The sequence below is a fragment of the Ciconia boyciana genome, chromosome 25 (assembly GCF_034638445.1).
Source record: "Ciconia boyciana chromosome 25, ASM3463844v1, whole genome shotgun sequence".
NCBI classification, from domain to species: Eukaryota; Metazoa; Chordata; class Aves; order Ciconiiformes; family Ciconiidae; genus Ciconia; species Ciconia boyciana.
In genome coordinates this window covers 3,653,693-3,773,707 of record NC_132958.1, presented here as the reverse complement: position 1 = coordinate 3,773,707, position 120,015 = coordinate 3,653,693, and the positions used below count along the sequence as shown (strand labels likewise).

Here is a 120,015-nt window from a genome sequence, read left to right as displayed (position 1 = left end):
GGAGAACTCTAGCCAGGAGAAACTGCTGGGCAGCCTTCCTGATCCCAGACCAACACCCTCCCGGCACGGCCTGCGTCTTTCCACAACGCCGTCTCCCGCCTCACCTAGGTTTTCCTGATTTGCCTGTGAAAACTACACACCCTCCTCCTCCGGAAATATTCGGAAACACTCGCACTGAAATATGCATGGCAAAGGAGAAGGCCCTCTCCCTCCTCCCTCCTCTTTTGGGGGACGACGGGACCCGTGGGCAGAACTCGCTGCCTGCTTTGTTGGGTCGGGCCCAAAAGGCAGGTCCCCATGCGCCGAACCCCAGGGCAGCTGGTGGAGGGGACCCAGGCAGCAAGGTACTGTGGGAGCATGGTAGGTGGCTACGGGAGGCCCTTTCCTGCCTCAGTTTCCCCTGTGGCAAGAGAGAGATCAGCCCTGCCTCGCCCTGCACAGCAGCAGCATGAAAAGCTTGGGGGGCGGGTGGTGGGGGGGGAAGCCCTTTGGAGCAGGCAGGAGCTGCAAGCCCACCCTGCTGAACCTGGGGCAGCAGGGCAGACCCGGGCACCCTGCGCAGGAAAATGGGTGCTGGGTGGCCGGGGCCGGTCCCTGAAGGTGGCAGCACTGGGAACCGGCTGGAGGCCAGGGAAGCACCCGCAGCAGCATCGGGTGCGGAGGGTGCTGCTGGGGGAGGCTCTGTCTGCACCCCCCGGTCCTCACATTGCTGCCATCCCCTTCCCCACATCACCCTGGTGCGGCGGCAGCGAGGATGTGCCGGCTGCACCGTGCCACCCCAAAGAGCATCCCAGAGGGTCGCGGGGTCAGGGTCTGGGGTCAGTGGGTGACTCTGGCTTGTGGCAGCGAGGAGCACGCCGCGGAACGCACCGGGGAGCCGGGAACCTCTGGGTCATCTAAGTCCGAGACAGGTTTCAGTTTGCAAGCCCGGAGGTCTTTCCTGTTATTATCCAGCCCGCAGCAGGGGAACAATAGCGGTGGCAGCCGGCGCAGTGTGACCCAGAGATAAGGAGACAGTGTGATTAGCAGGAAAACTAAATAGTAGGTCCAGAGCAAAAAGCAGTCTCGAGGGAGCAGCACCGCTGGGAACAACGGGGTTTCCAGCCAGAGGACCACTAGCAGAGATCAGGCGCAGAGCTGGCAGAGAGGGAGCTGCAAAGCCAGGGCTGATGTTATGGGACGAGCATGAACCTCGGCATCGTGGCCCCGGACAGGAACTCCGGAGTGACCGGGCAGTGCTGCGGCCCCGGCGAGGGGTTTGCAGAGAGATATCATGAAGGCTTTTTTTAACCTGAAACCAAGAAACAAAAGAGGAAATGGATGCTTGCGTTTCAGCTCTGAGAACTGTGCCATGACACACAACTCTGGAGACGTGAGCGGTTCCCTAATGGGAGGGGAGCTCGTGGCACAGCCAGCGCCGAACCATGGCAGAGAATCTCTGAATCCACCGCCTCCGATGGCAGTGCCGGAGAAGGGGCTCAACCTCGTGTGAACGTGGCACAGAGGCTGGAGAGCTGGAGCAGGGGTGAAGCCAGCACCCGGCAGGGTCGGGGTATCCATCTCAGGATGCCACGTGAGGGGACGGCTGTCCTCCCGGCTAGCCAAAGCCAAAGGCTGTGCAGCCTGGGAAAGCGCTGCTCCCGAGGGCTGCAGGGCTTTGCTTTAACCACCAAAGGAGAAACTGGTGAGAGGCCAAAGGCGAGGGATCTGCACAGCCATTGAAACCAGCCCGGGGGGAATTAGCCATTTCCTAGCAATGAGGAAATATGGGGTTAGCTGAGGACCTGCAGCGCTGCGAGGAGGGAATGGGAAGCGAGTCACTACCGACAAGTGAGGACAAGCCGGCTGGGGGCTGCGGGGTGAGACCGTCCTCTGCCCGTGGTGCAGGCAAGGGAGGCTGGCAGAGCCGCACAGCCATCCAGCACCTTCCACCACACCTCTGGATGCAAACCCCGAGAGGCATCTGCCTCACCCCACAGCCAGCCGGGTGTGAACAGGGCAGCACCGGGCACCCAGGCACGAACCGAGGATGACGGCTGCTTCGGGGCAGGAGCAAAGCTGGTGGGCCAGGACCACTGTATCAGCAACCCTTTTTTTTTTTCCTACCGAGGAGCGTTTGGGGCAAACCACATCTGAAGGTGCTCGTGCTCCCGGCGGAGCAGGTGAGGCTGCGAGCTTCCCACTGCTGCGGCTCCGCATGGACAAACCCAGCCCAAACCGACTCCGAGAGCGAGCTGAAAGAGGAAACAAAACCCCAACACAGTTTCTCTCTGTTGAGCATCCCTTGAATGTGGTGTCCCGGGATGTCTGGCAGTGTCTCTGGGCAGAGCCAGGCAGCCGCTTGCCTTCGATAACAGCCGGCGTTTGCATCCCAGGGCGCTGCAAGAGCCCAGCCGAACGGTTGCCAGCCCCAGCCAGCAGGATGGGGGGCTGGCACCCCCAAGCCAAGCAAGCCCTGACAGGGCAGCGACAGGGACTGGGCTCCTCCAGACAGCCCCACAAAGCTCTTTCAATGATATGCAGCATTTTGGAGGACCAATAAGAATTAATTATTATTGCTAATTAATGAAACCATCATGCCAGGGGTGGCCTGCGTGCCCTTTGCTGCCTGCCGGCCCCCTCTGGGTGCTGGCACAGCATGCAGAGGTGGGGACACAGCCTTACCTGCCTTCCCCTATTACTTCAGGAGCCCTAAATTCCTGCCGCAGCCCAGGCTGCCTCTCCCAGGGCCCGCCCGGCTGCTGGATCACGGCTCATGGAGCAGCAAGGGAGGTGTCCGCCGCATCCGGCACCTCGTGGCTGCTGGCAAAGCCAAGCAGCCAGCTCCCGGTGCGTGCACCCACCACCCGCACCAGCCCCACACGTGCACTGTGGCACATGGGGGACCCCCGGGCTGGGCGCTTCGTGTATCCGCATACAAGGCTGAGGGCTGGGAGCTCAGCACCAGGCATCAGAGCATCCCGCCAGCGGTGTCCATCACCCATCCTGCGGCCGATCCAGAGAGCCCGGTCCCTTTGGGGATGCTGGTGCTCATCTCGCCTGGAAAATCTCCCGCGTTGGCACCCAAAACGGGCAGCGTTGTTTATCCCCGCGTCATGCCGCAGCATCCCCAGTGGCACATGGGGATTAACAACCCTGACCTATTTCCCGGGGGGGTGCAGCAAGGCTTAATTCACTAAATGCTTGAGGAGTGCATAAGATCTGCAGATAGAGCCATTATAAAGTGTGAGATATCATTAATTAATTCACAGGTTGATATAGTTATGCGCTTAGATCATCATCAGCTGATCCTGCTAATCCCTTCTTGTGCAAGTACCTGTGCGAGGGGGAGCTGCTGCCTGGCATCGCTTTGCTCCTGGTGAGCTGGGTCGTCCCTGTGTTGTCCCCACGTGCCACCGAGGCCGAGGGGGTGCAAGGGGTGGCCCCCAGTCCCTGTTCCTTAATATCCCCTACCCCTAAATCTGCATTTTCCCAGGTTGATCCCACTGGAGGGGAGATGCCTCCTGCTCTCCATCAGGGGATGGGACCCAGGGCTGCCTCTCCTTGAGCCAGGGGCTGAGGCTTTTTCTCATTAGAGTAATTATTTCAATAATCATTAAAAATAGGTAATTATTATCCTGTTAACTTAGGGATCACTTTTAGCGCAGGCTTCCTCTGGCCTCCAGCCCAGTTTTGGAAAGAAACACCCCCCGTGTGCTGCCGGGAGCTGCTGTTGCTCACCAGGAGCATTCGATTTTCACAAGCTCACTATTATTTTTTTAAACCCCAAGTCTTCCTCTTCCTCGACCGTCCCGTTGAGCGGGTGGGTTTGCTCTGGGAAGGGACTGGAAGCATCCAAACCTGCCTTGCAACCCCATCCTGAGGAAAGCAAAGGGGAACCGGCTCCATCCCGCAGCCATGCCCGGGGCTCGGTTCGCTGCCGCAGCCCCCCAAAATCGCCGGGAGCGTGTGCTCCCGTGGGCCTGCGGCGTTTCAACTCCCGTGGGCTCTGCAAGGCTGGTGCACGCATGCTGGGATGCCCAGCAGAAGCAGGCGCAGAGGCCAGCGGTGCCGTGGGTACCATCGAGCCCATCGCACCTGAGCTCGCCCCACTCTATTTTCTCCTGCCCCCTTCCTGGACTTTCAGATGCAAAAAAATAAAAAAGCCACGACAGTGGAAAGTCGAGCTAACAAATACAAATAAAACTTCCTCTGGATGCTAAAAATGACACACATAGACAGAGAAAAAAAATTATATCGGTGACAATAACAGAGCGCGGAGCTATTTCAGTGCTGGGCTGTTCCATTGCAGCACTCGGCGCTGGGGTTGTGGCTGCTGAAAACCAGCCACTTCCCCAGGGATGTGACGTATTTCCTTTCCATCACAAACTGATTTAGAAGCAAAACTTTCTACATTTAGGCAGTGAGAGACTCAGCTTCTCTTTTCTCTCTCGCACCAATGGTGAGCGAATGGAAGGAGAGAAAAAGGGGGTGGGACCAGTGCGCAATGACTGTACGTGGCTTCCTCCTTTTTTTTCTTCTTTCTTTCTAAATTATCAAAAAGCGAACAAAAAAAACCACAATTAATATTTTCCATGCCGTGAAGGCCTTGCGCGCATCCAAGTGAGAGTTTGTGGCTCTGGCCCGGCCGGTGCTCCTGCTGCACCCTGTGTTTGCAGCCCCGCGTGTGTCTGGGGGCCCGGTGCAAGGCCAGCGGTGCCTCGTCCTGCGTCCCGGCAGGAGATCGTCCCACCACACTGCCTGCTGCAGCCACCCAGGCAGACTCCTGCTCTGGACCATCCCCATCCCTGTCCCCATCTCCATCCCCATCCCTGTCCCCATCTCCACCTCCATCCCCCTCTCCATCCCCATCCCTGTCCCCTCTCCATCCCCATCCCTGTCCCCATCTCCATCTCCATCCCCATCTCCATCTCCATCCCTGTCCTCATCTCCATATCCATCCCCATTCCTGTCCCCATCCCCATTCCCGTCCCCGTCCCCATCTCCATCACCATCTCATCCCCATCCCCATCCCCATCCCTGTCCCCATCTCCATCTCCATCACCATCTCATCCCCATCCCCATCCCCACTCCATCCTCATCCTCATCCTCATCCTCATCCCCATCCCCATCCCCACCCCCATCCCCATCCTTTTCCCTGTTCTCCATCCCCATCCCATCCCCGTCCCTGTCAGTGACACGCAGGGAGAAGGATCGGTCTGGGCTCACGGTGCCCTGCCAGAGCCCGCCTGGCTCGGGCCAGGGAGACGCGGCGTGCGTCTAACTCCTCTCATCTCCAGCTCAAATTAAAACCAAGAATGATGGTGATAATTTCCTAGAAGGATAAACATCCGATTGCCTTTTCTCTCCCGTTCCACCAAAAATAAACACACCAGCCACAAGGAATTAGAGGCAGGGAGGAAAGGATGACTATAGTTTGACAGCAGGATGTCAACAAAGCATGACCTTTCATTTACACCGGTCCCTCCGCATTAACCTAACGGGCCAATTACACCCTCAACAGAGGGTAAGTATAGAGAAAGAGAAGGAGAAATCCAACTTTAGCAGACTTCCATGACATCTCTAAGTGTCATTTCCTCTGCTGCTAATTTTAGCACCGATGGCAAGCCGGGCAGCGTGTTTTGTATTTTTTTCCCTGGGTTGTGGTATGTTACCCAGCTTCCTTTTTTTGTTGCTCTCCTTCCCGTCACATTCTGCAGCTTCACCCGGCGCCATGTGCCCGGGGCGAGCTGGGACCACCGTCTCCTGCATCCTCCTTTGCACCTTGCAGCCCATCACCCCGACCCTTGCCAGCGGGGACGCGAGGCTGGCGGAGCTTTGCAGGACCCATGCGACACGCCTGCCTGCGTGCGGCTGGCGTGATTCAGCCCCTGCGAGGTAAACAGCCGTTTCCTGCTGGAGGGAAAGTCCCGGCCACGTTTAACCCCCCCCCCGGCATGGAGTGAAAGCCGCTCTTGCTGCCGGGAGCCGGGGAGGGTGGCCAGCCGGGTGCAGGGAGCGGGAAGGGGATGGCACAGACCTGTTTGCTCTCTTGCACGGGGAGCAGGTTGCTCTGGGACAGACCCAGGGACCGATGCAGGGGTGAGATGCAGCAAGAGGAGCATCGCCATCCCCCTCGAACGATGCCAGACCTCCCTGGGGGACGCCTGCTCCGGCTCTGCTGCCGTGCTGCATGGCCGTGAGCAAGTCATTCCCTTGTGCCTCAGTTTCCCCTGCCTGCAAAATGCCTCCCGGGGTCTTGCTCCCCCCATGGTTTGTTCAAAGTGCTCCTGGATGCAACCCTGGCCGTCAGCAGGACAAAATCAGCTTTGTCACAGCGGAGCCACCAAGGACACGCTGCAAGGAGGACTTGCAGGCGGGTGAATCCAAGCCTCAGAGAAAACCTGAGTCTCAGATGAAAGCCTAATTAAAGAGCTAATTAAAGGGGAGGTCTGGCTAAGTGGCCAGTAGGCAGAGCTCTTCTGATTTATGGCTTCAATTTCGGTTTTGCTTTCCAAGAGAAGCGCGCTGAGGCAGCGAGCGAGGGCAAAGGCAGGGCAGGGCCGGAGTCAGGCCAGGGCAGTGCCCGGTTCCCACGCTGTCGCCCTGCGCGGTGCTGCCGAGGGACCCCCATCCAGGCACTACGGTCCGGCTCCCGTGCCGGAGCCCCTGGGTGACACTGGGCCATGCCCAGCATCGCCTGCATGAGGGTCTTGCTGGCAAACCCCCCCCCTTGCTGGCAAACCCCAGTTGCAGGGGGTCTGCCCCATCCCATGCAGCTGGCACGGACCCCAAAGCAACCAGATTCGCCCGGTGCTGGCCCGGCATCGCCCCGCGCTCGCTGCTGGCAAGGAGCCCACGCAGCCCCGTGCACTCCGTCCGTGTTTTATTCTGAAAGCTGCAGGCATTAAAGCTCAAAACCCCCGAAGTGCAGGCAGGACGTGCTGGGGGTCAGGCCAGAAATGGGGTGAGGGGAGGAGAAGAGGGTGATGCCAACCTTCCTGGGACACCTGGGGTAAGCCGGGACACGGCTCGGGATGTTACCCTCGGAGGGAAAGAGAAACCCCCCGCAGGTTTTGGAAGTGGAGGGGCTGGGGTTTCTGCTGCGAATCTAGGCTGGTAGAAAGGTGGGTGCATCCTCGGCGGGTCCCGGGGTCTCCTCACGGTTCGGGCAGAGGTGGCTTTGGGGTGCGGGAAAGGGGGTGCAGCTGCGCAGGGGAAGGGCACGACGGCCGGCGCTAATCCTCGTAGTATTTGGTGAGGAACTGGGTCGAGGCCACCGGGGAACCCAGCCGAAACTGCTCCACGAAGCTCTCCATCGCCCAGGCACCTGGGGAGAGAGGGAGAGGGGGTGAGCGGGGCTGCGAGGTGGCCGGAGCGGGGGGACGCCCCGGGGCCGGATCCGGGCTGGGGCTGCACGCTGCAAGCCATGCGCCGGCTGCTGCTCTGCCCGAGATGCTGCAGACCACATCCTGCAAACAACGGCAGGCGGGGAGGCACCGGGCTCTGCTCCGTGGGGCCAGAGGGCAGGGAGCCATGGGGAGCCCAGCCCTGAGCATCCCCGGGGATGGGGTAAATGGCGTTGGCTCCTCTCGTGCCCCCCCTCCGCCCCTGCCAACCTTTGGAGCAGACCTTCCCACGGCTTCCTACGAGCCCACCCCGGCGTGCCTGGAAATCCCCTGGCCAGTGCATGGGGGAGATGGCAGGAGATCCCCTGGCCCTCTCACTTGATGCACTGAGCTGCTGCTCCACAAATTGTTGGAGCCAAGGGGGGTCTTCATTCCTGACCCCCCTCCTCTCCTCCCTACCCTGACCCGAGGATGCCGGAGGTCCGGGGGCAGCTCGTGGCTGGAACCACCGGCCTCGGTTTTTCCTGCGTTGGAGGCGTCAGGGAAACCCTCTCCGGGGCGGCGGGCAGGAGGGATTCCCTTGTCCCCGGCCCCACGGGCCAGAAATCCCCCTGCACCTGCCAGGACTCCGTGTCGAGCGTGGGTCTGGCTCGCGGCTGGTGGAGCATCCTCCTCCCCGGCCAGAGGGGCTTTCCCTGGGGGACCCAAGCAGCTCACGCTGCCACCTCCGTCCCTGCCTCGTGGGACACTGGATGGGACACGGCTGGTGGCATCGCAGGGCAGGAGAAGGGGCCTGTTGTTTATCTGAAACCCATCCTCCCCTCCTCTCCCCTTCCTGGCACTGCTCTTTAATGTCACGCTGCAGACTGGCAGCCCTTATCTACCTTCACATCTCAGCCCCAACTGGAGCAAACCGTCCCCTTTGCTTTTGCAAAAGTGCTGAGCAAAATCCGAGCTGCTGCATCACCCGTGCGGGGCGGCGGTGGCTCGGGGTGCAAGCGAAGCCCGGCTCCCCCTGCCTGCCTCCCGCCTCGGGCACTGAGTCAGGGCCTGCCGTGAGTCACCCCACAGCCAAACAGCCCCCGACGGGCTCTGCAGATGGTCCCGGTGCTGGCACCGCACCCTGCGACCTCCCGGAGCTGCAAGAGGCCGTGGGCGAGGAGATGCTCCAGTGCCTGGGAAGGAGGTCCCAGGGTGCTCGGGCCAGACCCCGCACCCCGGCACGCCGGCTGAGAGGAGATGTTGAAATGCATCAAATGCGTGTGGCTGGGGGGGTCCCAGATGTCCCCACATCATCACCACCACCCGCTGAGGACCCAAGCCAAGGACAAGGACCTTGGACCTTGAGGGGATGGACCTTGACCTAGGGGATGGACCTTGGACCTCGAGGACCCAAGCCAAGGCCAAGGACAACGTCCTGCCGTGCCGCACTGGGGTCACCGGCAGCCAGGGCACGCAGCCGCAGAGCAGCTCTGGCTCATCACCGCAGCCCAAGGACCGCGCAGGAGCCCGAGGGGGTTTGGGTTTGGGTTTGGGTTTGGGTTATCAGCTTTGGGTTTGCCAGCAGCACTGCCAAGCCAGGCAACGGCTGCGAGCCCCGGCGCGCTCCTGCACGGCCATCGGGCCCCGGCACGTGCCGCAAACACGTCCATCCCCAAATAACACCCCTGGCAAGGAGGGGCAGCCGCTCGCTTCGGGGTCTCAATCCATCCCCCCTTTGAGCTCTGGGGGTCCCGGTGAGCGTGGTGCCAGGGGAAGGGGTCTCGGGGGGGGGGACGATCCCACTGCGCCCGCAGCCCTCCGGCGGGTGCCTTTCATCTGAAGGGTTTCAAAGCGCTCAGAAAGCCCCGGGGGGGAGAGCGGCCGGTGCCCCGCGGGATTGGGGTGAGAGCGAGACGTGGCGGGCCCCCGACTCCCAGGGGTGCCGGGAGCTGCCATTGATGTTCGTGAAGCCTCCGGAGAGGCGCGGATGAAAGGAGCCGGGAGGAGGCAGAGCCGCTGCAGGGCTGCAGGCACCGGCCCCGGCTCTCGCTGCCACGCGTGGGGCGAGGGTTTTTCCTGACCTACTTTCCTACCTGCTATCGCACCGGTTCTGCCTGTCCCTCGGGAGGAGCCGGGACCGGCCGCAGGGAAAGCCCCGGGTGCAGCCACCAGTATGGCGAAGGGGGTGATGCAGCGGGCGGCTACCAGGTCTGGGGGTCCGCACCCACCACCCCAAATCCAACCCCTTGGGTGCATCCCCAGACCGGGTGCTCCATCCCGGCATGACCGCCTGCACCCCAGGGTGACGTCCCTCTGCAAACCGTCCCAAATCATGTTGCTGCACCGGCGTGGGCCATGAGTCACCGGGCCCGCAGAGCTGGGAGGGGAGCGGGGGGCTGGCCGGGGAGCTGAGGTCACGGTGCCGCCGTCCCCTCTCTTCGCCGGAACAATACGACATTTCATCCATGGCTTGGTCCATTTTCAAGCTCATTTCCCAGAGGATTATATCATCGCACTTGACCCTTATCTGAGCACCCGCCGGCGGAAGAGGAGCGCCCGCTGACACCCACACGTGCGGCAGCCGCCTGATCCCTGAGCACCAGATGGGGAAACTGAGGCACGATGCAGCTGCTGGGCTCGGGGAGCTCAGGCACCCTCTGGCCCCGCAGGCAATGGGTGCATGGGGCTCTTTCATAGCCCTGCCATCACACCCTGTCCCCCTGAAATGACGGGTCCCTGCCTCCCCCCGGCCCCATAGCACCGTGGGGACGTTGCCGGCTGTAATTTATCAGCCTCATCAGCGGGGCCGTTCTCCCTGATAGGATCCCTGACGCTTTTCTGCCAAGATTAATGATGTCCCAGCGGAGGTAGGCGGGAGGCCGCTGGCTGCTTTGGTCACCACTAACTGACACCCGGGGACTTTGGCCGGGACCGTGTGCTCCCTGCAGCCCTTTGCTGCCTTCCATCCCAGCCACGGCCTTTCCCTCCCCGCCGGGGCCCAGTCCAACCCGATTTTCCAGCTGGGCGGATCGGAGGCGCATGAGGTCGGCTCATGAGTCAATGCTGTGGCCCCGATGCAAAGCCGGAGCTGGAGAGGGATGGAGCCACGGGGAGGGCAGCTGGCCAGGCTCATCCCCAGTCCCTGGTCCCCAAAGGAATCGCCGCTTCCCAGAGGCAACATTTCTGGGAAGCAAAAGTCCATTCCTGGTTGTAAAATGCCTTTCTGGGGCAGGAGGAGGTTTGGGGATGCTGGGGAGCATCTCCCCATGCCCACCGGAGCTGGTGGGCATCCGGCACTGGGGCACAGCAGGCTGGAAGCAGAGGGGGATACGGCACTGCCCGGCAGGTGCAATTAAGCCTCAAGATCTCCTGCTAATTAAAGTTCCCCCACAAGGGAAAGGAAGGAGGTGGAAAATGAACTGTGTCCATCCCCCCATGGGCTGCAGATAGGCAAAAAGGTCCCCGGTGCCACCGTGCCACACTGCCGTGGCTGGGGCTCACCAGACACCCAAATTCCCCTGGCTGAGGGAGTTTCCCACAGCTCGCTACAGCAGGCAGCAGAGCCCGACCGCCGGATCGAGAGATTGCAGCGGGTGCCAACGCCTCGGGATGCGACGGGTGGCTTTGACATTTTGCAGACCACAAACTATTATCTTGCATCTTGCCAAAATACAAACACGGCTCGTAACCCTCCTGGCCTGGGAGGGAAGCGGGGCGAGCGGGGAGGAAGGGCTTTGCACCGCCTGACGGTGCCCGTATGGCCTCGGGGACGCCCCAAGAGTCTCCACCTTTGGTCCCGAGCAGGGACAGAGCTGGTGCCCAGTGGTAATTTAGTTGCAAAGCTGCGGCACAGCCGAAAAGTGGAGTGAATCAGACTCCAGTGGAGAAACTGAGGCTCCAAGAGGGTATTTGCCTGAGGTCGCACAGCAAGAGAGCCGGCTGGTGCAGGGATTGATCAGAAACGCTCGCGGAGAAGGATCAGGGCTTTTTTTTTCCTGATGAAACAAGTCTTTTTGCTCAAGAGCCACCCCGGAGAAACACCTCTGCTGTAAACAACCGATTTCACCATTGCCACCAGCTCCAGGCTCGCTGCGGGGGGACGTGAGCGGGGTGCTGCAGCCCTCCTCCTGCTCTGCCACTGCTGGTCTGCATGCCCTTGGGCATGGCACCCGACCCGCTGCCTGTCGGTGCCGTCCCATCCCAGCCCATCCCTACGGCAGGGTGGGCACCAGAGCCACCGGCCACCGCGAAGCCGTCCTTGCTCCCTTTGAGCTGCTGGCGTTGCAAAGGCAGGTCGGGGGGAGAAGTAGCACAGATTTATTTTCCGTACTCGCCATTGCCCCTCGCTTTTTAATTTCCCACGGATTTGCACAAGGAATGGCTCTTTCCGAGGAGCAGGTCCTGGTTTAGTGCCCTCTTCTGGAGGCTCCAGCCCCTCGGCTCCACCGCCGAGCTCCTGCCATCCCGCCTGGCACACCCCACCCTCCCCAGTTCGGCCCCGCTTGGCCCAGGAACTTTCCCAGTTCAGCTTCCAACACGCAGCCCATGCCTGTGCTTGGGCGGAGGGCGAAGGAGGGAGCTTCTCTGCGAGCTGAGCGGCAAGAGGAACGCTCTCGTGGGGCTCCGTGTTCTCCCCGAGCAGGCTCTACCAGGGGACAAGCTGCCAGAGGGATGGATGTGCGGCACCGGTGGTGCACGGCACAGGGACGTGGTGCTGGATGCCGGATGCATCCGGACGCTGGGATGGGCCAGCGCCACTCCCTGCACCCACCGGGTGCTCCGGTCGGGACACATCTCCCTCTCCAGGGTTAGCACCTGGTGCCGATGGGTGCCACCATCTTTGGCGAGGCGGAGGTGTCAGTGCCACCGGCCAAAATTAAAGCAACACGAAGGGGCTGGTTTAAGGCCAAGCAAGATGGAAAACCCCGAGCAAGGCTGCAAGCTGTGCCTGCAGCATCGCCGGGAGAGCCCGCATCCCCTGCACCCCAGGAGAGGACCAAGCCAGGGCCGCGGAGGAGCTGGCTGAGTTTCTCGCCCACAGTCCGCTGGGGTCAAGGGCAGGCCCTCCTTGTTTCCACGTGCTGCCAAAGGCGTTTGCTCCTCTCCTCTCCTCTCCTCTCCTCTCCTCTCCTCTCCTCTCCTCTCCTCTCCTCTCCTCTCCTCTCCTCTCCTCTCCTCTCCTCTCCTCTCCTCTCCTCTCCTCTCCTCTCCTCTCCTCTCCTCTCCTCTCCTCTCCTCTCCCTCTCCTCTCCCCTCCTCTCCTCTCTTCTCCTCTCTTCTCCTCTCTTCTCTTCTCTTCTCTTCTCTTCTCTTCTCTTCTCTTCTCTTCTCTTCTCTTCTCTTCTCTTCTCTTCTCTTCTCTTCTCTTCTCTTCTCTTCTCTTCTCTCCTCTCCTCTCCTCTCCTCTCCTCTCCTCTCCTCTCCTCTCCTCTCCTCTCCTCTCCTCTCCTCGCTGCCTTTGCACCGCGGGGCCAGACCCCAGCACTCAGCCACACAGGGCTGGATGCACTGGCGGTTCAATCGGTGTTCGTCCCACTGCGGTCCCTGGGGATGGATTTATTTAAAACCCTTGAGACACCAAAATCTGGTCCTCTCTTGGCTGCTTTTAGGGCTCATGCCCGGCTCGCCAGCTGCCCTGGGAATTAAAGAGATGGGCTGCGGGCGGGTGGTGGTTCAATCCAGCAGCACCCGCTGGACAGGCCAAGCCTGTGATGCAGCAGTGAAATGGTTAAAAATAACCTTCAACCAACTACTTAAATAACAGCCTCCGCTGAGACAGCCGCAGCTGTCTGACAAACAGCGATGCTCAGGCATCAGATGTTGCGGAGAAAATATCCGCTGCTGTTTTAACGGGTCTTTCCCAGGGAGCCTGGGAAGGGCTGAGAAACTTGAGGATGGGATGGAGACGGCGCGGGGCGGGGAGCACCTGGCCACCCCACGCCTCGGGGGCCGGATCCCCGCCCCGGATCTTCCGCAGGACACATGGGTCTGGTGGCTGCACCCCTTTGGGTTTGAAATCTGGGGGCTGGAGCTGCACATGCTGCTAATAAGAGGATTTATCTGGATAAAGCTCTTTGGTGGGTGTCCCAGCCTCCCTTCCCAGCCCTGGGATGCTGTGATGGGGATGCGGGTGGGTGATCCTGGGTGCCAGGAGTGGAACCCCCTCCTTTGACCGCGCCGGGGACGAGGGGCCGTGGAAGTGCCCCACTCCGCTGGCAGGGGGGTGGCTTCAATGCATGTCATTAAGAAGAGCAGAGCTAATGAGCCAGAAAGAAAACCGAAAGGCAGAAATAACCCGCAGAGAGACTGGCAGCAGCAGCAGCCCGCTCCGGCTGAGGGACAAGCAGCACGGCCCCGTACCGGGTGGGCTTTGGGGTCTCTCCCAGCACGGGGGTCCGGGGACAGCGAGCTCCCACGGAGCTGCCCCGCTGCTGCCCACCTTTCCCCGGGATGCGCAGCGTCGGTTAACGCGGCACAGGGGTGAGTCAGGCCGGCGCAGACGAGACACGCTGACCTGACCTGCCTGTCGAGCTGTGCTCATGTGGTCCCGGCTGGGAAAGTTTTAAAATTTCCCTTGCCAAGGCCACGTGAGCTGCAGTGCCCCATGCTCTAGCCCGGACTGCGCTGGCACCATCCGGGGAAGGAACCCACGCTTTGCCTTTTGCAGGATAGCTCCTTGCCCTTGCTGGGGGTCCCACGGGTGACCCCTTGCCCCAAGGTGCACCCATCCGAAATGAAGCAGCGGGGATGGTCCCGTCGTGTCTTGGGGGTCTCGGTTGCTTGCCTCCATCCTTGCCGGGCAGCATTTTGGGAAACGGCAGCCCTGTCCCCGCGCTGCGCGGGGCGGAGGGGAGCTGGGAGTTGGCGTGTGTTGTGTCAGCCCCGTTTGAGCAATCCCTTGCTAAACCATCTCCACGTCTGATCCTTATCTGCGTGCTCCAAGGTGGCGGTGATGCAACTCCGAGGCTCAGGGGGCCTGATTCAGGCTCAGCGAAGACGTGGCCTGATTTCACAGCCAACGAGACCTCTCTCTGCTTCCGATCCCGCTAGCCAGGCAGTTACCAGCCGTTTTGCTGAGGATTTCTGCTGCCTTGCAAGGATTTCCCACCCCAGCCACGTCCCGTGAAAGGATTTGAAGTCCTTTTGCACCAAAAGAGCATCGCCAGCCCAGCGCTTCTGGCATGCCCGAAGACATGCTGTTACTGCTGCAAATGCATCCGTACCCCCAAGAAAGCCCCTCGGGGCACGGCACGGGGCCAGGACGGCACGGCACGGCACGGCACGGCTCCTCCTTACCCAGCGAGACCCGCTCCTCGGGGCTCAGGGCGATGGCCTCGTGAGCCGGCTGCTCGTACAGGCGGAGCTGGTAGCGGTGGTACCCACTGCGGGGTGGGGGCGTGGGCCGGACGTAATCTGGGGATGCAAAAGAGAAGGGCTGAGCATCCCGCCGAGCGGGACCCGCTTCCCACCGTAACCGCGCGCCCACCACCCCGCTTCCAGGCTGGGCTCGGCTCTCCCACCCAGCGCCGTGCACCGAAGCCCCTCGCCATGCGTGGGGCTGGAGAGAGAAAGCGCTCGGCAGCTCAGGTGTTTCACGGGCAAGAGCAGCTGCTGTGCCCACCCCAAACCCACCCCCTGCCTTATCACTGCCTGGATCCCCCCCATCTGCCTGGGGGCCAGCTCCTGTTTTCCCTCTCCCGAAATAACCTGCCCCCAACCTCCCGCTGTGCCAGCCACCGCCCTCTCCTCCTCCTCCTCCTCCTCCTCTTTCAACTTCAGAGCCCCGGGGTGCTCCTCGCCTCTGTGCCGAGCGCTTCGACCTCTCCTCCATCACCCTTCCCATCTCTGCACCGTCCCTGTCATGCCCCCTCCCCGTTCCCCCTGTGCTGGCTGCAGCCTCCCCCCTGGGTAAGGCCACGTTGGAGGGGACAACATGCTGGAGGGGACAAGCCTGAGACCCCCGGCACCCTGGCAGCACCGTGTCCAGCACCCCTCGCCCTCGTGGCTGCCCCACGGGGGTCTGGGGTGCCTGGCACGCTGCCGGCTGGGCTCCAGCTGCCGGGCTTTTGAAGTCCTCCTGTGCCCAACTTTGGCGGGGGAGGATGCTCTTGTGGTCGAAGCAATGGGTTCTCAGGTGCTGGAAGTCCGGGGCTGTTTCCTCGCCTTGCTGCAGATGTTCAGCATGCAGGCGAGCACGTCCCCGGCTGCACATCGCACCGCCTGCACGCCCTTAACCCAGCCGAAGAGGGAGCGAGCAGCGCACAGCTGCCCAGATGTGGGGCCTGCAGCTGGCTCGGGGCGTAGCTGCGTCATCACCGGCGGGCGAGGACAGAGATGGCCGATCGTCCCCGGGAGAGGGACACCCCCGGGGAGAGACCCCCCTGATGCACGGCACTGCCGATGCCGGCAGCCGCCCCTCGCTCTCCGTCGGGGACGGGAGGACGCGATGACAAGGGACAAGAGGCTGAAGCTCCTCCAGGACTCAGTCACCCGCAGCCGGGCGAGCCCCCGGCCCCTCTGCCCCGCTCCCTCGGGGTGTAAACTCCGTGAGCCGCGTCTGGCCTGTTTTGAACTGAAAGTCTTTGTTCGTGCAACATCACAGAAGTTGTTGGGATTCACCCGCTTTTATCTTGCGTTTTTCTTTTTGATTATATCCCCCCCTCCCCCTTTCTGCACTGGTTTGGAGCTCTTCCAACCGCTGGGGAGTTTTTTTAACCACTTTTGCCTCTAGAAAAATCAGAGAAAAAGTGGCTTCTATTTCAGACAGCGCCCAGCTAACCACGGCTCAGCTGCGCCCTGCGGGAACCCCTCGTGTCCCTCCCTCGCGTCCTGCCGTGCTCGTCCCCACTGGGCACAGCCAGCTCTGCCACCGTCTCATCGCATCTCCCAGCTCGGGCTGCAGGAGACCCCGTCCCCCCGTCAGGGTCTGCACTCACCCGTCAGCACGTGCCCTTTGATGTCCCCAGTCCTCAGATCCGCGCCCTGAAAGGACAAGAAGAGGGGGGGTGAGGTGCTGCCAAGACCCCTGGGAGAGGGACGTGGGGGGACGAACCCCTCCTGCCCCCCCGGCTGCACCCGCTTCTCCCCACGGATTCGTTTTCCAACGTTTTGGGTGTTTTCCTCGCAGAAGTCATTAGGGAGCAAACCTCTCCGGGGCGCATCGCTGGGCCGGGGTCGGGGGAAGGAGCGCGCCAGGGGCTTTCTTTGGTTATTTGGGATTTAGAGGCTCGGTGCACAGTGCCGTGGCACACAGGCGATGCCGTCGCTGTGCTGTCACCCGCACATGGGGGCTGTGAGTGATCTGGTGATCCGGACCGGTGATGCAGGCTGTGGCACACTGGGAAAGCCACAGTAGCCTGTTAAAAGCCTCGGTGCCGCTCGACACGCAGGGTTTTGGGAGGGGTGAACCACGCCGGGTGGGAAGGGGCAGGCAGCGGCGGACCGTGGCGATCTGCACCGGCGTTCCCGTGGCAAAGCTTTGCCCCGTCGTGATGGTTTTGCTCTCAACCAAAACTCCTGCCTGGCGAGCAAGCCCCACCACCGGCAGGCTTGGCTCTCCATCCCTGGCCTGGGACACTTTCCTGGAGGACGGAGGCTTTGCCGAGACCGCTGAGCATCCCTCGGGGACTGGGTTAATGGCAAGGGGGCAGCGGCGGGAGCTTCGGCCGCATCCTGGCCCTGCACAAGCCACCTCACCCCTGACCTGCTGTGCTATTCCCGGCCGGCACCCACCTCCCTCCGATGCCGCCAGAGCTCGTAAATCCTCTCCTACGGCACCCGTTATTCCAGTCCTGCCCACACACGCGCTGCTGCCAGGGCTCCTCCGTCCTAACCTGCCCTGGGAGTTATTACCCCGAAAAAAAGATGCATCAGATAACTGCAAGCAAAAGTGCACGCGGGGAACATGGTTGGTTCCCCGGCTCTTTGGGATCAAAGCTTTGCTTTCTCCAAAAAGAAACCTGCTTTGCACTGACTCACGGCTGGCGACAGCCTCCTGTGAGCTGCCTGTGGCACAGCAAGGTCACTGGGAAGCCAAGTGCCTGCCCAGGTCCCTGGCTATCGGCTCCCCCATGCTGGCTCGCCACCTTGGCAGCCGGAGCCGAAAATATCCCGATGACAGAGAGGTGATGACTAAGATTTTGGGCAACGACTGGCAGGTTTGGAGGCCTTGGTTCACAGGGGGAGGGGAAGGTGGCAGGCAGACTGCCGGGGGAGAAGCACCCCAGGGCGTGCCGGGGCGGGGGGGGGGACAGGAGGCCGTGGGGCTGCGCTGGCTGCTCCCTCCCTGCCTCGTCTGCCCAGATGTGCGAGCACAACCTGCCCAGATGTGCACGCCCGCTCCGTCCAGATGCGCACACCCGCTCCGTCCAGATGCAGATGCCCGCTCCATCCAGATGTGCGTTACCAGCCCGCCCACGCGTGCACGCCCGCTCTGCCCAGACGCCGCGCATGCCTCCTCCGTCCAGATGTGCACATCTGCTCTACCCAGCCGCGCGTGCCCGGCCCCTCCAGCTGTGCCTGCTCCCTCAGATGTGCCGCGCTCGGCTGCAGGGCCGGGCTGGCGGAGGAAGCTCGCAGCAAACCCCGAGCTTGCCGCACGGCCGGGCCGGCTGCCAGTCCCCGCTCTTCAAAGGCAGGGACTGAGGCTTTTTTCTGTTCTGGGTAGGGCTGCTCCCGTGCGGGGACCTCGCTGCTATTCCTGGCTTTGCCATGGGCTTATCGGGAGAGGCCAGGCCTCCTCCCTGTTTTCCTCCCTGCTGATGTGGGTTGCCTGCTCGCCCCAAGATGCAGTGGGTTCTGGCTAGCCCCGGGGATGGGAGAGTCAAAGGATAAAGTTCCTTTCAAGAGGCGAGAACAGGAAGAGGGCGGGAGGGAGAAAGTAGGGATGAGCGCTGTAAACCCTGCCTTGTGTTTTTTAATAGCAAACAGCTCTTCTGAAAGCAAGGGAGCAAACTCTGCTCGCAATGGGCACGGGCTGCTGGGCTGCAGGGGAGGCTGGAGGGGTTGGGTGCGAAGCCCCGCTTGCTCCTGCGAGCTTTCCTTCCTGGGGTCCCGCTGCCTCCCCGGAGCGAGGGGGACCTGCAGCTGGGAAGCGGGCTTTTGTTAGTGTGGGGGGAACGGTTTGCAGGGAGGAATAAACCCCCCCTTCAGCCCGCTGCCCCTTTGCTGAAATGCCAGCGAGGGTGAGGGGAGCATCGCACGCCAGCAGCCCCCGAAGATCCCTGCCACGAGCAGAGCTAATGGCCGCTGATGAGCTGCTGTGTTTATTAATGCCCTTTTATGAGAGCATTAATAGTTCCTAATGACACCATTTGAGCTTCCCAGCCTTTTATCTTCTCTTTCTCTCTTTCCCCCGCCGAGGACACAGTGTAGGAGGTGGCATTAGATATTTCCACCCTCCGGTCCGTGCTGTGCGGTGCCGAGTGCTGGTGGAGCATGGGATGCTGGTGGGATGCTTGCGCAGAGACCTGGACAGCCTTAAAAATCTGTACCACACAATTTCTGTGCCAGGAGCTCCTCTCTGTGCTCTTTTCCTTGGCCAAAAGTGTGGAGAAAATTATCCCCCCCCATTCCTGACACCCCTTTGCCGAGCCGGACACCGGCTGTGCCGAAGCTCCCCAGTAGATCGCAGCCAGCCCTCGGTGTTGCTGGCTGCAAGTTGCAGCGTAGGGTGGGGGGGAATAAATAAATACAAATAAATTAAGAAGGCAGTGAGTCACATTTTGTTTTCCTCTTGATCTTTTTTTTTTTTTTTTCCCTTCCTTTCTTTTCTTCCCCCTCTCCAGAACGTGTCTGATCCCATCGGAGAGGAGGGGAAAGGGATGGGTGGTGAGTGCACCAACGATTTGCCCGGGTGAGGACGGAGGGTTATGGAAAGTGGGTGTGGGAATCAGCACAATCGCTGGCAGGGGACCAGGACAAACAGATGACGGATGGGACCCAGGGCTGCGCAGCAGAGCAGGGCTGGGCTGCTGCCGCCTCACCAGGAGCACGCCCCAGCCCGGCCCCGGGGACCCCAGGGACCCCACGGGACCCACCCGGGTGCTGGGGGCCGCGTCCCGTGGGGTGGCAGCCGAGGTGCCGGCCCGGCAGCACGCTGATATGATTAACCAACAATTAGCCAAGTGGGGAAGTTAATCCCCAAACAAACAGGGCTCCTCCTGTGCTGCTCGCTTACGGCACGCTAGCTTGACGGGGGGAAGGCGGCTTCAAAGCCGGCACAGCCAGGAGCCCAGATTTGTTATTCTCTCTTTCTGTGATCTTTATAATGAGGTCAGGATTTATGAATTGGCTCTCGGGAGCACAGGAGAGCATCCCAGGAAGGGCAGAGCCGCCGGGATGGCAATCCAGCCTCCTGCAAGCAGAGCGGAGGCTCAAACGTGGAATAAAGGAAAAAGATGCTAATTGCAGCTGGATACGGATCTGTTCGACCATGTCCTTGCAGGGGAAGGTGCACGCTTTGGGCTTTCCTCCTCTCCACCAAAGCCAGCACCAGCGGGGAGGATCGCTCCCAGGAACGTCTGGGCTCATCCTCCTTTCCAACAAAAAGCATGTGAGAAAAAACCTGGTCCAAGAGAAACTCTCCCTCCAATTATTTCTGCATGGAGGGAGGCCATGAGAGAGCAGGGCAGGGCCCGGCGAGCTCCCAGCACTCCCAAATTCTGGCATTTCCCAGCTCAGCTGCCCGTTTGCATTTTAGCTCGCGTCCACACCGATCCCGGTGCTGGGGCATGGGATGGACCCGAACCGCCCCGGCTCGCCCACGCCGTGCCGACCCTCTCCCTGCCAGCACGGCTCCAGACCACCCTTGCTTTTCCGATCACCATCAAGCTGGGGTTTTGTGCCCGAAGGAGACTGTCAGCCCCTACCATGCAAATCCTTTTTTTATTATAAATGTCACATCCCGTTATGCCAACGTTGTTATGCCACTGAATTAAAGCTTGGCGCGTCCACGTCGTGTTCTCTCCATCGGGAAAGGAAGTAGTAGAAAGAGAAAAATACAGAGAAAGACATGGAAGAAAAGCCCACCAAGGTGGGGATGTCACCTCTGGCCGGGGAGGTCCCGGTGCTGCCGGGAGGGGAAGGGCATGGTGGGGAAGGGTCTCTCCCGGCTACTGTATTACTCAGAAAAGTGTTTTAACAGCAGATTCCCAGGGCAGGGAACGACTTAGCACAGGCGATGGTGGGAAGAGACCCCGGGTGCTCAGGGCAACGGAGGTTTGTGGGGAGCTCGTGCACACGGGAGCAAGGATGCTCCCTGGCATCCCCAGTCTGGGACAGCCCCGTACACCCAAATCCACCCGTGCAGCTGCCTGCAGCCGCACACTTCGGAGGAAACCAGAGTCCCCTCCCTGTCTTTCTGCATTAGAAATGCAGCGGTTTGGCTTTAACGAAGCTGCAACTTTCAGCGTCGCAGCAGACCCAGCTGGGTGCGTGCACACCCCGGCTGGTGCCACGCTGCCCTGCCCGGCCACCGTGCCTGCTGGCTGCTGACCAGGTAAATCAAGGTGAAAGCCAGGAAATCAAGGATTACGACCGTCCTGGCACCCCCCCACACACACACTTTTGGCTGCCCAGCCCCGGGGACGCAGATCCCTGCACCCCTCCTGCTGCTCCCCAGAACATCCCAGGGGTGCCTGAGCCCTCTCCTGCTTCGCCTCCACATGCTCAGCCCCGAGCTGGGAGAACCACGGTCACCTCGCTGCAGAGAGGAGACCGAGGGTTGTGTCCCCAAGGCCACAGATAAACCCACACCAAAGCCTGGCAGAGCACCCAGAGACGGTGCCGGATCCCATTGCGCCCCAAATCCAGAGAAACCTCCCCTTCCTGCTGCAACCAGACCAGCTTTCCCAACCCCAGATGTTATCCTCAGCCTTCTGCTCTCTGGTGCTTCCCCAGTTCAGCCCCAGTTCCTGGATCCTCGGGATGACTCAGGGCCCTCAGTTTTTGCTCAGAGCCCATTCCGTTCCCCTGGCACAGCTGGAGAGGTGGCACAGGCGACCCCGGACCCGAGGCAGAAACGATGCCCAGCATCTCACCGCCACCGAAACACGGGTACCCCACGCCTCCAGCCTAACTTTCCGCCTGGCTCTTAATTGCCCAGCCGCTTTGCTTTTCATGCGTGCAAATGACAGGAGATTAATCCGCTGCTCGAGAGCCTCCTGCTCCTCTCTGCAGGGTCCGGCGATGCACGGTCCAGCGTCGTGTCCCTGGGGACCTGCCGAGCTACGCGGGGCTGGATACGTGCAATTGCCCCAGCCAAAGATTCCCCCATCACCCATAGCCCAAGCCCATTATTTTAATTTCCTTTAACTCTCATGGAGTTTCACCATTCTGGGTGATATTTGGCTTGCTCGCTGTCAGTCTGCGCATGAAAGTTTGATAAACTACAGCCGAGCCACATACAGGCGCAGAAAGAGTGGAAAAGGTGTATTTCTTTCTGCGGGGAACTTCTCTTTAGGGCAGATCCAGAACATCAGTGAGCGGTGAGGAAAAGCTAAACCCAGGCGGATTGGTACCCCACAGCCGGAGGATCTGCCTGTCTGTGGATTGACGCTGCTACAAGCACCGAAACCGGGTGTTTTTAATATCAGCATCATGCCAGGACACCATTCCTCAGCAGGCAGTGACCGCCAAATAGATGGTGCTGCACGAATCCGCACCGATGCACTACACAGCCTCATCCAAAAAAATGAACTGAGGTTCGTTGGAGCCCTGGGAAAGCTCACTGCAAGTCCCCGAGGGTCCCCGAGGAGCAGAAGCAGCTCGAGGGGTCCCGTTGCCACCCCCGGTCCCCACGGGAAGCACTGCTCTGCCCGGGTTGGAGCAGGACTGGGTGGCCAGGCTGGGATGTCACCGCTCTGACACGGCTCCAAAGAGCATCTCCCCTGGCTTTCCGGGGTCAGCATCGCCGACGATTTACCCCAATTGCTTTTAGGATTATTAGGTAGCGATTACAGCTTCTTGGCGTGGCCCGGCTTTTTTTTCTAGATCGCTATAAATGGGGAAGGCTACCATAAAAATATATTAAAAAATAAATATCAGGCACGGTCGTAATTTAAATTAATGCTTGTCTGATACACCCTAATGCCCCAGGGAAGGACATGCTATAGGGTTATTAAGTAAGCAAAATAAACATAAATCACCTCGGTGTTTGGCTCATTGCAAGATTTTTTAATCTAGGAGCATGAAAACAGCAGAGACAAAATGCTGCACTTAATAACCGAACCGTTCAGGCTCCGCATGCTGCAGAGACCTTCACCCGGCTCCTGCCTCCCTCCTAGAAGCCCGAGGACGGCGTTTCCAGTGCCAGAACATCCTATTTCAAAAGAGAGAGGCTCTGCTGGGTGGATTTCCAGCGAGCAATAGATACCTGCCTGGCTTAGGCGTTGCTGGCACACACGCTCTGCCTATCTGCACCTTTCCTTTACGATCTAGGTGAGGGGTCCAAGCCAGCGGGGCGGAGGCCGTGATGACACCTGGATGGTTTTGAAACTTCAGCCAGAACACTTCTGTTGAAAAAGGAGGTGGTTGGTGGTTTTGTTTTGTTTTGTTTTGTTTTAAAACACCCGTGATATCATAGAGGCAGAGGGTAGCGCTGGGATGGGGGGAACGGGATGCAGGATGCTGAGCTCCGGCCCCAGGTGTGCGGCCAAGCCGCTGCAGGAGGGCACGCAAGATGCGGCTTCGCCAGGACACTCGCAGCGTGGGTATAAGTGATGGCTTTGGGAGTCGAGCTTGGCTGGCTTGCCAAGAAACTGCACGAAGGAGTTTTCTTGCTACCCCTTCTCTCCTGGGTCCCTGGCAGAGAAGCGTCAGGGTTCGTTTAAGCGAGAAAATTGCACCGGTTGACTAAAAAGATGATTTAAGTCAGCTTATGGAAAGGGCGGTACATGCTCTGATCGCTGTCTACGCCGGCTCTGCCTTGCTTTCATTCACAGTGGCTGAAAGCAGGACCAGCAGCGGGCAGGCGGCAGCGGGCAGGCGGCAGCGGGCAGGCGGCAGGCAGCAGCACACGGTGGGGTGGCTGCAACCCGCCGCGCCCAAAAGACCCTTTTGGAGAGCGTTGCAATCACGTCCTGTGCGGTTACACCCCGTCTCCCAGCCCCTGGGCCTCTGTTGTAAACCGGGATGATAAATGATGGATGCGATTGCTAAGAACAACAGGGATGTTGATAGCAACCCCAGGGGTGTGTTAGGAAGCTGCGTGGATGCCGGGCTCCGCGGCTGGCTGGGTTTAATATCGCCGCGGTGTTGCAATTGCGGGCGAGCTCACGGCGGAGCTGTCTGCCAGATGAGTCACCCTGACCCACTGGCCCGGTGCTGGCCCGCCGAGGGGAGGGCTGGGGTGGGCTTCATGCCGCACGCAATCCAGCCGGGACCTCCCGCAGACATCCCCTGCCTCCTCGGTGCCGGTGGGATAACGCCTGAGGCTGCGGTGCTGGTGTGGGAAGTGGTGCTGGGTTAGGAGGAGGAGGAGGAGGAGGAAGGCCTGAGGATGGCTCAGGTGCGGGAGGCAGAAGGGGAAGGGCAGTTTTTGCACCTCGCCGCGGTTTTGCTCGCGGTGGCAGGGTGGCACTGCTCAACCACCCCGCTTGCAACACCGATTTTCCCAGCAGCCGCCGGACCACACCTGCATCGCTCCGCAAGGCTGCTTTGCTGCGCCGGGCTTTGGCACAAGCCCCGGTCCTTCTCCAGGAGCTCCGCCAGGATCTCCCCCCATTCCCCCCATGGGGCCGGGGGACAGGTACCCCTCGATGTCCCCAGCGCTCGCTGGGGCCCCCCCGTCACCCCCAGTTCTGATGGGGCTTCTGCAAAACGCTGCAACAGCTCCAGAGAAAGGTGCACGATGAGGGGTTTCAAAGCCACGAGCAAAGCCCCCGAGATTTCAACGTGGGGAACAAGCTTGAACCGGCCAGAAAAAGGGCTGGGTAGGACCGAAAAAGCCTTTTCCCAAGTCTCTACAGTTCTTGAGAGCGAAAAACTTGTTTGCTCTGCGTGCGTGTAGCTTTAAGATGAGCTTGCTTTTCCAGCAGCAGATTTCCGGCGGATTCTTGGAGAAACACCAAATTTTGCCTAATTCAGTCATTTAAAGGTCTGTAGCCCGATTCTGTGTGGACGAGAGCAGAGCTTGCACTGAAACCCTTCCCTGGGGCCAGGCGCAGGCCAGCCACGAGGATGCACCCACAGGGAGACTCTGCCCACTGCTTCGCCTTTGGGGACGGGAATATATTTGCTTCGGTGGTTGCAAAGCACCAGCACATTCCCAGCGCTGCCACTGTCCAAGCAGTAGTAAACAGTAATAAATACGTCTGTGGGGCACGTGGGCCTGAATGTCTCGCACGTGTCCCGTGCATCACTCTACAAGGCGTAACCAAGCTGGCAGAGATACTCCAAGCTTCAGTCTGGTCCAAGAGGAAAGGATGGTGAGGAGGGCAGGAGCCCATGGGTGCTGGAGGCAGTGATGCTCGGTGCACAGGCTACTCTCAGACACGATGGGAGGCTCCTATGGATGAAAATACAGCCCCGCCACCTCCTATCGTGCTGCAAGGCTTTGCGAGGACAGAAAAACCTGACGTTTTCCAGCCACCAGCCAGCCTTCCCAAAAGAAGCATCCCCTCCCACCTCTCCGGGGTGGTCCTGCGTTTCAGAGCGGGTTTTTGCACCGCTGACGTGCTGCAAAGGCTGGGTCCACGCTGATGCATCGGCGACAACCGGGGTTGAAAGCCCAGGGCACGAAACTGGGGCACGAGCCCCGATTTTGCGGGGTGCTAGCTGGTGATGAGGACCAATAGAGCCTGGTGAGCCGGGAGGCAGGATGCTGCGCCCGTCGCTCTCCCAGCCGCTACGGGGGATGCTGCACCCCACCCTGGCAGCCAAGCCCTGGCACAGGGGGGGCACCTCGGGTGCCTGCGCACACCGCAAACCTCCCCTGCAAATTCCTCCTCCCTGGGGTGTCTGATCCCCGGCCCAGCCACCTTCCTGGGCGCGGGGGCAGATCAAAGCCCGCGCGTGCCAGCCCTCCCACTGCTCTGGGCCAACTTGGCTATTTCGGTTCCGCTAATCTGATGGGAGCGCTGGGGAAGGAGCGTGGGGTGGGGGGGTTGATTTTTTTTCTTGAATTTTTTTTTTTCTCCCTCCTTCCGTTGGCCAAAAAGTCTCCTCTTCGCATTCTGATGACGACAGCCCCGGCCGGGACCCGCCGGGAGGGGAACATGCTGTCTGGCCCTCGCCAGCGCATCCGGGCTGCCGTGGGCTCGGCCTCGCCGTCCCCCCTCCAAGCCACTTCCTGACTTGGCAGCACTTGGAGGGAGAGTCCAGAGCAGCCCCTGGGACAGGAGAAACTCCAACAGGAAACATCCTTCGCTGGAGCAGCGTGAGCTCTCCCCCCTCTTCCCTCCTGCTTGTTATTTTTTTCGGGGAGCGGCGGGTTCTTGAAGGATGGAGCTCTGGGACGCTCATGAGCCCTTCGCATCGATTTAGACGATGGGAAAGAGCCAAGCGCGCCTTTTTGCCAGCGCTTTTTGCTGCTGAGCATCCTACGGCCCCTGGCTCAAGGCAGATCTGCACCGGGGCCGCCCCCCCCCCCCCGGAGACCTGCACTCCAGCAGGCAGCAGCTGCCTGCAGGCAGAAGCCGTGCAGGCAGAGGTCTGGCATCGCCCGTCCTGAGGATGAGGGGTTAACGGCAGCGGCGCTGCTGTTGCTGCACGGCTGGCGGGCGCTCAGCGCTGCAGCTGCCAAGGCTGCTCCGGTGGTGCCATAGACTTCCCTTTCTTCCATAAAAGTCCACCGGATCCGGGCTCCCGTGGGATGCTCTCGGCACGGGAAGGAGGGGGCCAAGCCGCCCTACCTGGGGCGCATGCAAGCGCCGGGGGCTGTTTGTGCAATGCCCCATGCGCCTCCCAAAAAAACCACCTTGGGAGCCAGGAGCCAGCACTTGGGCTCCAGCAAGGGAAAACTCATTTTTTACGTATTTCGGGGGCGGCAAGGCCTGCAGCGGCCCTTTTTCAGCCCGGCTGGGCGAGGACGCGGGGAAAGCCGGGAGGTGATGGCGAGGCTGGGGCTGGGCAGCACAGACACGTGCGGTGTTTCATCATCGCTCAAACAGCCCTGCTCTTCTCCGGGCTGGGGCTCAGACCCCTGGCTCCTTGTCTGGGGGGATGCAAAAGCATCGGAGAGGCTCGTGGGAAGCGGGGAGAGGAGAAGCGGAGGGGGTTTCCCCCCAGGGATGCTCCCTGGTGCTGCCGGAGGCTATTTCTGCACCATCTCCTTGCACAAACCATGCTCTCCTGCCACCCGGGGCTGGGACAGCCCCCCCAGCCCCAAAAATAATAGCTCCCTCCCTCCAGCCCCGATTATTTGCGGGTGGCAGTGCAAATATAAAGACCAAGAGGTCCCTTCCCAGCCCTCTTCCCAAACCAAGGGGTCAAAATTGCATTTTCCCAGGTGCTCGGATGAAGCAGAAATGATGATATAAGCCAACCGCGAGAGCTGCTGTTACCCACAGGGATGCTCGAGCCAGCCCCACGCAGGCAGCGCAGCCTGGTTTGAGTTCAAACCCCACAGATTTAGGACCGATCTACATCCTAACTCCTAACCAGGGCCACCGCAGGGAGCCGAAGCAGGTCCCGATGTGTGGGTGGGCATCCCCGAGGCAGGCTAGGTGGGGGTCCTACCCTGACCCCACAACCAGCTCGCAGCCTCTCGGCTTGCAGGCGGCACAACGCGAGCCCTGTATCACTTACAGCAGCAGACAAGATGTCATCACACCAAGAGGCCGGGGCTTGCATCAGAAGTGTCTTGCAACGAAGAAAGCCAAATTTTTACAGGAGAGGCGCACACGCTCGCTCTCACACACACACACACACCGAGCCTCGGTAATTAACTTAATAGGTTTCTTACAGAATGCCCTGTGAGTGATGCTCAACATATTCAAGTGTTGACAAGACGGCGCTGAACCCGACGCCTACCCAACGGGCAAACCAGGCACCGAGCGCAGACACACCTTCGTTGTCTGAAACTTGTAGTAAAACTCCAAACCCGCCCTTGTGAAATGGGGAGCCGAGCAGATGGGGCTGCGTAACCCTTCACCTCCCGGCACCCGGGCCCAGAGCCTGGCAGGACACATGCGAGGTGGCGGTGGGTCATCCCCAAGAGGGAAAAATGCATTTATAAAGCTAGAAGCAACTGCAGATGTTTCCATACGCGTGTTCAGGAGATGTTACTGATGGGTTTTAGCCCACCGGGACCATTCGCTGAGCACTGAAATAAATTAGCAACTTTTCATTCATCTGTAAAAGTATTCACCCCTTAGAAATTTGCTGTAAATCCAGGGGAGGTGAACACGGTGTTGTCCTCTGGATTTGCTCCAGGTCAATATTTGGGCCGCTAATATAAAAAAGGGCCGAGCATCCCCCGGCACTGCCGGACGGTCCCTCCCTGTGTCTCACCTGGATTCTCCCAGTTCCCAGAGGAGCCGTTCCCTTTCCTCCCACCCTCGGAAAGTCTTTCCTATAAAGGGCACGATTTTGGTTAATCTGTGCTTGATGCTGTGGGTGGCCTCAGCCCCCCGGCTGAGGAAAGCCAAGCCATGCCGTCAGTGCAGCGCCGTGGCCCGACACAAGACCGAACACCCTCCTGAAGAGCCAACAGCACCCACGGTCACCCCAAAAAAAAGAGGGGAAAAAAAAATATCTCTAGAAGAGGGATTAATGGGGAAACCTGTTTGGATGGAGATGTTTTGTAAGAGGCAGCAGAGAGCCGTCTCCCGCTGACTCGGGGTGGGATCTTGAGTCAGGAAAATTGCTTAAGAAAGGGTGGTCGTTCATACAGGTTTCGCCAGGTTGGGAAACGTTCTCCCAGCGGCTGGGACCCGCATTGTACAACGCGTGGAGCAATCGCCAGCACTGTCATCATTATGCTGATGAGCTCCCAAACCCGTCGGGCTCCCTTGGCGTCCCCGCCGCCTGCTCCGTGCCGGCTGGGTCTCTCCGCAGCTGCACCCTCTTGCTATCGCACGGGGATCAGCTCCAGCAGGCTCCGGGGGGAAAGTCTTTCAGCGGCTGCTGGCGATGCTTCACGAGCCTCGCAGCACCCGCTGGAGCAGGCAACGGGCTCATTCCAACATGTCACATCATCTGGAAACGTTTCAGCCGTTTTAGAGGAAGGGAGGGCTGGCCCGGAGCCAGGACACCGGGTTTGGGTGGCTCCTTGCCTGCCTCCCCGTCCCCCTGCACGCTGCAACCTCAGGGCAGGCGCAGGGCACTGCAGGGATGCAGGAGCTGTCGTTATTCCTATTTTGAAGAGATGCAAAAGGCATTTTGAAGGTTTGGATCAACTGAGTAAACGCACCAGAACCTGGGGCACAGCTATTTTAGGGGACTTTTCCACCGGGAGCACACAGACTGCATCCGAAGAGTGCGGATGCTGCAACAGGCAGCCGATGCTGCTCACTGCAGACAAGACCTGGGCTGCAGAGAGCCAAATTCACGGGGCTACAGTGGGATTAAATTAAGGATTTAGCTGGGAATTAGCTCTGTATTTTCAGGGAATTAAAGCTTTACCTGCGCATTGCAGATGGAGGCTTAAAGGTTTTACAAACACCTTAGATTTACAGCTCTCCGAAATTTCGACACTGTTGGGTTTACCCTGCCAGGGAGGATTTTGACCAGGTCGGGACGGTTCCCCTGATGAAACACATGCCAGTGGCAACGGCGGTGGGAGCGGGGGCCAGGCTTTGCCCACGGCCATGTGGCACCCAAAATCAAACCCAAACCGTGCAAAGAGCCTGCCCAGGCTCTTGCAGAGATGGAGCCAAGTGTGATCAAACCCTAAAACGAGCCTTGCCCTGCCATATAATGTAAAGCCATCGATTCAGCAGTCATTGGAGAAGGAGTCTTTGCGCTAGGGTCTCTTTCCTCTCCGCATAAAGCACCGTGGTACCCAGGAAGGCTCGTGGGAGCCGGAGCATCCCTTCCACCAGCACCTCCACCAGCAATGGGTGCTGGGGGGCTTCCCTCGGTCCTTAAAACACATAATCAAGGGGAGACCTGGAATGGGCTGTGGAGTAGCAAAGGCAGCAAGCCCCGCACACCCAGCAGCACCTTCCCAAGAGCTTTGGAGGGTGAAAGCCTGGCGTGACGCAGGGGAAACGCGTCCCAAACACCCTGCAAAGCCAGGGCTACACCAGCTGCACGCTGGCCCGCTATCAGCTGCCGATCGGGTATTGCACGGCAGGCAATGGCAGCCTGTTGCATGCATCGTGCAAACAGCCTGCCAGCAAGGCCAGGCAGAGGGGCAGGAGCTGTGCAATGCCCAGCCCGGGGCTAGCAGGCTCACCCACACACTGGGAACGGGAGCTCTTGCTTGTAGCCCAGTGCGAGGATGAGCCCTGATGGCAGGCGGATAAGGCTGCCCTTACGTAAGGCTCGGGGTTGCGTGGAGGATGCGCGGCGGGAGCAGACTTGCTCTGGCCCTGGGCTGCCTGCAGCACGGCCAGCCTAGCCCGGCCGGTGCCGATGGCCCCGGGATGGATCCGGTCCCGCATGTGCCTGCACACGGTGGGACGTGCAGCGCCGTGCACCGACAGAGCCAGCGGGAAGAAGAGCCGGGGCTCTTGTCCCCTGCTCCGTCCCCCAAGCTGATGGTTCTCTCCCCATCCCAGTCCCTACGGCCGGCTGCTCCCTTCCCACTCCTTTGGTACAGAGAGGTGCAAAATAGGTTGTTGTTCACGAGGGCGCTGGTGATTATTAATAATAACTCGGCTCCTTCGTGCTCCAGTTTCCTCAGTGCTTTGGCAGGGTGCCACCGGGGCCCAGTGATTTAGTGCAACTTAATTATTCCCGGCGTTTCATCACCTCTTGTTTTTGATGTCTGTGTCTCTGTCAGTGCCTCACCTTTGTGACTAAGAGAGCCAGGGAAACAAACTGGTGGAAAAGGGAGAGAAAGGGGGAAAAACCCCAAGCTGGATGCTGTGGAGCTGCTGGTCGGTGGCGAGGCAGGCGGGGAGGCTCAGGGAGGCAGCCCATGGGGATGCTCGATGTGTCCCCACCGTGGCATGGGGCCGTGCATGCATGGGGAGCCTGCCCATGGGATGCGGGGGGCTCTCACCCAAAACCACCCATGGTTTCAAGCCTTGGCTGTTGCTCCCAGCAGCAGAGCGAGCAACAGTTCGTATCTGCTGCTTGTCAAAGGGAAAGGACAGCATCGGACCTTGCCTGCCCCTTAAACACCTCCATGGGGGAGCGAGCGGCTGCCCCGGCCCCGGGAAGTGTTGGCTTTGCTGGATTTGGCTCGTGAGCGCCCGCGTGAGCAAATGGGGGCTGCCAGATGGAGGCCGGTAATAGGATTCCCATGGCTCCCGGTCCTCCATCCCCGCCGCAGAGGCCAGGCTTGAGGAGCCACAAGCGGAGCCGGCACCAGCTCCCAGGACAGTGCCTTGCATCCACCTTGCACCCGCTGCACCCAGCGAGGGGGGGTGGGGGGACACTGGGGACAGGCAGGGGGACACAGGGGGAATGCAGGGATGTGCGTGGGGGACAAGCTGCCCCGGGGAAGGAGGGCTCGGGGCCGGCAGGTCTCGGGCAGTGTGGGGAGCATCCTGCAGGCGTGCAGCTGGATGGGGGACGAGCGATGCACAGCGGGGCCCGGCGCTGCCCCCAGTCTGCTGGATTTCCCTGAGAAGATAAAGCCAGGAGCAGGCAGGGTGAGGCAGCCGCCGTCATCTGCCAGACATTTAACCCGGGACGGCAGGACGCAGTGACGGAAAACGGAAAGAGTCTCTATGAACTGCTAAAGAGCCGCTTTAGGGTGCAATAAGGGTGCCTAAGCTGGGTCCCCCACCTGCTCCCCCCATCCCTCGTCCCCCCATGCTGGTGCCATGGAGGAGGGCTACGACGGCCGGCGCATCCCTTCCAGCGAGAGCTGCTTATCGGCATCGATAAAGCGAGCACCGCAGCAAACCAACGGGGCTTTGCACTGGGTAAAGCCACTGCTCTAAGCTAAACTCTGTTTTAAATAGCAATACTTCCTTTTCCTATAGTATTTTCCATCCATTCATTTCCAAGCATGTTAGAAAATTGGGTGGGTGTCAGTAACCACATTTTATAGGTGCAGAAGCGCTGGTTCAGCATGTTCAGTCACTAAACTGGTGTCGGTGCTGGGATTAAAGCACCTTCCCGCGCTGGCAGGCACCCAGTCCCATCCCCAGCCGAGGGGCCGGGACCCCGCAGCCCTGCGGCATCGCCGTGCCCGTGGGAATATCCCTAACCGTGGCGAGGTGCTGCCGTGAGAGACTGGGGGTCCCCTGCCCCGTCTTGCCGAGCAGCTCGGCCAGCTCGTTAGGCTGGGGCGCTTCCACGTTCAGTGAAATACGGCAGCTTTGCACTTCCGAAGGGAGCGGCAATGCAGGGCTCGACAGCCGAGGGGAATTCAGCTGCGTATCCCTGTCTGCTTGGGATGCAGGATGGGATACAGGGCCGGGATACAGGGCCGGGATACAGGGCTGGGATGTAGTGCTGGGGTGCGGGGTTGGGATGCAAGGTTGGGATGTGGCACAGGGATGCAGGGCTGGGACGTAGCACAGGGATGCAGGGTCGGGATGCAGGGCTGGGATGCAAGGTTGGGACGTAGCACAGGGAGGCAGGGTTGGGATGCAGGGCTGGGATGCAGGGCTGGGACGTAGCACAGGGATGCAGGGCTGGGATGCAGGGCTGGGATGCAAGGTTGGGACGTAGCACAGGGATGCAGGGTCGGGATGCAGGGCTGGGATGCAAGGTTGGGATATAGCGCTGGGATGCAGGGCTGGGATGCGGGCTGGATCATTGGCTGGGATGCTCGCACTTTGGGGGGCGGCAGGGCGGCTCAGCAGGTGCCCGGCCAGAGCGGAGGATGCTCCATGGGCCAGCCGGGGCCCGGCACCGCCTTGCCTGCAGAGCTGGGGTGGTGGAAAGCCACAGGGCCAGGCTGGCTCAGCATCCCTGGGAGGGCACCCAGCGGCAGGGAAACCCAGGCTCCGCTCCAGGCCACGCAAAACTCTGCGAAGCGCCAGCAAACTGGGGAGTGGGGGACGAGAAAGCCAGGAATTTTCATTAAAGGGGGAGGGAAAAAAAAAGAAAAAAGTATTTCCAGTATTTCCCTCTGTGTCTTTGGCCTGGTGCAGCCCTTCTGCTCACTGCTCTGTTTATACATGATAGACAACTAATTAACATCCAAGCCTCTTGAAAGGTCTTTTCAGAGGTAATGTACTGACAGAGGATGTCAGTAAGGAGCAGTGATTTGTCTAAGCAGTGATCACATTGTTTCAGACTGAATGAGGTGAATATTAAACTGCTTTAAATGCACTCTTCATAAAGCACTAATTACATACTCCCGGGGGAGTACGGGCAAGGAATACTAAACAGCAGAAAAGTCAACAGAGTGCTTTTTATAGTATGTTGCTGGGTTCTGTGTTTTTCTGTCTTTCTTTCTCTTGTGCGCTCTCTCTCGCGCTCACTCTCTCTCTTTTACAGTAAAATCACAGCACGCTGAAGAATACACATTTATAGCACAATGGTTCACATCTAATTATATGGCAATCATTAGTTTTAACCTGCGTGTATTATATTTTCTTTGATATATTGTGCCCCCCGGCATCTCTTCGCATAGAAGACTTCCAATGGCATTTTCTCCCCTCCCTTGAAAAAATGTGCTTTTTTCCATCATTAGCATTTGCTTATAATTTTTTTTTTCCTAAACAAAAATTTTAAATTGGCAGGAATAAAAGGGGCAAGGAGGGGAGGAGGAGAAATTCGTTTAATCAAAATAAGAATCTGTTCCCTCCCTCCTGGAATCGTGCACTTTATTATTACCAAGGTAACTCCACTGGGTTTTTAAAGAGACAAGGAAATACAGAATGGGCCATTAATGAATTCCTGCAGATCCTGCTGCACTCCTGGTCTAGCTCAGCCCGACATCCTGATGGGGTGAACAACTACTCCATGCATTATTTATTTTTTTAATAGCACAACATGGGGGCGGGGGGAGATCGAAGTAACCACAAACCAAATCCTCCCTGCACAGAGAACCTCGAGATCCTCTTATCCAATAAGAGGAAAAAAAAAAAAAAGAGCAGCATGTGGCAGGGCCCAGCGTCCTCGAGGAACTTGCTGCTTCCTCCCGGGCAGCAAAGTGACAGTGCCAGCAGGAGACGATGGGGACAGGGATGATGGGGACGGCGGCCGTTTGGCCACTGCCGATGTTCCCCCAAATGCATAGGGTATAGCTAAAATGCGCAAGGTCGGGCTCATATGCATAGGGTCTGGCTCAAATACACAAGGTCTGGCTCAAACACGTAGGCTATGCCTCAAATGCATAGGGTAGGTTCCATAAACACAGAGTATGGCTCAAATGCATAGGATACAGCTCAAATGCATAGGGTCTGGCTCAAATGCAAAAGGTCTGGCTCAAACACGTAGGGTATGCCTCAAATGCATAGGGTAGGTTCCATAAACATAGGGTATGGCTCAAATGCATAGCATCGGATTCATACGCACAGCATAGGATTTGAATGCATAGGTTTTGGTTCAAACACATAGGATACAGCTCAAATGCATAGGATACAGCTCAAATGCATAGGGAATGGCTTAAGTGCACAAAGTATGGCTCAAATGCATAGGGTCTGGCTCAAACACACAAAGTATGGCTCAAACACACAGAGTATGGCTCAAATGCATAGGATACAGCTCAAATGCATAGGATACAGCTCAAAGGCATAGGGTATGGCTTAAGTGCACAAAGTATGGCTCAAATGCATAGGGTCTGGCTCAAACACACAAAGTATGGCTCAAACACATAAAGTATGGCTCAAATGCATAGGATACAGCTCAAATGCATAGGGTCTGGCTCAAACACACAAAGTACAGCTCAAATGCATAGGGTCTGGCTCAAACACACAAAGTACAGCTCAAACGCATAGGGTCTGGCTCAAACACACAAAGTACAGCTCAAATGCATAGGGTCTGGCTCAAACACACAAAGTACAGCTCAAATGCATAGGGTCTGGCTCAAACACACAAAGTACAGCTCAAATGCATAGGGTCTGGCTCAAACACACAAAGTACAGCTCAAATGCATAGGGTCTGGCTCAAACACACAAAGTACAGCTCAAACGCATAGGGTATGGCTCAGACACACAAAGTACAGCTCAAATGCATAGGGTCTGGCTCAAATGCATAGGGTAGGATCCCAAAACATGGGGTATGGTTCAAATGCATAGGGTATGGCTCAAACGCATAGGGTAGGATTCATATGCATAGGGTATGGCTCAAAGGCATAGAGCAGGATTGGAATGCGTAGCTTTTGGCTCAAACGCATAGGGTATGGCTCAAGCACACACGGCACAGCTCAAGCAAGCAGGGTACGGTTCAAGCGCGCCGCGCAGGGCTCAATTACCCAGGGCAATGCCCAGGACGGGGGAGCGTTCCTCCGGCCGTACCCAAAGGTGCAGCTCCTCCTGCCGATGGACGCCTTCATCACCGGCATTCCCCTGCCGTCCCCTGCGGTGTCAGTCCTGCTCGCTGCCTCCGAGGACACCCCATCGCCCCTGCCCAAGCTAAACCCAGTGTGCGAGGCCTGGGATGCTCTGGCCGTGCCCAAAGCGTCCTGTCCCCGGGATCAGTCATCGCTTCGTATGGCACAAGGTGCCCACCAGATCTGGCCAGGAGCCTCGTGCAGAGCCGGGGAGCCCGGAGCTGGCTGGGACCATGCACTGCCTTCCTTCGAGGTGCAAACTTCCTTGGAAAGGAAGAGTCATGCAGCCTTTAGATTTTTTTTTTTCCTTTAAAGAACATGAAAGAATCTGATAATTACTTCTATCTACCACCCAACTGTACTAATTACCAACCTATTTCTTCACAGTATGACAGACACAGGCTCTCCAAAACACATAGAGATAAATTAGCACTAATTGGTTTTCCTCTGGCTGTTTGAATTAGTATTTAAAGCTCCAATTACAAAGCAGAATAATTACTATTAATGTCCTGTCGCAGTACAAAAGGCAGATATCTCGCGAACGAGTCCAGGTGTATTATTACACTGATTACGGAATATTTAACCTGGCTCGTTAAGAAAAAGACACGGGGAAACTTTAAAAAAAAATACAAGAAAGGGAAAGAAAACCACAGATGGCGGCAGGTCCCTGCAGGGGATGGAGGGGGGGTCTTTGAAACCTGGGATGAGAGAGGTACGAGGAGAAGGAGCGAGGGAGAAAGAGCAAAAAAGGGAAAGACGGGGGATGAGAAAAGAGCAATTCTGTCAGAAACCGAAGGAGCTACTGGGGGGACAAGGGGGAATACAAACGCTGCCCTCGCCGGCAGAGCCCAGCGGCACAAAAGGCAGCGCACGGTGCTGCTGTCTCCTCCTGCTCCCGGGGGCCGTGACCTGCTGCCCTCCTCCTCCTCCTCTTCCTCCTCCTCTGTGGGCACTGGAGGCTCCGCATCCCCGGGGAAGAGCCCCTTCACTGGGGGCCGAGCCCGGCTGCCCTGTCCCCAGCTCCCTGCCCGGGGATGCTCTGGAGCCGGCTCTGTCCATGCCCCAGGACCCGCTGCAGAGGTGGGACGGGGCAGGGGCAGGGCAGGAGCTGCAGCAGCGGAGGCAGAAGCATTAACGACGGCTGCCATTGCTCCCGAGCACCGACCCGGCGATCCCCGTGGTAGTCCCGAGTCGGGATGGTCAGGCAGGCGCATCCCGAAACGGGACTGAGCATCCCCGTCACCAGCAGCCCAGCGCCCATCTCTGCCCTGCTATCACGCCCAGCCAGCGCCAGGCTCCCAAGACCCTCGACCATCCGGGGTATGTGCACGTGTGCGTGCTCCAGCTGGGAACACACAGCCCCATTCCTTATCTTTCCAGGAAAAACGGTGAGGGCCTGGCTGGTTTGTTAGGGTTTCAGCCATGCCGTGCCGCCGCAGGGCCAGTGCCGTGCTCTGCCTTCACACCCGGGTGCTCCCCAGGCTTTGGCTGGTGCACGGGGAGGACGTGGGGTGCCTCTCTCCTCGTCCCGCGCCAGCCACCGGCTTCAGCCGTCCCTGGAAAATCTGAATTGGGGGATTCCTCTGGGCAGGGTTAGCAGCACCGGCACCACAAGGGAGAGCCCAGGGCCCCAGCCCATCCGCTGCCCACCGGGATGGGGGCACCTTGCAGGCAGGGCTTCAGCTCCCACATCCCCATCAGCTCTGCGGCAGCACTCGACGCCCTGGGGTTACATCCCACACCAGCCAGGACAGCGTGGGGAAGGGAGGAAGAGTCATTTTTGGGAGTGGACACGGTGGCTTTCCCGCCTGGGAGGCTCCAGGGCTTGCAAACGGGGGGCTTGCACACCCCACTACCAGCCACCGCCCCAGGCACGCTGCCTGCCCGCCCAGAGCGTTGGGCAAGGCTTCGCCCAGCGTTTCATCACTCGGGCACCGGCAGGGCGAGGTGTGGGTGGACAGACCGGCAGTGCCCTCTGCTGCTCTCGGTCCCCTGCCACCAGCCTGGGACCGCGGTGGGGTCCCCGCTGTCCCGGGGGGGCTCGCTCCGGCAGCTCCATCCGGGCTGGTCCAGCGAGGGTTGCGCCTCTGCGGTGCAGCAGACGATGGGCAACGGGCATCTCCCCCGGCACGACGGCCGTCGGGACAAGCTCTGCCCGGGCACCCTCCCACAGCATCCCCGTCCCCGAGAGGGCACCCCGGGGAGAGGGGGGCAGCGTCGGGAGGGCAGCATCCTCCCGCAGCCGGGGGGACCCGTGGGTGTGCGGTGAAGGGGGGAGGACGGGGAGGGATTTCTTTTTAAGAGATAAGGTGGGTGGCGTGCGGGGATGCCAGCTGGCGATGGGCTATATTTCTACTGACAAGGCTTTACCCTGTAGGTGTGAGGAATTCCAATTAAATATTCAGCCTATTTGTCTGTGTGTGGGAGAGGGTTTGCTGTGCAGGAGGAAAGCCTCACATTCAGCTCAGTAGCTAACCATTAAGAGAGAAATTAGCTCAGTTCATCAAGGGAAGCCAGCGGAGGGTTTTCCTCGCTCTCCTACCTTGTTCCGGCCCTCGTTCAGAAACAGCGGGGAATAAAACCATTGCATTTTGCAGGGCAGAGGCGAGCCGGCCAGCTGCGCCTGCCCAAAGAGGCAGAAGCGGATCCCACCAAAAAAAAAAGCCTTTTTCCCAATGCCAGGGGGATGCGATCCCGGCTCAGCCCACCCCATCGCTTCCCCAGAGGCTGCCGAGCGAGATCAATGCATCGGGAGAGGGGTCGGAGGGGCGCGGGCACTGCAGATTTAATTGCTCTCGCATTTACCGGCCACCTCCTTTCCGAGTCATTTACAACGCACTAATTAATCGGCGAGAACCAAAAGCCCTCGCTTCGAGATGATCTTTTTAAGCCTGCCGGTAGCGCCCTGCGAGAGTTGATGCTTTATCGATGAAGGGCCCTTTTGCTGGGGCAGCGCCGGGCGGTGGCAGACGGGATCGATGGGGCTTCAACGATCGTCCCTGCCCACGCACGGGTATTTGGGGTCGGGCTCGAGGCAGCGGAGAGGCCCCGGCGCGGCGGTGGGTTGCGAACCCCCCCCGGACTACACCTGTGCCACCGGCTGGCGGAGAGATTGGGGTGAAAAAATGGCATTTTGGTAATAGGGATGCTCCTTCACAGCACCAGAGTGAGGATGGAGCAGGATGGGGATGGATCCTGCACCAGCCCCAGCACCGATCTGGGGAGATGTGGGGGACAACTGTGTTTCCAAAAAAATAAAAAGCTGACACCAAGCTGATTTTACCATTTTCTGGAACTTGACGCATTTTTGCCCTTTTGAAATAACTTTCTGTCTCAGAATACCCAAATTTTAAATAGAACCCAAAACGACAAGAATGAAAAAAAAAAAGACAACTTTTTCATGAAACCACAAACGATATCCTGTTTCCCTCCTGCACAGCGCCTCTGTTTTGGGGAAAAGAAGTTGTTCCTGCCGGGAATGAAGCCGTAATTTCCCTCTCCTGAGTGAAAGCCAACCTCCCGGCTCCCCGGGGTGATGGGCAGCGTCGGGGACTCGGGTCCCGGTACCCAGTCACTGCAATTTAAGGCCTCTGAAAGTTGAGCCCAAGCATCTTTTGGAGGAATATGAAGCTGTAGGTGATGGGTGATGGGGTGCTACTGAGTGGGGGGACACGGGCATCCCCTTCTACGGGGGTTCCGATGCTGCACCGTCCCCCGGCTGATCAAACCAGACCGTGGTGCGGGGCCTCACCGGGATGAGAAATTGCCTTTAATTGGTTTAAAATCCTTACTGTAAATTTCAGAGAGAAAAATTAATCCCGTGGTCAAACTCCAGCTCCAGGTGAGCTAACCCAGGCGCGGGGGCTGGCGTGGGGACAGCCCTCCCACCCCAGGGACATGGTCACCGGTGACTTTCCTGGTGCATCTGAGATGGCTCCAAAAGTAATTAATGAGCAAAAGCCGCGGCCGGGTCCTGCGGGACGCTCCCTGCCACGCTGAGCTTTCCTACCCTCTCCCCATACACGGGACGCGGGGATGAGCTTTCCTACCCCCTCCCCACGCATGGGATGCAGGAGCCTTACGGCGTTTCTGAACCACTGTGGAATCTCCTTCGGCTCTGCTGTCAGCCTTACAGGGCAGAAAGCACCTTTTTGGGTGCCGAGCATCCCCATCGAGGAGCAGACCCCCCCAAGGACCAGCCCCGCAGCCTCCCCGCCCCAGCCGCCCCGCTCCACCGGCAGCATCCTCCAGTTTAGAATTTGGATTGCTACATATATATATTTTTTTTTTTTTTTTCCTTTCCCTTTCTTTTAAAATCAGAAGCCAGAAACTCCATAGCAACCCGCAGCTCCCAGGGTCTGACTCCAGCGCTTTGATCGCGCTGTCACTTCGTTTAAGGCTACACCCCGATAGGTGTGAGGAACTCCAATTAAGCATTCAGCTGGCTTGCCTGTGTGGGGGGACAGGCTCTGCTGTGGAGGAGGGAAGCCTCGGCGCTATCGCGGTGACTAATCGCTCAGACACCGGTTGTCTGTGGCACCAGGGGAGGGCAGGGAGAGGGTTTTCCTCCACCGTGCAGCTGCCTCTTCATTCCCTTTTCGGGAGATATTGCGGCTCCCCGCCGGGTTCGGGTGCTCCCAGGCGGAAGCTGGAAAGATCCCAAGCATCTTCCCGGCGTGGCTGGGGCTCCGCTGAGATGCTGCTGTGGATCTCGCTGCCGCGGCCCTGGGGCTTTGCTGTTCCTCCTTGCGCAGCCCCAGGGTCGCGTTTTCAGAGGGAAACCAGATTTCTGAGTTTTTAAGGTGCGTGTTTGTGCCTCGCGCATCCCCTTGCCGCGGAGGAGCGGTTGGTGCCTCCACCGTGCATGTGCTCATACGCCCTTTGGATGAGCATCCCTGAATTTGGGCAAGCACCATTAAATTTGGATGCTAGGCCCCAAACCGAGTATCTAGTCCTCGCCTGAGCTCCCACGGGGAGCAGAGCAAAGGATCCCACCCTCGGCCACGAGCCCAGCCCTGGCCCTGGCAGAGATGTGCCGAATCGGCCGCCGATGACAGCATCACCACGAGCCCCACTGCGAAGTTTGCGGCATCATTTCCCGCATCCCTATGGAAACAGCCCGGCTCCACGCACCCGTCCGGCTGACGGTGATGCCGCAGCGCACCACGGGGCACAGCATCCCCCAAAGCACCCCAAAACTACCCCTTGGCCGGAGCAAGGACGTTTCCCCGCTGCAATGCTGGCTGCAGCACCAAATCCCTGGGGGACCGTGGCCGAGGGGGATGCAGAGGTGGGGGATGCAGAGGTGGGGGATGCAGAGGTGGGGGATGCGGGTGCCCGGTCCCAGCCCGGGGATGATGCCCCACTCCAGCGAGGGCACCAAGGCAGGGTGCCCAGCCTTTTTAGGCACCTGCATGAGCAAGGGCAAGAGGCGAGGAGCAGGCCAGCCGGCGCGGCTTCGCCCCCGCTCCCCGGGGAGGCGAGAAGGGGGCCGGCAGCCGCCCCCCGCCACCGCCGTGGGCAGCGGCAGGATGTGCTGTCCCTCCCCTGCACTTCCCAGCAAGCGCTTTACATAACTTCTGCTGCTTAGTCACAGCTTCGACTCTTTTTTTTTTTCCTTTTTTTTTTTTTTGGAGCGATTTTCTCAGCCGCATCAGAGCGCGAGTCATTTCGGCAAGGGAAGTCCCTTCCTTTCTTCCGTTCCCTTGGTAACTGCACAAATTTGCCTTTCAAATGATTCATGACCGGGGTGCTGTAGGAGTTCCCTCCTCCAACACAAATCGCTCCCACACAGCCACACATGCCCGATTAATCATTGATTAGCGTCTCTTCCACAAGGTAGACCCGGCGAGCGCACGGCCCCGCCGCTCTCCTCCGGCCATCGCCAGAGGATGCTCCATCGGGATGCTCACGGGGAACGTGGACAAGAGTTTGCAAGAAATCCCATCCCCAGACACATCTCATAGACTATATACGAAATATCCCCGGGGTGGCGGGGACACGACGCCAACGGGAGCTAAGCACTCTCCGCGGGGCCAGCAGTGAAATCAGAGCTCAGCTCTGGCTGCCGGCGATGGGTAAACCTGCCCCAAACTCCCAATTGCATCGGCACAACTTGATTCTTGACCTAATTTTTATTTCCCCCCTCCCCAGCCGCCTTAGACTCAACAAGTGGTGAGCGGAACCGGGGGGAACCCAGCGTGCCGCAGGGCTAGCCACTGCCGTGGCCAGGCTAGAGGGCCAGAGCCCAGCAGCAAGAGAAAAGAGCCAGAAAAGTCCTTTTTGGTGAGTGAGATGGAACGAGGCAGAGCATCAGCCCGGGCTGAGCGGTGCCACGATGTGCCTCCGCACACCGATACCTGCGCCGCGGCTGGGGAAGCGGCTTGGGATGGAGCCGGGAGCCGGTGAGCACCTGGGTGCCGGGAGCATCTCAGCTGGAAAATAAAATTATATCTGCAAAATATCTCCATACCGGTTTGGTATATTTTATCTGATTTATTCTCTCCTTGTTAAGAGGAGCTAATTAACAAACCAGCCTTTAAATAAACAGCAGCGAGAGTGTTTGTAACCTCCGCTTTATTGAATTGTGACAAATTATTAGCCTTTGCATGTTAAATGAAATAGAAGCATCGAGGAAAAAACCTTAATTCCCTTAATTCCCATGCATAGCGACAATACCTGCTGCAGGGATGCAGGCAGAGGGACCGATTCACGGGGCAGCTCCCGGCAAGCGCAACAAACCGCGTCTTGCACGTGAAAACATCCCAAATAACCCCGAAAACAGACGGGTTTCTACATGCTGAATGCTTTAGCACCACGGCTTCACCCTAAATTCATCCCTATGCAAGGGCAGGGCCTGAGCAAAGCCAAGAGCATCCATGGGACGGGGCTGGGCTGCGCAGGGCTGAGCGGAAAAAACTGCGAGCAGCTCGCTGCCGGCAGCCCCGGCTTACAAGAGCCTCTTTGTAGCCGTCGTAATCATCTCGCTCATCATAGATCCTTGGCAATATAATGATAATAATCATATAACGCACGTCTGTGCAGAGCCTGTCATCCTGAGTGCAGCCCCGAGTGCTTTGCTCGGCATCGTGTGTGCAGAAGAGGAAGGTGCGGCATCGCCGGGGGCTGAGCCGGGCACGGGGGCTGCAGCCCCGCCACAGCGGCGAGCGCGGGGACGGGCTGGGAACTAGACATGTTGGGGTACTCGGTGCTCTCCCCCCTTTCCTCCCAGCCCCAAAACGGGCTGCAGCAAGCAAAGGTGCGCTCGGTCCCTGCGACGGAGCCCCGTCCCCACTGCACCAGCCGGGCTATGGGGTGGCCGCTCCCCAAGACACAGCAGAGCCGTTGCGTGTCCCCCCACGTGCTTTCAGCGCTTGCTGTGTCCCAGGGGGAATTGCTTAGTGGCAGCTTCTCAGGGGGTTTGGGAGTGTAATTACCTGAGAGCGTTAATTACAAGGCAGGCAAGAATAAGCCCAAGCAGCAGCTCCGTGACAGCCCAGCAGCAGCTCGCGCGGGGCGAGGAAGCCAGGGTTTGCAGGGATGTGGCGGTGGGTTTAACTCTTACACACCGGGGGTTTGCAGACTGAATTTCCCCCAGGCAGAGCACGGGAAGGGACGGAGCACCCCAGGACTGACGGACCACGGCAGCAAAGGGCACGGCAAGGACGGGCTGCTCCCGGCCCAAACCCCGGCGGCAGAGCAGGCACCGAGGTTTGCCGGAGACGTGCCGTCGCACCAAGAGTGGAAAAAGAAACGCAGGGAGGGGGTTTCCCTGCAGCGCGAGCGGCTGCGATGGGTTAGCACGGGCTGCGAGAAGGTGAAGCGCTGTGGCCAACTCGGGGACGTGGCCGTGCCTGCGATGGCCTTGTGCAAACACGTGCTTATACAAAGACACACGCTTGTGCAAACACACGTGCTCGTGCAACCGGACGCGCTTGTGCAAAGAGACCTTCCCCCATCTCCCGCTCACCCCCGGGGCTCTGGCCGTCCCCGAGCTCCCTTCTCTCTCTCCCCTCGCTGCAGCCCGGGGAAGGCAGCACTTTGCCTTGATGCTGCCGGAGAAATTCCCCAGCCGAGCAGCTCTGTTCTCCCACCGTTCGGGCCAGTCGCGCTTTGGTGGTGCTTTTCCCACAGCAGTTACGTTACTGCTCTCATATCGTTGCGGCATCGCAGGCCCTAGGGCGGCATTGTATCGTACAATCACTCACTGATCCTAATGCTGTTGACTAAAGACTATGTTTAAAGGTAATATAAACAGTTTGCTCTTAAAATACATTTCATCTATAATTTCTATACATCGTTTCTGAACTTTTATTTTAAAACAATTAGCCAAAAAGCCCTTTTCATACGATATTTGCAGAGAGCCTGACAGTAACAGCAATTAAACCCCATCTGTTTGCAGAGCATGAATAATAGCGGTTGACACCCAACTTGGGATACCGCTCACGGGAAACCTGTTCAACACAAACCTCGTCGGGGAAACACGTGCCCCGCGGGCTGGCACCGGGTCCCGGCAAACGCGGCAGTGCCCAGGCTCCCACCGCTGCCGGGACGCCGGCGTCTCGGGGGGACGCGACCTCGCCACGTGCCTATAGAGGACAGAAGAAGCTTGAAGCGCAAAGAGAACTATACCCGAGCAGCAACTCTTATGCTTATTTTGTTTTTCCTTAGGTTTTTTTCCCTTTATTAATAAAGGCTTCATTAACGAGCAGTGACAGAGACTCACACCGGGGAACTGACTATTCCACGGAGCCAAGCCATCAATTAAAACAACATTTCTCTCTGTTCTTTCCCTTTCAAACCCTCGGTTTAATCACCAAAAAGTAGAGTCGAAAGGGCCCCAGCGAGGAGGAACAACACCACGGCACCGATATTACATCTGCCCCGGCCCACCCTAAAAGGCAGCGGGTGCCACCGGCGCGGCAGGGATCGGCAATCCCACGGCATCGCAGAGCCAGCCAGCGGCTCGGGGACATGGGGACCACGGATGCTGGATGGTGACAGGATCCAGGTGGGGAAACCTGCCCCGCATCTCCCAAAACGGGGATCCCTCCTGCCTGCAGGATACCCAAACGTTGATTTTTTTTCCCTGCTAGCATCACTTAACCCACTAAAAAGCATTCCCTGAAAGATTTGTCTCCTCGCTGGCTGGACCGGGCACTGCTGGGATGCTGAACGCGCCCCGATCACAAGTGCCCTGCAAAAGCGTCCCCGGCGTGTCCGTACGGTGCTTCGCCCAGCAGCCGAGGGCAGAAATAACAGCAGCCGGCAATTAACAGCTGCTCTCTATTATTTTTAGTAAATTCAAACATTTTGGATAAGCTTGACCCCTATACCATGCGCTGTATAAACACGCTACGGGGAAAAGTTTGCTTCAGAGCACGTGCATCGGTGTCCCTTTGGGATGGGGACGGGGACATTCGCTGGGACAGGGTGCAGGGCCACGTGGGTGGGCGAGCTCCTGGCCCCCCCAGCTCCCTTCCCAGCCTCTAATCGTGCAAAAATCCCGTAACTTTTAAGGTTAATAAAGCCCTTGTTTGCTTAAGATAGCACCTGTTTCTATGGTGACACTTGCAACCCAGAGCCTGTTTATCAGCCAGCAAGGAGAAACGCTCCGGCAAATGCAACCGCAGGAGCAGGCACCGCGGGTGAAGACCGCCGGTGGTGCCGGCACCTCTGGGACCGGGCAGGGATGCCGCGGTCCCCCAGCACCCAAACCCACCGCTCCCGCACCCATGGGTTCCCCATCGCGCTCTGCAAAGCCACGGGAGCGACGGCGGCCCCGGGGGGCTGGACCCCAGCGCACCCACCGTGGGGAGAAACCCCATTTAACGTGATGGGCGACGGGGTGGGAATGGCTCTCCTTCAAACACATTTGACCGCTTCCCCTGTCTGACCCCAGACCGGTCTCCGGCCAGCTCCGTGCCTCAGTTTCCCCACTCCCCCTGCCCGGGGAAGGGGTCGGCGGAGCGAGCCGAGCCGAGCCCAGCCGGGCGGCAGCAGCGCCCAGTGGGTCCCGCTCCGCTCCAGCGTGGCGCAGGATTTCTCCCGGCTGGCAGAACTGGTTTCCATAACGACTTTCTGTTACAAACATATTTTGATAAAAATAAAGTTAAAGCAGCGAGGCTTTAGTGGAGTACAAATTTGCTGCTCTCTCCCTCCCCCTTCCTCCTCCCCAAGGAGGGGGAATAAAGACGGAAAGCTTTCCATTTGAAGGGCAGTATTTTCTCCCTTCTTTTTCTTTCCCCCGCTGAATACAAAATGGAAAGCCTTGTTTACTGGATTTCTCTGTAAACTGGTTCCGACTCTGCCTGGTTACCTGATGCTGTACAGTATATACAGGATAATGTGATACATTCATTTCCAATTCACTGCATTATCCTTTGAATATTTTAATGACTCATTGAATGGAGTAAAAAAAAAAAAAAAAGCTATTTCAAATGAACAATTATGCTGCATTAGAGTAAAGGCTGATTATATTTAAACACTGCTTGCATGGATAACGGGACATATCGACCTCCGCCTATAAGAGCTAATTTGGCTCTTATCTCTAAATAATTTTACACTGCAAATTACCATGAAAACCTAAAGGGCTTTAAAAACATTCATCAAAAGATATTATTCCACTTTGTAGCAACATTTTTATTTAAATTATTTTGAATGGGAGTGAAAGCATCTCTCGTGTTTGACAATCGGAGGAGCGGCGGAGCAGCGGCTGATAAGGAACGGCGAGCGGCAACGCCGGGGATGGGATGCTCCATCCCGAAACCCACCTGGGAAAGCAAATTCAGAGCCGAATCCCAAACTTGGTGGCGTGCCAAGGTACTGCAGCACCTCTAATGGCATTTAGCGCTGCCAGAGCCGTTTCCCTCCAAACCCGGGGATGGCAAAGCCACGCTGGGGCCCTGCCGGGGCGATGCCGGGGTGATGCCGGGGCACGGGGGCTTTCGCAGCCCCCCAGCCATCGCGCCGGCCACCCCGTCCCTCCCGGAGAAAGGCACTTGAAAGCCCCTCTCTGCACCAAAGCAACAGAAGGTGTCATGTAAAGCCTACACGGTTATTTTAGAGCCAGTGTGCAAATAAGCCTGTCAGCTGAAGCTCCTCGGAGCCAAGACTTCCATATACCCCCCAACGATCTGCATTTCAACGAGACACCATGTGTCTGAGCCCGGGGAGCCGCCGGCTTCGCAGAAGGGATTCGGGGCTGGGGCTTTGGGAAAGCTCCGGGGGTGCTGGGACCCCCCCGCCCGCACCCCCGGCAATGGGGACCGACCTCGGGGCTGGGGCAAGATGGGTTTGTCCCGGTGCCCTGCGAGGATGACGCTGGGTTTGGTGGTGTCCTATGGAGATTTATACGCATATATGCGTGTGCATACGTGAGAGAGAGAGATACGCACACACACGAGATATACATGGGATATATATCATATCATTATATATATGTATATATATAAAAGATATCACATCTATATATATTTTATATACGATATATCATAGCATCATAGAATACCTCAAGTTGGAAGGGACCTATAAGGATCATCGAGTCCAACTCCCTGCTCATATATGTATATATATATATACATTTATCTCATGATGAGAAGGCTTAAGGAACAGTTGGGGTCGGGGTCAGCCCCATCCCTGGCAGAGACGTGGCGCCTGGAGGAGGGAAAGCCTTTCTCCTTCCCCAAAATCTCCTTTTTCCCCCTCCTTCATGGCCCAGCAAGGCGCTTTCTGACCTTTTATACTGCAAACTGAATCGCCCAAATGCCAGGGGAAAAAAACCACCTTCCATTTGCGCTGGAGAACTGGTTTTAATCCCGCATTTCCCTTCTTTGCTTAAATGATCTTATACTCAAAAAAAGCAAGAAAAGAAAAGAAAAACACAATAATTAGCAACAGCGAATGCCTCAGAAGGATCTGTGTACAGAAGGGAAAACAAGAGCTTGGGCTTCTTTGCGTTTAGTAAATATTAAAATTAATGAGAGACTTTCAGGACCCTGTTGTTAGAAATGCAGAAGGGTTTCTGTGAAGGATTAAAAAAAAAAAAAAAGCCCTGTACACAAATCTCTGCAATTATTCTGAATGCTTTATATTTTTCAGCCAATTATGAAATTCATGGAAAGTATTAATATCCAATTTTAATTTGCTCAATATTCCCATTAACAATAAAAAGTCTAATTAAGGTATCTGTACAAAAAGCCCTTAGCAGTAATTTCAGAGAATAATAGAGGAGAATGACGAGATATTTCTTGTTAAATGCATGCTGCAAATTAATTGATATCTTAATTAGACTTTAGTACTAAGATTATTACTTAGATTGATTCAGGGCTGAAACACCTAATCTTTTAAGAGATAAAAGTGAGCAGCAGAGGAACAAATTCATTTTCCAAAACCTTTCTGGAAGCAAACCAGCGATATGCCGGGACAGTTCGGGAGCGATGCCCCGCTGCAGGGGTAAGGGCTCGTCCGTCTGTCCCGTCCGCCCGTCCCGTGGCCACGGAGCTGGGAAGCACCAGGAATTCACCCCAAACCCATTTGCTTCCCCAGGCTGGAAAAGCTTTTCTCACCAAAAAAAAAAAAAAAAAAAAGAACGGAAAATTTGGCACCGGCAAGATTTTCACCAAAACCGCTTTTTTAACCAAAAAAAAATAAACGGCAGCAAGAGCTGTTGGAAACGACCGGTTGTCTCTGCAGAGAAAACTGGTGGGGGGGAGTTTTCAAAGTGGGCTTTTTTCAGCATCTCCTTAGAAGAAGAAGAAGAAAAAAAACCAACCAGGCAGCAATATTTTTGGACCAGCTTCGCTCTATATAGCCGGAGGAAGCACTCCCCTACCTACACGCCGAGCACCATTTACATTTCTTTCGCAAATGTTCATCCTTCGGGATTTCACCGAGACGCTGCCGTGCTGAGAATTGAACCTTCCAGGGCAGGAACGCCCAAGGCACCCCGATGCTCGGGGAAGCCCCAACACGCGGACCCTCGGGGGGGACTCACTGGGATGTCGGTGACCAGCCAGTGCCTCCAGAAACGGTTCCTGGGGTTGGCTCTGCTGGGAGCATCGGGGTCCACCAGCACCAGCGCGTACTTCTTGCTCTGCAAAAGAGGAGAGGAGAGCACTACGGGCACGGCGTGCGGGACCAGGGGCTTGCACCGGCGGTGTGCGAGCGAGGAGCATCCCTCCAGGAGTTTAATCAGCCCCCAAAATGCATTTTTTTGTCACGCCTTCCCACGCGTGCACGCTTTGACTGTTGCATTCGTGCAAAACGTGCAGAGAAGGCAAGCGATGAAGGTGCACCAGGGGAGCGTGAGGGCCACAAACCCGCTCGGGACAATTTATTTCTCGCGATCTAAATCTCTTCAAAGAGAGGAAGAATAGGGGTTTTCTACTACCTCCAAATAAAAGGCACCAAAGAGAATTTCCTCCCCTGCCAGCCATCCTCTAACCACATCCTACAGTGGTGCAGGGCAGAGCGATGCACCGCAGCACAGGGGACTTTCCGCCGAGGGTTGCAATCCCTGCGAGAGGGGGACGGGATATTTTTGGGATTGAAATGCAGCTCCAGCCGGAGACAGGCTGGATGCCCCAGCCTCCATGAGGGTGGCTGTGAGGTGCTAAGCTCCACCTAACAAACCCCAAACTAACTGAAAGACTGGGGATGCTGAAAGAAGGCAAAGGCGCTGCCTCGCCACGCACCCAGGGGTTCGGGTACCTCTCCTGGGCGATGGCAACCAGGCAGAGAGAGCAGGGACTCATGGACGATGCTGGCTCAGCCCCCAGCATCCCCCACAGCCCGCCCCGGGTCCCCACCGAGGGTGTCCAGCACCTAAGGGTGCCACCGACGCCGTGAGACAGGATGGATATTTCGGTCCCCTGAGGATGGAGCTGGGTTTGAAGTGACCTCTGGAGGCTGTGGATAGAAAACCTGCTGATCTCAGGGGATTTGGCAGGACCTCAGGCACCAGATTATCCTGCAAGCACCCAGATTAAGCGATCTATATCCTAATAAAACCCCCAGGTGCATCTGTCAGCTCGCCAGCGGTGCCACGCACCGCTCCAGCGTGCCCGAGGGCTGAGGTTTCATAAACGGCTGGGGGGATTTAGCCGTGCAGTTCCCACCGAAATTAGCTGGAGCTCTACGGCTAAATCCCCCGGTTGCTTGTGAAACCAGGCAGGGATTTTCACAGCCAGATTGTTGGGGCAGAGACACTTTTCACTCTATTTCCCAACCCCTGGTTGGGGCAAGCAAGCCCCGGGGTATTGCCATGCCCAGACATCACCCGTAGCCCCTTCCCTTTGCAGCCCACCGGAGCCATGCATCGTTCAGCCCCCCCTTGCAGGCAACACCTCCACAACAAGAACCGTTTTAACCAGAAAACGTGGATTTCAACCCATTTAGCAAACAGCTTGCAAGAGTTGCAAAGAAAAGCCCAAGCTCATGCAACCACCCTGCCTGGGAGCGCGGCCAGCAAGGTGCTGCTGCCCTGGTGCATTAATCCCAGCCTGGCTCAAGGCATTTGCATCGCGGGGGGTTTATGCCAAGCATGAAGATGCGTGCATGGAAAAGGGGCCGCGACGGTGCCACCGCATGAGGCCGAAGCTCAGGACCTCAGAGCAGAGCTGCCACCTCCCTCCCCGCTGTGCTCGCAGCTGCAGCCGGCTGCATTGCTGCGAGCATCCCAGAAAAAATCAGCAATATTCCTCGCCGGTGCTGAAATCAGCATTTAATGGGAAGGAGGAGGGGGAGAGAAGAAGCCCGACAACCCAAAAACCCTACGCTGGAAGTGTGAAGGAATTTGAGCTCTAACTTTGGGGAGGGTGCGGAGCTGAGCACGGTGTTTCTGAATCTCTCGTCTCTGCTCGGGAGCCCAGCTGGTGGGAACAGAACGTGTAGTCATGGGACTGTCATCGTGTGCTGTCCAGGTTAACATGTAGCATTTCTATTACTATTAACAGACTTTCTGCTCCTCACTCCATCTGTTCTTCGAAATAATTGCAGTTGTACAGACCATGCCTTCGCTACAGGCAGGCTCTGGGGAGAGGATAGTGCTTTTATGCAAAAAAAAAAAAAAGGGGGGGGGGGGAAGTGTTAAAAAATAACAGCAAACACGAGAATAGAGTGCAAGCGAAGTTAACAGCAGGCTCGCAATTCAGTACAGATTGTGGCCTAGAAAGGTGGCAGCGCACGCGGCCGGGGGCCGGCGAGGCCAGACCCCCGCGGGGACGGGAGCCGGGGTCAGTGGCCCCGAGCCAGGCTGGACCGAGGGATTTTTCTCTCTCATTACCTGCGAGCCACTCTAAGAGGCACAATCCCTCACCTTCCACCTAAAGATAGCAAAGCCCTCCACGACCCGAGCTAATCTCCTGGTGCTTAGGTGCTGTCGCATCCCGTGCCAGCGGCCGGGTGCTGCTCCTGGGGCTGCACCGGCCCTGCAAAATCACCCCGAAAACCAGGCAAACCCTCTGGCCGGTGTCCCCGAGCGATGCTGCGGACCCCGGGCACGGGGGTAGGTGGTTTTTCGTTGGCTCTGCTTGCAAGCGAGAGAGCAGCCCAAGTGCTGGTGATTTTAGTTTTGGTGGTTTTTTTTTTTTTAATGCTGAAATCCCTCCTCGACACAGGCTAACAGCATTAGCTGCTGTCAGGGCTCCAGACAGGAGCCAGCCCGGAGTGACACGGGAGCTGCTCAGCTTCACAAGCATGAACCAGCCCCGGGGATTTTTGGAGAGGAGAAAAGTGGGTTTAGATCAGAAAATTCCTCCGTCCTCCAGTGCAGAAGAACAGGCGGCATCTTATTTTGCAGAGGGAAGGGAGGAAGGGGGAGAGGGAAGAAAAAGCCATTGTGGGTTACCACGGCTGAAAATTTGGGGTAACAAAGCACCCCCAACACCTTGTCACCCTTTTCCGCTCAGCCTGGGGCACGGAGGAGCTGCTGGCACGTGGGACCCGGCGGGGACACCGTGCATCCCACCGGCGTCACGCCAACGGGGACACCACCGGCCTCACGCAAGGGTCACCTTTCCCCGCTCCCCAGCCGTTCCTCTCGCCGGGGTGCTTTGCAATTAGCATTTAACCATCGCGACGCGCTGCTGCCTTCCCCGAGGGGTCGGCGCTGCGGCCGGAGCCGTGGCTTTACCCCTCCGGCTTTGCACCCCGTGTCCCTGGGCGCAGGCGTCCTGCCCTGCCTCGACACCCGAAACGGAGCCAAAGCAGCAGAGCTGATGGCAGATGACAGCAGCGCTGCGTGTCATGTTTTCCCTCCTAATTGTTTCTAGAGGGAAGCAGCAGCGATATATCCAGTTATTACCGCAGAAAGCATCAGCTACTCCGATTAGCCACAGGTTTAGGAAACTTGCTCCGAGCAGGCAGAGACTTTTGAAGAGGCAGGCAGGAGAGGGATTTGTGCACGGAGGATACACACACAGCTCAATAGATCCCGCGGAGCCGGGGCTGCACAGGAATTAAAGACTTATCCGAATGAAAGCAAATAGGGTGTTAAGCGACACACATGTAGAGCGAGCAGTTTCCTTGGAAACCAGCGCACATGGAAGCGGCACACATGCAGCGCCCCGGCATTTTCGGCAGCGCCGGGGTGGCCGCGAGGCTCTGCCCTGCCAGGGATGCCCACGCTTGGCTGGGGATGGAGCGGGAGCAAAGCCCCGTCCCGCCAGTGTGCCTGCTGCAGGGCATGGAGAAAAATGGCACGAAATGCTCTTTCTCCTGACTGCGAAGGGAAGCCGGATGGTGCCCAGCTTCGCTGGCCCCGCTTGTCTTAGAAATTCAATCCCAAAACTAAGGAACAAAGCCCAGGTGATGCGCAAAGCCCCAGCCAGAGCCTTAGCCCAGCGCCCGCTTCCCGGCACAGGGTATAAGCGGGTTGGGTCGATTTTGAAAACTCCATCTGGATCCTCCCCAGCTCATCCAGCCCTCGGAGCTGCTCCTCGTTCGCGCCTGCCCGGAGCAAGGGCTGTTACGCTGCTCATAGCAAAAGCTGCTGGTAGCATCCAGCCCCTGGCCACGCAAGGAAATAGGTGAGATTTCCAGCCGACCTATTGCCACCCACGTCCTTTACAGCTGCTAACGAATTTACCAAGGTGGGGAGCTGCTGCAGAAGCGAACCAGGGCACCGATAGATTAAGACGGTATCGGAGCCAAAAGGCCCTCCGCCTCCCCGAGAGCTAAAGCTTGGCATTGCAATAGCCCATATTATCTCGCTGCAAAGGATTTCAGGGTGACTGATGGCACGAGACGATGCAAACCGGGGCTGGCCAGTCCCTCCGGTGCAGAAGATGGGATGCGGCGATGCGTCCCGAGCACGCAGCACCCGGGCGGGAGCTTGCACCCTGGCACGACGGCCAGGGGACAGCTCAGTTTATGCAACTGCAAACCAGAAAATCTAAATATACCCAAAGCCTGCCAGAGCAGGGCAGGAATTCCTGGATGGGCAGGGAGGTGGGCAGGGTGCCCAGCGTCCTGGGAAACATCATCCCGGCGACGGCTCGAGGGCTCCAGCCTGCGTCCCACCGGTGCGAGAGTCAAAGCGGTGCCGCTCCTCCTGCGAGGTGGAAGCGCTGCGAGCACCAGCTGAGAGCTGAGAGTCAATCTGGGCTTTTTTCTTGGCTTGTCCCCAGTACTAAAAAGTTTCTATAACGGGCACATAGTTAGCAATTCTGCTGCTGATGCTTCGCCAAAGAGAAATTCTAGCTCCTTCTTCAGTGGCTAACAGCACGGGGGGGGGGCGAGGCAGGCAAAAAACTGTTTGCCACCGAGTCCGTTATTGTGGCTTTGGGAAAGAGCTGCAGAGTGCGGCAGGATTTTACCTTCTTATTTTAAACCAGCACCTCGCCACTTCCCCGCTCTTCTCCCCTTGCAAAAATAGGTCAGCAATATTAATGCTACTCTGCAGGACTTGCCCAAGGGGACAAGTGGCACCGTCTGAACGCTTGACCCAACTCCCCCAGCCGCAGGTCTGTGCTCCCCCCCAGCCCCGCGCTGCCGAAGGGAACTTCATTGACTTTCTAACACTGCAACTCTCCCCATCCCTTCGCTCTCCCCGGGGGCTTGCCGCAGCTAAGCCGGCCAAATATTTATGCAGCCTAATGTTCTAATAAGAATTGATTAATCCAGGATCGTTAAAGCAAGCGCGTTAAAGGTCTGTTCCCAGATTAAGGTCTTGGGATGCTTTAAGGAATGGGTTATTTGCTATGAAAGGAGAACGGTTTGTTCTTCCCTGTAGCAGAATAAACCGGCTTCTCGCAATAAAACCGCAACGGGTGTGTTACACGCTCAACGCGACCACGCAGAAAGTGGGATAAATCTTCCAAGGGGTCCGTGATGCTGTAAGTACAGGTTTGCAAGGGGTGGTCCTGCCTCTGGATCACTTTTGGGGAGAGAGGAGAGCAACAGGCTGTGCCTCCTCGCTCAGAGACCCCGCTGCAGGGAGCTCGCCGGGCTTGCCCAAAATTGAGGTTTATCTAAACCATCATCATCATCACCTGTAAGCCGGCTGCCAGACACCGAACATCAGGGGAATGGGGCGGCACATTTCAGTCCCACCGCCGCCCACCTTCCAGCCAGAAGAGAAACCCAAAAAACACCACCAAAAGGGGAATTAAAACCCCAAGAATTCCCCAACCCGGCTGCCGAGCTGTTGCTCCGTCCCCCCCTTTCCCCGGTAGCTGTTTATCGCCGTTCGGGTGGCACGGCTGTGGGGGCGAGCTAACGAACGCCGCGCGCTTGTCGCTGGGCTGGGGACACCGAGGCCGGCAGCGCTGCCCGTTCCGCAGGCAGGGGAACCGGGGATGAACTCGGGGGAAGCGACACATTTCCCGAGCGGTCTGTGAGGAGGAGGAGGAGGAGGAGGCGGCGGCGAGCGGCCACGGTGGCAGAGCGCAGCCTTCCAGCCCAATTACTATCACGCGGGGGGACACATGGATTGGTGACATTTGACATTTTCTACAAAATATTTTGATGCAAAATGGCACCTCCGTCACAAATTATTTTCCGAATCTTGGCTTGGGTTTGGGTGGGTTTTTTTTCAGTTTTTTTTTTTTTTAATGGGGAAACAAAAAAAAAACAAAAAAAGGATTACACAGGGTAACATTTGCAAACGAGCAAAGGAAAGGGTCATCGTTTCCCCACCATCAGCAAAGGGGTCATGGTGGCCGCGCCACTGGGTGGGCAAAGCAAACGGCACCGGCGGGGGCAAATGCACCAAAAAATTCCAGGCTTTGCTCTGGGGCAGCGCCGTGCCCCTGCTGAAGCAGCCGCTCGGCCCTTGGGGACCCTCAAAGGGCTTTTTCCCCCTCCCTCCCATCCGTGCAAGGGAAGGAGCTGCCGCAGCAGCCGCCCCGGCCTGGGAGCATCGTGGGGCCGGACCCCTCCCCGGCAAGGCAGGGGTTACCAGCGCTGGGAATTGCTGAACTCGGTGCTACCAGACACTTCGGGAAAGCTGAAATGACTTTAAATGCCTAAACATTTTAAAACAAACCCTGGAACAATTCAGCTCCTAACTCCTCGCCTGCTTTCTCTCCCTCCTCACTCTCTCTCTCCCATTTTTACAGTTTCCAGAGCTGTTTTACGCCTCATTACCTGCACACTGTGAGTGATGTCTGTCGGTCCTAGAGCTGTAAATACCTTAAATCATGCTTCATTAAGAATATCTATGGTGCTATTAAAGAGCTATAATAGACAACGAGTTAACAGATGATTAAATATGAACTCCATTTGTGTCAGTCACCAGTGTGCAGGAGGAGGCTTTAAGTTTTTTAAACTCGCTCTCATTATCTGGGGAAGTGGGGCTGCAGCTGGCAGGGATGGAGGGGGATGGAGGGATGTGTGGATGGGGATGGAGGGACGTGCGGATGGGAATGGAGGGATGCTGGGATGGGGATGGAGGGATGCTGGGATGGGGATGGAGGGATGCGCGGATGGGGATGGAGGGATGCTGGGATGGGGATGGAGGGATGCTCGCATGGGGATGGAGGGATGCTGGGATGGGGATGGAGGGATGCTGGGATGGGGATGGAGGGATGCACGGATGGGGATGGAGGGCTGCTGGGATGGGGATGGAGGGATGCTCGCATGGGGATGGAGGGATGCGCGGATGGGGATGGAGGGATGCTGGGATGGGGATGGAGGGATGCGCGGATGGGGATGGAGGGATGCGCGGATGGGGATGGGGCGCAGGGATGCTCCTGCACCAGGGACACCCAGGAGGGACCAGCTCCTCCACTTTGTGACTCCGAGCTGACGATCCTGGCAGCTCTTTGCTCGGCTGTTCCCACCCATACAGGCAAATAGCACCCGGCGACACATGCAACAGATTGATCTTTAGGGTCTAGTAGCCAGAGATTAAAAAGAAAATAAAATAAAGGAGGAGGAGGACAATGAGGAGATGTCAGGCTGCTTTGGATGGGATGGGATGGGGAGATGGATGGGTACCCAGGGGGAAGGGCTGGAGGCTGCCAGGATGGATGGTGATGCAAAAGCAGACTGAGCATTGCTGTCTTTCTGATAAAACAATAGCTCAGCGCAAATGAATTGCCAAAGCGCAAATTAAATAATAATTAATATTATTAAAATCCCATGAGCACACAAAAATACTGGGGAAAATTAAATAATGAGTGTTTTCTTATTTTCTGGATTAGATTTTTCTCTATAAAAATAAAGAACAGTTTCATGGGCAGCTTCAGCAAAAGTGGATTATCCCACTGTTACAATCTCACCTCCCTGCCGGGGCTCAGGGCTGCGGATGCTGCCAAACACCCGGCACACGCGTCCCACCGCCCAAGCGGCCACGGAGAAAGGGGTAAGAGGCAGGAGGATCTGGGGACAAGGACAGACCCTGGCTGCAGGAAGCCAGCTGCCCTGGTAATTACCCCTCTTTAGCAGCGTGGCCATTGTCACAGCAGATGTCCCCATGGAGTTGCAAAGACGCGTTGGGGCTCATCATGCCCCGTGGCACGTGGGGACGGGTGGTGCCTCCCCAGCTCCTCGCCATCACCTCTCCCATCCCTTCCTCCACCGGGACCAGCCTTAAAAACCATCCAGAGATGGATAGGGCTGGCACGGCCCCGGGTGTGGGGAGCTGCCTGGCTCTGTCCCATGCCCTGCTCTTGCTTCATTTTGGATGATGTTCACCCCTGCGCGGAGAGAGAGATGCAGGATGATGCTGAGCAGGTACAATACACCCTCCGCGCCCACCAAATCACACCGCTGCCTCCGTTTCCCCGGCTCCAAAAGGGCAATCACTGCCCTGATACCTTAACGGCAGAATAAGTTCATATTCCTACAAGCGCCCGGTGCACTGCAGCCTCCTTATTTATCATTCCCGAATCTGCCTCGACCCCGCTCGCCGGCCGCAGGCATGCCCGCAGGGACCCACGGCCGCCCCTGAGGCCATGCGGGAGGACAGGGGTCCCGGGGGGGCAGCGGCGTGGGACGACAGCGCTGGCAGCCAGCGGCTGCGGGGGGACGGTGACACGCTGCTCCCTGGGGACGGTGTTCGCGGGGACGGTAATTGAATCTCGGCACTTATATTCAGCCGGAGCCAGCGCAGTGATTAAGTTAACTGGAAATGCCATTTCCGTATTGTTCAAACTCTTAAGTGCCCCAAGCTTCTTAACATTTGCTGCCGGTCCCCTCTGCTCCTTCGCTCCGACCTCGCCTCCCCTCCGGCATCGGGGTCAGGCTGCAGCGGCCCCCAGGGTCACCGAAAGAAATTAATCCCGGAGCCCCTTGGGAGCCGGGCTAGCGCCTCGGCCGCAGAGATTGCAAGGGCTGGGAGGGAAGACGAGCTCTCCTCCCCATTCGGGGAAAAATAAAAGCATTTCAGGAGTGGCGGGAGCTGCTCTGCCCGTCTCCGTCCCTGGGGATGAAAGGCCAGCCCACCCACCGCATCCATCTACCTGCCGCCATTCACCCCCAGCATTTTGAATTTGCTGCTCCCAAGTCGCAAGTACCCAAAAGCGCAGCCGGGGCCTTTCCCCCACCCCGATGCACCATCACCTCCTCTTGATCTACACCCAGAAACCGCTTTGGCAAAACGACCAAGAAATAACCCTCCCCGCTACGCAAACCGCTCTTGCCAGGAACAGGAGGGAAAAGATGCTCAGCTCAGAACTTCCCTCCCTAGTAAAATATTTAATAATAAACTAAGAAGAGAAGCCAACTGTCTCCCTTGGATGTGGTTTTCATTTGGAAGTTAATAGGATTTTTATTCCCATCCAAAATCTCTCTTTTTTTTTTTCCTAATGTATGTTTTGTTCTAATATATCCATCTTGTCATGCTAAATAAAATACAAATCGTGCCGACGGAGCCCAACCGGGAGCGTTGAACATCCCCGTGGCACTTCATTTGTCTCCAGCACACAGACGCACCAGCCACCCTCTCCCAAGGCTCCCGGCCCCCATCACTTTGTTAATAGATACCGGTCGAAAGCTCTAAATAATATTTTAAATACTCCAAGTGAGAAAAAGTCCACGTTAATGTGTTAATTTCCACGATGCCTTGTTGCTTTGAAATCCCTGAAAAATGGGAAGCTTAAATGAGTCCTATGAAAAGGAACAGTGCATCATTAACACAGCCAGATCCGTATCACAGACTGCAGCAATTACCATCCAGTGAAACACTGCAAGCTGTGAAGAGCTTTCATTACCAGGGGTTTTACAGGTCATTCACCTCTGGCCAATCTTACGCTAAAACAAGCATTTTCTGCACCACGGATTCCAGCTTCATTTAAATCCGTAATTGCTTTGATTTCGGTACATATGGAGCACGGGGACTTCATGACTAAGAAATCTATTAGTCAATAAGTTTGCTACTTTTGTAGACCTTTAGTCATCTTGCCTCAATTTCTTCCCAGGTTGGGTGATGGATGGAGATGCTGATTTCCACGGCGGGTGCGATCTGCCCCGGCTCCCCTTCACTGCAATTACCTTCCCGGGTCACCAAGGGGGAATTCAATCAGGGAGCCGGCCCGCGGGATGCTGCTTCTGCCTCGGAAACGCAATTCCCTGCCACCGGCAGCCCCGCATGGCAAATAGCCCTTCTCCAACCTACAAGGAATATTTGATGGTTTTTCATTATTTCCCAGGCCGCACAGAAGGTGTTCGGTACAGCGACGCTCGGGTGTGAATCAGGCGTGATGCCTCCATCATTATTTTCCCCTCTCCTGTGTCCGCCCAAGACCAAAGAGCCCTTTGGGGAGCTGCGGACAAGACAAAAACGTTGGGGTTTTTTTATTTGTTTGTATTGAAATGGACATGTTCACCATGCATACATTAGAAAACTCCCCAATTTAGGAGCTGCGATTTGCACCTTCGTATAAAACCCAGGGTTGTCAACTCCTCCGTGGGTGCTGGCGGAAACAAGAGACAATAGTCTATTCTCCTCCGTACGGGTTCCTACCCAGCCCTTGTATCCAAGCGCCTTCCAGGAGTGCATTAAATGATGCGATTAACATCTGTCACGTGCGGTTCAGTCTCTCTTTCAGTCTCTCCCGGGGGAAGGAGCCGCACGTGCAGGGGAAGGGTTTGTTTTGGTGGGTTTATCTTCTTTTTCTCAAAGCGCACGGGGGGAAATGTATCTCCGTGGGCAAAGCGCCCTTTGCGGGCCGGCTGGAGTGGGGCTCGGGGCAGGGGTTGGGATCTTGCGGCCAAATCCCTGTTATTTGGGGTGATAGATGGAGCAAAAAGCTGGTCCTGGGGTGAGGGAGGGTCTTGGGGAAGGTGCAGGGGGCAGATGCCGGCGGCAGCAGCACTAAGCAAAGCCTCAGCTGCCGGCAGCAACGTTTGCACGGGGCTGGATTCCCGCAGCAGGAGCTCCCTTGCTTGCTTATACCCAAAAGGCTGAATCCTGCTTTAAATAATGCACTTTTCTTGCACGTTTCCGTTTGTGCCCTAGCAGGAGCTGGGTCCGAAGCTGAGCCCAGCGGCTTTAAGCAACCCAACCCAACCTGCTGCTGGTCCGAGCCCTGAAAACAAACCCGAATCCCACCATCGTGCGGGTGCAGGGCTGCTGCCTCTGCTCCCTGTCCTGGCAGCGCCCGGGGCAAACCCTTCCCTACCAAAAAACTACTGGCTTCAACACCGGGCGGCGATGCTCCGGCACGATGATGCAAAGCCGGCAGCGATGCTCCAGCTTTGGGGAAATCTGGAGAGAGAAAAAGCAACGCCCTGCTCAGCTCCGCCTTGGGGGGTCGAGCCCTGCTGTAGTTTTTTTTGGGGGGATAGGATGCAGCAGGATGGTTGGGTCTTACTGCATCTTAGCAGGAAGGATGGGATGCTGCTCCCGCGGCCGGGATCCTCTTTTAATTGATTTCTCATGGTTTATTGCCTCCTCGCTTTAATTGCAATACAAACGTTTGCTGATGCAATTATCATGCATATGTGATAAAGCTGTTAGAGGGTGTCATTAGGTCGTATTTCTTCATTTATTTTAGGGCGTGCGAGGGAAAGAGAGAAGTGTGCTTCCTGCACAGATTTCTGGTGATAAAACGTAATTCCAAGGTGGGTTTCTTTGTGGTGGGGGTGGGTTTTTTTGGTTCAATATACGGAGAGCAAAAAAATTTGCCTTACAGCAGCTCATCTGGGGGTGAAATAATCCACTCAACATTCAGATTATCAGCTAATGCGCATTTGCATTAGAATAGGCTAGAAGAGCTCCCAGGATGGAGCAAGATCCCTCCGGATCAGCCGCCGCCTTTGGACAAAACAGCAATGAACACAAAACCGCTCACGGACGCGGCCTCCGACCCCCCAGCGGGGAATATTCCTTGGGAAGGGGACCCTGCCATGGGATTTCATTACAAAACGTTTAAATTTAGGAATAACGGGGGTAAAATTGAATTGAAAATAGAATTGCCCGGAATCGGCCAGGGCAAACTCGTCTTGAGCCACGGTGCCAAACCCCAGAGCTCTCGCAAGGGCTCGGACGTGCCCTGCACCAGGATGCCGGCACCGTCCCCGCAGCGTCAATGCAAGGCCAGCAGCATCTCTTCTCTCCGGGTCCATGCCCGGCTCAGCTTTAAACCAGCAAATTCGGGAGCAGTGGCCGCATGCTGGGTGAAACGAAGCCGAAACGAAACGCCCCGCACAGAGCTGCAAAAGCTTTCACGGCGAGGGCCAAATCCTGTACGTGGAGCAGCCGGCAACGGCAGCGGGAGCCCCGGCAGCCGCCGCAAAACCTGACGCTGCACCTTTCCCATCGCAGATGTCAAAATGAAGCTGTCGCTGTGATGGCCTCCTCGGAGCCTCGTTAAAAATGTGACGGTTCCCTTAGGCTACGAGGGGAGACATGGCCAAATTAATGAGGATGTGACAGAGTTTACGGGTCAGATTAGACTCTTCTTCCCATGGCTGCGCTTGGCATAAACCTGAAAATTGAGTGAAAAGAAGGGAAGCTGAGGGTGAGGGACCATGAGAGGTTCGGGGAGCATGTGCGCTCACCAAAAGAGCAATCCTGTACTTGTCACAATTAATCAGGCACATGTTAGACAAGCAGAAAGCGCTCGGCCCCTCCGGTAAGGGAAGGGAATTAAACCCTCACCTCCTCGCCCCAGGGATCCGGCCTCTCCGGGATGTGCCGTGCAGGGAGCGGGTTTGCAAACACATCCTTACAGCTCTCCTACTTAATTTCCCCATTTAAAAATAAGTAAAGAGAATTGATTTTTTTTTTGTTTTTCTTCCTTCCTTTACCCAATCTGGAAAGCGAGAGGCTGTGGCAGACCGGGCACGTCGCCGGCTGGGAGCGGTGGGGCGAGGGGCACCTTGCACGTACGATGAGGAAGGGTTTGCACCCTGCAACCGCAGGGTCCCAGTGCAGGCAGCTGCCTAAAACATCGAGCGTCCACGGTCCCAGCGCAGGAAACAGGGGCTTAGTACCTCTTGAAGACACGTACAGCGTCCAGCCGGCCACGCTGGAAACACCCAGCGGTAGCGGCCGCTTCTGAAAACCCCAGCCCCTATAGCAGCCTGTATAGATATAACCCTATAGCCTGTGCCTGGCGGCAAGAGGATGCCTGTTAGCCCCTCTCCGCCCATCAGCAGCCCTTGGGGGGACCGAGGAGCCTGGGGAAGCACTGAGACAGTCCCGTTTGAGGGCAGCTATTTAATCTCAAACCCTTAAAAACGAAATAAAGCTCAAAACAATCCTGAACCAACCCCTCAAGCCCAAACAGCAGCGAGATTTGGGACCCAGTCCAAGCTCTGCAGCTTAGGCCCATCTCCAGATATCTCCCAACAAGTTTATTTATGGAAAATAAAATCAGTCCAAGACGTTCACAGCTTAGGAATATTTAATGCTATTTGGTGAGAAAGTATTTCCAGCAAGGAGGGAACTGCACGGCTCCCCGAGCCCGGCTCCCGGGCATCGCACCGGGGACGATGCTGGCACGGACCCACACCAGTCACCCTGGGAGCTCGGAACTGGTCCGACTGGATCAAACACCTGCCTAATTTAGTTCATACCAATCCTGCTTAATTAATTGGGTCTGGAAGCATAGCGCTGGGCTGTCTGCTAAGGTGAGCCATGGGAAGAGCCGGGTGCTGAAGCATCTCCCAGGGAGAGCATCACCCTTGGGTGCCCACCGCAGCACCCACCCACCAGCACCTGAGGACGCGCTGCCCCGGGGACCCGACCACAGACCTATCCCCTTCCCAGCACACCAGGAACGGGAAAGACAATTTCCCTGGGTGGGAAGAGGAGGAACCAGTGGCAGAGCGAGGGATAACCCAGACGATGCTCAGATACAGAACCACCCCCCCATGCCGCCTCTGTCGCAGGCAGCGATGCCGCTCTTCTGCGCGGCGCAGAGCTGCAGCCGGAAAAAAACATCCGCAAAGCCACCTTTGCACCCAAACCGATGGGAAAGGGGACGAACCGCCTGTCCCCAAGAGGCAGAGGGGCAGTGGCGTGCCCCCCACCCCAGGCTGCCAACACCCCGGGAGCCGTGGCTGCCCCGGCTGCCGACACGGAGCCGTCTGCCCGGGCAGCCCCGAGTCAAGGGCAGGCCAGACGCAGCGGTGACGGGAGTCACTTTAATAGACACCTGCCACCTGATGGGGAGCGTTAATGGGTCCCCCTGCTCTCGCCGGACACGGACGAGCATCCTCAGCCCGGTGGGACGACCGCATCCCTGCCACCACCGCGAGACGGGCTGTCACCTTGGCAAGGGGGGGGGACGACACAAACCAGCTGGGAAGCGGGGGAGAGCGCCGGGGCAAGGCCTGGCTTTTACAAACAGCTCTAATATCCCTGGAAGACGTCTCCGAGTCATGCACCGGGTTGGAAATGTCTCCCATTATAATTATGAGTCATTCGTGACTCAGTGACATTTCTGAAATTAAAAAGCAGTCACTGGCCCAGCCCTTTGCTGCCCCGCTCGGCGGCCGCACGAGCGCTACACAACTTATTTTAAATGCTATTTCCCAGACAAACAACCCCCCAGACTCATCACCCCCCACCCTACCTGTGCAGCCGCTCGGGAACAGTCCCCTGGGACGGCAGGTTTTGCATTCACACCCTGAGGTTTGTTTTTTTTTTTCCTTGTGGGAAAAGCTGGGATCTGAGCCCAACTTTGCCGCCTGGGCTGCTGCCGGGGGCAGAGCCGGGTGTCGTGTCCGCCTGCACCGAGGCGGCAGGAGCGGCCCCAGGGATGTTATGAGCCGGGCGGGATTTCCTAGAGCACCGTGTTCAAACACAAAACCCTTAAAATAAATAAAAGCAACCTGTTGGGTATCTCCAACAGCCCAGGACTTGGATGAAACCTCCTCCAGAGAGCGGTGCACGCAGCAGCACAGCACACGCAGAGGCTTGGTGCAAAACCGGGGCCACGCTGTCGCTGCAAACATCTGCACAAAAAAGGGGGTTCAGGGACCCTTGGCTGCAGCGGGGATGGGACAGTCACAGCCCGCTGGTGTGCGGTCCCCAGGGACAGGCCATTAGGCATGTTTTCATTAAGGCAGCCCTACCCTCATCGCTCAGTTTTATTCCGGGAACGGCCAAATCCAGGGCAGGAAACGCTCTGTGAACCGATAACCCCCAATCACACAATTATTTCCCCCCTCTCTCCATGGTCCCTTTACAGCCTGAGAGCTCCGTTATTAAAGCACTAGATTTTAGAAGCTGGGAGGCAGCTGCCCTTGTGAAAGGCCCGGGGCAGGGATGCTCGGAGGCAGGGATGCTCAGGGACCAGGCACCACGGGCCGCGTTCACCGACATCCCGGTTGCTCCATGCAGGGACGAAGCTCACGGGAGCCCGGCGAGGCCGCGGCAGGGCAGGGTCCAACACCGTGGCGGGACTGGTCCCCAGGGCTGGGGGCTTTGGGATCTCACGGAAACCCAGAGAGGTGCGAGAGCCCTCTCTGCACATCACGTTTTGCCATCTGCAGCAGGTGAACCGCCGGCTCGGCACGGCTCGGCACCACGCGGCGGCTGGGGAACGCACGCCGTCGGCGCCAGGACATATCAGAGCAGAAATAGACCTGGAGCCGTCGTCCCCCCCGCCGCCCCCTTTTTACTATTATGTCTGAGAAGTGACGTCTCTCCTTTTTTTTTTTTTTTTTTTTAACGATGATTTAATCGCTTGGTGATGAGGGCTGCCTGGCTGGGATACAACTGAGCTCTGGGCATCGCCAAAAGAAACGGGGGATATAAAAAGAGGAGGAAGCATCAGTAGCAGCGACGCTGATTGACAGTGAATGAAATGAAGCGGCCAAATTTCATTGGCGTGGTTTGAAATCCCAGGACGATGCGGATAGCTGATGGCTCCCTTCCTAGGGTTTTGCCAGAGCTAGCGTTTGCCTTTCATCCTTATTTAATTCACTGTTTGGAGACCGCCACGAGGGTTTTTTTGTGTGTGTGGTGGTGGTATTTTAATTGCACGTTTCCCTCCTGGAGGAGATTTTTTTTTTACATACCAGCGTGTGCTGAAATGCAGCTGGGTGTGCAAAGGAGAGGGGCACAACGGAAGCAGGAGCCATTTGCCCAGCACCTCAGCCACGGCCCTGCCTCGTGGCCTCAGGCCCTTGCCGAGAACAACCCTTGAGTGCTTGTGCAATTTATACCCTGGATGCAGATAATTAAAGGACTCGAAGCTGAGGTTTGATAAAGCATTTTCCTGGAAAGGCGGCGTCTGTCGGCACTCAAACCCCAAGTGCAGCCGCTGCCGGCTGCCCGGGCGGGACGTGGGTCCCATCGCCTGGGCAGGGGTCCCGCAGGAATCCCCCGCACTCGTCCGCCTGCAGGTATCCTTCTCCCGATTACTGGATTGCTGCTGGGAAAACCAAGTACGTGAAGGCTGCGGTCATCGCAGGGGACGCAGCGGCTTTGCACACGATGCGCACCAGGAGCATCTCCCCGGGACCATCTCCCCTTCGGCCCCGGCGGGTCCCTGCCACCAAAGAGCGGCGAGTGGCACCTGTGGTGACGTTCCAGCAAGAGGAGACCAAAAAGTGGCAAAAGTACTATTTTCCAAGCCTTCTTTCCCTTTTCAATGGGGAGAGGTGCCAGGTCAGCAGGGCTCCAGCTCCCCGTGCTCGGGTCAGCTCCGGTCTCCCCCTTTGCTGGCAGCTGAGCCCGGGCTGGCTCATCTCATGCATGGCCCAGGAAAGGCTGAACTCAGAGCATCGGCCCAGCAAGCCCAGAGGTGGCCCAGAGCAGCCAGAGACACCAGCCAAATTGTTCCGCACCCCAAGGGCCGAAGAACCCCGCTTCTCCCTCGCGGACAGATTTCCACCCAAAATTCCCAGGCTTTTCACTCCAGCTGGAAGAAATCTGGCAAATCCATCAACTGCGTGCAACCTGCCCCTCCGTGAAGAGGGAGATCTCCCGGGAGCAGCGGTTCCTGAAGGGATGGGACGAAGCCCAGCAGCTGCAGAACAAGCCAGGGGCAAAGCCCCGAGCGGAGACCGAATCCCGACCCACGGAGCCGGCGGGTGCCCCCCGCTCCCACCCTGGCTCATCGCCCTGAAAAAAGCAGCTGGGTCCACGCAGCGTAGTAAGAATTACAAGAGTTTTAGTAGAGACAAGCTCTGCTTTTGCAAACGTGGTGGGTGCAATGCCATGCCCCCAGCCCCAGGTTCATTTTGCTCTGGCATCGCCCTCCCTCCCGGCTGCCCTTTGCTGGGAAGGGGCCGGGCAGCATCGCAGGGGCTGCGGCGTCACGGGGGGCTGCAGCATCGCGGGGGGCTCGGCAGCGCTGCTGCCTCCCCTCCTCCTGCCACTCACCAAATATTTGTTTAATGAGGGAATTCCTGTCGCACATACGTGGGCTCCGGCGCTGCAGGGAGCACGGCTGCCTGCAGCATTCCCAAACATGGGGAAACCTCTGGAGCTGGCTACCAGCCCCTCGGTGCACCGACACCAGGCCTGGCGCGAGGGCGATGGCCGCTTGCAGCGGCGCAAAGACCCTTCGCATGGGGGTTGCAGCTCGCTGCAGCACCGGGGCCGTGCCGGACCGAGAGCACGAAGAGCCGCTGTCCCCAGGCGTCCCCCGTGTCCCCCCCTGCCATCACGACACGTGTCGCCCCGCCAGCCACCCCTGCTTTCAGCCCCGAACCGCAGCCCGCGACACGGCCACTTTGATCCGCTGCTTAATTCCTCCTTCCCATTAATTTCTGATCAGGCTCTGAACCTTCTCGCGGAGATGCTGAGATCAAATGATTAGTTAAGAGGCAGTCAGGCGAGGAGAACATGAAAGGGAGAAGTTTTGTTTAAGGATATTAACCCCGGCGAGGCGGCGCGGGAAGTGGCAGAGCTGCGAGCCAAGAGCTCCCTCTGCTCCCAGAAAACCCTCCACGGCCACAAATGCACCCGCCGCACCGGGACCCACCTCGTCCTCGAGGCCCTGCAAACTCATCACACCCCAGAGGGAGAAGGGACCTCGGGCACAAGCCGCTGGACGGGGAAACGCTTGCTCCAGGGGATGACTTGCTGCTAATAAAGTGTCAACTGAGGGGGAAATGGTCACCAAAAGCCCTTGAGCTGGCTGGTACCCCCTGGTACCCCAACAGCGCATCAGCCCCTGCAACAGGGGAGACCCTCCAGGTGCAAAATATGCTATAGGTAATAATAGGTAATAATATAAGATCTGATTTATTATTTGATTAGAGGCAGCCCAAGGGAAACGGCGGCACACGAGCACCCCCAGGACGGGGGAAAACGAGAGAGTTTGTATTGCCAGCGCCAAACCCGTCCCTTGGGAAGGGAAATAAAGAAATGTCAGGCCAGAAAGAGGGACTTGGGGGAAGGAGAGCTCTAGCATCCAAAATAAAGGGAAAAAGCAAGGAGCAGAAAATGATTATTTCAATTACAATGAAAATGTATTTGATTAGAAAATGTGGATTCATCTTTGATACTTGATACCAAGAAAAGCAATATCCAGGAATATAATACCCCATCTCCGTGCAGGGAGAATGAGTTATTAAATCAGAAGATGAATGGCTTGCAGTGCAGCTAACTGCTCCGGTTAAGAGAAAAATAGTTATAAACTTACTCTTTGCCCCAAAACGCATTCCTCCCCCTCATCCCCGGGTCTCGCCTCTCCCCTCCGGTGGAGCTCACTCATGTGCCTCATTTCTATGGCTTATAAAAATTCAGGAGGGGAAATTTTAATAGAAGTAAAAAAGATGAATTTAGAGTTGTGTGGTGCTTTTTTTCCTCCTCCCCTTCCCCCACCTTAAAAAAAAAAAAATACACACGAGGAATAAAAATAACCCACATAGTTCAATTGTGGGGAAGTAGTGGGGATGTAAATGAAGGTGCATTCTTATGTATAGCAGCGCACCCAGCAGCCCCGTGGCAGGGTGACTCGCTCGGCACCTCTGTTCTGCATGAATAAATATGTATAAAAATGTAACGCTGCAAAGAACTCAAATCCGATAACCGAGATAGTGTTTCTCAGAGGCTGGGAGCAACACAAGCCACCGGCTTTTCTTATTCTTCAGTATTTATGTAAAGAACCATTGAAATGATAATGCACAGCCCCCTCCCCGTACAGGGGTATGCGGAGCCTTTTTATAGCAGCGGAGGCAACCCCCCCCCAGACATTAAGGCCGTGGGTGCAAACCCACTGGTGACGGTGGCAAATATGGGCTTTGCTCGCCTCCCGGCGAGGGCAGCGTGCCGGTCCCCTGAGCTCCGGGCACGCTCAGGATCAGGCCACCCGCTCCATCAAGGAGGCTCTGGAGCCATCGCAAATATTTTCCTCGAGTCCGGCACCAAGTCTGCCAGAAAAGCCCCTTTGCTTCCAAGACCCCAAGAAACAGAGATGCTGGAAGTCGGCCGACGGCTCGGTTAGTTTAAAACGGGCCGTGCACGCTCGGACGCACGCACGCACGCGTGCCAGCCCGTGGTGCCAGCCCAGGGCAGGACCTCCCGGGCATCCCCAAACCCCTCGGGAGAGGCAGCGGCAGCAGCGGGCACCGAGCTGCCTCCTCTCCCTGCAGCGCATCAAAGCAGACGGACTTTTTCACACCATTTTTTCTGCTCCTTTACCCCCAGATATCCAAGATACCCCCCCCACCCCACCCCAAGGAGGATCTCCCGAGCAGGCATCGCATGGCAGCCCCCCGGCGTCGCGCGGCTGCCTGGTTCCCCGTTACACAACCCTGCTCGGGAGATCCTACGTGGGCAGACGTGGGCTTTCCTCTGAATTGACAACAGCTCTCGCTGCAGCTCAGCAGAACATGAGCATCTTACATAAACAGCGGCTCCGAGTTACCCTGCGTGTGGGCTGCACGCAGCCGCCCAGGGTGGGGGGAAGCAGGGAGCCGCCTTCCTCCCCCCGCATTTATTTTCCCTATAAAACAACCCAAACCCGAACAAGCTTCTCCTTGTGGGGGAAAAGGCAGCGCGCGCAAGAGAGAAATGACTCAAGTGTTTTGTAACTTGTCACATTCGAAGCTGCAATTTGGAGGCAGGAAGGAGGGATCCAAAATAGTCACCCCAACCCCAGCTTGTATAACCGAGATCCCCCGTCCTCGCCCCTCCGCCGGGAAAAGGGGGAAATTTCTGCCGTAGATTGGCAGCTGGAAAGAGGCAGGCAAGCTCGGGGTTGTTACAGCACGGGAAGGAGCCCCCAAATTGGGAAGAATTACTCATCTGTGGAAAAGGCTCCTGTGCTGGCTGGGAGGCACCGGGGAAGATGCTGCAGGGGAGGAAGGCTCCTGGGGATGGCTTCTCCAGATGCTCCGGCTCAGAGCCCAGCAGCGAGGCTGTGCTCCCCAGGATGCCGCCCCGAGTAGGAGGTGATGCTCAGGAAACGCAGCCGGAGCAGGAAAGCAGCACAGAGCGGGTTTCCCTGCGGAAAAGGGACCTCGGCGAGGGCTGCTCCTTGATCTGCTGAAGGGTATCAATACCCTCTGGTGCCAAAACTGAACCCAGAGCAGGCTCGAGCCCTTCCCAGATGCTGGAGAGGGGACGGGAGATGCTCAGATGGTCCCGTGGGAGGGCTCCCGCATCGCGGCAGGGTCAGGGTGCACGTTACGGGTAAACACCTCTCCCGTACAGCACTTTCGCCCTGGCTCTCCCTCTCCTCCCGGCTCAAAGCCACCAGCACCCAGCACTTCACGGCTTTTTCATCCGCGTGCTCAGCAACCCACCGCGTCCCAGCGAGACCCACGAGAGCCCGGCTGCACCCAGGCCCCTCTGCAAAGAGCAGGGAGGGCAATACCTGCCTGCAACAGGGTGATGGAGCAGAGACCCCCCCACCCAATACACCCAACCCGCTGCCAGGTCTAGTCCCGGAGCTTTTCCCAGCCCCAACAAGGTCCAAGTACGGAGCTGGGGAGCGGGGCAGGAGCGTGCCCGGCTTTGCCCAGCGTCCCTGTCCAGCCAGGTTTGCTCCCCATTACAGCTGACGAGGTGCAGCAGCAGCAGGGAGGCAGGAGGGATGTTTTCCCCTCTGGGTACCAACCCACCACAGAATCAGGGCCAGCAGCACGCAGAGGAGCTGGGGAGATGAGGAGGGTGCGGGGGAGCCGTGCCCAGCTCACCGCCCTGGTTAAACATGATTTCAGACCCCACAAATTCAATTTTCAAGGCACAAGTGCCAGGAGCATCCAGAGGAGCCTGCCTCCTGCTATAAACCCTCCTGCCCACCCAAAATGCCACTAATTTCTTTTGAAAAAGTCAAGGCAGGTCCTGGGGACGGCAGGAGACGCGGTAAGCGTGACACCTCGCCTCGGGGCTCATTGATCTGCCATCGACCGGAGTGTTGAATCTGACTTTGAAACCCCAGACGGGCTTTGGCATCTGGCTCCGCGTTTTGTGGGGGCAGCACTTCCTAAGGGTCTCTTCGAAAATAAAATGGGTGGGGAGTTTAAACGAGGGGAGGGCCGAGCTTTGCAGCCTTTTCTCTAGTGTCACCCCAGCTAAGGCTCTTACACCCCGAGTGCCCAACGCCCACGCCAGCACACAGCACAGCACAGACTGCGGCCGGCACCCAGAGCATCCCGGGAAAATCCCAAAGACAGGGTAGAGAAAAAAAATAATTTGATTCTTTTCAATAGATTCAGCTGCTTCTACAATGCAGTTTGGCTTTGCAATTAAAAAAGATTAAAAAAAAAAACAACCTCTATTTCTTTACCAGACACTAACCCGACCGGTGCATCACCGCAGCTTTCGGATTACCAGGGTAAAACCAAAGCGGTTACAAAGGTGCCCTGCGATAGCAGGGACTTGCCCATGCAATAAACCAGCATCACCGAGACAAAGCACTGAATTCCTGACTCCTTGGCCATTGCACGATCGCACGCTCCCCAGGACGTGCCCGCTGGGATCCCGTACAGCCCACGGCACGTCCCGGCGCCGCACGCACGCGAGCACCGGCTCCGATTTTAACACAAAACCGGGTGATTCAACACGAAGTATACATCTGCAGAAGCAACACAATTATCTCTTGGAGTTAAGCATTGATGGATAGAAGTTTTAATTACCAAACCTTTTCATCCTCCCCCACACACAAAAAGTATATTTTCTGGCATGTTTATTTAATAATAAAATATGATAAAATTATACGTTAGCGGAATAAGTGCATGGTGTGTGTAAAGTACAAGATGAGCTGAAGTCTGTTTTGTCACCAGAGCTGAAAATATTAGCTCCTTTGATCTCTTTGGCTCCAAAGCAGCTCTAGCAAGAGCGCGCAGCACGGCACACGGTGCATCCAGCCCGTGGGGCGGTTTGGGGAGGGTGGACCCCAGCTCCTGCCTCTGCATGTGCCGGCGTGCTCCCCGCTCACGCAGGGCATTAGAGATTGACAGCCTCCACTCCTGCACACGTCCCCATCTCTTGATTTACCCAAAGAGAAGAGCAAGCACAAGCCAGCTGCCTTAATTGCCATGGACAGGGCTAAAGGGTGCCCCTGTCACCCATCAGTATCATTTAGGGCTTGGGAAGTGCCCAACTCCCACGGGGAACGCCCATTAGACCTCCGTGTTCATATCAGTCTTCATTTCATTTGGTCCTTCACACCATTGTCTGGTTCGCGTATCCCGTGCTGTACAGTAACGCTTTCTGATGCATCCGATCCCCTGGCACCGGGACGTGGATGCTGCCACGGCAGAGCATCCAAAACCCAGGTGTTAACAGGGAACAGCAGCAGCTACAGCCTGTTTGAGCCCAGGGAGATATAGATTACCCACTTCCCAATATATAGACATGAAGAGGTTGAGGTTTCCCCCCCGCCTCTTTGCATCGCAGCCTACAAGTAATTCTCCAGCAGGAAATTCCCCCCCCTCCCTTGGAAATTCACAGCCAACCTGCTAATGAGTCTTTGTGAACCTTGTGCCTTCTTACCTCTAATTTTACAGCCTGTTAGGATTTGAGCTCTGTGGACAGCCTCACATTTGGTTTCGAATTATAGGCTGAGTGGCTGTTCTCTCCTATTATTGTGCTGTCAATCTTGTATTAGCACATTATAATATGGTACACTGAATGCATCTGTTCTGTATATCACAAGTCCTAATTGTCATTTGTTGAATCACTTTGTCTTATATGATTGTTAAGCAATTATTTCATCCAAAGCAGCTTAAACTTTGATTACTGTATAGTGTTTACAGGGATCAAAGTAAAATCATCAGCTGTTTCAAACATTTTGCTGTTGAAAGAGGCACAAGCGTCTGTCCCGCACACGCGTGGGTGCCGATACCTAAGCAATGAGGAGAGCAAACTTGATGACCTGGAGGTTCTTGCCATCTCCGAAGCCCGTCCTTCTGCCTGAAGGGGAAGATTATTTGTCCAGGATGGTTAAATGTCCAGCAAACGTGTAGGTAATGAAACAGATGTGAAGTGACATTTCTGCCAAGATCACTCATGGAAAGAGGCTCTCATCGCATGCGGCACCAGCTGTCCCATAGGTCCCCTCCGGTGGGGCAAGGGCCCATCGTGGAATAACACCCCGCACTCCTCCAGTGCTTTCCATCAAGGATGCTCTCCTGGGAAGCGCTCCCGCTCCCCAAGAGGCACAGAAAGTAAAGCAGTGCTTTGCTCAGAGGTGTACGAGGGGGCTTGCATCCCAAACCAGCTCTGCCATGCAAACCTCCACCGAAGCGGAGGCGTTTGCAGCGTGCCAGACCCTGCGTAGTCCTGCCTGGGAGTGGGTCAGGAGAGGACAGGGCTGATGCAGCACAGAAGAGCCTGCAGCACACACATTTGTGCTTTAACACCCCACACTTAAGCCCTCAAAGAGGCACTTTGGTAGCTCGCAGGCCTCACACCAACCCCTCCGCTCAGAAGCCGCTGCAAAGCCGGGAGGGTCCCAGGCGCCAGGGAGCCGCGGGGCTGGCAGCCCTCTGAAGTTGGAGATGCTGGTATGCCACGGCACAGTCCCAGGGCATGGGAACCCAAACCAGCATCAGCTCTAGCAGGGCAAGAGGGAGGGGTTCATCACCAGGGGCTTGGGCTAATCCCCATAATATCTGGCTGACAGCATCAGGAAGGAATGTTGGGCCATTGTTTTTTTTAAGTAGCCCAGACAGGATTGAGAGAAAAACATGCTGGTGGCTCCTTAACCCCAGACGGTTCCACGAGCCAACGAGAATACACAAACTGTCAGGAATCTTCTGCTTGAAACCCATCTTCTTTAATGAGACTTGAATTTAACCTGAGCACCACTCAAAAGCCCCCTCTTTGCCAGCTGCAAATCACTGCCTGACACAACTAGAGCACATCCCAATTAGGAGATAAAGCAGACCTTCTCCTCCTTTTGTTAAAAGCTAATGAATTTCCTCATACAAGTAATTTTCCAAATAATGGGCCCCAGACCCTAGAGCACAGAAACCTTTATAAAACAGGACAGTCCCCAACCCAGCCACCAAGTGTTCACAAAAGGAGGAGAGTCAGGGCCAAGGCTGGGACATAACCAGCAAGCGGACTTTGCCACGGACTCCGGGCACAACCCAAGCTCCTGGGAGATGCTCATTCTCCTGCCCTTCACCCTGGGCATGGCTGCAATCCCCGGTGCCGTGGCAGGGCATGGCTGTGGCTCTCCAGCCCCAGAGCAGCACCCCAGGGTGCTGGTTACATGTTTAGGCACAAAAAGCACATGGAGCTGCTGCTGCATTAAGCCTGATGCTATCCATGAGGACATCATCCCATGGTTCACAGGGTTGGGGGGGCTTTTCCAGCTGCCTTTTCAGCTCCAGTTCATTCTGCCATGGAAATGGTTTTAAATAAGGTACTATGAAAATGTACCATTCTTGAAAGAGCAGAGAAAAGGGGGTGATCTGTACAGCTCCAGAAACAAGTTCTAGCTCATGGATGTGCAAGTTGTCTTCTCAGAGTGATTTGGACAGGAGAAGGTTCTTGCAGAAAACAATTTAAGTCTTAAAAAGTTGTTTGGGGTAGGAACCCTGAGAAAAGCGCTTTATTTCTGAGACACCTGGCCCCTTGGCCAGAGAGCAAGTCCAACCCTGTCCCCACACCTTAAAGGAGCAACAGCACAGCCCAAAAATGTCTAAGGAAGTCGTCAAACCCTGCAATGAAAACAAATCTGGAGGAGCAGGTAAAGGTAGTGCCGTAAACTGCAGCTTGAGAACATCACAGCGGGCAAATTGCTTTTTAACAAGCAGACAAGTTCTATCAATAGCATCTACCGTATGTTTTTATAAAGTGCAGAAATATGTTTTTAAAAGGCCAGTAAATAAAGTTCCTATCGATTTGATCTCAAGTGTAATCTGTTTTTCTGTCTGCCACCAACACTGGTAATAAAACAGAATCATGTAACACGGCATTTCGGCTAATGCAACTATACATCACGGCAGGGGCTGCATGCTCGCTGGCGATCTATCATTTTCTATTGGGATTGCTTAGCTGCAGAATTTATAAACTTGCCCCAAATTGATGCAATGTCCAATTTTCTTTTCCAATTTATTTTTGGTTGAGCAAAGCAATATTGAGGCAGGACAAGGAGGGCACATTTCCTGTCTATCCAGATGTTCTCCACTCTGCTCCTGCTTCCTCCTCAGCCTGGGAAAGGGCCTGGCAGCAGCTCCTCTGCCAGGGTTTTCAGGAGGATGCCAACAGACATTTTAATGGCTGAATTCAGAGTTTGCTCTATGTGACATCTTTGCAGCAGTGCCCAAACACTGCATGAGATGCCTGCAGAGCAAGTTATCCAGTGCTCAGAGGAATCTCCCAGCAAGGACCGAGCATCCTCAGCATCACAGGGCTGCATCTCACCCACCCAGACCTCTGCAACACCAGCATGGACCACGCCGCTGCTCTGCTCCAGCACAGGGCTGTGGGACAGACGCTTCCCACATCCCCAAGCCATGCACATGGCAGTCCTGTATATCTGCGCCCAGCAGCTAAAGGGTTTCCCTGGTACCTGACCCATCAGTCACTGGCCTCCTGCATCTGGCAATGCATCTCTTATTCCTTTGCCCGAGCATGCTGCTCGCAGAGATAGCTGTTATGTCTGGCTGCTGTCTTAGTTGTACCAAAGAAGTCAAAGACTGGTCTTTTGGGAAGGAAAAGCACTGTTTGATAAAGCTGGCTGCAATGCCCCAGTGTCTAAAGTGGATATGCACCAGTATATATATAAAAACCCTATAAATGCACATACAATGATGTATTAAAATCCCCCAGGCCAAGTAGTGGCAGATGCCTATCAAAGCTCAGCTTTGCAAGATGTCACCCCACTTTAAGGTCCTTCACCCACAAACACGTCGACATTGCCTTCACCAAGGAGCATCAAGGCACATCAAGGCTGCGAGCAGAGACCTTCAGCACAGGCGGGGTGAAACATGGCCCCCACCAGACCCGTTACCCATATCTGGAACAAGGATGGGAAATGTCCCATCCCCTCCCTCAGAAAACTGATAAATATTTCCAGAGATAAAAACAAACACTCCACATTTGGCTTTTTTGGTGGTTGTTTTTCTTGAAGAGACAAAGTGTTCCACAGAAAGCAGACACTTCCTACACAAGTTTTCATACTCAAACCCCGAGTTTTCCTGCCATTGATTTTGACGGAAAAAGCGTAGCCAGCCCTTTACCCAGCCCATTTCTCACCACCCCATCCACAAGATCACCAAGCCTAGGCAGGGCCGTAGCACCCCACTGTGCTGAGAAGCATCACATATAGATGGAGATAACTTTAGCAAAGTGAGGTTTCCCATTCTCACTTGGGAATTAAAAAAAAAATCAAGTTCCCCAACCTTAGAAATCCCATTGTAAACCATGAAAAGCAACCCCATCACCTGTGCATGCCTTGGCCCCAGCACAGGGTGAGGCAATTCTTGCTCCCACTTACTTTAGGGTGATCTTTTTTTGGAAAAAGGTTATCCCAAAGCATCCTTACAGGTTCAGGAGTAAGAAAAATATATACATACTTCTATAGAGAAAGCCTGAAGCAATTCAGAGTCAGCTCTCTGCAACCAGTTTAAGGCCAACCAGCTCCTTGGCCAAAATTAAACCCCCAGTTTGCACCCTGCAAAAGCTGGGAGGCTCCCGCTGTGCGGAGCTGGGGACATGTTTCTGGTGAAGGCCAGAGGAGAAAATAAATACAAACCAAGGGAAGCAGCGGGGCCCGTGTCCTCAGATGCCACCTCAGCACAAGATGTGCCGAGTTGTCTTGGAAGGAAACGGTGCCAAATCTGCCAGTGGAGACAAGCCATCAGCCAGCCCCGGTGCCAGCAGGAGCCGCCGGCCCTCTGCAACAGGCTCCCTGGGGACAGGCCTGCCACCCAGTGCTGCAGCTGGCATCCCATCCCAAAATACATATGCACAAGTGACACACGCAGCCAGCTCCCAAGCCCAGCCTGGGTAGGTTTACACACCCGCTCTCATTTTTCAGTTCACAAATGCAAAGCCTGCATCCCCCTGGCACAGCTGGGCAAGGGTCTGGCTCTGCTTGTCCCCCAAATCCTCCCCACAGCCAGCAGCATCGTTTAACTGGACAGAGCAGCATCCACCGGCATCACCACAGCCAAGCCCCTTCCCTTCTCCCTGCCGTGGTTTGCTTTCCAGGACAAAAATAAAAAAGAAAAACAACTGCCTACATCCCCGGGAAACTTTGAACTACTGGAAAGCAATGCACAAGTGATGGATGGTTTTATATACAGCATCCTCTGCCAGGGAGGATTTTTTTTTGGGAAGAATCAGACATCTTTAAGGGAAAGTTATACTTCAAACCATGTGATCAGCAGGGGGAAGAGACTTTCCAGACAGCGATGAAGCAGCCAGAAAAACTGATTCTTAACACTTCAAGGTAAAGCCAAGATGCACAAGAGCCAAGTTTCTCCCTTATTAGCTACAGCCAAAGCATCTCCAGCTGCTGGGGTTGGAGCTAATGATGGGGAAACTGCACATGGCAGTTATCGAGGTGCCGACAAGGACTGCACGGGGGATTTGGGGACAAGGTGATGCCAGCACACCCTCCGACCAGCTGCGGTCCCCAAGCCGGGCAGGTCAGTGGCACACCACAGGTGCAGGATGCCACCCCAACACCCAAAGACCCGCACAACAGCCCGGCTTCTCCTCCTCCTTCCCCCCCTGCCCAGGGCACCCCCCAGCACGGGGGTCACCGGGCCGCCGTCGAGGTGCAGCACCCAGGAGGGACCCAGCGGCTCCCAGTGCTCCCAGTGCCCCCAGTGCCGCGGCGCGGGGGCTCGGGAAGTTCAATGCTGCCACCTGGCGGCGGCGGGCGGCAAGAGCGGCCCCGGCCCGGGGCGAGCGGCCCCGGCCCGGGGCGAGCGGCCCCGGCCCGGGGCGAGCGGCCCCGGCCCGGGGCGAGCGGCCCCGGCCCGGGGCGAGCGGCCCCGGCCCGGGGCGAGCGGGGAGGGGGCTCCCCCTGTGACCGGTAACCACCACCGGACACTGACCCCGTACTGCAAATCCCACGACCCGGGGGCTGCCACGGACATGCAGGCACCAGCCAGGGCCTTACAAGTTTGCCCCCCCCCAAAAAAGGGCCTTACAAGTTTGCCCCCCCCAAAAAAGGGCCTTACAAGTTTGCCCCCCCCCCAAAAAAGGGCCTTACAAGTTTGCCCCCCAAAAAAGGGCCTTACAAGTTTGCCCCCCCCAAAAAAAGGGCCTTACAAGTTTGCCCCCCCCAAAAAAAAGGGCCTTACAAGTTATTGCAAAAAAATCTACACCTACAAATTTTTTGCTACACTGTAGCAAAAATTTAAGTTTACCTGCAGCTCAGCCTCAAACCAAAACCCTGAAGCACCAGGGAAACATAGGACAAAGCTTAGAAAGTCACCCTGATTTCAGGCCCAAGTTTAACAAGCGCAACCCAAGCAGGCGATAGCGCTTGGGCCACGGGACAGCAGCGCAAAGCCGTGCAGAGCACGGGGCAAACAGCTCCCAGGCCGTCCCCAGCACCCAGAGCACCGGCACAGGGTGTCCCTGCCCGGCCCAGCTCCCAGCCAGGCTCAAAGTACAAGCGTGCACATGTTAAAGCAATACTTGCCCAGTGAATTCCTCCCCTGTGATCTGGCTGCACCTTTAATAGGGAGAAGCATGGAGCAGAGGCAGCTGCCCGTGAGCAACGCGACTCAGGACTCACCTTCTCAGCCTGGGGGTACCGAACACGGGGGCTGCCCCACTCCCTGCTGATCCGCCACCGGTACTGGTGGCACTTGGGGATGTACATGCAGCCCACATCGCCCAGCTCTGGGTAGATAATTTCTAAATCCCCTCTGGGGAGAAAATGGGGAGAGAAGAACATGTAGAGTGAGACCACACCATGCAGGCGATGGGAATTAGTGCCACTTCCCAGCTGGGCTCAAGCTGCCATTGCAACACTGGGTGGGAGATGCAGGATCCAGCCTGCTGCCACCACAGGTGTGAGCACAGATAGGCACCCTCCCATGCTGCAACATAACCATGGGGTCTGCTCCCTCTCCCAGGCAGCAGCAAGACTTTAAACATTCATTAGAGCTCAGCACACTCAAGATTGTTCCCAGTATTTTTCATAGTCTTTAAAAATCATAGCCCATATGGGTTAGTCTAAGGCTTGGAGAGCAAAGCTACCCCTGCTCCCCATTGGCCTTGGACAAGCCAAGCCTTCTCCCACTTGCAATATGAAGGCAGAGCCAAGCTTCCTCTGGGTGTTGGACACTGATAGCGCAATAACAGGTCGGATATCTCCAGCTCCAACTTCTGCATTACCTAATGGAGAAAGGGACTACTGGAACAAGCTGTCAGGTCACCTTGGCACATGGAGAGCAAGTCTCAAGGCCACCCTGAAGATTAGCTACCACCAACATGACCCTCACAGGAGGGGCCCTTAAATCCTACAGCCCAGGAGGCTGCTGAGCAAACACCCACAGGAGCACGGGGCTGGCACAAAGGAGGCTGAGGGTTCAAAGCAAGTCACTTCTGCTCATGGTTTGTGGGAGGAAGCTGGGGCCAAGTGAAGCCTCCACTTGCCTTAACCTAGAAGCTGAAGTTACTCATATTTAGAGAGCATTTTGGTTAGCTGAAAAGTAGCAGAGGATGTTTTTGATGCAGAAGCTCCCAGTCATGTGGGATATTAAGAACTCCCCAAAGGCAAGGGGCACACATGCTGCTGCTCACCCAGCCCTGCCTCCCATCTACAGCAACCCACAGGCAACAAAGTTTAAGCCAAGGACCTTCAATATCAAAACACTTGATAAAAGGGTGCATTCAGTGGCTGCTCAGCTGGGGGGGAGCAGCTGATACAGCAGCAAACTGCCTGTGCGCAGCTCCAGGAGAAGCTCCCCAGGCTTCCTCCTCTTCCCATGCCCACACCTCAAGCATTAACATCTCCACAGGATGGGCTTTGAGGTCTGTGGGATGACCTGTTCCAGCACTTTCCTTTGCCACAAGTAGCAACCTTCCTCAAACTTTCTGCAGAAGACATTTGTTATATCTGATGCTGTAAGTCACTTTAAAAGCCTCTGCAAAATGGACCAAGGAACAACTTGAGGTGACCAGAGACACTAAGATCTCAGCTTGCATAAAACAAGAGCTGCGCAGTGTGGCAGGCACTGCTCTGCTTTGCTCTGGCCCAGATTCCTGGCAAAAGGAAGAGAGCAACCAATATTTATAGCCCTGGCAAAGGGGAAGCTGGAATTAACTGTCCCAGGAGGTGACACGCAAGGGCAACACATGACTGGATGCCCAGGGCTGGTGCAGTTTGGAAAGGAGACAGCAGGGAGTCACTCACCTGCAGAACTCACTGTCCGTGTTGCTGAGCATCTGGAAGAAGCAGGTTCCTGAAGGGTCATCTGGCCAGGGGGGCTGCTCCCCCCGGGCAGCAGTGCTGAGCAGGCCAGCAGCCAGCAACACAGCACCCAGGAGCTGCATCCTGCCCTGCAGGGACAGAGAGGGTCAGTCCCACGGGCAGAGCTGTCACCCAGCGCTGCCTCCCCAGCACCCGCTAGCAGCCACAGCATCCCCACCGCCACGCTCTGGCTCAGCCCCCCAAGAAACCAGCTCCAGGCAAAGCACACCCATCCTTACACTTCTGCCCCCATTTCCACCAGTTCTACATCATTAACCCCAATTATGCCAGAAATAAACTCTGTTCCTGCTGCTGCCCCATGCCAGGAAAGACCAAGCCCCCAGCTGCCTCACAGCAAGACCGCATGTCTTAGAGGACCCATTTCTGCCCACCTAAAGGAAGGCACATCGCTACCCTCCCACGCAGCACCAGAGATGTGCACATATGACCTCCCACGCTGGGCAGCCCAGCGATCATCACCTCCATGGGGACCACTGTGACACCGCACTCCAAGCCCAGGCAGCACTGAGAGGGGACAGAGTCCCTGTCTCCAGGTGCTGGGCCTGCTGCTCTCCCTAGGACTCCAACATGATGGAAAAGATTAAAAAATTGGTATCGGGTTTAGTCATGGTCTAACCAAGACAATTACCGATGGATACACGACCAGCCACAACACACTGACCGACACATCCCTGACCCCAGGCAGAGCATCTGCAGGAGAACAGCCCAAGGGTTCACCTTGAACCCAGCCACCCCCTCCAGAGCCAGGGCAGAGCTTTTCCCTGCACAAGGACAGCCCCGGCCACCCATTTTTAAGTCTGTGCAACACAGAAGCCAAGCCTTGAGGATGAGGGGAGCTGGGGTAGGAGGTTTATTACCCACACCCCTGCCAAGCCCAACGCCAGCCCTCGCCTCCCTGGGCTGCACCAAGGTGCCTGCAGCAGCCTGGTGGACCCGGTGGCCAGGGCCACCACAGCTGGCCCTGCAAAGGCACTTACCCACCAGGTCCCGGGAATGGGTGAGCAGCTCCGAGGCAGAGCCTGGAGGTTTGAGGTTGCCACGGAGATGGTTTCCCTGGAAGGAAGGGAAGAAGGGACCGGGAATGAAACTCAGCCCCTGGGAAGGGGCAGCTCATCCTCTAAAGGGAGCATGAAAACAGGCAACAGGTTTTCATCCCACAGCAACCTTCTTTGACTGACCCACCAGCTCTGGGTCCTCACCTGGCCCTAATCCCCCTCTGCCCTGACAGCTTCCCAGCTAATTAGAAAGGATGCAACCCAAACATTTATTTGCACTAGCCCGTCTTCTCCATTGCCTAATCAGTTCTGGATGAGGCATATGCAAAAAACCCACTGTCAGTTGGGAATAGGTATTACAACACATACTGTATCATTATATAATGAAGTACCAGCACGCAGAGCGAACACGAGTAAGTACTAGCGCCACTGTCATTATAGAGAGAAAAAGGCATCAGGCTTAACTAATTAGAAGCATTAATGTACTGGGAATGATCTGGAGGTTTAGGGGCTAATGGCTCAGGTTCCCACGCTACGAGATGGGCAAACCCCATAATTAGAGCCCTGAGCCTGCAAACAGGCTCACGTGAGTAATGCTCTTCCCATCGGAGTCAGGAGCACTGGTTGGCATGAGTCAGGATCACCAAACTGGGGTTTACATCCTCACATGCTATCACAAGCTGGGGGGGGGGTCGATAACCCAGGGCAGCCACACAGGGGGATTGCAGCCCTAGGCAAGGCATGCCCAAGGACTGCTAATCGTTACAGCTGCCCAGAGACTCTGCCACAGAAAAGTGGATTTCTTAGAAAAGCAGGGCTTCCCTTGGAAAGCCGACAGCTCAGCTGAAAGCTTGGCAAGAGGGTGGCAGGCAAAGGGACAGTGGCTTTGACCAGAACAGACACAGGGACTCAGACACAAGGAGAGCTGTAGACATAGACTCTTCCTGCCAAAGTGACTCTCACCATGGTAAACCCATCCATTTTTGCTGTTTGTTTAAGTTTGAAAACAGCAAAGCCGGCACAAGGCTTGCATTGCTGCAGCCCTGGCAGCTCAGACCCCCAGGTCTGTCCCGGAGGAGCATCAGCCCCTTGCAGTAACCAGCTCTGGTTGGTTCCTGCGGTAACTCTACAGAGGTTACCCAAATAACAGCAAAAGCCAGAGACAGGATGAAGTCTGAACAAGCCAAATAGGGGTATTTTAGTTTATTTTAAGCCTAGAGGCAGAGAGAAGCCCTTCACACAGAAACATCAGCCACTTCCATCTGGAGACCTCCCGAGAGGATAGTCATGAAATGGGATCAGCACAGAAGGGTTTGCTGACAGTCAAGGTGCCAAGGGATTCCCTAGGGATGCTCTGGAAGAAAAACCCATGGGAGCAACAATCTCTTGCAGCATCCTGTGTAAGATGAACTATGGCTTTCTCTCTAAAAGCTATTTGCAGAGTAATTACAAAGATCCTATTTCTCCTGCTCGGGAGATGGAGTTGCAAAGGCAGTGGGAAGCCCATGCAGCAAACCCACATCACCAGGGCATAAAACACATGGGAAAGCCATGCTGCTAGGACCAGACAACAGCTCCTGTGCAACACTCCCGCAAGGTCAGATGGGCTCTTGAGGGGCACAAAGCCACCAGATTATTTGCTTTTTAGACACATGCACAGGACAGGGTGACTCAAGAGCCAGCAGCACTGCTGCCAGACCATAGCACGCCTGCCCTGACACAACCCTGCCTGCACAAATACTCCAGGCCTGGCAAACCCACAGAGGGGATGGGTAATTTCCACCAGCATCCATCTCCTCCAGTCTTCTTGCACCTGGAGCTCTTGCAGCCAGGGAGAACCAACAAACCACAGGCCCAAGAGCCCACGTGGAAGAGCCTCTCCTCTGGAGAAGGATCCTCCCATGGGAAAAGACACATCTAGGGGTGTCAAGCCAGGCAGGGAGCATGAGCCAGCCTCCTCTCCCAGCAAGCCAGGTGTTTGCTTGTTGCCTCTCCTGACTAAGCAGTGCAGGACTGCAGGAATCTTGTCTTTCCAGCTGCTGGGAAGCCTCCAGCGCAGTGCTGCAGCTATGCTGCTCAGAGCTGGGGAAGATATTCTCATCCAGCATTTCCCCCCCACACTCAAGAAGGAGATACTGCCCTCACAAACAGATGCTTCACACTTTTTTCCAGAGCCATTATTGAAAACACTACTGTAAAACTCCTCCTGCTCCTCAGTTTTATCATTTGTGCAGACTGGTCTGCCTTGCTGGGCAGCAAACATGACCTGGGGGGTTTAACCATGCTCAGACTATGTACTGCATCTCTGCACATGTAACCCCCTCAGCTTGCCCTGGCCTCTCTCCCTTCCTCTGAACCCCAGCAGAAGGAGAGGGAAGAATTGCTTTTAAGCCACTGTTTAGTTGGAGGATGCCTTAACACAGCCCCGACAGAGCCATGCAGGCTGCACTTGCCACCTTTCCCCATGCCCCATCCTTGCACAGCCCTGGGTGACAGGACCTGGAGGTTCCTGGCTTCCAGCAGGAGCTGATATTTGGGAAGAAAAATAAAGCTTTCAAAGGTACCAAGTCCAGCCAGTGGCTTTCGGATAGATTCATTTTGTTAATCAGATGAGAGCAGCAACAATGTGAAGCCCAAGGAAGCAAAGTGCTGCCTACACATGCTGCAGTCCCACTGTCACTTCAGTTCATTGGGAGGAGATACACATGTCACATGTATTTCCAAACCAAGTCAGGTCCAAAAGCTACTAAAAAAGCCTTTCACAGTTGGCAAAGCTAAGACATAGGTAAGGAAATCATCATTTTTCTATTAATATTAGAGATGAAAAGGCTCTTAATAAAAGGAAGCTACCTTAAGGGTGGGAAGGAAGGGAGAAGTCTGTGGCTTGCTTTAACTGCAACAAAGCACATGTGAAAGCCAAAGCACCTGTGTTGGGAGCCAAGTTACACACATCAGCTGATCCATGGGGCCACAAAAAGGGTGCTTGCAGAGGGAAGGAGAAGGTGGCTTGTTGTAGAGGAGGCAGCAGCCCATCTTGGGTTCTGCTGAGCCCCCCAGCACATCACACCTTTGCAGCTCACCTCTGATACTCTCCCATAGTCCCGTAAGCTGCTACCAAGGTCCCAAAATATTTGCCAGGGAGCACCGAGAGCATTAGGACACAGCTAAACCAAAGATCAAAGTATTTCAAGGAACCCCATGGACATCAGCTGAATCTGACAGGCTCTCAAAGCTTTCACATGCATGCAAAACCTCCAGCTCTGGTGCAGTTTGTTTATTTAATGCTGGGCTTTAATGCAAAACAAGTGTTTCCAGGTCAAAATTTCCCCATAAATGTTCATAAAAGACCAGGTTTTTATTCTGACACAGGCCAAAAACATATTGTTTGTGAGCTTTGGAATTTCCCACCCGAGCTGCTGACTTCCTGTTGATCTTAGTCTAAGATTAACCAGTGCCATTTATAATCCACTTCAGCATTTCTTCTCACTTCACCCAGCACTAAATCCCCACACCATAACAAGCTATTTTATTTCATGGAATCTAAAGTTTACCTCCATCCCATTTCATTAAGCAACCTCAGCTCCCCCCAGACATTAATTGCCTGCAGGGGCAGAGCAGGGAGCATCACTGGGCTTGAGTTTCCCCAGTCCCATTACAGAGGCCTGGCACTGTGGGGGTTTTTTTTCCTCCCAGTTTGTTTCAAGCTAAGTTACAGCTCACCACTGAAGTCCATTAGAAACTCTGTCCCTGTCTTGCTACATAGCCAAGACAGTTGCTTTGTTTTAATGCTCATGAAAACAAGGATTTATTTTGCATTAAGGCATTTCTGGGCAATAAATGTGTTCCTTGCACTCCCACCCAAGACTCCCAAGCACTAGTCCAGCTGCTGCAGAGAGCTCAGCTTTTCCTTCAAAGTCCAACATTTTCCTCTGATTTCCTCTCTGCCTCAGTTTCCCTGTGGGGGGCATCACAGAGGGTCCCATGAGCAAAGCACCCAAGAAACTCGCACAGAAACCAATTCCTACAGCCTGAACAACAGCTAAAAAAGTATTTCTGCTGTTGATACCTACCAGCAAGACTGTAGGAAGCAAAGGACTTGGCAGAGCCTCGGCAGCCAGGGGAATTTCCTCAATCTTTGCCTTGCAGGAAGCCAATTTTTCACATATTTTTTCCATAGCAATCAGCAAAGGAAACTAAAACCCACATCCTTTCTCCCCATTCATAACCTGCTGCACCTCCAGCCATGCTCTGGCCATGCTGTGCCTCTTACCTTGCCTCTTCATAGGCTGTCCTCACATTTCCCTCTTTGCACAGCTAAGAATTTATTTCCCAGCTTCAACTGAATGACCACAAGGTCATCTTCACCTTGCCCCAACCAACCCACAGGGCAAGAGCTTTGTGAATTGAAAAAGCACTCGTCCCAGAACGGGCCATAAATTTGCATCTGCACTAATTTGCAGAGCCAGCTCTCCTTCTTGGAGAATTTTAAGGTTCTGGGAAGAGTTAAGTGGATTTAGGGGACATGACAGCTTTATTCAGCTCCAGTGGTGGTCTCCAGTTTTCCTGGGTCTGTCTAGTGCCACATAAGAATCAGGAATTAAAGAACCAGGTTGTCACTCAGAAAACAAAGGTTCCCTCAGCTAACTGCCCAGCAGCAGTGCCAGCCCTTCCATGTGTTACTAGAATAAAAGTAATCTGAACTGCTCAGGGGAGACAGATTATATCACTGGCTAGGTCACACAAGTGCAAGAGTTCAATAGCTGAGCCTGTATTTCTGGGTCTCTACAGTATTAATGAGATGCTGGGGCAAAATACAGAGCCAATGTGGTTGCATTCACCCCTCCCCAAACCCCCCCAAGCAGACCCCTATAAGCCTGCAGACTGAAACAGCAGAGCTTTGCATTTTGCAAAACACCAGGCACAGATCCACGGTGCAGCCCAGGAGATTAACAGAGAAGGATTTTTGGCTTCTCTTTGTACCTGCCAAAGCCCCAGGCCTGAACTCTCACCCTTGCCTGCCCCATTTTCCTAGCACGCAGCTGTGTCCGGTCAAGCTGGATTAAATCCTGCCACTGTCACCACCAGCAGTGGAGAAAGTCCTGAGTGACCAAGGAGGAAGGGTCAGAGCCCCAAAAGGGTGTTTGGAGCTGCAGCACCCACCTCCTCCTGCAGCACCCTCTGAGCAGGAATCTCTATGGGAGCAGGGAGGGGATGCATGATGCTTTTTGCCCTTTGAAGTTGCCAACACCTTGCAGGCTCCTGCCCTCACATCCCACCAGGAGAAGATGCAGCACAGCACAAACCAAGCAGCAGCACAGACCCAGGGCTGCTGTGAGCCCCCAAAGCCTTCCCTGGCAGCCAAGAGCCCCCCCAAGTCCCAGCCCCTCTCCTTTAGCTGGGCATCACAGGAGCACTCAGAAAAGGATGATTATTCAATATTTGCCAGGCAATAAGCATATAGCGGGGTGCAGTCCCCCGAGCCTGGCAGCAGCCCACAGAGCCACCCCTGCACGTGGGGATCACCCCCTTCTCCTGCCAGCCCAATCCCTTCCCAAACCTCAGCTCCAGCAGCACCACAAGCAGGAACACGTTTCAGCCCCTGCAGCTCCTAACACCGCGCTTGCCCCAGCACGCCTGCACAGCGCACGAGACCCAGCAGCACCTTCACCCATGAGGTTGCATGGCTCGGGGACAGGGCCACAGGCCTCTGCACCCCATCCAAACCATTTGGGTGCTCGCCCCATCCATGAACTCCTCTCCCACAGGAACATCTGGTACCCAGGAGCCAGCTGGCACATTTTGGGGAGGGTCACAGGGCAGCTGCGGTCTGCACAGCAGCTTCGGGAGCAGAGCCTGGGGGAGATGACCTTGGCAGCAGGCATCGCTGGGAGCCGGCCGGTTGCACGCTTGCAGGCTGGATGCGCAGCGTTGCACAACCACACCTGCCAGAGCCCACCCCGCCACGGCAGGCACCTTGTGACTGCTCCTGCCAGAGCTGCAGCTCTTTCCGGGGAAGGTCTTCTATTTTGGGAAGAATGTTTTCATTTGGCCTATATTAAGCGCATACATTTTGCAGTCACAAGGCAGGCGCAGAGCTGTGCAGGAGCTTCCTTTCCTTCAGCACCAGCAACTCTGCAGCTTGGCAGATCCTGGATCCCAGCAGTGCTGGTGTGCACACAGCTGGGCCCGTGGCTCACCAGGGCACTGCCTGATGCAGTTAGCTCCCATTTGTACCCCTCCGTTCACACACTTGCTGAGAGGCTGCTGCAACCCACCAGGGAGCTGCTCAGCTCCTCTCTAAGCTTCAGGCTCAAGCACCAGCACTAAGGACCCCCCACCCTGCTCCTGGAGACAGGGGAAGCCACTAAGCATTGCTGCAAACACCAACACCCAACAGCAGCGTGGAGGTAAAGCATTGAGAAACCCTCAGGTGTGGCCTCTGCTTAACCTACCACCCATGCTCCCCAGGGATGCTGCGTGGGCAGGGTACAGCACAGGGACTGGGTTATGGAGGGGTCATCCAGGCACTTTCACCTTTCTTTCTTCTTTCCCCCCCTTCTTCTGGACACCACACCCTGGCAAGAAGGTGTGTATCTGCCCCGTGCTTTGTGGATGCCCTAATTGCGGTTACAGCCCTTTAGGGATGACAGCAAAAAAAATAAACAAGCACCCATTCCTGGTCCTTGACACCTCACCAGCCAGGCTGGGTGATGCTCCTGGGAAAGCCCTGGGGCAGCAGGTTAATGAGGAGCTGGGGATGAGGAAGAAGCATCCTCTGCTCTGACTCAGATCTGGCTGAGCCTGGCTCCATGAGTCGCCACATCAGGGTGCAATGGGCTGGCAGGACCTCGCTGCTTCACCCACCCGCTGCCCACCCTGCTGCTCCCCCCAGCCAGCCAGGCACTGGGACCTACGTGGAATTTAGGCTGGCTGAGCAGGGATGTCTATAAATAGCACCGTTTCAGATTCAGCCTGCATGTGGCTCTTCCCTTCAGCCCCCAGTTTATTTTCTCCCTCTTTCAGTGGCTCTCTGCAGCCTCAGATGAAGGGGAACACAGGCTGGACCCTTCAGTAAGTCACACAGACAAGACAGGGAGACAGACTAGTTAAATTAGTCCAAATCCCCAATGTCAATGCACTTACACCAGATTAACTTTTGCATCAATAGACTACCAACTCACACTAAACTGGCTTAACCCTTCCTTAAATGGGTTTAACTAGTCTGCCGCAGGGGGCTCGTACAGGTTTAATGAGCTCGGCTACGGTGCTTTCCCAGGAAGCCCTGAGCCCCCATCACGGCTCCATGCAGAGGGTAGCCCCAGGCCCCCCCAAAGCTGGTTTGTGGGCTGGAAGGAGGAGAGGGTCCTTCCCACGGGTACCCACAGTTGCAGGGAAATGCCAGAGCATGGGTACCTTCTCCCAAAGGTTTTTCCAGCTCCCCCCTCCCCAGGCATTTCCTCCCAGACCCTTGGCACCCTGGTTCTGAAAGGGACCCCAAAATGACCCCTATTTACTGCTCCCCCCACCCTGGCAGGGCTGACAGAGCCCCTTTACACCCCAACAAACCAACCAGCTGCAAAACAAGAGGGAAAACAGCCTGACACCCCCCAACACACAGCAAACCAGCCCCCCCACACACACACTTTTCCACCTACCCCTCTTTACACCACCAGTATCCCCAGTCCCACAGCAGCAGAGGAGCCAGCAGCAGAGGGGAGCCTGTGCCCAGCCAGGCCTGGCAGAGCCCCAGCCCCACAGCCAGCTCCTTGGCAGGGCTGAGCCCTGGAGCTGGCTCAGAGGCTGAGCAGGGGCAGTTTGCAAAGGCAAGGGCTGGCACCCCCAGGGTGAACCTCACAGCCGGGACATGAGCTAACACCGCAGTTTGCAGAAGTCAGAGCCATTTGCAGGATGCTCCGAGTTGCACAGAGCAAGCAGCTGCAAACCAGGCATTGCTCTGGGCAGGGAACAGCTTCCTTGCTCTGTGACCCAGCAACACAGGAGCCTTTTTAGTACCTGCCACAAAATTAGGCATAAAATCCCCCTAGCTTCCCTTTCTAGCTTAGCTCAGCTTGGGCCAGAGCAAATGGCTCTGCCTCCCATGAGAACATACTGCATGTGTGAGTAAGCCCCGGGTGCTGGCCACATGCAGCAGCAGCACCCAAGGCATAACAGCATCTCAATTAGAAGGTGAGGCAAGACTTGCACCAGCAAAAAAAATGCCATGCGTGTGCCGAGCAGCACGTTACTGCCTGTTATCAGCTAAATCAGTACCTGCAGACAGCATTCTCCAGAAGTGCTCCAGTCCCTCCAAGAAGAGCAGCCTGAGCAGAGCTGGTTCAGGCCCAGGGGCTCCTCCTGCCTCTTTTTAAGCCCGACAGACACCTGCTGCCCATCACCCCATTAGCTCCCTCCTTTCCCATTGACTCACCAGCTGGTCCCACTGAGTCAGCCCTTCGAACCACCTCTCCTTTCCGTGGCCTGTGGCCATTTCCCCGGTCCTTTGGTTCCCATTGACTCACTGCTGCTCATCCAAAGCTCACCCTCCCCTTTCCATTCCCATCCTCGTCGCTTCTGGTCACTGTGAGTCCCCCCCGCCCCGGTACCTGCCTTCCTCCTCACCAGCACCATGCCGGCAGCATCCCTGATGAGCTGCAAGGAGCATCCCGGTGAGGGACCTGCAGCTCGTGGCTCCCCAAAGCACCCTCCAACCTGTGCAGAAGCACCATTGCCAAGCCCCGAGGCTGCAGGGAGTGTTTGCTTTTTCAGGGGCGAAGGATTCCCCTCCATTTCGCGCTCTGGCTGGCATCTTTTGCTGTGTTTCCTTCCACGGACCATGGAAGAAATAGCAAATGATTTGCAGTATTTAGATGTCATCAACGGCTCTAACATATTCCTTCACGTTTCCCATCCATCCCTCCATCCAGGTTCATTTTCTCCAGCTGCAATATGGAAAGCATTTAGGAATGAGTCTGAAAGACTTTGGAAGTGTAGGGAAATGGGATTTTCGGGAGCGGGGAGGCGTGGGCCCCGGCGCGTGCCGTGCCTCCGGCGCACCCAGAGCCGGGCTGAACGGCTCCGAGTGGAAAATTCCTGTCTGTTGAGCTCGGATTGTGGTTCAACAGGTTTTAGTCCCAGCCCCTTTATTTGTGTCAGTGCAAAAACTCATCCCTAGGGCATTTGTTTGGATCACATGGGCGAGCATATAAAAATGGGTCCTACCTGTCCAGGCCAGTTAGCACCTCGGGAAAGCGAAGGCGGCTGCTGGACCGGAGGGGAGAGCTGCGGGACGGTGCAGAGCCAGTGCATGCAGGTAACCGTGCCGGCTGCCCGGAGCAAATTTATCCCCCATTTTTTTCCCCAGGGCTTTGCCAGGACCAGCCCCGGTAGCGGCGATGGGGTATGGCAAGGCTGAGGGCTTTTCCCCTGTGCGGGGGGATGCAAAGGGCTGTAAGGGTTGAGGGTTTGGAAATGGGTCAGTGGGCTGCACCAGAGCGGAGGTGGTTCATGCCACAGGAGTAGCTCCAAGTGCTGCCTCAGGCTGTTTCCAGCCATGTGGGCTGCGGGCTGATGCAGACCCTCTGGAGCGGGCGATGCCCTCAGCTCCTCATTCCCCCATTGCCCCTTCGCTCCCCTTCGAGCTGTCGAGAATCGGGCTGTCAGGCCCCGACGGGGCTCCGCGGGGCGTGTTGGTGGCAATCGGGGTTTAGCAAGTAGCCCGTGGCCAGTGCGGGCGGAGAGGAGGGCGCTGGGGCAGAGCCACGTGCGAGAAGACACCAAGTTGTGGGGGCGAGGAGTCTTCCAGCGTGGGACGGATGCCACCCTGCTGTCCCACGGGAACAGGGAGGATAAAACTGGTGACTCTCCATGGCTGCTATTTGCTGCTTCAATAAAGGGGTGTTGATGTCTCCTGGCAGGTAGTCGGGAAGTCCATGCAGCCACCAAACGCTGCCGTCACCTCCCTGCCCGCCTGCCTACCTGCCTTGCCCGCAGTCTCCCGCTGCCTGCAGCCCGCCTGGCAGGGCGATAGGCAGCACTGCTGCTGCTTCATTTGGCCGGGAGCCGTTAGGGTAGGAAGTGGTTTTGGGGGCTGGGGTGCTGTTTCACAAGCAAGGGCAGGAGGCACAGCCGCTCTCCTGTGGGCCACCACTTGCAGTGGTGGGGAAAGGGGGTGATGCTCCCGCTCACCCACCCGTGAGCCTCTGCCCTGGCCTGTCCCTCGTGCTGGCAACTGCACGGGGTGTTCTGACACCCCATGTCCCCTCTTTTCCTGCCTTTCAAACAGGCGTTGCCACTGAGACAGACCCAGGCAGCTCCCCCGCTCCCTCCCTCACCCCCCGGGTCCTGCCGGGGGCTTTGGGATCCGAGAAGTTTTCTCTCTACCCAGCATTGCTTCTTTCCCTTCCTCTGCTCTCCATCCCTACTGGAGACAGTTGCTTAGAAACAGACTCCTTGCTCTTTGATTTTTTAATTCTTTTTTTTTTTTTAATGTGGAGATATTTTTAATGTGGAGCCCCCCCCAGACTCCGCACCATGCTCTGTGCCGGGCGCTGGCTGCAGCCAGACCCAGGGACAAGACCCAGGAGGTCCCACTTTCCCCCTTCTCGCTGAGCATCGGTCCCCAAGCTGCGGCAAGCCAGGCAGACACCCACCCCGCACCCATAGCAGCTCCCCGGCTGCGATGTGAGAATTAATTCCTTGGGGCTGTTTGCTCAGGGAGTTATTTTCTTCTTCTGATGAAGAGCCCAGGATCGTTGGCAACGCTATCAGCCTATTTTTGCCCTGCTCTCCCTAGCAAGAGAACCAGGAGAAAAGGGAAACAGAGAAGCCACAGGATGCACCGTTATAAGAGGAACTTTCCCCAAATAGAAGCTTTTCACAGTTTTTTCACGAGGCGTCAGCAGCTCTTAATACTGTACGAAGCTGTGAATACTGCATGAAGCAGCCGGCCGGCGGGGAGCCTGTAAATGTTTCAGGCTGCAGCTGCAGCCCTCCTGCGAGCGCGAGGCCAGCCACGCATACCCAAAAACTGGCTGGGGTGCTGGGGGGAAGCAGCTGGAGGAGCAGCCTTAGCTGCGATTTCGTATCGGCAGCGCTTTCTGCACCAATCAGGGTGGTAAATCCAATGTATCCCAGCTGGAGGGTGCAGAAATCCTGCACGTATGGACCGAGACCTTGAATTTTGCCCTGACCCAGTTTCCAGCTGCAAAAGATCTGTCTGGAGAGCCCCAGATGTTCATTAGCTCTGCGCTGGGGTAAAGGGAGGGATGCTTTGCTTGTATAAAATGTTGCGTTTTACAGGAGTACATGGTTCCTTCTGGGTTTAAATATTTATAAACTGAGTGATGAATCCCTGAAATTCTGCAGTGGTATCGATGGCAGGATGAGTTATCACCCGTGGCGTATCAGGTGGCTGTATTTCAGGGCTGGGAGACGGGATCCAGGCATGTAGCTGGGTCATAATATGTGTGGAGAGTGAATTTCCAGGGCACCCCAGTCTCCTAGCTTGGAGATGGACCCCGTTGTTCTGGCAGGACAGGGGATGAAAGGTGCAGAAATGCTCTTTTTGCTTGTTTTAGACCTTTCCCTCTGGTATCAGCTGTTTTCTGGACTCTCCTTTGCAGTCCACTCCCCACCAGCGCAGTGGCACATCCCATCGTGCCGTCTCCAGCGGCACAGGGTCCCTTTGCCCCCGCTGTTCCCCCATCGCGATCTGGTTGGGTTTTGCCATTTTTGCAAAGTGCTGGTTGGAAACTTCTCCTGCTTGCTGGGTCCAAGTGGATATTAAGCCCATAAAAACCATTTGTCTGAGCTGCCTTCTCCCTCCCTGGCTGCCCGGCGAGGGAAGGCTGAGCTCTCCCAGTGCTGCTGATGGAGCTGGGAAGCCCACGTAGATGCCCGGGGCAGCTGCCCTGAGCAAGGAGACCACTTGTAGCATCACCCAGGAAGAAAAGCTGCAGGGTTTGGGGTTTTCAGAGCAGAAAAATGGAGGGGTGACCCTAATTTATCTTCCTGGGTGGATCTGGGGAAGGACCCAGCACCATGGTGGGTGTCTGAAACCCACTCCCCGGCAGGAGCCAGGCGTCTGCTGGCTTTGCCAGGAGCGAAGCCCAGGCTGGACTCTGCTCCAGCCTGACGTGTGCAGGCACCGTTGTTCCGGTGACAGGAGAAGGAGGAGGGAGCCCTGCTGCCCTGCCTCCTTCCAGAGCTCGCAGGAGGCGAGCATTGCCCGAAGCAAACGTGCCAGCGGGCTCGGTGGTCTGCTGGCCACCCTGGGAGCCAGGCACTGCTCGGGGTGCATGTGGCCGCAGGGAAGGCTCTTAGCCCAAGGGCAAGGTGCTTGGAGCAGGGGAGTGGTACTGGGGGACCCCTTGACCACCCTGGCCAGCCCCTGGGGCCGAGGGGAGGCTGTCACTGTGAAACCCAGCACAGGGCTTCAGTGAAAGGGACGGGTCTGTGCGCGCCTGTTGCATATATCTGTGTATCTATATATCTCCCCCTCGGCTGCTTTGTACGGTGAAGGTGGTGGCATGGGGAGAGCAGACCTGGCAGCGAGATGTAGGGACGGCGGGCAGGGCCGCTCGGTGGACGAGGGACAGCCCTCTCCCCACGCAAGGACACGTCTTGGCCAGCCCCGGTGGCCATGAGGACTTGCCTTCCCAAAGGCTTTCTGTCCCCAGGGTAAAGGGGTGACACCGTGCAGGGGTGGGGGGGGGAAGTCCACGTTTGGGGTGTTTTCACAGAGCCCTTCTGCTGTCTCCTTTCAGAGTCTGCCAAGAGAAAGAGATGGAAACCCAAGGGAAAGGCAGCCCCGCCGGGAAGATGACTGCAATGGCTCACAGCCTGTAAGTATCTGCCCACCATGGCGCTGGCTCCTCCAGCCTCCCGGTTCAGGCACTTTTCCTCTGGCCACTTTCCCCAGGGGACTTTGCTCTTTGCTCCCCTCTGACACACGCCACCGCAACGTCTCCGTTCCCCCACGGATAAGGCGGAAAACTCGCGGCAGGGCTTAGGGCAGAGCAAGGCAAAGGCAGGTCCCCCACGGCGGGGGCTGTGGGAGCGCGTGGTCCGGGGCTGCCGGAGGGTGTCGGGGTGTCTCCTCGCTGCAAATCCACGCTTGCCGGGGTGCTGCTGGCGAGGGATGCATTGCCTTGGTCTGTCGCAGCCCTTCAGGCTTCTGCAAGGTGAATAACGCTGAGCTCAGCTTTTATATTTGGGGATCAGGGTGGGGGGCATTGGCGTGGGCAGAGCTGGGAAGGCTACGGCGGTTGCAGAGCATTTGCTGGCTGCTCCAAGGAGCGAAAGGAAAATGGGTTTGCATCCCTGCGTCCGTCCCCCCGCATGATGGGGGAGCAGCAGTGCAAGCTGGCCTGCCAGCCCCCAGCAAGGCTGGGCAGGGGCGCGGGGAGCACCCGGGAGGGCTGGAAACACCGCTGGCATTAAACCCGAGAGAGTCATAAAGTTTACAGGGGAGGGCACGGCTGGAGCAATGTCCGCTCACGTCTCTGATATCCGGAGAGCTTCTTCATTCCTTGCTGGGAAGGGGGAGATGGAGGGAGGAAGATGCTATGGGGTGAAAACGGGTGCTTGTTCCCAGTGGTGCGAGCTCCCCCGTGCTCAGCCATCGGGTTCGGAGCTCTTTGCCTGGGAGCGAGGGTGATTACGGAGCCGGGCAGATGGGAGCCCTTTGGGAGAAGTTCAGGAGGCTTAAGTTGGAGAGACATGGGAGCAGGGAGCAAACGGCCTTTTAATTACAGCCCTGCCAGCGGCAGCAGTGCTGAGGGAGGGGAGCTATCGCCTGCAGCCGTGCCATGCCGTGGGCAGCCGTGCCATGCCGTGGGCAGCCGTGCCATGCCGTGGGCAGCCATGCCATGCCGTGGGCAGCCATGCCATGCCACGGCGTGGGCTCGCTGGGGAGCAGTGGGATGCAGCGACTCGGCTGAGACTTGTGTTTCTCCTCCCCCGGAGCAGAGGGGCTGCGAGTAGCGGCCACATACTCTGTAGATGCTCCCGAGCCCCTTCCCCTCCCCGGTGCCCTCCCCGGTGCCTCCCACTGCCGGCTCTCTCTTCCCGGCAAAGCTTCCTGCCGGGAAAGGGGCCCGTGCGAGTGCCGCAGCCCGGGTGTTTCGGCTGCAAGTGACAATTGTGCTTTTGTTTTGCCTAGCAGGGAGGGGGGCAGGCGGGAATTCGGCTGCCCAGAAAGCTGCCAGGAACTCTTTATGCCACAATTAAGCACCTGCTACAAGAGAGCAAATAAGCCAAATCATGCGGCTGGCAAACAAGCTTTACGTGTTCCTTCCCCGTGACCCACTCCAAGAAGAAGAAAGCTCAAAGCTGCAGCTCGGCTGCTCGCAGCTCCCGTTGCAGGGGAATAAATAGCTTCGCCGTGAAGCCGATAGCTTCGCTGCCGGCTCGCGGTCCCGGTGCGGGCACGGAGGCAGCGCTGGGAGCTGCCTATGCCCGGCTTGAAAGCCAAAGGGCTCCCCCCTCCCCAAATAAGTGACTCCGTCTCCTTCTGCTATGGAGAGAGAGATCCCCGTCCTGCGAGTTAGGTGAGGCGGGGGGCAATGCCGGGAGGCTGGGATGGGGGGCCGGGCCGGGCGTCTGCTGGGGCTGTGATGTAAAGGTGCGAGGTGAGGTGAGCGCTGAGGTCTTGATGCCGGCTGATGCAGCGTTGCATCAGTGCCGGCCATGCCGCGGGCTGCTGGCCGGCCTGGTCTGAGCGGAAAGGAAGCGGGGGGCCGAGCTTAGCATGGCTCGGCGGAGGCGATGCGGGGGGGAAAGGCAGCAGAAAGCCTTGGGAAAGGATGGCGAGGCATCACATGATGCGGATATACGGGGTCAGAGCAGCAGGGCCAGCGGCCCGGACGCCTTCCCGGCAGCCACGCTGCAAAGATGACTCTTGAGTGTTTTTATGCCCTGGGGTGGCAGGGCTGGGGGGGCGGTCCTGGGGGGGGCTGCGGGGTGAGGAGGGGGCTGCGAGGAGCGCTGCGGGCTGGGGTTCAAAGGCAGTACCGCAGCGTGTGGCCTGTGCTCGGAGAGCAGGGATGGATGGGTCGGCTCTGTCCTCCCGGGAGAACCAGCCCTGCAAGGGGCTGGGGGTGCTCCGGGGGGGGTGCTGGGGCTTGTGAGCAGCCGTGCGAGGGGTCTCCTCCGGCACAGCCCCATCCTTAGCCGGGCTTTTGGCTTGGCAGCACCACCGGCACCGCACGTGGCCCGGCTGGGACCCTGGGGCTGGCGGCCCTGTGCAACCCCCGTAAAACAAGGGGAGGGGGAAAGGTGCTCAGAGGAGGGGGCAGACAGGGGTGCCCCCTTCCCGGGGGGCAGGAGCGAGGTGCTGGCTGGGGGGAGAGAGGGGCGGGTTGGGTGCGGAGGGAGGATGGAGGGGAGATGCAGGGGAGGATGCAGCAGATGAGGGAGGGCGGGGGCGTCCCGTGCAGGGGAGGGCTAGGGGCAGGACTGGGGGCACGACAGGGGGTCCCCCATGCGGGGCAGGATGGGGGGCAGGATGGAGACCCCAGCGGGGGAGGGCTAGGGGCAGGATGGGGGTCCCATGCGGGGCAGGATGGGGGGCAGGATGGAGACCCCAGCGGGGGAGGGCTAGGGGCAGGATGGGGGTCCCATGCGGGGCAGGATGGGGTCCCCCCGCCGAGGCGCCCCGGCCCCGCCGCCCGCCCGCAGCCCCCCCCCCCCACCGCAGGTACCCCCCCCCGCGGTCTCTCTCAGCCAATGGGCGGCGGCGGGGGGGCGGGGGCGGGGCCTCGGCGGGGCCGCTTGTTTTTTGTGAATGAAAGGCGGGGCGGCCCCGACTGCAGCGCGCCGCTCCGCGCAGGGCTCCGCGCAGGGCTCCGCGCAGCGCCGGGCAGCGCGCAGGGCTCCGCGCAACGCAGCGCAGCGGGCCGCGGATGCGGAGAGGGGAGAGGCCGAGGTGCCGGCATGGGCCCCCGCGCCCCAGGCCCTGAGCCGCGCAGCGCGGCCCCGAGGCGCGCAGAGCCGAGCCGCGCAACCTGCGCCGTGGCCATGTCCGGAGGGGCGAGCCCGGCCCCGGCCCCTGGGAGCCACCGCTTCGTCTGTGTTGGTGTAAGTACCGAGGATCATCATTCCCCCCCCCACCCCCCCCCCGCCGCGCCCCGCTCCGCCTCCGCGCATCCTGCCCCGCCGCCCGGCCCGGCGCAGGGGACGGCGAAGGCCCAGCCCCTTCGCGATGCACCCGCCGCCGCCTTGCAATGCCCCGCACCCCCGGCCTGGGTGCTCCGAGCACCCCCGAGCCCCCTTGCAATGCCCCGCACCCCCGGCCTAGGTCCTCCCCAGCCTCCTTGCAATGCCCCGCACCCCCGATCCGGGTGCTCCCAGCACCCAGGGGCCCCTTGCAATGCCCCGCACCCCCGATCCGGGTGCTCCCAGCACCCCTGACCCCCTTGCAATGCCCCGCACCCGCTCCCGGTGCCCCCGGCCCGCCGCGTCCCCCGGCCCCGCTACCGTGGCCGGGCCCGGCCGTGCTGCAGCCCCGCTCGGGGCCCCGCTCCCGCACCGCCTCCCCGCCGCGGCCTGCACAGCCCCGGCTGCTTCCCCGGGGCCGCCCGGGCCCCATCTCGCCCCCAGCCCAAAGCAGCCGGGGGGGGGACGGGACGGGACGGGAGGTGCCGCGTTATTTTGGGGCGTTGCTGCCGTTTCGGGGCCGGTTCCCCCCGGTTTGGGGGCTCTGCTCCCCTGGCGAGGTGCGGGATGGAGGATTTGGAGCCTGGGAGTTGCTAGGCGACGGCTCCCGGGGTGATGGTGCAGTTGCCTTGGCAACCGCAGGCTGGGCAGCCTGGCAGGAGCAATTTGGGGGTTCTCCTTGAGGGGGGGGGCATGTGTGAATTGGGTGCCCGTGGTTTGGGGGGGGGCTGTGGCGAGCGGGGCTGGGGGGGCTGCTGGCCGGAGCGGCCCTGCTCCCCAGGGAAGGGCTTTTGCCGGAGGGGGGACGCTCCGATGTCTCTCCGGTGGGTTTCGGAGCTGACCCCTGGAGAAAGGCGATGGCGGGAGGGGGACTGCGGAGGTGGTGGCATGGTGCTGCTGAAATTGTCCCTGCAAAGAGGCTCAGCCCCCTCCCGGGGTGGTGTCTCGTGGGTGGGGGGCTGCGAGCCACCCCCGTGGGGCCACCGGAGTTCCCCACCGTGCTTCTGCTTTATTCGGAGCCTGCATGTTGTGCCCGCTGCTGTCCCCCTCTTCCTTTCCTCATCACAGGCACTGAGCCCGTTAGCATTTATCCCTTAATTCCCTCGGGCCACGGACTTTCTGAGCAGGCTCCCAAGCCCCCGGTGCTCGGCTGGGTGCAGGCCGAGCTCCCCACGCGGGGCAAGCATCCAAACTGCCAACCGCAGTTGTCTTCTCCATGTGCCTTCCCCCCGCAACCGGCTGAATGAGCTCAGCCGACCTGGGAGCACGGCTGGCCCTAAAAATAACTGCAGCGAAGCTCCCCGAGCACTACCAACCCGCCCGGCGATCTCCTGGCCCTACAGAGCAAAGCTGTTCCCCCGGGAGGAGCAGGGGACCGGGGACGGCGGCGGAGTGGGATGTGTGAGATGGAAACATATTCCCAGGGGCTAACGAGGAAGGAGACAACCTGCCCTGACTCCTTTTCGCCGTGCAGAGCCCAAGGAGGTTCCTATTCCTGGTTTGCAATGCCCTCAGCAGACAGCATCGCCCGCATCCCAAAGGATGGAGGGGACATGGCATGCGGTGACAACTACTCGGAGAAGTTTTGCCTTGGGACCAGCCGATGTTTAAGTGCTGGCACCTAAAGCGACCTGGATTTGTGCCACCCGCCTTTGCCTACGCTTGCCCACAAGGCTTGTGGCTCAATCCTGCACGGTGCTGAGCCCGCTCACGTGCAGGCTGGCGTAGCCAGGTGTGCTCGGAGAGCTTGCACACGGGAGGGAGGTGCTAACATTGGAAAGTCCTTGCCAGGCTGCTAGTTTAGGGAGCTGCGTCCCTGGTCCCCGCGTGCAGGGCTCGGTTGCCATCGTTACCGGGTATTTTAGCTCACTGAGCTTTTGCGCTGGTGGTTTATTATAGCAGCTCGGGAGGCCGGTGCCAGGAGGGGGTGACAAGAGGGAAGAGATTTGCGGCTTTGGGAACTTCAGAGCAATTGGGATGTGAGGGGTTTTTTGTCCTTCTCCCCTTCCCTCAATCTCCTCCCTGCTCTTCTCCCTGGAAATCACGTAAACCCTTGGCTTAATGCTGCGATGAGTTAATTCGGGCTGATTTCGACTCTGGGGCTCTGAACAGGCAAAGGGTGGGACACCTGGGCACGCCTGCTTGCAGGATACGGGCACTTCGCTTCGGCTTCGTGGCACCCATAGCACCCATAGCACCAACCTCCCTCTCAGGAGGGTTCGGGTCGTGCCTGGTCCTGGGAGGCCAGCGATGCTGGGAGCCTTCCCAAACCCAACGGCCGCCGAGCCTCCTGGAAATGTATGAGTTTCTTCTCCTTTGCTGCTCTTAGCTGGGAGCAAATATCCCCTCCAGGAGGGAACAGGGCGGGAAAAGAAGGCAGGTCGGTGTCGAGGGACAGACCTGGTGCTCCCCTGAGACAGGCATCCAGAGAGGCTGGCAGTGCCTGGGTGTGTGCTCGGTCGGACAGATCTGGAAGCTTCGCTTGCGAACGCTGGAGAGGGAGAAAGGGGAAAGGAGGAGGGGAAAAAAAAAAAAAAGCCTCATCTCACATGAACAAGCATGAGCCAGGGCCGGAGAGACGGGGAGGGAGGAGGGTCGAATCTAACGCAGGGCATGTGTCTGACGCGCGGCAGAGCAACGCACGCTGCCACGAGAACATTAAATTTTAAAGGGGACTGGCGGGGAGCGTGAGCCAGGGAGGGGTGGGCAGCTGCCTTCGCTCGCTGCCTTCACTGGGGCTCCCGGCTGCCGAGCTGCAGAGCTTCCGCCGTGCTGCGAGGGGCTGGCAGCTCCGAGCGTGAGTAGCAGCATCATCTTGTTGCTTCGCTCCCCTCGGCATCCCGTCCCATCCGGAGACAGCCCCCCCCGACGCATCCTGGCCATGTTTGCCGACCCCCTCTTCCCCCTGCAGGTCCCAATTAATGGATTCTGACATGGATTATGAGAGGCCAAACGTAGAAACTATCAAGTGCGTCGTGGTCGGGGACAACGCGGTGGGCAAGACCCGGCTCATCTGTGCCCGCGCCTGCAACGCCACGCTGACCCAGTACCAGCTCCTCGCCACCCACGTGCCCACGGTGTGGGCCATCGACCAGTACCGCGTCTGCCAGGAGGTGAGGGCTGCCGGGGAGCGGGGTGGGGATGCTGGGGCGGCTCGGCTCACAGATGCCCCGTGGGGACCCCGAGGAGATGGAGTTGCATCCTCCCCGTGGGGGGATTGTGATTTACTCCCCCATGCCCTGCATGTGGTGGGGACAGCCCCGCTCTTGCAGGGCTCAAGGAGGCAGGAGCTGGATGGTGTTTCTGTTCCTGCAGGTGCTGGAGCGCTCCCGGGATGTGGTAGACGATGTTAGCGTGTCCTTGCGGCTCTGGGACACCTTTGGTGACCACCACAAAGACAGGCGCTTTGCCTATGGCAGGTAGGGGAGAGGCAGAGCCTCATGCTGCCCTGGGCAGGGAGGGAGGGCAATGCTGAAACGCGGTGGGGTTGGCTCCGTCATCAAGCTGGACCTTGATCCTGCTCTCCTCATAGGTCCGACGTTGTGGTTCTGTGCTTCTCCATCGCTAACCCCAACTCCCTGCACCATGTGAAGACCATGTGGTACCCAGAGATCAAGCACTTCTGTCCCCGTGCGCCCGTCATCCTGGTGGGCTGCCAGCTCGACCTGCGCTACGCTGACCTGGAGGCCGTCAATCGGGCACGGCGTCCCTTGGCCAGGTGAGACTCTTGTGCCCCAATGTCCATGCCTGCCCAATGCCTTCTCCTTACCATGCATCTGAAGAGGTCTCTTCATTATTTCCCCTCTTTTTCAGGCCAATCAAACCTAACGAGATCCTTCCCCCGGAGAAGGGGAGGGAGGTAGCCAAGGAGCTGGGGATCCCCTATTACGAGACGAGCGTGGTGGCCCAGTTTGGCATCAAGGACGTCTTCGACAATGCCATCCGTGCCGCCCTCATCTCCCGCCGTCACTTGCAGTTCTGGAAGTCCCACCTTCGCAATGTTCAGCGACCCCTGCTCCAAGCCCCCTTCCTGCCCCCCAAGCCCCCTCCGCCCATCATCATCGTCCCAGACCCCCCTTCCAACAACGAGGAGCGCCCAGCCCACCTCTTGGAGGACCCCCTGTGTGCGGACGTCATCCTGGTGCTGCAAGAGAAGATCAAAATCTACGCACACAAGATCTACCTCTCCACCTCCTCCTCCAAATTTTACGACCTGTTCCTCATGGACCTGAGCGAGGAGGACCAGCAGAGCACCACGGGGCACGGCTTCGGGGTGGCTGTCACCGCAGCCGCTGAGCGGATGCTGCACCAAGAAGAGAGGCACCACGGACGGGATTTCCTCCTCCGAGCCGCTAGCTTTGATATCTGCGAGAGCACCGAGGAGGCTGGATCTGGCCAGCGAAAACCGTGCCTTAGAGCCTCCACCAGTGATGGGATCCTGCGGGGCAACCGCTACGAGAACGGGGAGCGTGGGCTGCAGCGGGGAAGGGACCTCTCCTCTTGGAGCCGGGCTTTCACCAGCATCCAGGAGGAGATGGCAGAAGACCCGCTGACCTACAAGTCCAAGCTCATGGTGGTGGTGAAGATGGATGCTTCCATCCAGCCGGGTCCTTTCCGGGCTGTGCTGAAGTACCTGTACACAGGGGAGCTGGATGAGAATGAGCGGGACCTCATGCACATTGCTCACATCGCTGAGCTGCTGGAGGTGTTCGACCTCCGGATGATGGTGGCCAACATCCTCAACAACGAGGCGTTCATGAACCAGGAGATCACCAAAGCCTTCCACGTCCGGAGGACCAACCGGGTGAAGGAATGCCTGGCCAAGGGGACTTTCTCAGGTACGACTCCAGGCTGAGGGGGAGGACCATCCGCAGCACCCCCTCTCCCTTGGGGGGGGCTCTGCCAGATGGACGGGGGGCTCGGAGCCCCTGGCCTTGCCCCGTGCGTGTGCGGGGCGGCCGTGCCGTGAGTCAGCAGGCGCTCACTCGCCTTCCCCGGGGTTTTTGGTCACACTTTGCATTTCTGGGATTTTTATAGCTTTTTTTTTTTCCCCTCCCAGAAAGTGTGAGTGTCGTGGCCCTTCCGCAGGGTTTCCTGCTCCCCAGCCTGCCTGACAGCTCCGTTTATTTACGGGAAAGCAGCAAAGGCAACTTCCTTCCCTCCCGGGCCCAGATTTTCACAGGGTCATCTGATTTACGAGGAGCAATGTGCCCTTGGTAGGACTTCCCCGGCCCCGGCTTTCCACCGAGCATCACATGCCACCAGCTTGTGCCGCGATGCTGTGGGGTGACGTCCGGGCAGGGGTGTGAACGTCCCAGCCTCCCTCTGGCTGAATTTGTTTCATGGGGATGGACCTTGATGTGGTCAAGCTGTCACTGTCAGGGGACAGATGTGTGCTGGCCCCTGGCACACTGCGGGGAGAAGCCCTGGTCCGGGGTGGGGAGCAGAGTGGGGGGGGCAGGAGATCCCCGTTGTCCTTCTCAGCTCCCCCAAGGACTCAAGCTTGGCGAGACATTTTCTTCCTGGGTTTTCCCCTTTGCTTTCAAACGTGTCGTGATATGCCTTGGGAAAATCCCTCGGAAGAGCCGGAGCCCCGCTGGGACTCTTCCCTGAGCTCCTCTGTGCTGGTGGGGGATGCTGGGGAAAAAAAATAGAGACCTTTAGGACAAATTATAGGATATGCCAGGCTCTATCCCCTTCCCTCTGCTGTCCCTGGTGCAAGACATTTTGTGGCAGGGGGTGGCCGAGCCCTGGGTGACGGGAACGTGCCCGGTAGCATCCCTCTGCTTGTCCCCAGATGTCACCTTCGTGCTGGATGACGGTGCTATCAGTGCCCACAAGCCCCTGCTCATCTCCAGCTGCGACTGGATGGCTGCGATGTTCGGCGGCCCCTTTGTGGAGAGTTCCACCAACGAGGTGAGGAGGGGCCCTGGGATTTGTCCCAGGAGGGTGGGACAGCTGGGGACGGCCGTGGGGTGACAGCCGGTGTGTGTCTCGCAGGTGGCACTTCCTTACACCAGCAAGAGCTGCATGCGGGCAGTGCTGGAGTACCTCTACACCGGGCAGTTCAGCTCCAGCCCCGACCTCGACGACATGAAGCTCATCATCCTTGCCAACCGTCTCTGCCTGCCGCATCTGGTGGCTCTCACCGGTGAGTCAGGGTGGCTGCAGCGGGACAGCGTCCCCCCACTGTCCCCAAGCTTGGTGGCAGCCCAGTGCTCCCACTGCCACCCTGACCCAGCCGCCCTGTAACCCTGTGTGTGTCCCCCCCCCAGAGCAGTACACCGTCACCGGTCTGATGGAGGCAGCACAGATGATGGTGGACATCGATGGGGATGTGCTCGTGTTCCTGGAGCTGGCTCAGGTAGGACAGGACCCCGTGCTGGCAGGGCTGGGGAGGGGGCGAGGTGCAGCGTGATGCCACGCAGAGGGGTCCGGCGGGTCCGGCAGCTCCGGGGGATGATGCTGTCCTGGCAGAGAGGCCAACCGGGTCTGGTCTTGGATGTCCATGGAGGAATAGGGCGAATTCCTCCTGCTTTCCCACTGATCCGTGCTGTGGTGCCTCTGACGCGGTCTCCGTCTCTTCCAGTTCCACTGCGCCTACCAGCTCGCTGACTGGTGCCTCCATCACATCTGCACCAACTACAACAACGTCTGCCGCAAGTTCCCCCGGGACATGAAGGCCATGTCGGGAGGTGAGCGGGGGCTGGGGCGGGATGACGGGGGTCCTGGTGGTCCCGGTGCTGTCCTCACCCCCCCTCTCCCTGCAGAGAACCAGGAGTACTTTGAGAAGCACCGCTGGCCGCCGGTGTGGTACCTGAAGGAGGAGGATCACTACCAGCGGGCGAAGAAGGAGCGGGAGAAGGAAGACTACCTCCACCTCAAACGGCAGCCCAAGAGGCGGTGGCTCTTCTGGAACGCCTCCTCCTCCCCTTCCTCCCCTCCTTCATCGTCGGCAGCCACAGCCTCCTCTTCCTCCTCCTCCTCCTCCTCGGCTGTGGTTTGAAAGCCCGTCCTTGCCCTGGCTCCAGCATCCCTGGGAGGAGACGGGGAGGAGGAGGAGGAAGGGTGGGATGACCTGCCCCAGCGCCAGGCGTGGAGCGGACGCCACCGGCCGAAGCCCCAGAGGAGACGGTGGTAGCAGGGGCCTGTCCCTGCGGAGAGGCTCGGGGTCGGGCGCCAGCCCCCGACGCTCCTGGAGCCCTGCTCTGCCCACGCCGCGGCTGCCAGCACGCTGCAGGACCGGCAGAGACCGAGCAGCAGGAGAAACTCATGTTTACAGGAGCACGAGGGCTGTGTTGTGGTTTTATTTTGGGGTTTGTTGTTTGTTTTTTTTGTTTGGGTTTTTTTTTTTTGAACATCAGCAGCATGAGGAAGAAGAAACCCATCCCGCTTCCACTTTTAATTTGTAACCAGAAGCTGCGGGATACGGTTTGTTCGGAGCCGCTGTGGGGGTCCTGCCACCCCCTTTGACTTGCAGCAGGGTCAGGCACAGTGCAGGGGACCCCGGTCCCCGAATGCCTCCAGGCACTACAGCATCCCTCCTTCTACTCACAAGTGGGGTCTGTCCTAATTTGGGGAGCAGGAGGGGACAGGAGCCCTCTTCTCCCTGCCTCTTAGCTTTTCATTTTTGTTTAAAAAGACAACAAAGCAAAAAAAACCACCCAATCCCAACCTCCCCCCCCCGCCCCCAACCTGCCACACCAGAAACCAACCCCAGGCCCTTGGCTTGGGATTTTAGCCTGGAAGGCTCCATTGTAATAAATGGTATTTTAAAAGCCCAGCGTGGTCCCTGTGTGTTTGGGAGGAAGCGGCTGGACACGGGGCATCCTTGTGCCCTGCTTGGGGTGACACCAGCACCCCCCCCCAGCGCTCCCGGGATGGACAGGGACAGCGGAGAAGCGTTGCAGGATCCAGCCATCAGCTAAACCCTGTACGCTGAGAGGTGGCTTTACCGTCGGACTAACTTTGCGTGTCCCACCTGGGTCCTTGTAGGTGCACAAACACAGCGGGTACGTGGCAGGAGAAGGCAGCGCAGAGCTGCCTGCCCCGGGGGGTTTGCAGGACGGTCAGGCAGGGAGGGACCCAAAACTCTGCTTGCCCTCCCCGGCCGGGAAGGGGAAAGCGCCTTTGAGCCCATCCCTGGCAAAGAGGCTGTTGCTGGAGCAAGCACCTAGGGGTGCTCCGGGTAGGGATGCTCCCGCTGGCGTTCCCTCCTGCTCCGCGTTGCTCCTCTTCCCGGCTGGCCTCGGTAGAGCACCTTGGGGTCACTCGTTTCACGTGCTCATCCTCGGCCATGGATGCAGGAGCAAGGTTGCGGCTCCAGCGAGCTTACACTTGGTGTTTTCACACTTTGCAGCACCAGCGAGCAGGTAGGACAAGTTTCTTTCCCTTTCGAATCCGGGCACTCACCGCTGCTTCTGGGTCCCGTTTGCCTTCCCCAGGCCAGGACTCGAGCCCCCGTGTCCCGGCACTAAATCCTGCATGTGCCTGGCTCTGCAGGAGCTCCCTGCCCAGGTTTGCATGCTTGGGAGGCACGCTGGGGCTGCCTGGGACAGGACCTCCGGCACGAAGCCTCCTGGCAGGTCACTGAAAGCTCCTGCTTTTAGCACTTGCCCCAGACCTGCATTATCGATAAACCCAATTGCAGTGCAAAGGCTGGCGGGCAGCTCAAGGGGGCTTTCTGGGGAATGAAGAGCCCTTTTCTCACTAAGCACTGCATGGATTTGCAACACAGCTATTGCAACACGCAGAGCCCTGGCTGGGAGTAGCCAGAGCAGGGAGCACCGCAGCCCCCCAGCAGCAGCAGCTCCAGCACGGGGGGTCAGCAGCATCGCTTGGCCCCAGGGTCCCAGCCCCTGCGCACTTGAGGGACTGAGATTTCAGCCTCCTACTTTCGCAGGTGACTGAAGAGCACGGGACTCATGGCATAGGCGTAAAGGCCGAGCCCAGGTTCACTGCTGAGGACTTTCCCTGGCAGAAGCATCGCTGGTGGGGACCGATGCCGGCGTGGCAGAGCACTAACGCCGTGGGCTGGGTCCTCTGTGCCCCAGGGAGTGGCTGCCAAGCATCTGGTCCAGCTCCTTTGGTGCCCACTGAAACGTAGAACAGACTATCACCAGCGTTATGGCAGAGCAAGGGGAAAAAAAGATGAGAAATCAGGAGGATTTTTTAAAAGTTTATTCTTCCTTCATAAAAAGACATGTAAAAAGTGGAAATAGCAAACTGGCTGGGCCAGAGCTCTGTATAAAAACACACAATCATGCATAGTAAAAAAACTACTATTTTTATATTAGGTTTTAAGTTAATATCTGTACACGTTTACAATTACTAAATAAATACATAAATACAAACTGCTGCTTGTGTTTTATCTACAGGATTTTTCAAGTGTTGGTGAGGAGGGAGGAAGAAGGGGCAGCAGCGGGAGGGACGGGTGCTTCGCAGCACGGAGCAGCCCTGGCTGCAGAGAGGGGCTGGCCATGCCCCTCGTGCTCTCCTGGCGTGCTGGGGAAGGTCCCGGTGCGCTGGGCTGTACCGGGGTGGCAGCACGTGTAGCCAGCTCAAGTAATGCTTTAGTTTTTCCAGCCAAATTGTCCCTGAGCTATGTGTGAGAGCCAGAGCAAAGTGTTTGAGGAGCAATCTATCCAGCTCGAGGATGGATGGCGGGTACTCACAGTCATGCTCGGACCTCAGTGCATTCACCTTTCCATGCTGGCTGGAGACAGACGGGGACAGCAAAGCCACCCCACGGCCGAGGGAACGGGAACTAACCGATTTGGCCCAGGTCATGGAGAAGGAGGTTTCTGGCACACTGATAGTTTGCTGCCCACGCTTCCCCATCCTGCTCCGAGAAGGAGCTCTCTTGCTCCCTGCGCTGACCCTTTTCTTAGGCAGCCCTAGTGATCACAGAACGAGTAAATCATTCGCACCCTCCTCTCAAAAGTCCAGTTTCAAACTGATTCCTAACAGCAAGCAGAACCACTATCAGCTAAAATGCAGTTCAGTCAACAGCTTTGAGAAAGTAACCCAAAACCCCAGTTAATGCTTGCCCACCAAGCATACAGTATTAAGCTTGCTAGCCAGCTTAGAGATGTTCTACAAGCAGAAGCCATTGCATGATGCCAGGAACCCCCCAAAAAAAGGATGATCCAGTTAAAAACCACAGGGATGCCTACATCCTGCAAAGGCCCTTCTCTGCACTGATCCTGAAGATGTCCGTATAGTACCAGTGCTTCCAAGAGATGGTCCCAGAGGCAGCTTGCAATAGTTTTAGGCTCTTTGCATTGACCCAGTGAAATCAAGGCACCAGCTTGGATTTCATAAGGAAGCACCGACATCGAGCCTATAGCTTCAGCAGAGAGGACCACGAGGCTTGTACTTCATGGAAGGATCAACTCCTCTGGGCTCAGCTGAACTGTACAATGGCTTCAAAAAGAAAAGAGCCACAGGAGAGCTATAAAAAGATAAAACTCAAGTGTTCTTAGAGGTATTCATAGCTTCAGCTTGAAGTGGGAGGGAGATGCAGGGCCTGCCCTGCTCCTCAGCTCACTTCGTATTGAAAAGATCCCTGCTGGACCAGCTTGGAGGAGATGTCCTCTGCAATCCCTCCGAGATTGATCTGGTGCAGGGTCTCCAGCAGCATGTTCACAGAGGCGTTTATCCCTTGTCTGTTCAGCCACGTGTTGAGCATCTGGAAGAAGGGCTCCAGTGAAAACTTGTCATTCATCTCCGCAAGGGCAATGTCGTTCTCCAGCAGTTCAAGGGCTCGGCCATATCTCTTCCAGTCCTTGCAGGGCACTCCTTGGGCAAAGATGTCAAAAGAGCGTCGCAGAACTAGAGGGGGGAAGGGAAAAGCTCAGAGAACAGGGAAGAGCACAGACAGCTGGGTCAGAAAGGATTTTGCCCAGAAAGCTCATCCTGCAGGTTCACCCCCTCCCTGTCCCGTCCTGCCCCCATCCCCTGGGCCCCAACACTTACGGATAACGGGGTCTTTTCCTTGCACTGGAACCAGATTCCTCCTGGGATATGACGTCGGCCCCATCACCTGCAAAGACAACGTCCTATAGCACTCAGCAAGCCCCAGCACAAACGCTGTCCCCACGCCCCATTAACAGGGGGGTTGGAGACCCTCTCCCTCTCTCCAGGGGCTGTTGGGGCAGGAGATCACTACACCCCCCCGAGGACATCCGTCGTTTCCCAGCTTTGGGATGACAGCAGACCACAAGCAGCAGAGAGCTGCCTCATGGGTCCTGGCCAGGGAGAGGAGAGCTGGCTGTTTGCTCAGCATCAGCATCAGATCTGCAGAGGACTCCGGCAGCCGACTGCAACACGGAGATTTTGCAGTCCTGAACCCACAACAAGGACAAGAGACCCTTTGCCACCTCCGTGCAGAAACCGTGGTCCAGCCCTGGAAGCCACCCCAAGCTGATCAGCTTGATGAAGGCAGAGGAAAGGGTCAGACCTCAGGCGAGCACGACAGAGCAGAGGGGCATGTTCACGTACCTCCAGCCCCGGAGCGCTGGGAGTCACTGAACCCGGTAGCCTGGGGAGCAGCCGATCCTGGCAGAACTGCTCGTTGCGGACATTGTCCTGCGTCCCCAGACTCCCACTCTGGTACCTCGTCAGCCGCCGCAGCAGGTAGTCCTGCAGCAGGAGAGAAGCAGAAACCAGCCAAGTCAGGTAGTCCTGGGAGGGCAGGGCTCACGCCGGCCCCTCAGGGACGTCATCTACGGCAGCAGCATCCATCCTGCCATAGTTTCAAGGGCACAGCTCGCTTGCTCATCTTGAGCTTGCAGGGGCCCCGGTACAGCACAGCCCTCCATTTAACCCGGGGTCCCCACCAGGGACCCTGGATGTGCCGGCACCTCTGCCAGGGAAGCGATAACGGCACTGGAGAGGGGGCTGCAAGTGCCCCACGTGCAGCAGGGCACTAGCAGAGACTCTCCTCTGTTGGCCCAGCTCTACCACATCCCTGCAGGGGCAAGACTCATCCCGCTGCTCCTCCAGCCTTCCCAGGAGCTGCAGGCAAAGCGGGGAGCAGAGTGGGGACCTCACCCCAGCCCAGCAAACAGAGCCGCCACCCCCCTGCCATCCCGGCAACTCACCACCACGCTGCAGGACTTCCCGCTCAGGTCTCTCCCATCTCCTGGAAGATGAAAACAGTGCTGTGATGCCTCGTCCCCCAGGCAGGTACCTCTTCCCACCCAGAGCCCCCGGCCAGGGCGAGCGCTCCACACTCGGTGCTCACCTGGGGAACGGCGGCAGCAGCGTTTCCAGAGGAAGATGGAGAGCAGAAACAGGACCACAACTGCTCCCACCACCAGGACGATGGTCATGATCAAGCTGCCTAAAGTGGATAAAACAGGGTGTGTGGGGAGCTGCTCCTGGGCTCCTCAGCAGCAGCAGCTCACACCTCCATCCCTCAGCCCGTCTCCCCTCCTCCAGCAGCCCCCCCGCTTACTAGAGGAGCTGGAGAAGGTGCCGGTGAAAGGACGACACTGGCGGTCGCTGTGCGGCGTGCAGGGAGCCTGCTCCACTTCGTCCTTGGCACACCTGGGAAAGGGGAGAGACAGGGCAGGCTCAGCGGCTGGGGCTCCCAGCACAGATCCCGGCGGGACCCACCGCGTCACCCAGCTCACCGGGGCCGGCACTTCTGGCACATCTCGCAGGGGTGGTCCGGGGAGCAGAAGGTGCCGTTCCTGCAGGCACACTGCGTGTCGCTGATGGCTCGGCAGGGACTCAGCTCCACCTGATCTGCAGGCGAGAGGAGAGGCAGCTCTACCCCAGCCCCTCCGCACCACGCTCCTCCACCCGCTTCCTTCGTTAACACGGCTAACAACCCGAGCTGACCTGCAAGCCTGGGGAAGACCAAGTCACTGTCTGCTGTGGAGTTTCAGCCTTACGCTTTCCTGCCCCACACCTCACCATGCCCAAGAGAAAAGCAATGCTCGCATCAAAGCTCCACGAGCAGCCTACAACGCTGCCATGAGCCCAGTCCTCCCGGTCCTTGCTGGATGGAGGTCTCGTGTCCAAGCTTTGCACAAGGGACGCTGCATTGAACGGAGACATAGGTCTGGCACAAGCCGCTACACCAATTCCAGACCCAGCCTGCTCCCCGCACCCTGAGCCGCTCTTTGGGGGTGCTGCAGGTGACCGTGCTCTTAAATAGAGAGGTCTCTGGTCAGCTGAACCCAGCCCGCACTATCAGCCAGCATCTTCCACACCAGCTCATACCTTCCCTACATGTCCGGCAGCCGAGGCACTTGGGGAAGTCATTTGGGTATTCGATGTATTCATCATCTTTACATGGTAAACACTTGCTGGAGCCATTTTGCTCTTTACAGTGCTCTGCAACGTAGGTCCCTGCAAGAAGGGGTGAGGGAGAAAGAAAGGGTGTATCTGTGAACATACAGCACAGGGCAGAGATGTCTTTGCAGAAAGGGAGTCGATTCTGCTGTCAGTTCAGTTAAGAGGCAAATTAGGAACCATCAAAGGGAAAACATTCACATGAGCCCTTAGGTCTCACGACAGCGGAGCAGGGGAGAGCCAGAGCACGCAAGGAGCAAGGACGCGCTGGGTCTGCAGGCAGAAACACAGCGGGGCTGCACATGGTGTGAGGTTTGAGACCATCTTACCCGCAGGGCACTTCTTGCAATAGCGATCGCTGTCTTGGACTTGGTAAAACTCTTCCCCTCCCCTGCTTGGGTCCAAGGGATCCACCTTGTCCCTCCTATCCAGTGCTACTGCTGCAGCAGCTCCCAACGCAGTCTTCTGGTAAAAAATACAGAAAAACGCAGGTTAAAAACCACCCCAAGTCCACGGGGCAAGGGAAGAAGGGCAAGAGCTGCTCTGCCCAGGGTGCTCAGGCGAAGCGGGAAAGGAGCTTTGGGATGGCTCAGAGCCGCTGGACCCGGCGGCCAAACCTCCCCTTGATGCAGGTGAAGGGCACTTTCCCCCTACCGGGGTGGTTATTTCCTTGGCAAAGTATAAGGAGGAGGTTTGCAGAGGGATTCCTGTGTGCCAGGTTATCAGCAAGGCAAAGGCTCGCTAACGCTTCCTTAGGATAACATCAGGCCCCCTTTCCTTCCCCAATCGCTGGGTGCATGAACCAACAGCACCGAAGAAAATGGAAGGGTAGGGAAGAGGAACAGGGAAGGCGTTTGTGGGGAGGAAACCGGCTCCGTGTCAAGGCTGGTACGTGGCTCCTGTGCCCACAAGAAACACCCGGGCTGCTCCGGGCTCCCAGGGGACAGCACGGCCTCCAGCGTTTCCGCATTATCCCCGTTATCTTGCTGCGCATCGGGAAGCCAACGGCCCCGTTTCCGCCAGCCAGCTCACTGCACACCTTTCTGCTGGCTCAGCTCTTTCTGTACCAGCTGGGTCGCTCCAGCTGCGGGGGGACGATGCTCGGCAGGGACAGCCACTCGCCCCAGCAGGGTTCGGGGGGCCTTTGGGTACCCCATGTCCCCAAAGGGGACAGTGCCCTTGGCATCTCAACCAGCACAGGGCACAGCTGCTCCATGACATCAATGGATACAAACCTGCCCCTGCCCCTCTACCCTGGGTTATAGGGAGGGATGATGCCCGGCCATGCTGCGCGCTGCACAGCAGTGACAGTCTGGCAGAGGCGCTTTCCCCTTTCCCTCCAGTACGCAGGGCATGAAACCTGCCTCTTAAAGCAAATATTTCTTCTGTGAGTCAGAAGCTGCCTCGAAAAGCTGAAACAATAGAGACACAAGCCATTCCCTGAGCTGTCCCCTGAGCCAGCCTGGCCATCTACAGAGCCGATCCCCCCCTCCTCCTCCCTGGACACTTCCCGCGCTTGTACAAGGAAGGGTGTGAGCGCCAAAACCGGCCGCAGCAGGTCCAACGGTCACGGGGCTGCAGAGGGTGACGCAGACCCACAAACAATACCGCTGAGCCAGCCGGGCCACGGAGAGGGTGATCCCCCACCGCCACCGTGGCACAGACCCCCTGAGCCCCGGCCAGCCTGGGAACGGGGCCATCTCCAGACCCTGACTTGGAGGAATCAAATCCACATCCCTCCAATGGCTTCTGGCTCCGCATCTCCCGCTGCTGCTTTCTCCAGCTGGGAGGGTTTGTAAGTTTATAAAGTGCTTTTCTGTCCAGCTTAGGAGATAAGTCTTGGTTTTACCTCCTAGCCACAAGCAGCTCTCAGGGCTTTACCCACTGTGGTCTTGAAAGCCTTCAGGGACTGAGGCTGGGCAACCTGTCCCACTGCCTCACTGTCCCCATGGGGGAATACACAAAGTCTTTCTACCCCATTCAAACTCTGCCAGGCCACGAAGGTGATCAGAGCAACAACACAGCGTTATCTGCTGTTTGGAAAGGCCCCTTAGGCACAGGATTTCATTGCTTTTCATGAAACAGCAACTCAGCAGCGCTTGCACAAGTGCACGATAAGGTTATCGGCCCGCACCACCTTCCCCAGCAAGTGCAGTTCAAGTACGCCAGCCCACCACAGAGCCCTTGGCAGGCGAGGGCTGCCATTCCTGACTAACCTATCAGCCTTGCAAAGCACGGGGAGAAACCAGGCTGGGAGCCGTGGGCTAGACGCAATGGTATTCAAGAGTGGTTTTCACCCACAGTAAACATCCCAAGAAAGCAACGTTGCCTCAAGGCAGAGGAATTACCAGGCACAGGAATCCCCAATACCCTCATCAGCTAAAAGCCACTTCCTTCTGGATGAGCAGGTCTGGGAAAAAAGCTCTGGGAAGCATGAAGCTTTGAACTTTCCCTTCTTCCATCCCCAATTTGTTTTTTCTCCTGAAGTGATCCCAAGGAAGGAGTCGGACCCGACAGCAGAAGACAGACCCCTCGCTGAACTCCTGACCATCGACGAACATCTGTACAGCATCAATACGCAGCCCTTGATTGTAGCAAGAGAGGCTCTTAGCCAAGAGTATTAAGGACCAGGGATAAAAGAGGTGCCAGGCAGACACCTGACGTGCCTCTGCTCCGAGGGCACAGGTCTGACGAACGCGGGGATTTCCCCCCAAAACTTTCCACGGATGGAATTTGAGCTCCCGCAAACACAGAGATCCAGTGGCATTCCTCCCCGGGAGCCCGTGGCCCAAGTCCAGGCATGATGCAACAAGCATTGGTGAGCAGAGGAAGGAACTGCAGCCACAATATCGTATGATTATCACGTGGGGCATCATTAGTCCCGATCAGTTCGCCCTCCCCTTTTCTTTTATTAAAAAGGAAAAAACAAAAAGTAAATGAAAAAGGCTGTTAAGAGTGTGCCCTTAGGTGATGGGTTTAGTAAGGCTTGACTTTATCAGGCAAGTCTAAATAAACTCTCATTAACAGTACAGGAAAGGAACTGGATGAGAAGCTGACTCTCTTAAAACCTGTTACGGGCAGTGCTGATTTCAGCGATAGCAATTCCAGCGCGGGAGCACAACCACGTGTCCCGCGGCCACGGCTCCACTGGCCTCCCTCGTGGCGGCAGGGATGGCAGGCCAGCCCCGGGATAAAACTCAGGGCAGGATCCCTGGCATAAAACTCAGGGCAGGATCCCACTGACTTCAGGTGAGACAAGACTTGGGGTATTTCCGAGCTCTATAGCAACGCCCAATCCATGAGGAAATATGATACGCGCAGGTAGGATTTTCTGTCCTAAAAGCCAGCAGTGCTAAGGGTTTGGACATTCTTTGGGGAAGCTGGAGAGGCAGCATTCCTGCACCAGGCAGCCCAGAGCTGCCCGCATCCCACCCCGATGCTTTCAAACATCCCGCGCAGTCTTGGCATTGCCACAAGATCCCGACACGGAATGGCAAACAAGGTTTGGAAGTGAAGGGAACGGAAATCCCCTCCGGCACAGGCAGCGCCATAGGACAAACCTCTAGCTCCACGTCACCTCCAAGCCCCACGGACCCTCCGAGCCCCACGGCCCTCACACCGTGCACGCAGCCACCCAGCCAAGCGCTTGCGCACTTGCCCGCTGCCCCACACCCAGGAGGGCTGAGATCACCCTTCCCGTCCCACCTCCATGCTGCTGCTTCTACCCTGCCCCACAGCCTCAGCCCCCCCATGCCCTGCAAACCTGCCCAGGTGAGCCCCCACAGCCCTGCTCCCCGCCCAGGGGCCCTGCCCAGGTAAACCCCCCAGCCCACACCTGCCCAGGTGAGCCCCCCTATAGCCTCAGCTCTCCCCACAGCCCCTATGGCATGCGAGCCCCCCTATAGCCTCAGCTCTCCCCACAGCCCCTATGGCATGCGAGCCCCCCTATAGCCTCAGCTCTCCCCACAGCCCCTATGGCATGCGAGCCCCCTATAGCCTCAGCTCTCCCCACAGCCCCTATGGCATGCGAGCCCCCTATAGCCTCAGCTCTCCCCACAGCCCCTATGGCATGCGAGCCCCCTATAGCCTCAGCTCTCCTCACAGCCCCTATGGCATGCGAGCCCCCCTATAGCCTCAGCTCTCCTCACAGCCCCTATGGCATGCGAGCCCCCCTATAGCCTCAGCTCTCCCCACAGCCCCTATGGCATGCGAGCCCCCTATAGCCTCAGCTCTCCCCACAGCCCCTATGGCATGCGAGCCTCCCTATAGCCTCAGCTCTCCTCACAGCCCCTATGGCATGCGAGCCCCCTATAGCCTCAGCTCTCCCCACAGCCCCTATGGCATGCGAGCCCCCTATAGCCTCAGCTCTCCCCACAGCCCCTATGGCATGCGAGCCCCCTATAGCCTCAGCTCTCCCCACAGCCCCTATGGCATGCGAGCCCCCTATAGCCTCAGCTCTCCCCACAGCCCCTATGGCATGCGAGCCCCCTATAGCCTCAGCTCTCCTCACAGCCCCTATGGCATGCGAGCCCCCTATAGCCTCAGCTCTCCCCACAGCCCCTATGGCATGCGAGCCCCCTATAGCCTCAGCTCTCCCCACAGCCCCTATGGCATGCGAGCCCCCTTATAGTCCCAGCCCCCCACATCCCCTGTGCCAGGTGAGCCCCCACAGCCCCTAGATCAGGTGAGCCCCCCATAACCCCTGCTCCCCCATGGCCCCTGGACCAGCTTTCCCCCCATAGCCTCTGACCCATGTAAGCCTCTACTCCCCGATCCCCTCCATAATCGCTGGTAAAGGGGACCCCCCAACCCCTGCTCTCCCTGAGGTGAGCCCCCAGCTCCCCTACACCCACCGGCGCCCCCATTCCCACAGCCCCCCACCTGGCTGGACCCGCACCCCAGCCCCAGGGCAGCCCCCAACACCCCTGCTGCCCCCTCCCCACCTCACCCCCTCGCAGGACCCTCTCCCAGCCCGGCGGACCATGCCCCTCGACGGCGCGGCAAGCCCGGGCATGCCGCGGCAGCACCGGGCAACACCGACGGGGGCCCCCGGGTCCCCCCCGGCACCCACCCGGGCTCCCCACGACCGGTACCCGGCCCCACGCACCGTGACCAGCACCAGCAGCAGCAGCGGGAGGCAGCGCCTTCGGGGCGCGCCGCGCAGCGCCGAGCGCATCTTGCGCGGGAGCGGGGTAGGGAGCGGAGCGCGGCGGCCGCGGCACCGGGCACGGCTCGCGGAGGGGCCCGGCACCGGGCACGGCTCGGTACAGGCCCGGGCACGGCTTTGCCAGGACGGGACGAGCGACTCCGGATCAAGCCAATGGGGCAATGTGCGGTGCGGCGAGGCGGACGCGCTTATATATCGACGGCGGGGGGCGGAGGAGGAAGAGGAGGAGGAGGAGCAGAAGGAGGAGGAGGAGGAGGAGGAGGACGACGACGACGACGACGACGACGAGGACGAGGAGGACGACGACGACGACGACGACTACCACCACCACCACCACCACCTCCTCCTCCTCCTCCTCCTCCTCGATGATGCGACCTTCACGACTCCGACGATGACAAGGAGGGCTGGCCCAGGGCCGGCTTCTCTGCCAAACCTCCTCGTACTCCTGCCACCACCGACACCACCACCACCACCACCTCCTCCTCCTCCTCCTCCTCCTCCTCCTCCTCCTCCTCGATGATGCGACCTTCACGACTCCGACGATGACAAGGAGGGCTGGCCCAGGGCCGGCTTCTCTGCCAAACCTCCTCGTACTCCTGCCACCACCCACCACCCACCACCATGACCACTTCCTCCTCCTCCTCCTCCTCCTCCTCCTCCTCCTCCTCCTCGATGATGCGACCTTCACGACTCCGACGATGACAAGGAGGGCTGGCCCAGGGCCGGCTTCTCTGCCAAACCTCCTCGTACTCCTGCCACCACCGACACCACCACCACCACCACTTCCTCCTCCTCCTCCTCCTCCTCCTCCTCCTCCTCCTCCTCCTCGATGATGCGACCTTCACGACTCCGACGATGACAAGGAGGGCTGGCCCAGGGCCGGCTTCTCTGCCAAACCTCCTCGTACTCCTGCCACCACCGACACCACCACCACCACCACCTCCTCCTCCTCCTCCTCCTCCTCCTCCTCCTCCTCGATGATGCGACCTTCACGACTCCGACGATGACAAGGAGGGCTGGCCCAGGGCCGGCTTCTCTGCCAAACCTCCTCGTACTCCTGCCACCACCGACACCACCACCACCACCACTTCCTCCTCCTCCTCCTCCTCCTCCTCCTCCTCCTCCTCCTCCTCGATGATGCGACCTTCACGACTCCGACGATGACAAGGAGGGCTGGCCCAGGGCCGGCTTCTCTGCCAAACCTCCTCGTACTCCTGCCACCACCGACACCACCACCACCACCACCTCCTCCTCCTCCTCCTCCTCCTCCTCCTCCTCCTCGATGATGCGACCTTCACGACTCCGACGATGACAAGGAGGGCTGGCCCAGGGCCGGCTTCTCTGCCAAACCTCCTCGTACTCCTGCCACCACCCACCACCCACCACCACCACCACTTCCTCCTCCTCCTCCTCCTCCTCCTCCTCCTCCTCCTCGATGATGCGACCTTCACGACTCCGACGATGACAAGGAGGGCTGGCCCAGGGCCGGCTTCTCTGCCAAACCTCCTCGTACTCCTGCCACCACCGACACCACCACCACCACCACCTCCTCCTCCTCCTCCTCCTCCTCCTCCTCCTCGATGATGCGACCTTCACGACTCCGACGATGACAAGGAGGGCTGGCCCAGGGCCGGCTTCTCTGCCAAACCTCCTCGTACTCCTGCCACCACCCACCACCCACCACCACCACCACTTCCTCCTCCTCCTCCTCCTCCTCCTCCTCCTCCTCCTCGATGATGCGACCTTCACGACTCCGACGATGACAAGGAGGGCTGGCCCAGGGCCGGCTTCTCTGCCAAACCTCCTCGTACTCCTGCCACCACCGACACCACCACCACCACCACCTCCTCCTCCTCCTCCTCCTCCTCCTCCTCCTCCTCCTCCTCGATGATGCGACCTTCACGACTCCGACGATGACAAGGAGGGCTGGCCCAGGGCCGGCTTCTCTGCCAAACCTCCTCGTACTCCTGCCACCACCGACACCACCACCACCACCACCTCCTCCTCCTCCTCCTCCTCCTCCTCCTCCTCCTCCTCCTCGATGATGCGACCTTCACGACTCCGACGATGACAAGGAGGGCTGGCCCAGGGCCGGCTTCTCTGCCAAACCTCCTCGTACTCCTGCCACCACCCACCACCCACCACCACCACCACTTCCTCCTCCTCCTCCTCCTCCTCCTCCTCCTCCTCCTCGATGATGCGACCTTCACGACTCCGACGATGACAAGGAGGGCTGGCCCAGGGCCGGCTTCTCTGCCAAACCTCCTCGTACTCCTGCCACCACCGACACCACCACCACCACCACTTCCTCCTCCTCCTCCTCCTCCTCCTCCTCCTCCTCCTCCTCCTCGATGATGCGACCTTCACGACTCCGACGATGACAAGGAGGGCTGGCCCAGGGCCGGCTTCTCTGCCAAACCTCCTCGTACTCCTGCCACCACCCCCCACCCACCACCACCACCACCTCCTCCTCCTCCTCCTCCTCCTCCTCGATGATGCGACCTTCACGACTCCGACGATGACAAGGAGGGCTGGCCCAGGGCCGGCTTCTCTGCCAAACCTCCTCGTACTCCTGCCACCACCGACACCACCACCACCACCACTTCCTCCTCCTCCTCCTCCTCCTCCTCCTCCTCCTCCTCCTCCTCGATGATGCGACCTTCACGACTCCGACGATGACAAGGAGGGCTGGCCCAGGGCCGGCTTCTCTGCCAAACCTCCTCGTACTCCTGCCACCACCCACCACCCACCACCACCACCACTTCCTCCTCCTCCTCCTCCTCCTCCTCCTCGATGATGCGACCTTCACGACTCCGACGATGACAAGGAGGGCTGGCCCAGGGCCGGCTTCTCTGCCAAACCTCCTTGTACTCCTGCCACCACCGACACCACCACCACCACCACCTCCTCCTCCTCCTCCTCCTCCTCCTCCTCCTCGATGATGCGACCTTCACGACTCCGACGATGACAAGGAGGGCTGGCCCAGGGCCGGCTTCTCTGCCAAACCTCCTCGTACTCCTGCCACCACCGAGAAACCGCACCAGGGTTTCAGTGTGGGGTTTGGTAACAGCCCGCTTTGCCGGGGAAGCTGAACTTGCCTTTCACAGCACTTTTATGTTTTAGCACTTTTTTTTTTACTTTTTTTTTTTTTACTTTTTTTTTCCTTCCCCCCCCCCCGTGCTAGAATTGGTTTTGAAGCTTCCCAAATCAGATCGGAGCCATCAGAAATGCTTCTCCCAAGGTGTTCTCGCTTCTCCGCCTGGCATTTTTTTCCCCCATCACGCCGCAGCCACCTGTGCGAGCAAAACTGTGCGAGCAACCTGTGCGAGCAAAGCCACAGGTTTTTATTTCCTAGGGAAAAGGGGGTTACACAAATATGCCTTGGTGAGAAATCCTGGCCGCTGCCGGAGGGGCCACGGCGGCACAAGGTGCAAAGGCACAGCACGGCTCTGCCAAAACGCTCGCCTGTCTTGCAAAACAGTCATCTTTTCGCTTCTGAGCTGGAAAGTGGGGAAATTCCGCCCCTGGTTTGTTGTTTTTTCTTTTTCGTGTGGGGGGGGAGCTTGAGCTGAAAGGGAAAAAAAATTAAAAAGTTAAACCTTTGGACTTTCTGCCATTACACAACCAGCTCTTCTGCAGTCAGGTTCTCTGGGTAGCGTGTAAGAAAAATTACTCCAACAAAACAAAACTGAGGCAGAGACATGGTGACTTGTTAATCTTTTCCTAGCCCTGAACTCCGAGCTAACTAATCCTGGTGTGTGTTAGCAGGATTCAACAGCCCAAGGGTTCAAGTAGCCTCCCTCCCTTCCTCAGATATGCCGTGACTCACCGGAGGCTGCGGATGAATAACTCGTGAGTGACGGTCCTTTTCTAGCACTGCCCAAGGCAGAGGCAACCGCAGGTGAGAGCCTGAAAGTGGGTTGCAGTGCTGCAGGAAAAAAGCTGCTCACCGGGAAAAAAACCTGCTCGCCAGGAAAAAACCTGCTCGCCAGGGGAAAGGGCTCAATGCATTGAAAATCTGGGAGCAAACAGGGCTGCTGACCAGCTCACTGGTGTCATCATCGGCCCCTGGGCTTGGAGGAAGGCAGCCGAGGCTCCTCCGATCTAACGGGACCGGCAGAGCCGTAGCTAACCCACTCAAGATGTGGATCTTTGGGAAGCGTCTTCCCTTTGGTGACCACAGTCATGGCGGAGCGAGCGCTTGTGCGCCCAGCCGTGCCGAACAATGGAAACCTGGTTTTCTCCTTGGAGAAGTCAGGGCCTGCCTATGCTGAAAATCAGCTGAAGCGTGATTTGAAGGAGAAGAAGAATTCCTGGTTGTTTCCTGGGTGGGTACTTCTATTACAAGCCCCAAAAGTATGCAGGGCCTTTTGTTTAACCAAAACCATGTGTTCTGTGCTCTAGATACCACTGACTTCAGCTGAAGTCATTTGAGTCCTTAGAGAATAATTAAGTTTTCAGTTAGGTCAGAATAAATGCTAGTCCACGGCCTCGTTGTATTTGTGTATTCTGTGCATATTCAGTGGGATGGGGAAGGACCCAGCCCGTCCACTCTCCAAAAAACCAAGCCGGTGCTCTTTAGGGAACCGCCGTGTATAAATTCAGAGGGGAAGAGGCTGAATGTGGGGCAAGGAGGACACAGAAGGGGAGATTCCCAGTGTGCCCCATAGTTTAAACTGGGCCCTCAGATACATCTCAGCAGCAGGAGGTGAACCCTCAGCATCCAGACCCCGAGACCTCATCCTCCTCCTGCCAAACACTTGTTACGGAGCTGCAGTGCCTTCTCCGTCCGTCCCAATGTCCCCATTTATACAATCGGACTAAGAGAGTTCTCTGCACTGCCAAACCACAGAGATAATGTTTTTGCACAGCTCCAAAAAAAGACGGCTTTATGCCCAGCCCGTGGGTATTTAACCTACCGAGCGAGGTCGGCGATGCTCGCCCTCTCCCACTCCCCAGCCGTCCTGAGGGGTGGGACGCCCCGGCAGATACGTCATTCACCCGCCAAGCAAGAATTTCCACCTCGGCTGTGCTGGCATGCCGATCGTTTCCATTTAAGGCAGATTTGCAGGGCAGGCTCTGGTCATGGGCGAGAGAGGGGTGTGTGTTTATCACCCAGGGACAGGCCTCCCAGCAGGCACCCAGTCCTTATCGCCGGCGGCCTGCTCATCCCCGTGGCTCCCTCTGAACCAGGAGCCCCCCGGGAGCCGGGGAGGCTGCACCGCAACAGAAACATCGGGGGTAAATTAAACACATTGAGAAGAAGAAAGGACCCACCGTGGTTTTGGGATACCAAATTCCCCCCCTGCTTCCTCAGCTCTGTTGCAAGTGGAAAATAAAATGAGTGCAACGGTTTGAGCAGGACCGTGGCTTGCCTCCCACTCCGTCGCCACAGGGAGAAGGGAGATTTGAGCCCAAACTGCCCACAGAGGACAGCCGTAATAAACGGCCGTCTGGGGAAGCCTAGTTTTATCGTCCACGGTTAGTGGTTAACCTCGCGCGAGCTGGCTGCCCCTGCCGCGCTCGACAGTTCAGACCCTTGAAATACTCGCATCCTGTCTAATGTGGCGTCCGTTTGCTCATCGTCCGTCTTTAAAAGAGATTGGGGGAGTGAAGGTGGCTCTAATCTCCCCTTCCAGAGCATCTTTCTTTTAACTGCGATCCTCAGCACACCCTGGAGAGGTGATAGGGTACGTGCCTATATATATATTATTTTTGAACATCAGCACTCAGTGTTACCTTCAGCTTTTTGTTGCCTCTCGGCTGTTTTTGTGCCTGGGAGGGATCTGAAGCCGCCCGATAATTTTGACCTTCCCCCCTCCGGATAAACAAATGATTTGTCTCATAAATGCCTGGTTCC

The 120,015-nt window shown here is 57.5% G+C and overlaps 3 protein-coding genes and 2 long non-coding RNA genes across 8 annotated transcripts; 2 read left to right on the top strand and 3 right to left on the bottom strand.

Annotated features, from left to right (window-relative positions):
* Nucleotides 1-6,988: 6,988 nt before the first annotated feature.
* Nucleotides 6,989-87,965, bottom strand: PEBP4 (phosphatidylethanolamine binding protein 4). 3 transcript variants are annotated; one of them, XM_072846150.1, is made up of 8 exons: nt 87,957-87,965; nt 79,511-79,586; nt 78,456-78,601; nt 76,830-76,962; nt 47,813-47,911; nt 16,247-16,292; nt 14,607-14,723; nt 6,989-7,309 (listed from the first exon to the last, which is right to left on the bottom strand). In XM_072846150.1, exons 3-8 carry the CDS (start codon nt 78,593-78,595, stop codon nt 7,218-7,220), a joined length of 627 nt encoding a protein of 208 aa, XP_072702251.1. In that variant the 5' UTR covers nt 78,596-78,601; nt 79,511-79,586; nt 87,957-87,965; the 3' UTR covers nt 6,989-7,217. The 3 variants fall into 3 exon arrangements, with proteins under 3 accessions (XP_072702251.1, XP_072702250.1, XP_072702249.1); XM_072846149.1 differs by lacking the exon at nt 87,957-87,965 and adding an exon at nt 87,184-87,315; XM_072846148.1 differs by lacking the exon at nt 87,957-87,965 and adding an exon at nt 83,599-83,650.
* Nucleotides 39,491-41,281, top strand: LOC140643859 (uncharacterized). Its single transcript, XR_012039672.1, has 2 exons — nt 39,491-39,620; nt 40,972-41,281. It is a non-coding gene; the product is annotated as an uncharacterized lncRNA (long non-coding RNA).
* Nucleotides 87,966-95,313: 7,348 nt separating the features above from the next.
* On the top strand, nt 95,314-104,855 carry RHOBTB2 (Rho related BTB domain containing 2). Its single transcript, XM_072846394.1, has 10 exons — nt 95,314-95,605; nt 98,595-98,796; nt 98,999-99,102; nt 99,216-99,401; nt 99,497-100,521; nt 101,481-101,599; nt 101,684-101,834; nt 101,959-102,047; nt 102,273-102,378; nt 102,454-104,855. The coding sequence occupies exons 2-10, from the start codon at nt 98,605-98,607 to the stop codon at nt 102,687-102,689; spliced, it is 2,208 nt and encodes a 735-aa protein (XP_072702495.1). The 5' UTR covers nt 95,314-95,605; nt 98,595-98,604; the 3' UTR covers nt 102,690-104,855.
* On the bottom strand, nt 104,849-114,442 carry LOC140643979 (tumor necrosis factor receptor superfamily member 10B-like). Of its 2 annotated transcripts, none has more exons than XM_072846396.1 (10): nt 114,096-114,442; nt 109,318-109,450; nt 108,917-109,045; nt 108,322-108,436; nt 108,144-108,235; nt 107,931-108,029; nt 107,788-107,828; nt 107,186-107,326; nt 106,661-106,727; nt 104,849-106,516 (listed from the first exon to the last, which is right to left on the bottom strand). In XM_072846396.1, the coding sequence occupies exons 1-10, from the start codon at nt 114,162-114,164 to the stop codon at nt 106,224-106,226; spliced, it is 1,179 nt and encodes a 392-aa protein (XP_072702497.1). In that variant the 5' UTR covers nt 114,165-114,442; the 3' UTR covers nt 104,849-106,223. The 2 variants fall into 2 exon arrangements, with proteins under 2 accessions (XP_072702497.1, XP_072702498.1); XM_072846397.1 differs by having other exon boundaries at nt 109,318-109,453; nt 114,096-114,426.
* Nucleotides 114,443-117,281: 2,839 nt separating this feature from the next.
* Nucleotides 117,282-119,447, bottom strand: LOC140643980 (uncharacterized). The gene is made up of 3 exons (XR_012039705.1): nt 119,433-119,447; nt 119,075-119,234; nt 117,282-117,723 (listed from the first exon to the last, which is right to left on the bottom strand). It is a non-coding gene; the product is annotated as an uncharacterized lncRNA (long non-coding RNA).
* Nucleotides 119,448-120,015: the final 568 nt, after the last annotated feature.

What these genes read in the sequence shown, in the direction of transcription:
- LOC140643979 (XM_072846397.1), bottom strand. Translation starts at nt 114,164, where the DNA reads ATGCGCTCGGCGCTGCGCGGCGCGCCCCGAAGGCGCTGCCTCCCGCTG. An exon ending in CACCTTCTCCAGCTCCTCTA is followed by an intron (nt 108,030 to 108,143) that starts GTAAGCGGGGGG and finishes TATCCACTTTAG; the next exon opens with GCAGCTTGATCATGACCATC. An exon ending in CCAGCGCTCCGGGGCTGGAG is followed by an intron (nt 106,728 to 107,185) that starts GTACGTGAACAT and finishes TTGTCTTTGCAG; the next exon opens with GTGATGGGGCCGACGTCATA.
- PEBP4 (XM_072846150.1), bottom strand. Translation starts at nt 78,595, where the DNA reads ATGCAGCTCCTGGGTGCTGTGTTGCTGGCTGCTGGCCTGCTCAGCACT. An exon ending in CAAAGGGCACGTGCTGACGG is followed by an intron (nt 14,724 to 16,246) that starts GTGAGTGCAGAC and finishes TTGCATCCCCAG; the next exon opens with ATTACGTCCGGCCCACGCCC. An exon ending in CGAGGAGCGGGTCTCGCTGG is followed by an intron (nt 7,310 to 14,606) that starts GTAAGGAGGAGC and finishes CTCTCTCCCCAG; the next exon opens with GTGCCTGGGCGATGGAGAGC.
- RHOBTB2 (XM_072846394.1), top strand. Translation starts at nt 98,605, where the DNA reads ATGGATTCTGACATGGATTATGAGAGGCCAAACGTAGAAACTATCAAG. An exon ending in GCACGGCGTCCCTTGGCCAG is followed by an intron (nt 99,402 to 99,496) that starts GTGAGACTCTTG and finishes CCTCTTTTTCAG; the next exon opens with GCCAATCAAACCTAACGAGA. An exon ending in TGGAGAGTTCCACCAACGAG is followed by an intron (nt 101,600 to 101,683) that starts GTGAGGAGGGGC and finishes TGTGTCTCGCAG; the next exon opens with GTGGCACTTCCTTACACCAG.